This window comes from Phacochoerus africanus, chromosome 11, assembly GCF_016906955.1.
Source record: "Phacochoerus africanus isolate WHEZ1 chromosome 11, ROS_Pafr_v1, whole genome shotgun sequence".
Taxonomy (NCBI): Eukaryota; Metazoa; Chordata; class Mammalia; order Artiodactyla; family Suidae; genus Phacochoerus; species Phacochoerus africanus.
The window spans coordinates 52242360-52386538 of record NC_062554.1 but is presented as its reverse complement, the minus strand read 5'-3'; the positions used below and the strand labels follow the sequence as shown (position 1 = coordinate 52386538).

General features: G+C 40.5%; 4 protein-coding genes across 9 annotated transcripts; 1 reads left to right on the top strand and 3 right to left on the bottom strand.

The window, feature by feature from the left end:
• The first annotated feature begins 40178 nt into the window (after window positions 1-40178).
• Window positions 40179-46837, top strand: ACRV1 (acrosomal vesicle protein 1). Of its 4 annotated transcripts, none has more exons than XM_047753887.1 (5): window positions 40214-40265; window positions 43509-43572; window positions 43774-44027; window positions 45574-45693; window positions 46453-46577. In XM_047753887.1, the coding sequence occupies exons 1-5, from the start codon at window positions 40214-40216 to the stop codon at window positions 46575-46577; spliced, it is 615 nt and encodes a 204-aa protein (XP_047609843.1). The 4 variants fall into 4 exon arrangements, with proteins under 4 accessions (XP_047609840.1, XP_047609843.1, XP_047609842.1 ...); XM_047753886.1 differs by having other exon boundaries at window positions 43509-43577; window positions 43728-44027; XM_047753884.1 differs by having other exon boundaries at window positions 40179-40265; window positions 43509-44027; window positions 46453-46837.
• A 12913-nt stretch (window positions 46838-59750) lies between these two features.
• Window positions 59751-90370, bottom strand: CHEK1 (checkpoint kinase 1). 2 transcript variants are annotated; one of them, XM_047753507.1, is made up of 13 exons: window positions 89029-90370; window positions 88186-88270; window positions 85855-86078; window positions 84457-84521; window positions 84294-84363; window positions 79832-80020; window positions 79158-79262; window positions 76539-76634; window positions 71742-71850; window positions 70964-71141; window positions 70547-70678; window positions 62260-62361; window positions 59751-60634 (listed from the first exon to the last, which is right to left on the bottom strand). In XM_047753507.1, exons 2-13 carry the CDS (start codon window positions 88248-88250, stop codon window positions 60539-60541), a joined length of 1431 nt encoding a protein of 476 aa, XP_047609463.1. In that variant the 5' UTR covers window positions 88251-88270; window positions 89029-90370; the 3' UTR covers window positions 59751-60538. The 2 variants fall into 2 exon arrangements, with proteins under 2 accessions (XP_047609463.1, XP_047609464.1); XM_047753508.1 differs by having other exon boundaries at window positions 89235-90370.
• Window positions 90371-95387: 5017 nt separating this feature from the next.
• STT3A (STT3 oligosaccharyltransferase complex catalytic subunit A) lies at window positions 95388-120905 on the bottom strand. 2 transcript variants are annotated; one of them, XM_047752396.1, is made up of 18 exons: window positions 120819-120905; window positions 117540-117666; window positions 116313-116373; window positions 113135-113256; window positions 112608-112753; window positions 111358-111448; window positions 110167-110273; window positions 109342-109506; window positions 107742-107922; window positions 106521-106676; window positions 105444-105535; window positions 104542-104697; window positions 103555-103743; window positions 102551-102667; window positions 102336-102438; window positions 97837-98025; window positions 96674-96789; window positions 95388-95666 (listed from the first exon to the last, which is right to left on the bottom strand). In XM_047752396.1, the coding sequence occupies exons 2-18, from the start codon at window positions 117625-117627 to the stop codon at window positions 95628-95630; spliced, it is 2118 nt and encodes a 705-aa protein (XP_047608352.1). In that variant the 5' UTR covers window positions 117628-117666; window positions 120819-120905; the 3' UTR covers window positions 95388-95627. The 2 variants fall into 2 exon arrangements, with proteins under 2 accessions (XP_047608352.1, XP_047608353.1); XM_047752397.1 differs by lacking the exon at window positions 120819-120905 and adding an exon at window positions 120038-120085.
• Window positions 120906-127051: 6146 nt separating this feature from the next.
• Window positions 127052-143562, bottom strand: EI24 (EI24 autophagy associated transmembrane protein). The gene is made up of 11 exons (XM_047753116.1): window positions 143394-143562; window positions 140540-140652; window positions 136334-136479; window positions 135406-135466; window positions 134025-134091; window positions 132887-133011; window positions 132187-132306; window positions 131735-131846; window positions 130946-131057; window positions 130459-130533; window positions 127052-128077 (listed from the first exon to the last, which is right to left on the bottom strand). Exons 2-11 carry the CDS (start codon window positions 140579-140581, stop codon window positions 127915-127917), a joined length of 1023 nt encoding a protein of 340 aa, XP_047609072.1. The 5' UTR covers window positions 140582-140652; window positions 143394-143562; the 3' UTR covers window positions 127052-127914.
• Between the last annotated feature and the right edge of the window lie 617 nt (window positions 143563-144179).

Below are 144179 nucleotides of genomic sequence, written 5' to 3'. Positions count from 1 at the left end.
AAGCGGCCTGGTCTGCAGGGGCCTGGGGCACTGGCCCGCGAAATTTCCTTACTCCTCTGCCTCCTTCGGCACGTTGAAATGCACCCTGGGCGGTGGTGAAGGGCGGGAAGACCCTGGCAAGGTCGGCCAGGCCTTTCGCCCTCAATGAAACCGCCCCACTCCCTGACGTCAGACGCCCTGCTTCTTAAGGCAAGATAGCCGGCTGTCAATCGGCCACCACTGTTCCATCTCTGCAAACAGCAACTCCTCTCATTCCTTCTTTTGCCTCCCAAAATATAACTCTGGTCTGGCACCCTTACCACGGTGATTTCCTTTCTCTTCAACTGGCTGCATGTTGAAATGCTAGATGGCTCTTGATATGTCTCTTGGCAAATTTGTCCAGGCCTCTCACCCCACAGGAGACCATCCTGCTCAGTGGAACCAGACACTCTTCTTGTTAAGGCAAGATTGCAGGATATCAATCAATCTGTACCCTTTGTTCCTGGCAGAGGCCTTGAAATCAAGCACCACCTGGGCCAGGCAGAAGAGTGCTGATGGTTGGACAGCCGGCTATCTTGCCTTACGAAGCTGCGTGTCTTATTTCAGTGAGGTGGATGGTGGTGTGTGGGGTGAGAATCCTGCCTGACTGTGTGAGATTGTCATACCCCCTCCCCCCCCTGCTCATCGTGCATTTCAGTGTGTAACCAGGCAAAGGAAGAAGGAAATTTCGCTGGCATGTGCCTTAGACCCACGCAGTTTTCTGCTGTGGGATGCAGCCGAAGGCCTGAGGTTGGCTCTTACAGCACTGAACCTTCACAGTGCTGCTGCAAACATAGGGATGCATGTATCTTTTTGAGTTATGGTGTTGTTTTGGATATATACTCAGGAGTGGAATTGCTGTATCGTAAGGTATTTACTCTTTTTCTGAGCAACATACATGCTCTTTTCCATAGTGATTATCCAATTACATTCTCATCAACAGGGTACGATGGTTCGCTTTTTCCCCACACTTTCTCCAACATTTCTTATTTGTACATTTATATAGATATATATATATATTTTTTTTTTTTTGGTCTTTTTGCTATTTCTTGGGCCGCTCCTACGGCATATGGAGGTTCCCAGGCTAGGGGTCGAATCGGAGCTGTAGCCACCGGCCTACGCCAGAGCCACAGCAACGCGCGATCCGAGCCGCGTCTGCAACCTACACCACAGCTCGCGGCAACGCCGGATCGTTAACCCACTGAGCAAGGGCAGGGACCGAACCCGCAACCTCATGGTTCCTAGTCGGATTCGTTAACCACTGCACCACGACGGGAACTCCTATTTGTACATTTATTAATGATGGTCCTTCTGACCTGTGTGAGAATGTACCTTATTTCTGTTTGCCTTGCATCCCTCTAATACTTAGCAACGTTGAACATCTTTTCCTGTGCCTACTGGCCATCTGTATGTCTTCTTTGGAGAAATGCCTTTTTAGGTCTTCTGCTTATTTTTTTCATTGATTTTTTTTATTGTTGTTGAGTTGTATGAGTTGTTTATTTTGGAGATTAAGCCCTTGTCAGTTGCATCATTGCAACTATTTCCTCCCATTCCATAGGATGTCTTTTTTTTTTTTTTTTTTGAAGGTTTCCTTTGATGTGCAAAAGCTTGTAAATAAGATTAGGTCTCATTTTTTGATTTTAATTTTTATTTCTGTGGCCGTGGAAGACTGATCTAAGAAAACAGTTGTACGGTTTATGTCAGAATGTTTCGTCTATGTCGTCCTCTAAGAGTTTTATGGTACCATGTCTTATGCTTAAGAAGTCTTTAAGCCACTTTTATTTTAGTGCATGGTTTGAGTGCAGTGTTCTAGTTTCATTGATTTACATGCAGCTGTCCAGTTTTCCAAATACGGACTTTCTGAAGAGACTTTCCCATTGTATATTGTTGCTTCCTTTGTTGAAGTTTGATTTACCATAGGTTTCTGCATCTATTCCTATGCTCTCTATTCTGTTTCATTGATCTATGTCTGTTTTTGTAACAGCACCACCCTGTTTTGAGTACTGTAGTTTTGTAATATTGCCTGAAGTGTGGGAGAGTTATGCCTCTTGGCTGTGGGGTTTTTTCCCTAAGCATTGCTTTGGCAATTATTGTTTGTTGTTCCATATAAATGTTTGTATTATTGTAGTTCTGTGAAAAATGTCATAAATGATTTGATAGGGATCACATTAAATCTGTAGATTGCTTTGGGTAGTACTGCCATTTTAATGATATTAATTCTTCCAAACTGGGTGTATGGGATAGCTTTCCATTTCCTTGAGTCCTCTTTAATTTCCTTTACTACTCGTTTATAGTTTTCAAAATAATAAGGTTTTCACCTCCTTGGTCAAGTTTATTTATTTGTTTTGTTTTGTTTTTGGTGTTATTTTAAAAGGTATTGTATTTTTTCTTTTGTAATAGTTCATTTTTAATTTACAGAAATGCAGCCAATTTCTGAATGTTGATCTCGTATCCTTCTACTTTGCTGAATTCATTTATCAGATCAAGTAGTTTTTGTATGGAGTCCTTAGTGTTTTCTATATATAGTATCCTGTGTTCTATATATAGTGACAGTTTTACCCTCTTCTCTTCCAATTTGAATATCTTTTCTTTCCTTTTTTTTTTTTTTTTTGCCTGACTGCTGTGTCTAGGCCTTCCAACACCATGTTGAATAAAAGGGGTAAGAGTTGGCCTCCTTGTCTTCCAGGTTTTAGCAGAAGGCTTTTCAGCTTTTCTCTGAATATTATATTGGCCGAGGGTTTGTCATAAATGGCTTTTATTATTTTGAGATATGTTCCCTCTATACTCACTTTGATAAGAGTTGTTATCATGAATGGATGTTGGATTTTGTCAAATGCTTTTTCTGCATCTCTTGAGATGATCATGTTTTTACTTTTCTTTTGTCATGTATGGTGTTGATTGAATTGCTTATTTTATCCACTTTTCCACTCTGTCTTTTGATAAGAGAATTTGGTCCATTGACATTTAAGATAGTTATTGATAGGTATAAACTTACTGCCATTTTAATCTTTGTTTTCCAATTATTTTTGTAGTTCTTGGTTCAATTTTCCTTTTATGGTTTCATGATTTTCTTTTGCTGTAAGCTTGAATTCCTTTCTTTTAGGAGCTCATAAATCTATGCTTTTGACTTCTGTTCACTTTGGAGTTCAAATAGGTTAACCCATAAATATATCTACTTTTTTTTTTTTTTTTTGGAGCAAAGAAAACATTTATTGCAGATCTATGCAAGGGGATGAGTGGCTTATGCCCCTTGAAATCCCAAACTCCCTGAAGGGTTTCAGCAAAGAATTTTTAAAGGCCTGGTGAGGGAAGGGTAAGTGATCAGCTTGTGCACAATTCTTTGATTGGCTGGTGGCGAAGTAACAGGGCAGGGCCAGAGGGGTTAACATGATCAATCCTTAGGTACCAGTAGGTCTGGAGGCTACACACTCATGGTCATCAAGCATGAGGTGAGGTGTGTTTTCATTATGTTTCATTAGGCGGTATGTTTAATTAATGTTTCATTAATTGTTCCTTCAGGGGATTTTTCTTGTTCTTTTTCATTTTACTAAACTTTTCTGTCTTTATAAATATAGGAGAAAGTTATCTACTGTGGTTTTGAAGGCATTTTTTTATGTGGGATGTCCCTGTGTAGACTGTGTCCCACATTTTTGGGGTGAGGGCTGGTTCTGGTATGGATGCCAGCCGTGTCTCTCCTCAGAGTGTGATTGCCATCATCTACCTCAGGTGGTGTGTTTTGTGTTGGGGTTTTAAAGCATGTGCAGGATGTTGAGGTGTCTATGCACCGTGGCTGTTGCTGCTCTGCCTGCTCTGTTAGGGGTGGGGTCTGCTCCTCAGTTGTTGGAGTAGAAGCCCCCTGGGTCTGGTTAGGCTCTGTTGCCATTGAGTGCATGCCCTACCCCAGATGAACCCATGCACTGTCTGCAGAGGCATCTGGAGTTCCACTCAATGGCAAGCCAAGGTCGTGTCCCATTCACTGCTGTGTTGGTCTCAGACCTAGGGTAAGCCTGTGTTGTGGCATAGCCTGGGTTTAGGGGTCAGGGTGTTGTGGCTGCAGAAATTGAGGTAGTTGTACTGCTGCCTAAGATCTGGGCTGCCTGAGGCAGTCTTCTCCCAGGACCAGTCTGCCCCAGATCCTGTGCTAAGTTGTGGTGTGGAGTGGGCGAAACCAGTTGGTAAACAACTGCTGCATCCTTCTTCTGGAGCCTGTCTGCTAATATTCAGCCCTGAGCTGATATCCCCTCTTATGGCACCACCCTGTGTGCAGGCTGACAGTCAACACCACCTGCTCAGGTAACATCTCAGGCCTTCTTGTCTATTTACACATAGCTAAACCAAGTCCTCCCCACAGACTGTCTGAGAGTCCATGCTTAGCCCCTGTGTATTCTTGTGGTGTCTCCTGGTGTGTTCTCTGACAGCGTCTGCCACAGCTGGACCTGGGGCCCCATGTATTTGCTGATAAGCAAATAAACTAAAAGAATACAGCAATACTCAACCCATTCTTAAAAAAAAAACTGAAAAATCTTCTTTAAATAAGAAAGAAGAAGATATAGGATGGAGGAAATCAGAATTGGAAATTACTTACTTAAATTAGCCAGTATACCGATCTAGAAGGAAAAAAAAATCCATACAAGTGATGATGAACAGAAGGAATAGTAAAAGCATAAACATGAAAATTTAAAAAAGAACATCAAAAATGCAAAATGTGGGGAAGGAAAGCAAGAAAAATCTATGTTTTTGCTTTTAGAATATGTTTGAGCCTATGTGTTTGCGCCTATATGAGTATTAGGCTAAAACAAGCGGATATAGTAAGGGTTAACATGTTTTACAGGACAACCACAAATCAGAACCAAACAATACATTCACAAAAACTGAAAAGATAACACAAGCATAAAATAAAATCACCCAGCCAAAAAAAAAAAAAGAAAGGGACAACGGAGAAACATAGAATCAACTAGAAAACAAAAGTTTATTTATCAATAACTACCTTAAATGTCAATGGACTGAATGCTCCAATAAAAAGATAGGATGGAAGACTGAACAAAAAAACAAGAGCCTACAATATGCTGCCCACAAGAAACCCACCTTAGGGGAAAGGACACGTATAAATTGAACGTGAGGAGATGGAAAAAGATATTTCATGCAAATGGAAATGACAGGCAGGACTTGCGATACTCATATCAGACAAAACAGACTTTAAAACAAATAGACATTGCATAGTGTCCTTCTTTGTATTTCTCTAATGGCCTTAGAGACAAAATAGATTAAAAAAAAAAAAGGCCATTAGAGAAATACAAAGAAGGACACTATTTAATGTTAAAAGGATCAATTCAAGTAGAAGATATTACACTTGTCAATATATATACCTCTAATATAGGAGCACACAAATACATACAAACACTAACAATAATAGGAGGTTTTAATACGCCACTCACATCAATGGGCAGATCTTCTAGACAGAAAATCAGTAAGGCAATGGAGATCCCAAATGACACAATAGAACAATTACACTTAATTGATATTTTCAGGACATTACATCTAAAAAAAAATCCAGAATATATATTCTTTTCGAGTGCACATGGAACATTCTCAAGGATTGACCATATACTGGGGGAAAAAACTCACCTCAACAAATTTGAGCATGCAAATTATTTAGGCATCTTCTCTGACCACAATGGCATGAAACTAGAAATCAGAAAAAGGATAAAAAACTGACAACATGGAGACTAAAAAACATGCTATTAAAAAAATCAATAGGTCAACAAGGAAATCAAAAGGGAAAATAAAATATATCTCAAGACAAATGATAATGATAACACGACCATTCAAAATCTGTGGGATGCCACAAAAGCAGTTCTTAGAGAATAATTCATAGGAATACAGGCTTTCTTCAGAAAAGAATAAAAATCTCAAATCAACTTAACCTACCGCCTAAAAGAATTAGAAAAAGAACAAAACCCTAAGGATATGGGATTAAGATGGTGGAATAGAAGGACTGGAGCTCAACTTCTATCCTAAAAACAACTAAATTTACAACTACATGCTGAGCAATCTTCAACCCAATGGACCGGAAACCTTCAAAAAGACATCCTACTCCAGAAGACAAAGAGGAGACCACATCAAGAGGTAGGAGGGGTAATTATTCTATATAAGCAACCCCATACCTCCTGGGTGGGGAGCCCCACAGACTGGAAAGTAACTAGTTCACAGAGACTCATCTACAGGGGTAAGAGTTCTGAGCCCCACATCAAACTCCCACCTGTGGGGATCTGGCACTGGGAGAAAGAGCCCTTGGAGCATCTGGCATTGAAGGCCAGTGGGGCTTGTGTGCAGGAGCTCCACAGGACTGGGGGAAATGGAGACCACATTCTTTTTTTATTTTTTTTTCTTTTGTCTTTTTTCCATTTTGGGGGCCACTCCTGCAGCATATGGAGGTTCCCAGGCTAGGGGTCCAATCGGAGCCGTAGCTGCCAGCCTACACCAGAGCCACAGCAACGCAGGATCCAAACCGCATCTGCAACCTACACCACAGCTCACAGCAACACCGGATTGTTAACCCACTGAGCTAGGGCAGGGATCGAACCCACAACCTCATGGTTCCTAGTCAGATTTGTTAACCACTGCACCACAATGGGAACTCTGAGACCACATTCTTAAAAGGTGCATGGAGACTTTCATGTGTACTAGGTCCCAGGGCAAAGCAAAGTCTCTGTAGGAATATGGGTCAAAACTGACTGCAGTTCTGGGAAAACAGGGGTGAATGTGGCTTGTTGTGGGGGAAGGACATTGGAAGCAAAGCTCTCAGGAATATTCAGCAGCATGTCTTTCTCTGGAGGTGGCCATTTTGGGAAAATCCGGTCCCATTCATCAGTGCTGAGAAACCCCAGGGCAAACAACAATCCAGGTGGGATCACAACCCTGCCCCTCAGTTAACAGGCTGCCTAAAGACCCCCCCAGGCACACAGCCAACTCTCATCCCATCCAGAGACAAAGCCCCACCCCCTAGAGGGATAGGAATCAGCTCCACCTACCAGTGGGCAGGCATTAGTCCCTCCCATCAGGAAGCTTCAGCAAGCCCCCGTACCAACTTCAGCCACAAGGGGGGCAGACACCAGAAGTAAGAGAGGCTATAATTCTATTATCTGTAAAAAGGTCACCACACCAAAAACCTATAAAAATGAAAAGACAGAACTATAACTCAGATGAGGGAGAAAGAAAAAAACCTAGAAAATCAGCTAAGTGATCAGGAGACTCTCAGCCTCCAGGAAAAAGACTTTTGATAAAGCCTTAGCCAGACTTATCAAGAATAAAAGAAGACTCAATAAAATTAGAAATGAAAAAGAAGTAAAACAATGGACTCACAGAAATACAAAGGATCATAAGAGACTACTATATGCAACTATATGCCAATAAAACGGAAAACCTAGAAGAAATGGACAAATTCTTAGATACAATCTTCCAAGACTAGACCAAGATGAAATAGAAAAGATGAATGGACCAATCACAAGTACTGAAATTGAAACTGTGCTTAAAAAACTTCCAACAAACAAAAGTCCAGGATCAGATGGCTTCACAGGTGAATTCTATCAAACACTTAGAGAAGAGCCAATACCTATTCTTCTGAAAGTTTTTCAAAAAAATTGCAGAGGAAGGGATGCTCCCAAATTCATTTTATGAGGCCACCATCACCCTGTACCAAAACCAGACAAAGATACCACAAAAAAGCTACAGGCCAATTTCACTGATGAACACAGATGCAAAAATCCTCAACAACATACTAGCAAACCACATCCAACCTTTTACAATTAAAAGGATTGTACATTATGATCAAGTGGGATTTATCCCAGGAATGCAAGAGTTCTTCAATATCAGCAAATCAACTAGTATTATATGCCACATTAACAAAGTGAAGAATAAAAACCACATGATCCTCTCAATAGATGCAGAAAAAGCCTTTGACAAAATCCAACACCCATTTCTGATTAAAAACCCTTCAGAAATTGGGCATAGAGGGAACCTACCTCAACATAATAAAGGCTATATGTGACAAACCCACAGCTAACATCATTGTCAATGGTGAAAAGCTGAAAGAATTCCTGCTGAAATCAGGAACAAGACAAGGATGTCTGCTCTCTCCACTACTATTCAACATAGTTTTGGAAGTCCTAGCCACAGCAATCAGAGAAGTAAAAGAGATGAAAGGAAGAAGTAAAACTATCACTATTTGCAGATGACATGATACTGTATTTAGAGAATCCTAAAGACTCTACCAGAAAAGTGTTAGAGCTCATCCACGAATTTGACAAAGTCACATGATACAAAATTAATACACAGAAATCAACTGCATTTCTATATACTAACAATGAAAGAGCAGAAAGAGAAATTAGGGAAGCAATCCCATTTACCATCACATCCAAAAGAATAAAATACCTAGGAGTAAACCTACCTAAAGAGACAAAAGACCTGTACACTGAAAACTACAAGCCACTGATGAAAGAAATCAAAGATGACACAAACAGATAGACATCCTATGCTTGTAGATTGGAAGAGTTAATATTATCAAAATGACTATACTACACAAGGCAATCTACAGATTCAATGCAATCCCTATCAAATTATCAAGGATGTTTTTCACAGAATTCAAACAAAATATTTTAAAGTTTGTTTGGAAACACAAAAGACTCATAATAGCCAAAGATATCCTGAATAAGAAAAACGGAGGTGGAGGAATCAGGCTCCCTGACTCCAGACTATACTACAAAGCAACAATCATTGAAAACATATGGTACTGGCACAAAGACAGAAATATAGATCAGTGGAACAGGACAGAAAGCCCAGAATTAAACCCCCACACCTACAGCCAATTAATCTATGACAGAGGAGGCAAGACTATACAATGGAGAAAAGACACCTTGTTCAATAAGTGGTGCTGGGAAAACTGGACAGCCACATGTAAAAGAATAAAGTTAGAACACTCTCTAACACCATGCACAAAAATAAACTCAAAATGGACTAAAGACCTAGATATAAGACCAGACACTATCAAACTCCTAGAGGAAAACATAGGCCAAACACTCTCTGACATAAACAACAGCAACATCTTCTCAGATCCACCTCTTAGAATAATGACGGTAAAAACAAAAATAAACAAATGGGACCTAATTAAACTTAAAAATTTCTGCACAGCAAAGGAAACCCTAAAGAAAATAAAAAGACAACCAACAGAATGGGAGAAAATCTTTGCAAGTCAATCAACTGACAAGGAATTAATCTCCAAAATTTATAAACACCTTCTGCAGCTCCATACCAAAAAATCAAACAACCCCATCAAAAAATGGGCAGAAAATCTAAACAGACGGTTCTCTGAAGAAGACATACAGATGGCCAAGAAACACATGAAAAAATGTTCAACATCACTCATTATTAGAGAAATGTAAATCAACACCACAATGAGTTGCCACCTTACACCAGCCAGAATGGCCATCATTGAAAAATCTACAAACAATAAGTGCTGGAGAGGGTATAGAGAAAAAGGAACCCTATTACACTGTTGGTGGGATTGTAAATTGGTGCAACCACTGTGGAAAACAGTATGGAGATTCCTCAGAAAACTAAAAAAGAACTACCATTTGATCCAGCAATCCCATTCCTGGCCACCTACCCAGAGAAAACCATGACTTGAAAAGACACATGTACCCCAATGTTCATTGCAGCACTATTTTCAATAGCCAAGACATGGAAACAACCTAAATGCCCATCGGCAGAGGAGTGGATCAAGATGTGGTCATAGACACAATGGAATATTACTGAGCCATTAAAAGGAACAAAATACTGGCATTTTTAGCAACATGGATGGACCTAGAAATTATCATGCTAAGTGAAGTCAGCCATACAATGAGACACCAACATCAAATGCTTTCATTGACATGTGGAATCTGAAAAAAGGACAGAATGAACTTCGTTGCAGAACAGATACTGATTAACAGACTTTGAAAAACTTATGGTTTCCAAAGGAGACAGTTTGGGGGGTGGGGGGATGCGCTGGTGTTGTGGGATGGAACGTGTATAAAATTGGATTGTGGTGATCATTGTACAACTATAAATGTAATAAATTCATTGAGTAATAAAAAAATTAAAAAAAGAACAAAACTTAAAGTAAGAAGGAAGGAAATCATAAAAGATCAGAAGTAAACCCAGACACCTATGGTCAATTAATCTTTGACAAAGGAGGCAAGAATATAAAATGGGAAAAAGAAAAGTCTCTTCAGCAAGTAGTGCTGAGAAAATTGGACAGCTGCATGTACATCAATGAAACTAGAACATACCAAACATATAAAGAGGAACTGGTGCCCATCCTCCTTAAACTCTTTCAAAAGGTTGAAGAAGAAGGAATACTCCCAAAGACATTCTATGATGCCACCATCACCTTAATTCCAAAACCAGACAGAGATAACACCAAAAAAGAAAACTATCGCCCAATATCATTGATGAATATAGATGCAAAAATTCTCAACAAAATCTTAGCCAACTGAATCCAACAACATATCAAAACACCATGACCAGGTAGGGTTCATCCCAGGTTCACAAGGATGGTTTAACATATGTGAATCCATCAACATCATACACCACATTAACAAAAGAAAAGTCAAAAATCATATGATCATCTCAATAGATGCAGAAAAAGCATTTGACAAAGTCCAACATCCATTCATGATCAAGACCCTTGCCAAACTGGGTATAGAGGGAACATTCCTGAAGATAATCAAAGCCATTTATGATAAACCCACAGCAAATATAATATATTCAATGGGGAAAAACTGAAAGCCTTCTCACTCAAATCTGGAACAAGACAGGGATGCCCACTCTCACCACTGCTCTTCAACATAGTTTTGGAAGTTCTAGCCACAGCAATTAGGCAAACAAAAGAAATAAAAGGCATCCATATAGGAAGAGAAGAGATCAAACTGTCACTGTATGCAGATGACATGATACTATACATAGAAAACCCTAAGGTCTCAACCCAAAAACTGCTTGAACTGATTCATAAATTCAGCCAAGTAGCAGGATATAAGATTAACATTTAGAAGTCAGTTGCATTTCTGTATACCAGCAATGAAATATTAGAAAAGGAATACAAAAATACGATACCTTTTAAAATTGCACCTCAAAAATCAAATACCTCAGAATACACCTAACCAAGGAGTTAAAGTACTTATATGCCGAGAACTATAAAACTTTAATCAAAGAAATCAAAGAAGATGTAAAGAAATGGAAAGATATTCCATGTTCCTGGATTGGAAAAATCAATATTGTAAAAATGGCCATACTACCCAAAGCAATCTACAGACTCAATGCAATCCCTATCAAATTACCCATGACATTTTTCACAGAACTAGAACAAACAATCCAAACATTTATATGGAACAACAAAAAGACCCAGAATCACCAAAGCAATCCTGAGAAACAAAAACCAAGCAGGAGACATAACTCTCCCAGACGTCAAGAAATACTACAAAGCCACAGTCATCAAAACAGGGTGGTACTGGTATCAAAACAGACAGACAGACCAATGGAACAGAAGAGAGAACCCGGAAATAAACCCTGACACCTATGGTCAATTCATCTTTGACAAGGGAGGCAAGAACATAAAATGGGAAAAAGAAAGGTCTATTCAGCAAGCATTGCTGGGAAACCTGGACAGCTGCATGCAAAGCAATGAAATTAGAACACACCCTCACACCATGCACAAAAACAAACTCAAAATGGCTGAAAGACTTAAATATACGACAGGACACCATCAAACTCCTAGAAGAAAACATAGGCAAAACACTCTCTGACATCAACCTCATGAATATTTTCTCAGGTCAGTCTCCCAAAGCAATAGAAATAAGACCAACAATAAACCCGTGGGACCTAATTAAACTGACAAGCTTTTGCACAGCAAAGGAAACCCAAAAGAAAACAAAAAGACAACTTACAGAATGGGAGAAAATAGTTTCAAATGGTGCAACCACAAGGGCTTAATCTCTAGAATATATAAGCAACTTATACAACTCAACAGCAAAAAAGCCAATCAATCAATGGAAAAATGGGCAAAAGACCTGAATAGACATTTCTCCAAAGAAGATATACAGATGGCCAGCAAACACATGAAAAATGCTCAACATCGCTGATTATAAGAGAAATGCAAATCAAAACTACCATGAGATATCACCTCACACCAGTCAGAATGGCCATCATTAATAAATGCACAAATAACAAGAGCTGGAGGGGCTGTGGAGAAAAGGGAACCCTCCTGCACTGTTGGTGGGAATGGAAACTGGTACAGCCACTATGGAGAACAGTTTGGAGATACCTTAGAAATCTATACATAGACCTTCCATATGACCCCGCAATCCCACTCTTGGGCATCTATCCGGACAAAACTCTACTTAAAAGAGACACGTGCACCCGCATGTTCATTGCAGCACTATTCACAATAGCGAGGACATGGAAACAACCCAAATGTCCATCAACAGAGGATTGGATTCGGAAGAGGTGGTATATATACACAATGGAATACTACTCAGCCATAAAAAAGAATGACATAATGCCATTTGCAGCAACATGGATGGAACTAGAGAATCTCATACTGAGTGAAATGAGCCAGAAAGACAAAGACAAATACCATATGATATCACTTATAACTGGAATCTAATATCCAGCACAAATGAACATCTCCTCCGAAAAGAAAATCATGGACTTGGAGAAGAGACTTGTGGCTGCCTGATGGGAGGGGGAGGGAGTGGGAGGGATCGGGAGCTTGGGGTTATCAGACACAACTTAGAATAGATTTACAAGGAGATCCTGCCGAGTAGCATTGAGAACTTTGTCTAGATACTCATGTTGCGACAGAACAAAGGGTGGGGAAAAAAAATGTAATGTATACATGTAAGGATAACTTGATCCCCTTGCTGTACAGTGGGGAAATAAAAAAATAAAATAAAAATAAATAAATAAATAACCCCCCAAACAGTGAATAAAATGGCAATAAGGAACATACATATCAATAATTACTTTAAATGTAAATGGTACATTTAAATTCTTGTAGTTAAACCTTAAATATAAATGGCTACATTTTTTGTTAAATGTGCTCCATTTTGACTAAAAGACACAAAGCAGTCAAATAGATTAAAAAACAAGATCTGTGTGATACTGTTTACAAGAGACTCACTCCATATCTAGAGAACATATAAACTGGAAGTAAGGGGAATGAGAAAAGGTATTCTATGCAAATAGAATTATAGGCATCCAAGGAGAAGAGACAGAGAAAGTGACACAAAGGGCAAAGAAATAAATAAAAGAGAGCCACTGTAGCAATATTTACATCAGACAAAATAGACTTTAAAGATGGTTACAAGAGACAAATAATGACCCTACATAATGATCAAAAAGTCCAAGAAGAAGATATAACAATTGTGAATATATATGCACCCAACATAGGAGCACCCAAATACAAAAGGCAAATATTAACAGACATAAAATGAGAAATCAATGGTAACATTAGTGGAATTTAACATTACATCTACATCAAGGGGCAGATCATATGGGCAGAAAATAAGGAAGCACTAGCCTTAAATGACGTAAGATGAGATGAACTCAATTGATCTCTATAGAACAGTCCATACAAAGCAGCAGAATACACATTCTTTTCAAATGTAAATGGAACATTCTCCAGGGTAGCTCACATGCTAGGGCATAAAACACATCTCAGTAAATTTGAAAGCTGAAATTATATCAAGCATCTTTTTTGTGAGATTAGAAGTCAACAAGAAAAATACTACAAAAAACACAAACACGTGGAAGCTCAACAATATCCTACTAAACATCAATATACTACTGAAGAAATCAAAGAAGTAATAAAAAACTACTTAGAGAAAAATGAGAATAAAAATACAATGATCCAAAACATATGGGACATAGCAAAAGCAATTCTAAGATGTTTATAGCAATATAAGATTACCTTAGGAAACAAGAAAAATCTCAAAGCAACCTTACATCTAAAAGAACTAGAGGAAGAATACAACTGAAAGTTAGTTAAAGGAAAGAAGTCATAACTATCAGAGCTTAAATAAATGAAGTATAGACTAAAAAAAGATCAACTGGTTCTTTGAAAAAATAAAAATGATAAGCCTTTAGACTCAAAGACAAGGGAGAAAGCCCAACCAACACCACAGAAGTACAAAGGATCATAAGATCCTACTATGAACAGCTATGTGACCATAAAATGGACAACCTGGAAGAAATGAATAAATTCTTAGATGCAATCTTCCAAGATGGAAATGGGAAGAAACAGAAAATAGGAACAGACCAATTACCAGTGGTGAAATTGAATCAGTAATTTTAAAAATCCCAACAGACAAAAGTCCCAGACCAGATAGCTTCACAGGTGAATTCTACCAAATATTTAGAGGAGATTTAACCTGTATCCTTCTCACACTATTCCAAAGAAATGCAGAGGAGGAAACATTTCCAAATTTATTCTATGAGGCCAGCATCAAGCTGATAACAACACCAGACAAAAATTATCATGAAAAAAGGAAATCAGTGGCCAATATCTCTAATGAATATAGATGCAAAAATCTTCCACAAAACATTAACAAACCAAGTCCAACAATACAGTAAAATAATCATACAACATGATCAAGTGGATTTATCCCAGGAATGCAAGGATTTTTCAATATTCACAAATTAATCAGTATGATACACCACATAAAAATTATCATTTCAATAGATGCAGACAAAAAGCTTTTGACAAAAATTCAACATCAATTTATGATGAAAAAATCCAGAATGTGAGTATAGAGGCCACTTACCTCAACATAATGAAGATCTTATATGATAAACCCACTGCCAATATAATAATGGAGAAATGCTGAAAGCATTTCCTGTAAGGAACAAGACAAGAATGCCCACTCTCACTACTTCATTCAACATAGTTTTGGAAGTCCTAGCCACAACAATCAGACAGAAATAAATATATACAAATTGGAAGAGAAGCAGTGAAATTGTCTCTATATGCAGATGGCATAATACTATATATAGAAAACCCTAAGGACTCCACACAAAAACTACTCAAATTGATCAATGAATTCAGCAAAGTAGCAGGCTACAAGATTAACATTCAGAAATCAGTTGCATTTCTATGTACTAACAATGAAATATTAGAAAAGGAATATAAAAAATGATACCTTTTAAAATCACACCCCCAAAATTAAATACCTAGCAATAAGCCTGACCAAGGTGGTGAAAGATATATATGCTGAGAACTGTAAAGCATTAGTAAAGGAAATTAAATTAAAGAGGATTTAAAGAAATTGAAAGATATCCCATGCTCCTGGATTGAAAGAATTAATGTTTTTAAAATAGCTATTCCACCAAGCAGTCTATAGATTCAATGCAATCCCTATCAAATTACCCATGACATTTTTCATAGAACTGGAAAAAACAATCCAAAAATTGGTATGTAACCATAAAAGACCCAAAATTGCCAAAGCAATCCTAAAGGGAATAAAAACAAGCAGGAGGCATAACTCTCCCAGACTTCGAACAAAGTTGCAATAATCAAAACAATGTGGTACTGGTACAAAAACAGACATACTGTCAATGTAACTGAATAGAGAGCCCAGAAATAAACCCAGACACCAATGGTCAGTTAATTTTTGACAGAGGAGGCAAGAATATAAAATGGGAAAAAGACAGTCTCTTCAGGAAGTGGTGCTGGGAAAACTGGACAGCTGCATGTAAATCAATGAAACTAAAACACACCCTCACACCATGCACAAAAATAAACTCAAATTGGCTTAAAGACAAACATAAGACATGACACCATAAAACTCCTAGAAGAGAACACAGGCAAAATATTCTCTGACAAATGGTACAAATGTTTTCTTAGGTCAATCTCCCAAAGCAATAGAAATAAAAACAAAAATAAACCAACAGGACCTAAGCAAAATTACAAGTTCTTTTTTCTTTTTAGGGCTGCACATGTGGCATATGGAATTTCCCAGGCTAGGGGTCAAATTGGAGCCACAGCAATGCCAGATCCAAGCCACCTCTACAACCTACACAGCAGCTTGTGACAATGCTGGATCATTAACCCACTGAGTGAAACCAGGGATCAAACCTGCATCCTCATGGGTAGTAGTCAAGTTCTTAAACCACTGAGCCACAAGGGGAACTTCCTGCACAGCAAAGGAAACCATAAAAAAAATGACAACTTATGGAATGGAGAAAATAGTAGCAAATGATGCAATCAACAAGGGCTTAATCTCACAAATGTACAAACAACTCATACAACTCAACAACAAAAAAACAAACAACCCAATTGAAAAATGGGCAGAAGACCTAAACAGGCATATCTCCAAAGAAGATGTACAGATGGCCAGTAGGCACATGAAAAAATGCTCAACATAACTAATTATTAGAGAAATGAAAATTAAAACTTCAATAAGTTATCACCTCACACCCATCAGAATGGCCATCATTAATAAGTCTACAAATAACAAATGCTGGAGAGGGTGTGGAGAAAAGGGAATCCTTGTATACTGTTGGTGGGAATGTCAGTTGGTACAACCACTATGGAAAACAGTATGGAAGTTCCCCAGAAAACTAAATATAGAATTACCATATGATCCAGCAATCCCACTCCTGGACATATATTGGACAAAACTATAATTCAAAAAGATATGTGCACTCATATGTTCATAGCAGCACTATTCACAATAGCCAAGACATGGAAACAACCTAAATGTCCATCAACAGATGAATGAATCAAGGAGATGTGGTACATATATACAATGGAATACTAATCAGTCATAAAAACAAAATAATGGCATTAGCAGCAACATGGGTGCAACTGGAGATTCTCATACTAGGTGAAGTAAGTCAGAAAGAGAAAGACAAATACCATATGATATCACTTACATGTGGAATCTAAAATATGGCACAATTGAACCCATTACAAAACAGAAACAGACTCACAGGCAGAGAGAACAGACATGCGGTTGCCAAGTGAGAGGATGGAGGGAGTGGGATGGACTGGGAATTTGGGATTAGTAGGTGTAAACTATTACATTAAGAATGGATAGGAGTTCCCGTCGTGGCGCAGTGGTTAACGAATCCGACTAGGAACCATGAGGTTGCGGGTTTGATCCCTGCCCTTGCTCAGTGGGTTGACGATCCGGCGTTGCCGTGAGCTGTGGTGTAGGTTGCAGACGTGGCTCGGATCCCGTGTTGCTGTGGCTCTGGCGTAGGCCGGTGGCTACAGCTCCAATTGGACCCCTAGCCTGGGAACCTCCACATGCCGCGGGAGCGGACCAAGAAATAGCAAAAAGACAAAAAAAAAAAAAAAAGAATGGATAAGCAGGAGTTCCTGTCATGGCTCAGTGGTTAATGAACCCAACTAGTATCCAAGAGGGTGCAGGTTGGATCCCGAGCCTCCCTCAGTGGTTTAAGGATCCAGTACTGCAGTGAGCTGTGGTGTAGGTTGCAGACGTGGCTTGGGTCCCGAGTTGCTGTGGCTGTGGTGTAGGCTGGTAGCTGCAGCTCTTATTCAACCCCTGGCCTGGGAACTTCCATATGCTGCGGGTATGGCCCTAAAAAGACCAAAAAAAAAAAAAAAAAAAGGATAAGCAATGAGTTCCTATTGTATAGCACAGGGAACTATATCTGGTCTTTTGGGATAGAACATGGTGGAAGACAACATAAGAAAGGGAATATATATGTATATAACTGGGTCACTGTGCCATATAGAAGAAATTGGCACGACATTGTAAATCAACTATATTCTAATAAAGTTTTTAAATCCAGGAAGTAGGCATAGAGGGAAATTACCTCAACATAATAAAGGCCATATATGATAAATCCACAGCTAATATCATATTCAGTGGTAAAAAGCTGAAAGCATTTCCTCTAGGATCAAGAATGAGACAAGGATGCCCACTCTTACAACTTTTATTCAACATAGCTTTGAAGTCCTAGTCACAGCAATCAGAGAAAAAAAATAGATAAAAGTAATCCATCCCTGGCCCACTCAGTGGATTAAGTATCTGGCATTGCTGTGAGCTATGGCATAGGCAACAGCTGCAGCTCCAATTCAACCCCTAGCCTGGGAACTTCCATAAGTCGCAAGTGCGGCCCTAAAAAGACCAAAAAAAAAAAAAAAGAGTAATCCAAGTTGAAAAGGAAGAAATAAAATTATCACTGTTTGCAAATGACAGGAGACAGGATACTATACATAGAAAATCCTAGATTCCACCAGAGAACTACTAGAGCTCATCAATGAAGTAGGTAAATTTGAAGGATACAAAATTACTATACAGAAATATGTTGCATTTCCATACACTAACAATGAATTATCAGAGAAAATAGGGAAATAATAATAATAATAATAATAATCCCATTTATCATCACATTAAAAAGAATAAAATACCTAGAAGTAAACCTACCAAAAGAAGTAAAAGACTTGTACTCAGAAAACTATAAGACATGGATGAAAGAATTTGAATACAACACAAACAGATGGGGAAAAAGGTACCATGTTCTTGGACTGAAAGAATTAATATTGTTAAAATGAGCAAGGCAATCTATAGATTCAAAATCCCAAAGGCTGCCGTGAGCTGTGGTGTAGGTCACAGACCCAGCTTGGATCCTACATTGCCATGGCTATGGCATAGGCCAGTGGCTGTAGCTCTGATTCGACCCCCAGCCTGGGAATTTCCATATGCTGCAGATGTGGCCCTAAAAAGCCAAAAAAAAAAAAAAGTTCTTAGCTTTAGAACACAAGTTCCTTCCCAACTATAATAGAAAAAATAAAAATCATTATTAAAAAATCCCAATGGCTGGAGTTCCCATCATGACTCAGTGGTTACTGAATCTGACTAGGAACCATGAGGTTGCAGGTTCGATCCCTGGCCTTGCTCAATGGGTTAAGGATCCAGTGTTGCCATGAGCTGTGGTGTAGGTCACAGACGTGGCTTGGATCCCGCTTTGCTGTAGCTCTGGCGTAGGCCAGAGGCTACAGCTCCGATTCGACCCCTAGCCTGGGAGCCTCCATATGCTGTGGGTGTGGCCCTAAAAGGACAAAAAGATGGGGGAAAAAAAAGGTAAGAGTTCCTAGGTGGCTCAGTGGGTTATAAGGATCTGGAGTTGTCACTGCTGTGGCTCAGATTGCTGTTGTGGCTCAGGTTCAAGCCCTGGCCTAGGAACTTCCACATGCCATGCACACAGCTAAAAAAATACAAAAAAATAAAATAATAAAACATAATCCACAAGGACCTACTGTTTAGCATAGGAATTCTACTCAACATCCTGTAATAACCTGTATGAGAAAAGAATCTACAAAAGAAAGGGTATATGTATACATATAACTATTTACTGTACCCCAACACAAAATGTATAACAAGTATACTCTGATATAAAATAAAAATTAAGTTAAATTGAAAAAAAAATAATAAAAATGCTTGTCAATGGAGGCATTCCCTTCATGACTCAGCGGTTAACGAAGCTGACTAGGATCCACGAGAATGCAGATTCCATCCCTGGCCTTGCTCAGTGGATTAAAGATCTGCCATTGCCATGAGCTGTGGTGTAGTTCGCGCATGCGGCTCCTATCCCATGTTGCTGTGGCTATGACTGGCAGCTGCAGGTCCAATTGGACCCCTAGCCTGGGAACTTCCACGGGTATGGCCCTAAAAAGCAAAAAAAAAAATAAAAATTTTAAAAAATTTAAAAATGCTTGTCAATGGAGAAGGCAATGACTTAAATCTTTCTAAAAACCTTACTTTTGCTTGTTTACTGTGCTTTTTCCTGGTAGCTTTTGCGTAACTAATTTACTTTGCTGTTCACCTGAAACTAATACAACTTTCTAAGTCAACTATACTCCAATAATATTTATTTATAAAAGCAAACAAAACACATAGCTACAGATTTTCATTTGGGGAAAATAATTTTGACTTTTTCTTTACAGGCCTCTCTATGTGCTCCCTTTTGTATGAAGGTAGAAAAGCCATAGTAAATAACCAAAAATAGATTATTTTCAAAAAGCTTCACTGTTTAGATCTTCACATTATTTGAGAAATGTTCCATACTCAATGAAGTTTACTACTCCCTTGAAGGGCACATGCTGAGGGACTATCCTATAAGGGATTATCCGATAAGGAATTATTTAGGCATTTTATTAAAGAGATCTATTTTTAAACAAAGTACTCCCCAAAAATCTATTCTTAACTAAATTGTGCTCTCTTGAAAATACTATTAAACTTAATCACTACTAAAATAACTAAAATGGTGACTTGAGCCACTTTGGGGAGTTACTCAGTTTTCCTATGTATCTCTCATGTATACAGGAGATATGCCTGTTATAAAACTTCTGTTTGTTTTTTCTGCTGTTAATTTGTCTTTTATTATAGGAGGGTCCTAGCCAAGAACCTAAAAGGTAAAAGGAAAACTATCCCCCCCCCCCAACCCATAGGAGAATAAACTTTGAGAGGAACCTCTTCTGTTGTGCAGGAATGCAGGGAAGTGTAAAGGCTGAGTGGGGAGTGTAAACACAAAGAAAAACCCTCTAGGAGTTCCCACTGTGGCACAACTGTATTGGTGGGGTCCCTGGAGCACTGGGAAGCAAGTTCAATACTTGGCCCAGTACAGTGGGTTAAGGATCCAGCATTGCCACAGTACTTTAATTTTTACTTATTTTCAGGGAAGCTATGATAAATTAAAGATGTATACCATAAGCTCAAGAACAACCACTAAAAATATACCAGAAAAGAGGCATTAACTAATAAGCTAATAATAGAAATAAAATCATATAAAAAAATATGCAATCCAGGAGTTCCTGTTGTGGCACAGCAGAAAGGAATCTGACTGGAAACAATGAGGTTGCGGGTTCGATCCCTGACCTCACTCAGTGGGTTGAGGATCTGACGTTGCCATAAGCTGTGGTGTAGGTCGCAGACGTGGCTGGGATCTGGTGTTGCTATGGCCTAGGGTGGCAGCTGTAGCTCCCATTCGACTCCTAGCCTGGGAACTTCCACATATCGCAGGTGCGGCTCTAAAAAAAAAAAAAAAAAAATACACAATCCAAAATAAGGTCCAGAAATGTCTACATTCTTCTATGGGAAAAGAGCAAATAACCAACAAGATAACAAATTTCAATCCAATAATACTAATAATTGCATTAAATATAACACACTTCAATTAAAAGCAGAGATTGTCAAATTACATTAAAAACCAGGACTAAATATATGCTATGCTCAAAAAACACACAAAGACATAGATATGTTAGAAGTGAAAAGATGGGAGAAGATATATGCAATCATTAGTGAAGGAGTGGCTATATCATTATCAGATAAAGTAGATTTATAATGAATATTAGCATGGACAAACAGGTTAATTGATCAAAAGTTCAACCCACCGACAAGACTTGAAAATCCTAGGAGTTCCTGTTGTGGCTGATCAGGTTATGAACCCGACTAGTATCCATAAGGATGCAAGTTTCTCTTGCATTGCTGTGAGCTGTGGTGTAGGTCACAGATGCGGCTTGGATCTGGTGTTGCTGTGGCTGTGGTATAGGCCAGCAGCTGTAGCTCCAATTGGACCCCTAGCCTGGAAACCTCCATATGCTGCAGGTGCTGCCCTAAAAAGCAAAAAAATAAAATAAAAATAAAATCCTGAATGTTCCCTGCACTGACAACAGAACTTCAAAGTATACAAAGCAAAACTCAATATAATTGAAAGGAAAAATAGACTCATTGTAATAGTTACAGTTTTGGGTTTTCTTTTTTGTCTTTTTAGGGCTGAACCCACAACATATGGAGGTTCCCAGGCTAGGGGTTGAATTGGAGCTGTATCTGCCAGCCAACACCACAACAATGCCAGATTCCAGCCACATCTGTGACCTGCACCAAAACTCACGGCAACACAGGATCCTTAACCCACTGAGTGAGGCCAGGGATTGAACCCACATCCTCATGGATACTAGTCAGATTTGTTTCTGCTGAGCCAAGACAGAAACTCCCCATAATAGTTTTTGAAACTCATTCCTCAGCAATTGATAAAAACAAGTTTATACAAAATCACTACATGTAATATCTGAATATACAATTTAAAAATTAGCCCTGACATTTGTAGAATATGCAACATCAGTAGAATAAAATTGCTTTCATGTGCACATGTAATGCTCTCAAAGATAGACCATACTCAGGGCCAAAAAAAATTGCAACAAATTTTAAATCATACAAAGTATGTTTCTTGGCTATAATAAAATTAATATAGTAGTAAGGATAACTGAAAAATGTTCAAATTTTGGAAATTAAAAAAGTTCTAACTGAAAGAAGGAACCCAAGTTAAAAAATAGAAAATATTGGGAGTTCCCATCATGGGGCAGTGGAAACGAATCCGATTAGGAACCATGAGGCTGCAGGTTCGATCCCTGGCCTTGCTCAGTGGGTTAAGAATCTGACATTTCCATGAGCTGTGGTGTAGGTCGCAGATGAAGCTCAGGTCCCGAGTTGCTGTGGCAGTGGTGTAGGCTGGCCACTGTAGCTCTGATTTGACCCCTAGTCTGGGAACCTCCATATGCTGCAGGTGCAGCCCTAAAAATAAAAAAAATAAATAAAAATAAAAAAACCAAAGAAAAGAAAATATTTTGAATATCCAAGCTGATCAAATTCCCTGGCATTGGCTCTAAGGTGGACAGGACCTGGAAAAACTTGACCTAGGACCCAGACATGATCCAGGGACCTGCGGTGTAGCCCAGGTGAGCAGTGGTGACCATTGATGGCACTTACTCAAGCAGTGCCCCCAAAGCAGCCCAGATTTCCGATAGCAGTGCAGCTGCCAAACTCCTGTGGCCACCTTACTATGCACCCCAGCCCAAGCCAAGTAAACCCTTCTGATACACTCACTCCATACCATAGGCAACGCTAGATCTGAGGCTGTTACAGCCAGAAGACAACTCTGGGCTACATCTGAGTAGAGCTGCAGATGCCTGCACAGGCAGAGCACTGTGTCTCTGAAAGCACACCAAGTGCCACTTGGTTGAGCACTGTCCTCCTTTGGGGCAAAGTTCCCAGTGTGAGGAGAAAAAAAAACATACTCTTAGAGGGAATAGAACCAGCCCAAGCTCAACTCTCAGGGCTTCTGCTCCAACAGCTTGGGAGCAGACTCCACCCCTGACAGGATGTGCTGGCCATTGAGTAGAGAGGAAATCCTGCCTCACATCCAATGCAGGCTCTTCCATCTCCAGCCATACTCCCTACTAGGTGTTAGTTGCCTGCACGCCCTGAGGAAAGATATGACTGATATCCACATCCTCCAGCCCTCCCACCAAAGGCATTGGGCATATGCAGTCTACACAGGGATACTCTCATGTAAGAACACTCCTTTAAGACCACAATTAGGTAACTGTTTCACCTACATTCATAGAGACAGAGAAAATTAAGCAAAATGAAAATATAGAACTACACTCAATTGAAAGAGTGAAAGAAATATCCTGAAACAATTTGTTAAACTAAAACAATTTACCAGATAAAGAATACAAAACATTGCTAATAAAAATACAGTCGGACAGTGAAAGAGAAACATTATATAATATCACTTACATCTGAAACTTAAAACAAAGGATACAATTGAACTTATTTGCAGAACAAAAACAGACTCACAGACTGAAAACAAACTTATAGTTACCAAAAGGGACAAGTTGAGAGGAGGGAGGAACTGGGGGTTTGGGATTGGCATATGCACACTGTGGTATGTAGAACAACTGGCCTGCAGGGACCTGCTGTATAGCACAGGGAACTCTACCCAATATTCTGTGATGGTCTATGTGGGAAAAAAATAAAAAAAGAATGAATGTGTGTACATGCATAAATGAATCACTTTGTTGTACAGTGGAAATTATCACAACATTGTAAATTGACTATAATAAAACTTAAAAGACTAAAAATGCTCACTGAATTCGGAAAGAGAATTAATTTAAACACAGATTATTTTAACAAAGAACTAGACAATTTTTTTTTTGTCTTTTTGCCATTTCTTGGGCCGCTCCTGCGGCATATGGAGGTTCCCAGGCTAGTGGTCGAATCAGAGCTGTAGCCGCCAGCCTATGCCACAGCCACAGCAACGCGGGATCTGAGCCATGTCTGCAACCTACACCACAGCTCACAGCAACGCCGGATCGTTAACCCACTGAGCAAGGCCAGGGATCAAACCTGCAACCTCATGGTTCCTAGTCGGATTCGTTAACCACTGCGCCACAACGGGAACTCCGGAACTAGATAATATCTAAAAGACCCAGTCACTTGGAGAACAGACTTGGGGTTGCCAAAGGGGAGGGAGAGGGAGTGGAATGGACAGGAAATCTGAGGTTAATAGATGCAAACTATTGCATTTGGAGTGGATAAGCAATGAGATCCTGCTGTATAGCACAGAGAACTATATCTAGTCACTTGTGATGGAATGTAATGGAGTATAATGTAAGAAAAAGAATGTGTGTGTATGAGTGTGTGACTGGGTCACTTTGCTGTATAGCAGAAAATTGGAGGGGAGTTCCCATTGTGGCGCAGTGGTTAACAAATCCGACTAGGAACCATGAGGTTGCGGGTTTGGTCCCTGCCCTTGCTCAATGGGTTAAGGATCTGGCGTTGCCTTGCCGTGAGTGGTGTAGGTTGCAGACGCAGCTCGGTTCCCGAGTTGCTGTGGCTCTGGCGTAGGCCGGTGGCTACAGCTCTGATTAGACCCCTAGCCTGGGAACCTCCCTATGCCACGGGAGTGACCCTAGAAAAGGCAGAAAGACCAAAAAAAAAGAAAAAAAAAGAAAGAAAGAAAAGAAAAGAAAATTGGAGAACACTGTAAACCAATTAGAATGGAAAAAATAAAAATCATTTTTAAAAGACCCAATCAAAAATAGATAATTCAATATCTGAGATTAAAAAAAAAGCACCCAAAAAGCAATGAATGGCAGACTCAACCACACAGAAGAAGAATGCATAAGTGATCTGGAAGATAGAATAATGTAAATTAATCAGAACAGCAGACAGGAGGACAAATTAAAAAAAAAAACTCAATATGAAATCTATTGTATAATATTAAAGGTGCCAACATTTGCATCACAAGAGTTCCACAAGGAGAAAAGGGAAAGAAGGGTATTAAAAATAATTTGAGGAGTTCCCGTCGTGGTGCAGTGGTTAACGAATCTGACTAGGAACCATGAGGTTGTGGGTTCGGTCCTGCCCTTGCTCAGTGGGTAAACGATCCGGCGTTGCCGTGAGCTGTGGTGTAGGTTGCAGATGCGGCTCAGATCCCGCATTGCTGTGGCTCTGGCATAGACCGGTGGCTACAGCTCCGATTCGACCCCTAGCCTGGGAACCTCCATATGCCGCAGGAGCGGCCCAAGAAATAGCAAAAAAGACAAAAAAAAATGATTTGAGAAATTATGGCTGAAAAATTTCCAAACTTAAAAATAGAAACAGATATCTAGGTACAAGAAGGTTCCCACACAAGATGAACCCAAACAGACCCACACCAAGACATATCATAATTAAAATGGCAAAGTTAAAGAGAGAATTCCAAAGGCAGCAAGAGAAAAAAAGTCATATACAAGGGAATCCCCATAGACTATCAGCTGATTTCTCTTTAGAAGACTTCATAAGCCAGAAGGGAGTGGCATGTTATGTTCAAATTTCTGGAAAGGAAAAACATGTAAACTAGGAAACTCCGTCCAGCAAGATTATCAGCTAGAAGAAAAGGAGAGAGAAATAACTTCCCAGACAAGCAAAAACTAAATCCGGCAATACTAACCTACCTTAAAAGAAATGTGGAAAGGTTTTCTCTAAATGGAAGAGAGGAGTCCCATCGTGGTGCAGCATAAACAAATCCGACTAGGAACCATGAGGTTTCGGGTTTGATCCCTGGCCTTGCTCAGCGGATTAAGGATCCAGCGTTGCCGTGAGCTGTGTTGTAGGTCTCAGACACAGCTTGGATCTGGTGCGGCTGTGGCTGTAGCGTAGGCTGGCAGCTGTAGCTGATTCGACCCCTAGCCTAGAAACCTCCATATGCTGTGGGTGAGGCCCTAAAAAGACTAAATAAATAAATAAATAAATGGAAAAGAAATAAGATTCTATAGGAAAGAGAAAATCCCAATAGGAAAAGCAAGTATATAATAAGAATTGACGATCACTTAAATTAGCAAGCATGTAGATTAAAAGACAAAAAAACCTTTATCAACTATAATAAAAAAATTTTTAAAGCCAATAAAGAAGTCGTTCCCGACATTAGAAAAAAACTTTAACCACAATAAACAATAAATGGATAAGCATGAAGACATAAAATATGACAAAATGGGGGAGGAAAGGGGAGTAACAATGTAGATCTTTTACAATATGAACTTAAATGACTATCAATTTAAAGCCAAGTAGGTATAATTATGGATCAACACATAAACCCCGTGGTAATTACAAATCAAAAACCTAGAAAGAGGAGTTCCCACCGTGGTGCAATGGGTTAAGAATCCAATTGCAGTGGCTCGAGTTACTGTGGAGGCGCAGGTTCAATCCCCGGCCCAGTACAGTGGGTTAAATGATCCAGTGTTGCTTCACCTGTGGCATAGGTCACAGCTGTGGCTCAGATTCAGTCCCTGGCCTGGGAACCTCTATATGCCATGGGTGTGGCCATTAAAAAAAAAAAAAAAAAAACCTACAAAGATACACAAAAACCAAAAAAAGGAACCCAAACAAACTCTAAAGAAAATCATTAAACCACAATGGGAAAAACAAAAAGAAGAAATGAACAGAGAAGAACTGGAAAATAAGTAGTGAAATCACAATAGGTACATAACTATTCAAAAATTACTTTAGGGAATTCCTGTTATGGCTCAGCAGAAGCAAATCTGACTAGCATCCATGAGTACGCAGGTTCAATCCCAGGCCTCTCTCAGTAGATTAAGGATCCAGCATTGACCTGAGCTGTGGTGTAGGTCGCAGACACGTCTTGGATCCTGCCATTGCTGTGGCTGTGGCTGGCAGCTATAGCTCCAATTCAACCCCTAGCCTGGGAACTTCCATATGCCACAGGTGCAGCCCTAAAAAACCAAAAAAAAAAAATTTTGCATATATATATATATATATATATATATATATATATAGAAACAGGGCCCAGCACGTTGTCACTGCTGTGGCTGAGGTCACCGCTGTAGTGTGGGTTCACTCCCTGGCACTAGAATTCCACCGTTGTGGGCACAGAAAAAAAACGAAAAAAACAAACAGAAACAGACTCACAGATTTAGAAAACCAGTGGATAGGAGTGGGGAGATGGATGTGAGGAAGAACAAATTAGGGGTATGAGATTAACAGACACAAACTACTATGTACAAAATAGATAAGCAACAAATATCTATAAATACTTACAGCTCAAAGAATTATAGCCATTATCTTATAATAACCTACCATAGAGTATAATCTTCAAAAATACTGAATGACTATGCTATTCTCTTCAAATACACTGTACATCAATTATATGGTCGATAAAAACATTTTTTAAAATCATTAATCTGATTTGAAATTTTTTATGGGAATGCAAAGAATCCAATAAATAAGTATTGAAAATAATTTTTGAATAACTAAGTTTAAGACAGTCCATAATACCAAGATTTACTATAAATCTACCACAATCAAGGCAACCTGGTATTGGCCTAAGGATAATCAGGTCAATGGAAAAGAAGGGCAAGTCCTGAAATTGACCTACACCAACATGGTCAATTGATCTTAGATGTACCAAGGTAACTCAAAGAAAAAAGATATTTATTATAGATTATGCATCCTACAACACTTCAATTAAAATAGTTTTGTATAGGATAAAGGAGTGTCTTTTCAACATATGGTGCCTCAACAATTGGATATTCATATGCAAAAAACCCCATAGGGAGCTCCTGTCATAGCTCAGTGGTTAACAAATCTGACTAGGAACCATGAGGTTGCGGGTTCGATCCCTGGCCTTGCTGTGGGTTAAGGATCCTGTGTTGCCAAGCGTTGTGGTGTAGGTCGCAGACATGGCTCGGATCCCCATTTGCTATGGCTCTGGTGTAGGCCGGCAGCTACAGCTTTGATTCGACCCCTAGCCTGGGAACCTCCATATGCCGCGGCAGGGGCCCAACAAATGGCAAAAAGACAAAAAAAAACCCAAAAAACAAAAAACAAAAAAACATAGAACCATGCATAATTGACCACATATGAGGGAACTGCACATCTAAAATGCATGAACTTGAGTTCCTTTTGTGGCTCAGCGGTTAGCAAACCCAACTAGCACCCATGAGGACATGAGTTCGATCTCTGGCCTCACTCAGTGGGTTAAGGATCCAGCATTGCCGTGAGCTGTGGTGTAGGCCGCAGACGAGGCTCAGATCTGATGTTGCTATGGCTGTGGCATAGGCTGGCGGCTACAGCTCTGATTAGACCCCTAGTCTGGGATCCTCCATATGTCATGGGAGCAGCCCTAAAAAGACAAAAAGAATAATAAAATGCATGAACTTACTGTATGTCAATGATAATCTGATTTTTAAGAAATTGAAAATAATCTAACTATACAGAAATGTGTTAAATAAATGTTGTAGGTCATACCATGAACTAATATGCAACCAATTAAAGATGGTAACATAGAAGTATAATTGGAAAGATGTGCATGATATGTTACATAAAAAGTGGCTATAATTTTTAATATATGTAAATATTTATACATATTTGTATCTAAATATACACAGACACGTATATCTTGACCTACTTCTGCTTTTAAAAGCCTAGAAAGATATACCTGAATGATAGGATGGGAAAGTAGTAATGTCTACTTTTTCCAGTATTTTATACTTTTTCTAAATTAAATGTCTTTTACTCATGTAATTAATATATAAAAAGAAAAACTCCAAAAATTAACCTACAACAATATGGGATTATTTATTAGGAAAAAACCTAAACGGTGCAAGGGGGAAAGACTGAGGAAGAAGGTGTACGTGTATATGTGTGACGTGGGGGTGATGGTGAAGGAGTCCCTTCCAGCCCCACATTTTATGAATAAGATGGAGACAAGACACTGCAGCTGTTGTGACTCTGGTCAACCCGGCAGAAAAGGAACCACTAAATTGAAGACATATGGAGGGCAAGAATCAGGCCTGCCTTATTCACTATTATTAGCACCTACTTACAGAGCTTGGCAATCAGAAAACATTTGAAGAAAGGAAGGGAGGGAGGAAGGAGAGAGGCATAAGGGGGAGCTTACCCTGTCAGCCAGTGATGGAGGGAGGGATAAAGGGAAGGAGATGAGAATCTTAAAAAAGAGAGCTCACTAAGGGTGGTGGGATGGAGAAAGCCTCTACCTGGTGGGTTAAGATGTTGAAATGTCAACACCTGTAGCTGAGTAGGGGTAGGTTTCAGGACTTTGGAAAGATGGCCCAGTCTCTTGAGGCTACACGTGTCTAGGAAAGGGGTGCAAACAATTGAACAGGGGGAGGAAAGCCCAAGTCTCTAAAAGCTATTACAGAAAGATAAGTCACTGCAGCACATGAAATCCATTTGAGTATTTTGTTTGAAGAAAGACATGGAGATACACAGGTCCTCACAGCCATGGTTTCCATATAGGAGCCTGTCACCTAGAGAGGAAAAAAATAAGAGGATCTCTGGTTGGTAGCCTCCAGATTCAAGTGTTTGCCCATAAGAGGTAAACAACAAACATCTGTTGAAAGAATGAGTAATTCAGTGAATGAGGAGAAAGAGCACAGGGTCCTAAGAAGTTGGGCTGGCAGTAAGAAAGGGTGTCAGGCACGCTGCGATGACAGGTAGGCCCCCACTGGGCCATCCTCCCCCAACCCCTCATCCAAGGCCCCCCATTCCCCAAAGTGCTATCACACCCCAGCTCCAGGGGAATCTTTATGGTCTAATTCCTGTCATCCCTGAGGACATATGGAGCCTACCCAAGAATACAGGGACCCCTCAACAGAAAACCCCTTTTTTTCTCCTGATGAGTCTAATGGTCAAGGGTCAGGGGTACTCCAGCACCAGATCCAGGGAACTCTTTCCTAACTTTTTAAGGGAGAACAAACAAACCCTCCCAACACTCTCTTCTTTTGCCCCCAGGGGTCCTGAGAGAGCCATTTCCCTTAAAATCAGACAAAAGTTACCTAGGGGATTTCTTGGGCCCCACCTTCTCCAGAAAGCACTGCTGGCTTCCTTGAGTCTGATAGAAGCTTTCCCCACTCTCACAAACCCCCCTGGCATTGACTCATTTACAATGGAAACATTCCAGAGCTGAAAAGTCAAACCAGCATAAATAAGGCTCTTCTGGTCAGGAGAGGAAGCACACCTCTGACCAGGTGTGCCTGGACACTGACTGGTTCCCACCACCTGATGAATGTGGTGAAAGCAGGTGATTTCTCAGACTTTAACTTATACCTGGGAGGAAACAAACCCTGGACAATGACTGGTTCCCACTGCCAGATAAATGCAGTGATTTCTCGGTGCTTGGCCTTTACCTGGGAGGAGGCATGTGAGCCTATGGGTGCAGGGTTAGTGCCCAGGTACAGGCGGGATCTCCCTCCATTCCCAGGATGGGCCGTGCAGCTGGAGGAATGTCAAGTCCTTTACTGCAGCCCCTGCCTGACCCCCACTTGTAGGGCTCGTGAACAGCCCACACGCACCACCTGAAAAGAACCTTTTTTACTTTCTTTCAATTCAAATTTAGGGCTCTCAGCAAGAAAGCTTGAGGAATTGGGGGAGTATCAGGGATGAGAACAGAGGTAGGAGGGAGGGAGAGGCTGAAGTAAAATGGAGAAGGGAGGAGGAAGAAGAAAGGGTAGATGAGCAGAGGGGGGCCCACAGCAGAAGAGGCAAAGGAGAGAGCGGGTGGAGGACAGAAAGAGGCAGGGATTAGGTTGGGTTCATCCCCAAGCCTGTGGTTAGGTTTTTTCGCCTTGCCCCTGGATCGCCCATGCCCATCAATCCACAGCCCAGCGTGGGTGGGCTCACCTAGACCCAGTCCCCATGATCCTGCCAGATGCCCGGCAGGGACTCACCTTGCAGGAAGCCCAACAGCATGGAGAGGCCCGACAGCATCAGGAGGAGGCGCATCCTCATCTCTCGCCCAAGATCAGGAAGTAGCAGAAGGCAGGACAGAGCAGTCAGGCCCGGTGCCTGAGAATCCAGCTTTATAACCCCAGCTGGGAGCGGCAGCCAATGAGAGCGGAGGTGAAAGGCTGAGATTCCCCAGGATGCAGAGGGAACAGAGTGCCTGATGGGAGCCCTGCCTTCCTTCCTCTCAGGCTCTGCCCCGCTCCACTGGCCCTGCCAAGGGAGTCACATTGTCTCATGGCCTCTTTTGTTCTCATTTTTACTAGCTTTTAAATGAGCGAATCACATCTGCCTTACTCAGGCAAAGGATTTGTTAAGATTAAGGTGAACTGGAGTTCCCGTCGTGGCGCAGTGGTTAACGAATCCAACTAGGAACCATGAGGTTGCGGGTTCGGTCCCTGCCCTTGCTCAGTGGGTTAACGATCCGGCGTTGCCGTGAGCTGTGGTATAGGTCGCAGACGCGGCTCGGATCCCGCGTTGCTGTGGCTCTGGCGTAGGCTGGTGGCTACAGCTCCGAGTCAACCCCTAGCCTGGGAACCTCCATATGCCGCGGGAGCGGCCCAAGAAATAGCAACAACAACAACAACAACAAAAGACAAAAAAAAAAAAAGATTAAGGTGAACTGATTAGCCTAGAGGGTTGGGGCACACGCCGAACCTTCCATGCTTAAGGGGTCTGTTTCCCTGTATGTAGTGTGATTCCAGATGCTAAAATCTCTTGATTTCAGAGAAATGGATACATGCCAACGCTGTTGTGCAGCGAAGTACTAAATCCAAAACAGCAGGCAGGCTGCATTCAGGACTAGATGTTCTTGTTCATATGCTTGACGAATACAATTTAAAAACGCTTGTCTCTAAGTTCCCACTGTGGTTCAGTGAGTTAAGAGCCCCAGGCAGTCTCTGTGAAGACGTGGGTTCCATCCCTGGCCCATCTCAGCAAGTTAAGGATACTGTGTTGCTGAAAGCTGTGGAATGGGCCTCAGCTGCCGCTTGGATTTTACACCTAGCCTGGGAACATCCATGTGCTGCAGAGGCAGCTGTGAAAAGAAAAAGGAAAGAAAAGAAAATACTTACCTAGAGGAAAAAGTTTTGTAGCTTTGGCTTCAAGTTGCCTTGCAGGCCTAGGTTCATTCCCAAACCTGGGTTTACCCTTACCCAAACATCAGACTTCAAGAATGAACGCCCCTAAGAATCTGAACAATATTATTACATTTGATTCTCACACAATGGGCTATATGATAGTTATTAATATCTCCATGTTATTGATGAAAAAACAAAGTAAGCAGTCCCAGGTGACAAAGAGGATGACTGGCATATTCAAACCCAGATCTGCAGTCTCCCATTGACCCTGTGACTCTGCCAGGGAAACCCAAGTTTTCTTGGTCCCAAGAGCCTCCAAATTTATGCCTTTGGGCAGGATTCCTGCTGCCAGAGATGGCACCTCTAGACACTGAAGTTCCCTAGCACCAGCTCCACATCATGAACAAGAATGATGTGTTTCATCAGAAATAATTTTCTAGAATATTATAGAATAAGGCTTTTACTAAATAGTTCTTCCGGGACTCCCAGTTAGCCTTAATCCTAGAATGCTCTGGGTCTCTAAGAGGAGAGGGCTGGGCCCTGTTGCTTCACCTAGCCCTGGGGGATTCTCTTCTCTCCTCCACTTCCTGAAGCTTCCCCTGATCCTCTTTCCAAAACGCCCAGGTGTCCAAGCTCCCCAGGCCAGGGGCCACCATGGCTTGTGCTCACAGTGCTCCCTGCATTGGAGAAGACAGAGAAGACCCATTTTAGCCTGAAAGGTGCTGAAGGATTCGACAATATGAGCTGTGTGTGAGTTAAGGCTCGGGGCAAATAATGTCCAACTCTTAGGGTGGGAGAACATGTCATTTAATAAATATATGAATTAAAAGAAAGTAAAGCCTGCAGTTCCCATTGTGGCTTAGCTGGTTAAGAATCCAACATAGTGTGTACGAGGATGTGGGTTTGATCCCTGACCTCATTCAGTGGGTCAAGCATCCGGCATTGTCGTGAGCTTCAGTGTAGGTGGCAGATGTGGCTTGGATCCCTGCGTTGCTATGGCTGTGGTGTATGCCTGCACCTGCAGCTCAGATTCAACCCCTAGCCTGGGAATGTCCATACACTTCAGGTGCAGCCCTAAAAAGAAAAAAGGAAAAAGAAAGTAAAGCCTAACTGCTTTCTTGGTACAAATTGTACAAAGCTTGATAAAATCATCTCAGCACATGATGCTATCAGAAATCAGTCAACCCCTTTCTCAGTGGGAACAAAAGAATGTATATGTTGATCCCAGCCATTAGTGCCAAGTATTATTCCTCATCTGGCTTCAGTCACAGCAGAATTCCAGGCTGTTAGGGGTTTTTTAATCTTTTATATGGCCACACCCAAAGCATATGGAATACCTAGGCCAAGGATTGAACCCAAGCCACTGTGACCTATGCTGGATCCCTTAACCCTCTGTACCAAGCTGGGATCAAACCTACATCTCTACAGCAACCTAAACCTCTGCAGTTGGATTCTTAACCCACTGTGCCACAGCAGGAACTCCCAGGATGTTAGTTTTTAAAGCATTTGTCAGTTGTCCTATTAGATATGAGTTCCTATGCTAAAGAAATTGGGAAGGTTTCAGTGTCCTGAAGAGAAGTTGATGATCAACTTTCCCAGGTTACAAGACAACAGGCTTAGCCCAGGTGTGTGCTGGTAAGTGTTTAACAACTGGCTTATGGATTGAAGAAGGATGGGGAGAGTCCCTATTGTAGCATTTGCAGACTTACGTGGTATCAGTGCCTATTTCAAGCTACCATCCTGATGTCACTGAATTAAGAGATGTGCACACCACTGTACAGTATTCTAACACAGAGATACAATAGAACTAAATAAACTTAAAAGCACAGATGAATAGGAGTTCCCATCATGGCTTAGCAGTAATGAACCCAACTAGAATCCATAAGGATTCGGGTTTGACCCCTGGCCTACCTCAGTGGGCTAGGGATCTGGTGTTGCAGTGAGCTGCAGTGTAGGTCACAGATGAGCCTTGGACCCTGCATTGCTGTGGCATAGGCCAGCAGCTATAGCTCCGATTCGACCCCTAGCCTGGGAACTTGCAATATGCTGCACCTGCGGCCCTAAAAAAAAAAAAAAAGTGCAGATTAGTAGTAAAAAGTAGTAAAATAATTAAGTGATAAGGTTTTGAGTATTTCTCATTTTTGTTCCTAATATAATCTGTCAGTTTATGTGTTAATTTTTTTTCTTCTTACAGCCCTACCCATGGCATATGGAAAACAAACAAAAATGCATGTGACTCACCCAGGCATACTTTGGAGGTTGGGTTCCAGACCACCATGGTAAAGCAAATATTGCAATAAAGGGAGTCACATGAATTTTTTGGTTTCCCAGTACATAAAAAAGTTATGTTTATACTAATATAGTCTATTAAGCGTGCAATAGCATAATGTCTAAAAAACAATGTATATGCTTTAATTAAAAATACTTTGATACAGAACACTGTAAACCAGCAATAATGGAAAAAATTAAAATTATTACAAAATAATAATAATAATACTTTGATTAAAAAATGCTAGCCATCATCTGAGCCTTTGAGGAGTTGTAATCTTTTTGCAATAGTAACAAAAATCCCTGATCACAGATCACAGATCACAGATCACAGATCACCATAACAAATAAAATAGTAATGCAAAATTTGAAATATTGTGAGAATTGCCAAAATGTGACAGAGACATGAGGTGAGCAGTTGCTGTTAGAAAAATGGCACCGCTAGATTTGCTTGATGCAGGGTTGCCACAAACCCTCCATTTGATAAAAAAAAAAAAAAAAAAAAAAAAAAAAAGCAAAAGCAGTATCTAAGAAACACAATAAAACAAGGTATGCCTGTGACAAGCTAAATGCCCCAGGACCAGATTGCTGGATTTTGGGAGTCTTCAATTAGGTAGGTGGTGATTAACATGGATTAAGACTTCCCAGGGAGTGTACAAAGAATTAAGAATCAATTCTTAGGAGTTCCCGTCGTGGCGCAGTGGTTAACGAATCCGACTAGGAACCATGAGGTTGCAGGATCGGTCCCTGGCCTTGCTCAATGGGTTAAGGACCCGGCGTTGCTGTGAGCTGTGGTGTAGGTTGCAGATGCGGCTGTGATCCCGCGTTGCTGTGGCTCTGGTGTAGGCCGGTGGCTAAGGCTCCGATTGAACCCCTAGCCTGTGAATCTTCATATGCCGCGGGAGCGGCCCTAGAAAAGGCAAAAAGACCAAAAAAAAAAAGAATCAATTCTTAGGAATTCCCGATGTGGCTCAGTGGGTTACGAACCCAATTAGTGTCCATGAGGATACAGGTTTGATTCTTGACCTTGCTCAGTGGGTTAAGGATCTGGGAACTTCTGTATGTTGCAAGTGCAGCCCTTAAAAGCAAAAATAAATAAATAGATAAATAAATAAATAATTACCTCTTATCAGGAAGACATGATGGAAAACACCACGTAGATCCTCCATCCTTGCCACCCTGAATTGCATGTAAGTCCTGTGAGGTAACCTGACATTAGAATTTTGTGCAGGAGTTCCCTTCGTTGCTCACCAGTTAACAAGCCCAACTAGCATCCATGAGGATGCAGCTTCCATCCCTGGCCTAACTTGGTGGATTAAGGATCTGGCATTGCTGTGAGCTGTGATGTAGGCTGGCAGCTGCAGCTCTGATTTGACCCTTAGTCTGGGAACCTCCATATGCTGCAGGTACAGGCCTAAAATGCCAAAAAAAAAAAAAAAAAAGAATTTTGTGGAAAAGCTGATAGTGAGAGGTTAAACCATTGAGATCTTCTCTCTTGAAAAGTGAATGTCAGACTCAAACATTGTTTATTAAGGGCCAAAAAATAGACAAAGGCACATGTTAGGAGGAGTCAGGAGTAAAGTGTAAGCCATGAATGAACAGAAATCATGAGTAAGCAGAAGTAATAAACATTCAGAAACTGTGAATAGGAGTTCCCATCATGGTGCAGCGGAAATGAATCCCCAGTGTTCATAGCACGCTATTTACAATAGTCAAGGCGTGGAAGCAACCTGAATGTCCATTGACAAATGAATGGATAAAGAAGATATGGTGTATATATACAATGGAATACTACTCAACCATAAGAAAAATGAAATAATGCCATTTGCAGTAACATGAATGGACTTAGAGATTATCATATTAGTGAAGTAAGACAAAGACAAATATCATATGATATTACTTAAATGTGGAATTTAGAACCTGATACAGGAGTTCCTGTCATGGTGCAGTGGTTAACGAATCCAACTAGGAACCATGAGGTTGCGGGTTCGGTCCCTGCCCTTGCTCAGTGGGTTAACGATCCAGCTTTGCTGTGAGCTGTGGTGTAGGTTGCAGACTCGGCTCGGATCCAGCGTTGCTGTGGCTCTGGCGTAGGCTGGCGGCCACAGCTCCGATTAGACCCCTAGCCTGGGAACCTCCATATGCCGCGGGAGCGGCCCAAGAAATAGCAAAAAGACAAAAAATAAATAAATAGATTTAAAAAACCTGATACAAATGAACTCATTTACAAAACAGAAACAGACCCCCAGACATAGAAAATAAACTCATGATTACCAAAGGGGAAATGGGGTTGGCAAGGAGGATAAATTAGGAGTTTGGGATTAGCAGGTACAAACTTCTGTATATAAAATAGATAAATAACAAGGTCCTACTGTATAGCACAGGGACAATATTGAGTATCTTGTAATAAACAATAATGGAAAAGAATATGAGAAAGAATATATATGTGTGTATAACTGAATCACCTTGCTATACACCAAAAATGAACACAACATTGTAAATTAACTACAGTTTTCAAAAAGTTATGAATCAGAAATAATCATGGAAAGTTTTTAAAAGGAGGAAAAATCAAATCTATATCTGAAATAAAATAAGATCAGTCCCATGAGAAAGATATAATTTGTGTATTAAATAACTATTTTAAATAAAAATCATTATGTCATTATTTTTAAAAGTTATGAATCAGTAGGATTATAAACCCTTATAAATAAACAGAAGTCACAAAATTAGAATGAAGCCAGTTTAGAATGAGAGCAACAGGAACGCAGGCAGGAAGACTAGAAGAAACTAAGACCTACTAGCTAGCTATTACTAGAACTGCTGTGTATCCAAAACTATTTCAGGTCACAGACTGTGTACAGGTCTCCACGAGACCCACTCTGGGTGGTGTGCATTCCTACATGTATATCTATCTAACCCCCCGTCATTTAAGGTAAACTGAATGAGGCTTGGTATCTCTCCTCTATGTTCTTTTCTCTCTGTTACTCTCTCCTGGACTTAGCTTTCTCATGCTCCCTTGGGTCCCAAAGAGTGTTCTTAGCACATGAGTTTAAATGACCTCTCAGGGGTTCCCATTGTGGCTCAGCAGGTTAAGAACCCAACTAGTATCCATGAGGATGCGGGTTCAATCCCTGGCCTCTCTCAGTGGGTTCAGGATCCAGTATTGCCACAAGCTGTGACATAGCTTGCAGATGTGGCTCAGATCCAGTGTTGCTGTGGCTGTGGTATAGGCCTGGGAACTTCCATAGGCTGCACGTGGGGCCCTAAAAAGCAAATAATAAATAAATAAATAAATAACTTTTCAACGCAGCTCCCCATAGCTAATTGCCTCTGTCTTTCTGTGTTCCAACTGCAAATTCCTAGGAGAAGACTCCAACTCAGCTCTTCTTTTTTAACCAGGCCACAAATATTACAGAGGCTGAGTACGCTAGTTCTTTGGTTCGTTTAGAAATTGGAACATTAGCTCATCTAGGCAGGGACTGGAATACCTCTGGAGAGCTTAACTCCAGAACTGTTCAAGTTCCACAGTGAATTCAACATCACCACATGTTTTCTTATATGGTATGTTCGGATACTCAGAAGTTGGACTTGGAAGTGCCAGGCTACTAGATGTAGGGAGGTTTCAAAAGTAGAGCACAGTAAAAGCCAGCCTGGGTGGGGTTGGGATATAGTGCTACAAAGCCAGCCTTCAGAAGAGGGAGGAAGAAGTTGGAAGAAGAGCTTTAAGGAGAGAACCTTTAGGCTTAAAGTTCTTATCTTTCAATACTGTCACTCCTGGGGTGGGGAGTAGGAGTGTCCTGGAAAGTTCTGATAATTGCAAAGAGGGCTACTGGCAAACTTTAAACTACAGGTGGGTGGTGTCCATAGCATCGCTTCCTTTCCACTAATTTCTACTGCTCCCATCAACAAAAGTCTGACTCAACATGATCTCAAAAGTCTGAACCAACATGATCTCAGCTATTTCTCCTCACACACTTCATGTAAAGAAAAGGAACTACTGACAGCACACCTTTACCTACTCCAAAGGAGCTCAGCCACAGACCTGGAAATCCTAGTTTTGTTGTCCGACTCAAGCCAAGCAGGATAGGCCTTGGCAAACTTTGCCCGAGACCCTGCTTTCTCCAGCCGACCCATAAACTTCAGCCAGCCCACTCTGGGGGCTCTCCAGAGATCTTCCTCCAAGAAGTAGAGAGAGGACCAGAAAAGGCAATTAATTCATTCCTTCTTGCAGGAAAAAAATTATTGAACACCTGTGATGTGGCAAAGTTGCCCTTGGATAGTGAGGATACAACAGTGATAAAGACAGGGACACTGCTCTCAAAGAGCTTAAAGTCTAATGGGGAGACAAGAATTAAATAATTGAAAGAGTGACAAATACATCTATTCTAGATCCAGACTTCAGTGGCACATATAGCAAAGTGGTCCAAGAGAAGTGGGCAAGGAAAAGGTAAGAAATGGGGGCTAGGGTGGCTCTGCTACCCTATCCCCCAAAAGTTCTCACTAATACCAGGTGGATGCTTCATTGCATTCATCTTGTCAGCTTGGCTACCCACCTTGATAGAAGTTATAGCTCAAGGCACAGCTTTCAAATATCCCTATAGATCCTTTTCTGTGCCCATTACGTACATTCTCCTGTTACCCACTTGAGTTTGCCATCTGTTTCCTGCCAAAACCATGTTTGAAATAGGCCTTTATGAAAAGACTGTTTATAGAAGTGGGCAGCGTTAAGGAAACAACAAATAAATTAAGTTGGGGCATCAAGTTTTTGGCAACAGCAAGATATCATCATCCTTTCTATGCCTAAGCAGCAAAAGGAAATCTTGTTACCGTAGCCTAGTTGAGAGCTGGAGACTGTCATGTCAAGTCCCACTCTGTATCAGAACTGGAGGGAAGGAAATAGGAGGAATAAATATTTCAGTTTCAATGTCTGTGTGTGTGTGTGTGTCTGTATGTGTGTGTTCCCTTCTCCAATCTTCCACTGACTAAACCTAATCTGAAGCCAAACCCAACCGCACTCAGGTGATCACCTCAGTAGAGGTCAGCCATCTGGGATCCAGGACCAAAAAAGAGCTGATTTAAAGAGTCAGACAAGAGAGTTCCTATCATGGCTCAGCAGAAACAAATCTGACTAGGAACCATGAGGTTGCGGGTTCGATCCCTGGCCTCCCTCAGTGGGTTAGGGATCTGGTGTTGCCGTGAGCTATGGTGTAGGTTGCAGACATGGCTTGGATCCTTCGAAGGCCGGCAGCAACAGCTCCAATTAGACCCCTAGCCTGAGAATCTCCATATGCCACAGGCGTGGCCCTAAAAGGACAAAAGACAAAATAAAGAAAGAAACAAAGAATCAAACAAGAAATCACCAGCTACTCTCACCTCACTGTCAAGAATACTTTAAAAAGAGAGTTTATGTTATTTTGGTGATAAGATTTTTTAAGATAGGGCAGAACCCCAACACACCACTGTACACATGGCGAATTGGCCTTCACAGGTACAGTCTGCTCTAGGTTTGCCAGAGGGCCAACCTGCCTGCACAGGTGCCATGAGGACCTCAGCACAACCCATTGTGAGGAAACATGGATTGTTTCTGAGGTTCTAGAATTTCCAGATGCTGTGGCTCAGCACTGGGAGCTTCTGCTCATAGGTTTTCTTCACGGCTCTTGGGTGGTCCCACGCCAGGGTCTTCTCTTTCCCAAAATCCAGATGAAGAAGTTTCTTTTACTAGTGAGTCTTTATCTACTTGGATCTGAGACAGGTAAGTCCTTTATCTTGTCTCTGGGTGGACATGTTTAAGGGGCTTCTTTAAGGCCTTTTGGCCCTTGAAGAAGGAAGACCAGTATCATAATTACCCAAACCAATTCTGACTCAGAATTAGGAATAGCCAAAACAAGTTCAACCTTGAGAGCTCCTGAACCAGTTGATTCCTCCTGGTAATGACTTCACTATCAGAGATCGGCTTGGCCCTGTCTTGTTCCTACTTGGTTCAGCCATTCAGCACCTGTGTCTGATGCTCTGTGAAATGAGAAGATAGGTCTAGGAGTTCCCGTAGTGGCTTAGTGGTAACAGACTGGACTAGGATCCGTGAGGATGTAGGCTTAATGCCTTGTTCAGTGAGTTAAGGAACCGGCGTTGCCATGAGCTATGGTGTAAGTCGCAGACGTCGCTAGGATCCCGAGTTGCTGTGACTGTGGTGTAGGCCGGCAGCTGTAGCTCCCATTCGACCCTTAGCCTGGGAGCTTCCATATGCCTTGGGTGTGGCCCTAAAAAGAAAAAAAAAAAAAAAGGATAGGTCTAGGGGTTCTGGGGAAGCCCAATGACGGTTTGTCCCAATGAATTGGGTGTAAGGGATCCTTTTGTCGTTAATGTAGAAAGAGATATAAGGAGTTCCCATCGTAGCACAGTGGAAACTAATCCGACTAGGGACCATGAGGTTGCGGGTTCAATCCCTGGCCTTGCTCATTGGTTTAAGGATCTGGCGTTGCTGTGGCTGTGGTATAGACTGGCAGCTACAGCTCTGATTTGACCCCTAGTCTGGGAACCTCCATATATTGTGGGTGCGGCCCTAAAATAGTTAAAAAAAAAACACAAAAACAACAACAACAACAAAAAAAACAAAAATCAAGAGATATAAGGAGATGGAAATGTGGTCATCCCAGAAAGTCACCCCCTCACACAGCATGGCTATAGACTAGAGACCCTACAAGCCTCTCCTTCATGGCTCTGTTCTGTCCACCCATTATCCATATTTTACTTTGAGGATCCCCATTTAAGGTGGGTTATCTTCCCTCCTTCCTCCTACAGGAGAAGTGAGAGGCCATGAGCTCTGAGCTGTCCATTCCATGACAAAGTGTTTTCTGTAATGTCAATTCTCAGAGATTTTGTCTTTTGCTTTCTTCAACTTTCAAAATTACTCAGTAACGCAGCCACCAGATGGTAGTATGTACTAGCCACATGGTGAAACAGCAAGACATAATCCATAAGAATGACTAGTGTGCTTTTTTCAGCTTCCTTTTGGCTTCCTTTTGGCATCAGAAAACTCTTCATTAAAACATGTGTTATCCCCTTGCTGTACAGTGGGAAAATAAAAAATAAATAAATAAATAAAAGGCATAAGGGGAAAAAAAATGTGTTATCTTTTGAAGAATCAGTCAAGAAGATAATAGTTCTATAACAATTTTTTAAAATAAAAACCTCCTAAAAGACTTAGTAAATCTTACTTTTCCTTTATCAACATATTCTCATCCTAGTCTTAATTATAAGGAATTCAAATCGGTCTACATACATACATAAATACATACATATAATAAGTATTTGCAGGATTCTTATAGAGCTAAAGTACTTTGGGGCCTTAAGCCTCAGGGATTTTATAATGCTGCTCAGTTTCTGGCCCAGTCATAGTAGTCTACTCACCACCCTCCTCTAGGTTATTCAGTTTTTTTTTTTTTTTTTTTTTTTGCTATTTCTTTGGGCCGCTTCTGCGGCATATGGAGGTTCCCAGGCTAGGGGTTGAATCGGAGCTGTAGCCGCCAGCCTACGCCAGAGCCACAGCAACGCGGGATCCGAGCCGCGTCTGCAACCTACACCACAGCTCACGGCAACGCCGGATCGGTAACCCACTGAGCAAGGGCAGGGACTGAACCCGCAACCTCATGGTTCCTAGTCAGATTCGTTAACCACTGCGCCATGACGGGAACTCCTAGGTTATTCAGTTTAAATCAGTTACTCAGCCAAAGAATAATAATCAAATTGTCTGTTTGGTGCTACACTTAATAAAATGAAAGTTGCAATTAAGAAATACTTGTCCAACAGCCATCGATGACATGGATTAAGTGTAGAAGAGACTTGGCAGAAGAGAATGACCAGCTAAGAGTTTTGTAATTCCAAGTGCAAGATGAGGAAGAGAGAAAACTAAAATTAATTGAGCACTTAAGCAATAGTTTGGGTGCTTCACAGTTTATCTTTATTAAATATTCATGACAACACCATGCTGTAGATGTAAATGCTATGTCACTAGAAATCTCAATTCAGAGATATAAGAAGCAAAGGATGTTTTTATCTTACTTAATAGAAACTTGGCTGGCTTTGAGTGCTCAGCCCTCATGGATTGGGGACTGAGTGTGGGAAAAAAACATGAATATACCAAATAAAGGTAGCTTACCCTTCTGGTAATTTTTGTGGGTTCATTAGATATTTGATATCTCTAGTTTAATACTTATCTTGTCCAAAGTTTAAACTTCTACCCTCAGATTCAGCAAGAATTACTCGGCTATTGAAACAACTTTCTCTCTCCCTCCTGTCTCTCCATTCTTACCTTTTACCCACAGGGGAACTGGAGGAAGGCTAGTGGTAGACTTCTGATCACATGAATGAACAAACATTGATTTCTTTTCTCTTTTTTTCCTTTTTCTTTTTGTAGAGCTGCACCTGCAGCATATAGAGGTTGGCAGGCTAGGGGTTGATTTGGAGCTGTAGCTGCAGGTCTACACCACAACCATAGCAAGTGGGATCTGAGCTGCATCTGCGACCTACACCAGAGCTCATAGCAACACCAGATGCTTAACCCACTGAGCAAGGCCAGGGATCAAACCCACATCTTCATGGATCCTAGCTGGGTTTGTTACCACTGAGCCACAAAGTTTGGGAACTCCAAACATTGATTTCTTGATGCTGGCTTTGTCAGGGAGGCACAGGTGCTGGATGAGGGGACCCCCTGTGCCCACTCAGGGTACACAGATCCACACAAATAATGTGGATCTTAAAATTCCTCCCTTCAATTACAGAGGTGGTCTCGGTTTTGTTAACACCTCCATCCTCTATGATCTCTCAACTAATTGGTTGGCTTCCTCCAGCGTATGCACAGTATCCTCAGGTGCCTGGTGTAGGTCCCCAAGAAACCTAGGAATCCCCCAACATTAGCCTGACTCCATAGGAAAGTACTCTTTACCTGGACATCCTCTCTCATCATCACCATCTCTCATCTGTTATTTCTCCATCCCAGGAGCATCAGGTCAACCTGATGAGTTTCCTGGCTCTCTGGATCATCAAGCTTTAGTTCAGCAACTGTCAGGTGAGTACTATTCATTTGCAAACCCTTCAGACGGTGATGCTTTATATGAGACTTCTTCAGGAGACAACACTTTAAGTGAGCATGCTTCCGTTGAACACACTTCGAGCGAGCACACTTCAGTCGATCATCCTTCTGGTGAGAACTCTGCAGTTGAACACACTCCGGGTGAGCATGCCGCAGGCGAGCATGCTTCTAGTGAACAGCTTTCTGGTGAACAGCCTTCTGGTGAACAGCCTTCCGGTGAACAGCCTTCTGGTGAAAAGTCTCTAAATGAACAGCCTTCTGGTGAAAAGCCTGCAGGCGAACAGCCTGCAGGTGAACAGCCTGCAGGTGAACAACCTGCAAGTGAACAAGTTTCAAATGAGAAACCTCCAGGTGAACAGGTATCAGCACCTGAACAGCCGTCAGCAGAACAGCCTTCAGGCATTCCGCCTTCCAGCACAAATTCCGGTGAGCTACATTTGAGTTCATGTCAATTTCAGACCTCAGGTGGAAAGTAAGCAACACATCAAATAACTCCCCCCCCCCCCTTTTTTTTTTTTTTTTTAGAGCAGCACCCAAGGCATATGGATGTTCCTAGGCTAGGAGGTGAATCAGAGCTACAGCTGTCAGCCTACACCACAGCCACACCAGATCCGAGCTGAGTCTGTGACCTACACCACAGCTCATGCCAAGGCTGGATCCTTAATCTACTGAGCAAGGCCTGGGATCGAACCCGTGTCCTCATGGATCCTAGCCGGGTCCATTAACAGCTGAGCCACAAAGGGAACTCCAAATAAACCAATTTTAAGGTGTTTAGAAGAAAGAATAGTTCAGACACTTCACAAACAGCTCTCCCAAAGATTCTCATGTTTCTTTACAATAATCCCAGGAGGCAGGATTCAGGTTTTGTGGGGTCTGAGTGTTGAATACTTCAGAGGACCCTAAGAAAAGTAACTCAAGTACAAAATGCCAACTTTAAGTAAGAAATGATGAATACAAATGCCCATAGCTTGCCCAGAAGGGACTCACAGAAGACAACCTTGATGAGCTTCATGCTAAATCTGCCTCTTAACAAACATGTTAAAATGATTTGCAAATCCTGTGAGGAGATATCTAGCACCGGAGCTGGTAGCTCTTTACTTTTTGAAGGTTTGAACATGGAAAGTAAATCTTGCTGACATTTTTGTCTGTTAGATCCAGGAATAAGTTCTCAGGAAAGCTGCAATTCTTTAGCTCTTACGAAAAAGGAAAAAGTTTAAGGAAGAAAAACAAGATCTAAGGTTTAATGTCTCAAGATTACCAGACATAAATACTTCATATTTCACTCCATTGCAGGAGTAATAGTATTCTAAATTTTCAGTTGAGAGAAGTGAGGCTAGAAAGTAGCAAACTTTAGATTCAAACTTAGGGCTGACTCCAAAGCCCATATTCTTTTTACTTAATGCTTCCTCAAAATTAGGAACTTGGCAGTGGAGATAGAGAGACAATATGGAGTTATTTCAAAGAGAATGCCCTTTGTGACAAACTGACCTTATTGAAGGTCAATTTGAGGACAGAAAATGATGCAGACCCTTTATAAGTTTTGCAGCATTAGAGCATTCTAACATCACTTATTCAGTCAAATTTTACTCCAAGTGTCTGAGCCCTGTGGATAAGTGAGATTATGGGGAAGTAGGAAAGGGAGCCAGTCATGTGAGAAGTTCTACTTTGCTCCTATTGAGTTAGACACAGCCAAAGGGCATGTAATGATGGGTGTCTAGGAAGCCATTGGGATATGAATTAGAGTAAAGGTCAGTCTTAGATAAACATGGGATCCATCAGCAATGAAGATCATAGATGAAGCAGTAAGAAAGAAGGAATTTCCTCTGGTAAGGAAGAGAAGATATGCTCTTTCAGACACAGGACCCTCACATCCCCAAGAACCAGGAAATGAAACGTGTTGTAGCCAACTACTTGCCCATCATCCCTCCCTGGGTCACAGGGTTATTTCATCAGGTTTACCTTAAAATTTCAGGCCCCATATTAAACTGCCATACATGCTCTTATATGAATGACCAAGGAAAATGTCTTCGTGGAGAAGGAGTCTGCACCACTCAGAATTCCCAGCAGTGCATGTTAAAGAAGATCTTTGAAGGTATGTAGGGACTTTATGTGCCTGTCTTTGCCAGAGAACACATCAACCAGCTTGAGTACTGATAGGAAGTAGGTAGGGTGGCATGGGCCTGGGGAGGGATCAAGCTGTGATTCCCCAGAAACTTGGAGATTCAGGAGAACCTTATTCTTTCAAGAATCAAGAGTAGAATTCCAGCTACTGAGAAAGAGGCCCTTCCCAGCAGGGCTACGATGTCTTAAAAGGAGGCAGGGAGGTTGGCTGTCTCTTCCTATTAAGGAAATGTGTGAATTGCCCCTTGAGTCATTGAGACATTGACAGTAGGCTCAGAAATGTGTCTGCCTTGCTCATGGTTGTATATTCCTAGCACTTAGTACAATGCCCAGCCCATGGTAGACCTTTGGTAAATACTGAATAAATAAACTAATAAACAGTTATCCATCGGCCTCTCTTCACAGGTTGCCAGACCTAGTATGTTTCTCCTACTTCTCTACCCTTACACTCACTCCTAATTCCCCCAAATAAGGAAGGGATTTTGTTACTTCCCTCCCACGAACAATGTTGCCTGACTCCCCTTGTACTTCGTTTGTTCCCTCACTAGAGAGAGTGGGTAACTGATGGGGGAAGGGTCCAGAAGAAGATAGAAAGGGAGGGGGAGAAAGAATATGCATGTTGAAGGACTTGATCATGCCTGCCTAGGGACACTGTATAGCCCTGTGGACAAAGGCTGAAGTTGGAGGAGGAAGCTTTCTGCTCACGGTCGTCTGTCTCCACTTCTTTCAGGTGGGAAACTTCAATTCATGGTTCAGGGATGTGAGAACATGTGCCCATCTATGAACCTCTTCTCCCATGGAACCAGGATGCAAATTATATGCTGTCGGAATCAATCTTTCTGCAACAAGATCTAGAAGCCTATGCCCTTGCTTCTTGCTGATTCAGGCAGCAAAAATCCTCCATCACCCTACTGGACTCAATTTATATTTAATTTCTTCCCCAGTCAACAACTAATCACATCTTCCTCTGCCTGAGTGTCAGATAAGAAGCTCAAATAGCTTATATTTCCTCTCTTATCTATGCCTGTTACCCATTCTTCTCTGCCCTCTGTCTTCCAGATTCCCTTACCCCATCTCTCAACATTTTCTTTTTCAATAAATTCTGCATGATTAAAGAATATAGACTCCAGACATCTTTTTCCATCAACCAGTGGCAGGGTCACCCTGAGCTTCCTTCTGCTCCCGCAGTAAAGTGGATGAATTTTTAAACAATTCCATATTCCTCAAAATGAAGGGGGTGCCCCAGGGCAGGGGCCACAAAAGGAATGCAAATAGGTGTTAATTATTTAGGAGCTTAAAACAATATTGCAGTTTCTTCTCTCTGACCTCCACCTTTCCATCCTTATAGAAACCACCCCCAACTCTACTTATCAAGGTATTCAAAACTCATCAGTTTTTTGGCTCTTGAGTTTTCAGTCAAGAGCCTATTTTTAACATGATTATAACAATAAAATGACTTATTTTAACACATTTGCTATATAAATAAAGCAGGTCATAATGATCTTAATGAAATCTTTTTCTCACAAGGTTAGTTGTTCCTCTCAGCTTAAAGGGGCAGGTAGAAATACTACAATAGTCTCTCTCACCTTGTATTAGTGTTGTTCTTCAAGGTGTTTTCATATCTGATCCTCAGGAAAAAGCCTAGAATGGTCATCAGGAAAGAGAGCATCGTCTTTAGTTATAAGTAAGATATTATGATGTAAAAATGTTTTATTTATTCATATCCTATGTTCCAAATGTGCTAAGGTTACAAAGCTACAGTGAGCCAGGGCCAGATTCCAAAACCAAATTTGCATGGTCTCAATCTGTTTCCACCACACTATGAATATTAATCAAAAGCTTCTTTCAAGATCAAATCTCTTACATAGTCCATTTCCTATCAGCAAATGCTCCCCATATCTCTGTCTAAAAGCCCCTCAGATCAACCAGGTAGCCTTAAGAGTGTCTTTTGCAAAGGAAAAAGCTTTTAATTTTGATAAAAATCCAATTTATCAATATATTTATGGGTAGGTTTTTTATTTCATGCATAAGAATGCAGAATAGCACACAAAATTTTAAACATGTAAAAATTTTAAATTATATATAGTGTGTGTGTATATATATATACATATTTATACACACACATATATAAATACACACATTAGGAACTTCCTCCCAGAATAGATTGATGACAGACTCCTCATTGGCAATGCTTGTAGCTCACAGGCTGGAAGAAAATGGGAAGTATCTTTGAATTTCTTTTTTTTTTTAAACATTTATCAGTGGCATAAGTTCTCAGCATATAATTTTAATTTCCATTTTCTGAAGTGCAATAATGGTTACATTTATATTTGTTTGTTTTTATATGGGAATATTCAAATTGACAGTGCATTAACTCTTTTTTCACTTTAACAGAGAAATACAAGCTAGGGTTAATTTATTATTTTCACCCATGGATTTAAGTACTTACTATTTGCTTAGACCCAAGTGAATGGACTGGGCACTGACTTGAGATTTGTATTTCCATGAAGCTGATCATGAACATAATCATCAAGGTGAAGATAGTAGTACTTAGCCTTCTAGCCTTTATAGAGCATATACTCTGTGCCAGACAATGCCTTTAATAGTTCTATGCTCTCTTAATTCTGAAAATAATCTTACAAAATTGTTAGTATTATAGGACCTTAAGCCAGATGAAGAGTTAGGTCACAGCTGAGATAAGCTGTGGCAGCTCAGAGACATTCAGGTTCTATTTCAAATTTCTGAGTAAAAATTGTTTCAAACATAGAGTTCTAGCCCTAGATAAAGTGGCATTCAAAAATATAGGCCCAATCCTGGAACTAAAATCCCAGGTGAATTCTCAACCTGGGATGACCTCAAATATGATTTACAAGGGGGCGAGAAGAGAAACAAAATCCTACTAACACTGAGGACACTTTCTTTTTTTTTTGAGGGAGGAGGGTAAATACTAGCTAAATACAATAAATATAACTAAATCTATTCTAATAGCTATATATGTTGAGGAAATACATTCAAATATCCTCTTAAAGTTTAAGGGGAAGAGAGTTCTGGCTTCCAATAATGGTGGATTAGTTTGCTTGAACTAACCCTCCTTCAGATAATGATTATAAATTCTGAAAAAATCAGAAACAGGAGTTCCCTTCTGTGGCTCAGTGGTAGCGAACTTGACCAGTATTCATGAGTAAGCAGGTTTGATCCCTGGCTTAGCTCAGTGGTTTAAGGATCCGGCGTTACCATGAGCTGTGGTGTAAGTCAGATAGGGCTCAAATCCTGTGTCACGGTGACTGTGGCATAGGCTGGCAGCTACACCTCTGATTCGACACCTAGACTGGGAAGTTCCATATGCTGCAGGTGCGGCCCTAAGAGACAAGAAAGAAAGGAAGTGGGGGAAAGAGGGAGGAAGGCAGGCAGGAAGGAAGGAAGCAACTATCTGAAATTTCCTCAAAAAGACTTTTTTTCCTAAAAAGACTAAGACAGCACTGGATGAGATTGGCACGTCTGTGGCTTTATGCCTAAGGGTACTTCTCAATCATAGGGTGGCAAAAATCCACAGTTTACTGGTTTTAGGGCTCAGAGGACATAGATTGAGGCTGACAAAACAGCTGTAAAGTTAGGGAGAAATCCTGGAAAGAAGGCAACCACAGAAGGGATAATTTCCCAAACTTGAGTATAAAATTGTGATGAAATTCTTGGCTGACACTAACTCCAGGAGGCTCAACAACTATAGCAGCAGAAAGAACTGAGCAGAGAGACTTTAGCTGCTGTCTGCCTCGAATAAGACCAAGTTTGGAGTTCCAGTCAACCCCAAGTTAACTACTCATTAAAACAAAAGTTAATACTCTTCAGAGGAACAAGTAGAGTCCAGAATCTCTGAAATGCATCATTCACTATGTCCACTATATAATAAAAGTTATTAGACATAGAAAAACAGGAAAATGTGACCTATAGCCAAGAAAGTGTTTAAAAAAGATACTGGTGCCAAAATGTACCAGACATAGAAATTAGTGAACAAAAGCAATAAGCAACTATCAGCAATATATTCAAAAACCTACAAGAATTAAGAGGTACACATTTCCAATTACAAAAGAAATGTCATGAAAATACAATGAGCAACATAGGAAATATAGTAGATGATACTGTAATAACTTTGTGTGGTGAAGCATGTTAACTAGACTTACTGTGATCATTTCGTAATGTATGAAAATATCAGATCACCATGCTGTAAACCTGAAACTAATAGAATTCTGTAAATCAATTTTACTTCAATAAAAATAAATTACTTCCTGGCCTAGCCCAGTGGGTTAAAGGATCTGACATTACCACAGCTGTGGCCTAAGGTGCAGCTGTGGCTCAGATTCCATCCCTGGCCCATAAACTTACTTATGCCACAGGTGAAGCCATAAAATTAAAGTTTAAAAGTTTTAAAGATAAATAAAGTTTTAAAGACAAATAAATAAATTTTTAATGATAAATAAATAAAAGGGAGAGGAAATAACCTAAAGTAGTGTCATATGAGTGAACAGAGAATCTCAACACAGCAAAAGAAACTAACCAAAAAAATCAAATGGAAATTTTAGAACTAAAAAGTACAATAACTGAAAAAAAAATTCATGTGGTTGTAACAGTATATTGAGACCACATATGAGCCAGTAGATTTGAAGATAGATCAATAGAAATTATCCAACCTAAAACAGAGAAAAAATACTAAAGAAAATTAACAAAACCTCAACCCCTTGTGAGACATCAAGCAGTATAAGAAATAATTAATTGGAGTCCCAGATTAAGAGGAAGATAAGGAGACAGAAAAATCATTCAAAGAAATAATGGCCGGGAGTTCCTGCCATGGTGCGGTGGGTTAAGAATCCAACTGCGGTACCTTAGGTCGCTGTAGAGGTGTGACTTTGATCCCTAGCCCAGCAACTTCCATGTGCTGTGGGTACAGTCATAAAATTAAAGAAAAAAACAAAAACAAAACAACAACAACAAAAAAAACCCGACAAATTTTCCCAAAGTGGGTGAAAAACATAAACTTATACATCTAAGAAGCTCAGTAAACTGAGGGTAGGATCGATACAAAGAAAAAGTCATAGAATAATTAAGTTACTAAAATTCAAATTTACTGAAACAAAAAAACTCAAAATTGGTCCAAACAAAAGATACATTGAAATAGGTATATAGGAGAACACTGATACAGATGTTAGCTGACTTTGCATCAGAAATAATGGAAAAAAAAAAAAAGGAGAGCGATAATGTAGAGCAGAAAATGAGAATTACATATTCAAAGCAATTAAAATTTTTAACCTTAAATCTTTAATTTTAATTTTTAACTAAAAATTATCAGTCAGAATGTTTTAAACAAGACAATTTCCCTTCAAAAATGAAGGTAACAAAGACACTTTCATACTACTAAAAATGAAGAGAATTTACAAACAATCCCTGGCCTCGCTCAGTGGGTTAAGGATCCAGCATTGCAGTGAGCTGTGGTGTAGTTCGCAGAGGCAGCTCAAATCCTGCTTTGCTTCGGCTGTGGTATAGGCCAGCAGCTGTAGCTCCAATTGGACCCCTAGCCTGGGAACCTCCATATGCTGCAGGTGTCACCCTAAAAAGATAAAAAAAGAAAAGCTAAAGGAATTTCTTCAAGCTAGAGGAATATGATAACAGATGGAAACTTTGATCTACAGGAAGAAATCTAGTGTACTAGATAGAGTAAATGTGTAAATTTAAGACATGCATACAACTTATTTCCCCAATTTTAAAAGTTATGCCTGCTTAAAGATAATTTTTTTTTTTTTTAACCTTTTAGGGCCACACCAAGGCAGCATCTGCAACCTACACCACAGCTCATGGCAAGGCCAGATCCTTAATCCACTGAGCAACGCCAGGGATCGAACTCGCAACCTCATGGTTCCTAGTCGGATTCGTTTCCACTAAAATTATTTTTAATCTAAGTAGATGTATTTGAAAATAACAGCACAAAGAACAGGGGAGGTCCCTGGAACCAAATTTTTGAAAAGTTATTATTTGTAAAGGAAGTAGTTGAATATTCATGTCAATTGAACTGTGATAAAATATAGTAATCCTTAGGGAAAAAAATCATTTAAAAATATGGAAGTACAGCTAAAAAGCCAATAGAAAATTAAAATGGAATATTAAAGATATTTGACCAACTCAAATAAAGGCAGAAAAGGAAGACGAAAAGAACAATTGATTGGGTCAAACTGAAAAAATGGTAGACAAGGCGTTCTTACTGTGGTGCAGTTAGTTAATCTGAGCTTGGGTCACTGGGAGGAGTGGGTTTGATCCCTGACCTGAGAACTTCCATATGCAGCGCATGCAGCCATTTATAAAAAAAAAGAAAGAAAGAAAGAAAGAAAGAAAGAAAGAAAGAAAGAAGAAAGAAAGAAAAGAAAGAGAGAAAGAAAGAAAGAAAAGAAAGAGAAATGGTAGACAAAGTATCAAATAGTAAATAAAAATCAATCATCAATAATTGAGAAGGACACATTATCACTACAGTAGTCATCCTATCAAAAGGAAATTATATGAGATAACCAGCCTATAATCTTTTAAAATGTCAAGGTCAAGAAATATAAAAACTGGAGTTCCTGCTGTGGCATAATGGTATTGACAGCATCTCTGCAGGGCCAGAACACAGATTCGATCCCCGACCCAGCACAGTGGGTTAAAGGGCATTGCTGTGGCTGTGGATCCTGGACCAGGAACTCTGTATGCTGTGGGGAGGACCAAAAAGCAAAAAAAAAAAAAAAAAAAAAAAAGAGAGTGAAAAGAAAAAAAAGAAACAGCTGTATCTCTGGTTTGACCCCTAGCCTGGGAACTTCCACAGGCCTGGGAATTTTGGAAGTTCCCATCATGGCTCAGTAGTAATGGACCTGACCAGTATCCATGAGGATGAAGGTTCGATCCCTGGCCTCAGTCAGTGGGTTAAAGATCCGGCATTGCCATGAGCTGTGATGTAGGTCACAGATGCAGCCCGGATTTAGGCGTTTTGAGGCTATGGTTACAGCTCTGCAGGCCTAGCCTGGCAACTTCCATATGCTACTGGAGATGCCCTAAAAAGACAAAAAAAAAAAATAAATGGTGAATTTTATGGTATATAAATTATATCTCAATCAAGGTTTTTAGATTAAAAACAATTCCCAAAGCTTTGAAAACTCAGGACTATAATTCTAAATAATCCATGAGTCAAAAAAATGAATCGTAGAGAAATTAGAAAAAAAATTCGAGCCAGATAACAAAAATACAACACATGAAAATTTATGGCATGAAGTAAAGTGATACTTAGAGGGAAATTTATGATTTTGAAATACTCATACACAACGCATATAACTGACACAGGACTAATATCTTGAATGTCTGTATTTACTGGAAACACAGAGGACAGAGGAAGCATAGAAACTAGACCAGAGTGACACAATCAGCAAATTCAGGTTAAAGAAAATTATACAGTAAACCAGCTGGATTCTTCTACCAATAAATTGCAAGTGAAAAAATTCAGAGAGAGGGAGGTTCAAAAGGAAACTTAAAAGACCAAAAGCAACTTAGGCATTAGTCAATTGCTACTGTGGACTTTATTTGGATCCTGATATAAAACATACTATAAAAAATATGAATGCAAACTCTGAACACTGAATAGATATCAATGAAGAGCAATGGAAAAGGGTAATCTTTTCAATAACCAGTGCTGAACTGGATAGCCATATGGGGAAAAAAATGAAACTTGACCTCCACCTCACATTATACACAAAAAACATTTTCACGTGGATGATAGATCTAAAGGTGAAAGCCAAAACTTTTTAGCTTTTAGAAAATAACTCACAAGAAAATCTTCATGATCTTGAAATAGGGACTAAGTTTTTAAGTAGGAAACAACAACTGCTGGCCAAAGGAAAGTCTTATTTTTTTGTATTTTAGGGCTGCACCTGCAGCATATGGAGGTTTCCAGGATGGGGGTTGAATTGGAGTTGTAGCTGCTGGCCTACATCATAACAGCAATGTGGGATCCGAGCCATGTCTTCAACCTACACCACAGCTCATGGCAATGCTGGATTCTTAACCCATTGAGCAAGGCCAGAGATCCAACCTGTGTCCTCATGGATATTAGTCAAATTCATTTCCGCTGAGCCACAAAGGGAACTCCAGGAAAGCCTTAATTGGACCACATTAGAACTACAATCTCACTCAAAGTGTGAAACAAGAAGCCACAGAATGGGAGAGTATACATGTAACATGGGTAACTGACAAAGAATTAGCATACTAGGAGATCCCGTCATTGTTCAGTGGTTAATGAATCCAAATAGGAACCATGAGGTTGCAGGTTCGATCCCTGGGCTCGCTTAGTGGGTTGAGGATCTGGCGTTGCCTTGAGCTGTGGTGTAGGTCGAAGATTCGGCTCAGATGTGGTGTTGCTGTGGCTGTGTGTAGGCCGGTGGCTATAGCTCCGATTAGAAACCTAGCCTGGGAACCTCCATGTGTCATGTGCGGCCCTAGAAAAGACAAAAAGACAAAAAAAAAAAAAAGAATTAGCATGCTAAACATACAAAGAACTGAAATCATTATGAAAAAGAAAAAAGCAATAGGAATATGAGCAAAAGAACAGGCACATCCTAAGACACTCAACCTCATTTAAACTTAGGAACAAGCAAATTAATACCACCCTGAGACATTATACACCAACAATCTTGTGACAATTAGACTAACGATATCGAATACAGGTGAAAATTTGGATTACTAGAAACACATTCTGCTATGAAAACTCTTTTGCTTTAGGAGATCATTCCAATCTGGGTTTTTGTGGTTTTTTTTTTTTTTTTGGCTTTTTGTCTTTTTAGGGCTGCACCCACGGCGGCATGTGGAGGTTCCCAGGCTAGCAGTAGAATTGGAGCTACAGCTGCCGGCCCACACCACAGCCACAGCAATACATGATCCAAGCCCTGTCTGTGACCTACATCACAGCTCACAGCAAGGCCGGATCCTTAACCCACTGAACAAGGCCAGGAATTGAGCCCACAACCTCATGGTTACTAGTCAGATTTGTTTCTGCTGCACATGTTGGGAACTCCCCAGACTTTTTTTAGTAATGGCATATTCTTTTCCTACAGCAGTATAAATTGGTACATCACTTTAGAAAACAATTTGCCATTATTCTACTGAAGTTGAAGATATGCATACCCTAAGACCTAGTAATTCTACTCCTAAATATATACCCTAGGCTCTAGGAACTAGAGAAACTCATATACACGTACAAAAATGTTCTTAGTGCACTGTTAATGATACTATCAATCTGTCGATAATCCAATTATCTATTCACAGTAGAATGAATACACATCTAATGGCATGTTCATAAGTGGCATCCTGTATAGGATTATGCCATTACTGTATAGTAATTAAAATCAATAAATTAAGAGCTCCCACTGTAGCTCTGTGGGTTGAGATTCTGACTGCTGCAAAAGTGAGGGTTTGATCCCTGGCCTGGAGCAGTGAGTTAAAGGATTTGATGTTGTGACAGCTGTGTGTAAGTCACAGATGTGGCTCAAATTCAGTCCCTGGCCTGGGAACTTACATATTCTACAGGTGCAGCCATAAAATTTAAAAAAAAAATGAATTAGATGCATACAATAGCATGAATATAAAGAACAACACAAAAAATATATATACAACATAATTTTATTTATATAAAGTTCAAAGAAGCAAAACTAAACTATATAATTTTAAAAATATATAAATAGCTGAGAAGACTAAAGAAATCAGAAGGATTATTACAAAAAAAAATTTAACGATTACTTTCAAGGAAAGGGAGAAGACTGTGATTGGGAAGGCGTACATGAGAAGGCTTCTGAAGGGTCTGGAAATGATCTTTCTTCAACTGAGTTGTGGTCAAATAGATGTTGACTTACAATTGCTCGTGAAACTGTATGTATTTTATATATTTATATTTATCTCAACAATCACACACACCACACAAACTACACACATACACACACAACATTGTGGATCTTCTCATGAAAGTTTTAAGCTGTTATAAACTCTTCTCCCAACATTCTCATACTTATTTTCATTCATAAGTACTTGTAATAATGGGAGTAAATACCTCCACCCAACACCATAATGAACACTGCACAAAAATCATGGCAGGTTATGTTGATTGAATATCTGTTTGTGCAACCAGTATACTCTACTTTTCATATACATTAACACATTTAAGATGAAAAACAATTCTAAAAGGTAACTATGATCAACCTCTGTAGAGGTAATTGCCAATGTTCACATAATCATAAATGTCAAAGCTAGTCAATCTGAACTGAAATTTTCCTACCATTCTACACAAATTCCAACAGTTGATAAAGTTTACTAACCCTTTATTCACCTTCCCCTTACAATATTCTATGGTATTTTCCTCCCCTGATATTTAATTACTTCATCCATTTATTCAACATTCATTCAGTCAGCACATTTATTTAGTATCCACTATATTTCAGGTACTGCTCTATATAAGGATATACAGAGGTGAAAAGGAATGATGAAGTCCAAGCTTATGTTGCGGTGGTGGAGGCAGGCAATAAACAAATAATTTCAGATAGTCATCATTCTATGAAGAAAACTGAATAATGTGATAGTGATTGGGGGTAGCAGAAAGATTTGGGCTGAGATTTGAATGCTAAATCAGCTATGTACACTATTGGAAGGGGTTCCAGGCTGTGTCTTATAAACATCAAAGCCCTGAAAGGGGAATGAGCCTTGGCATATTCAGTGAACAGAAAGAAGGCTGCTCTGTCTGCAGTACAGTGAGCAAAGCACAGAGGGTGAAACATGCAGGGCCAGGTCAACCAGAGCAGAGAACTTAGATTCCATCTTAATCCAGTGGGAAGCCATTGGAGGATTTAAGCAAGAGTGTCACAGTACAATTCACCTTTAAAAAAAAAAAACAACTTAGGAGTTCCCACTGTGGCGCAGTGAAAACAAACCCAACTAGTGTCCATGAGGATGTGGGTTCAATCCCTGGCCTCGCTCAGTGGGTTAAGGATCTGTCGTTGCTGTGAGCTGTGGTGTAGGTTGCAGACTGGGCTGGGATCCTGCATTGCTGTGGCTGGCAGCTGTAGCTCCGATTCTGCTCCTAGCCTGGAACTTCCATATGCCGTAGGTGCAGCCCTGAAAAGAAAAAAGAAAAGAAAAAGAAACCTGAGGAGGAGATAAAGTTGCTGGAACCAGAGTAGTAGCAAAAAAATGGAGAGAAAGGTTTAGCTTCCAGATATATTTTGAGGGGAGATCAAATCAACTGAATGGCTATTTCTTTGTTAACTATTTATTGCATGCTATCATGCATTAGGCACTGTTCTAAATGCTGGGGATGTAGAACTGAGTAAAACAGATAGGATCCCAACCCCGAGGAGATTATATAGTACATATTCCAATGAGGGAAACAGACATTTAATAGATGAAACAAATAAAGAAAATCTATAGGAGTTCCCGTCGTGGCGCAGTGGTTAACGAATCTGACTAGGAACCATGAGGTTGCGGGTTCGGTCCCTGCCCTTGCTCAGTGAGTTAACGATCTGGCGTTGCCGTGAGCTATGGTGTAGGTTGCAGACATGTCTCGGATCCCGCGTTGCTGTGGCTCTGGCGTAGGCCAGTGACTACAGCTCCGATTCGACCCCTAGCCTGGGAACCTCCATATGCCGTGGGAGCGGCCCAAGAAATAGCTAAAAAGACAAAAAAAAGGAAAAAAGAAAATCTATAATGTCAGATAGTAAAAGTTATGATGAAAAGTAAAGGAAAGGAGTTCCTGTGGTGGCTCAGTGGCTAAAGAATCCGACTAGGAACCATGAGATTGCGGGTTCGATCCCTGGCCTTGCTCAGTGGGTTAAGGATCTGGCGTTGCCATGAGCTGTGGTGTAGGTCACAGATGCAGCTCAGACCCCGCATTGCTGTGGCTCTGGCGTAGGCTGGTGGTTGCAGCTCTGATTAGACCCCTAGCCTGGGAACCTCCATATGCTGCAGGAGCGGCCCTAGAAAAGGTAAAAAGACAAAAAGAAAGAAAAGAAAAGAAAAAAAGTAAAGGGGAAAGAGTGGCAGAGGTACAGTAATATTTTAGGCAAGTCAGGAAAAAGACTTTGCATAGGAGGTGATATTTAAGCAAAGACTTCAAGTGAAGAACAAGCTGTACCAATAGTTGGGAGTAAAGTACTCCTGGCCGAGGAACAGCAAAAGACCAGACCTCAAGGTGAGAATGTACCTATGTTGTGAGCAGAACAGCAAAACCAAGTATAGAGCAGAATAAGCAAGTAGGACAGTGGCAGACGAAGCCAAAGAGGACAGATCCCATAAAGCCACATAGGTCATAGAGAACATTTTGAATTTTATTTGAAGTGTGATGAAAAGCTATGAGAATTGAAAGCAGGAGAGGGATACCTGATTTACATTTTAGAAGGATTATTTTGACTGCTTTTTTGAACTGTTAAAGGATAAGTAATAAGAGAGAATGGTGGCTTTGACTAGAAGGATACTAACAGGGGTGTGAAGGGGAATATATTTTGTATATATTTGTTGAATTAAATTGGAGGTGCTGAATTGAATAAAAAAATATGAAAACCATATCAAGGATGATTTCTAGGAATTCCCGTTGTGGCACAGTGGAAACGAATCCGATTAGGAACCATGAGGTTGCGGGTTCAATCCCTGGCCTTGCTCAGTGGGTTAAGGATCTGGCGTTGCCGTGAGCTGTGGTGTAGGTCGCAGATGCAGCTCGGATCTGGTGTTGCTGTGGCTGTGGTGTAGGCCGGCAGCAACAGCTCCGATTAGACCCCTAGCCTGGGAACCTCCATATGCCACAGGTGTGGCCCTACAAAGACAAAAAAAAGGGATGATTTCTAGAGTTTTGGCTTAAGAAAAAGGGGAGCTGAATGTAACATTTACTGATATGGGGGAAACTAGGGAGGACTAGGTTGGAGGACAGGGATCAAAAGTTTGTTTGGTTATGAGATGACATTTAGTCAAGGGTAAATGTCAGATAGGCTGTGGTTATAAAAGTCCAGAACTCAGGGAGTTCCCATCATGGCTCAGTGGTTAATGACCAGTAACCATGAGGACGCAGGTTCAATCCCTGGCCTCAATCAGTGGGTTAAGGATCCGGCATTGCCCTGAGCTGTGGTTTAGGTTGCAGATGTGGCTTGGATCTGGCACTGCTGTGGCTGTGTTATAGGCTGGCAAGTGTAGGTCCAATTCAACCCCTAGCCTGGGAACTTCTACATGCCACGGGTGCAGCCCTAAAAAGACAAAAAAAAAAAAAAAAAAGTCCAGGAGTTCCTGTCATGGCGCAGTGGTTAACAAATCCAACTAGGAACCATGAGGTTTCGGGTTTGATCACTGCCCTTGCTCAGTGGGTTAAGGACCTGGTGTTGCTGTGAGCTGTGGTGTAGGTCGCAGACACGGCTCGGATCCTGCGTTGCTGTGGCTCTGACTTAGGCCGGTGGCTACAGCTCCCATTAGACCCCTAGCCTGGGAACCTCCATATGCCGTGGGAGCAGCCCTAGAAAAGGCAAAATGACAAAAAAAAAAAAGGCCAGAGCCCAGGAGAAAGGTCAAAACCAGAGATAACTTAGTCTGAGAGTTACTAGTAGCTGGCTGACAATTCTCAAGAACAAAATTTCTTTCACATTTGGCTCAATTCTTAGAAGCCGCCTAAAGGTTCAAATTTATTTCTCCTTTGGGTATACTGCAGTAAGGTAATTTACCAGGATATACTATATGTGATAAACTCTACAAAATTTCATGTTCTTGGCGTCACACTAAGATAACTAATTTTTTATAAACTAACAAGAAAACGGAATACTGGGTCCCAGTCAAATATACTTAAAAGTTAAAATCCGTTTTATTGGGAGAACAAGGGCTTACTAAAACTAATAGGTAAAAGAGTCAGGAATCAAATCTATTTCCATTATAGCTTTCTTTTTCCATCCTCTTTCATTCCTTGCCACCTAGAAGCTTAGTCACCAATAAATTCACAGAGTTAGCTAGTTCACTTTCAAAATAAAATTTATTTCTGTAATAATTAAAATATGGCTGTGAAAGTAGAAAATAATATAGAAAAATATTTAAAATGTGCAACAGTAATTTAGAGTAAAGGTAGTTAAGCACTAGGGTGTATGCTCAACTTCTATTTGAAAGACTAATTAGTATTTTACATATTATTAACTATATCAGAAAAAAACAAATCTACTTGCAATTTTAATTAATAGTTATAATTCAAAATCAGATTTATAGACCTGATCAGGCCCTTCTGAAAATTTAAGTACAAATCTTGGGGATAAGATTTTTGAAGTTGGCTTTATTTCACAGACTGATAAGCCTACTATCCCAAAATCACAAGATTGTTTTTACCAAGCCATCCACGTAATTATGTCAATGTGGAGGAAATATGCACTTTTTGGATGAAACCAAATGTTTTGGTAAAAATGGGACAGAAGTATCATCTTTCATTATATTGGTATAAAAGTTGGTAAACTCATGTACCCCCAAAACTTGGTTTCCACCACATGGGTCTCAAATTCAGACACTAAACGCAGATGAAGAAATAGCTAATGAATTCTATCCACCTCTTGCCCAAAGTTGTACTTACAATTAAGATATAGGTATTACTTGTATGAAGAACATACAAAAAGAATTGGAAAATGTTTGGCTAGAGGGAAGACAATTCTTTGGGGACTATTGTTTGCAGTTTGCAGAATAAGATAATCTTCTCTAGGAAGAATAATGTCCACATAGCAGCACTATATTCACCAGGAATCCCAGAGCCAGCAGATCTATCATGTGGCCGGAAGCGAAACCTTCTGGCTGCTTACAACATCACTTAGCTTCCCTTTAATCTTCAGGAAGTGTCTCTTGAATTCCAATCCATCACCCTATATTAGGAATAAATAATAGCCAAAATTAATGTCAAATAAAAGAGATTATGCCATAAAATCAAACTTTCTTTAGTGTTAAGTAGAAACATCCCTAGATACATTCAGGTTCTCTTATGAGGACAGAATATCTTGCTAGAAGAAATGGCTATATAAATAATTCTGATTTTGCAATGAGATCTTGCTGTATAGCACTAGGAACTATGCCTTATCACTTGTGGTGAATCCAAAAATGTATGTGTAACTGGGTCACCACACTGTACAGCAGAAAATTGACAGAACACTGTAAACCAGATATAATGGAAAAAATAAAAATCGTTATTAAAAAATAATAATAATAATTTGATTTTGAGGCCCATCGCTGCTCCCACAACACTGGGCCCAGAAAGCAGAAACAGTGGTAACAGTCGTTTCAAGTGTTGGTATATCTGGACATATGACATTGTTTTTTATGGGCACTGGGAGCTTATAAACTAAAAATAAGCTACACAACTACACGTAGGTCTTGCCAAAATACCATGGTTACAAAGCCAGTGATTCTGTTATGAGAAGAATTTCACTATACTAGAATCTTAATTTAATTTCATACCAAGCACGTGGACATTATTATACCAAATCTCAAATATAAAGAATATGACTTACTCCTCCAACCTCATTTAGAGCCATGTGCAATCTCTTAGGAAATAGGGAAAATGCTATTTCGGTCTCATATATCAATGGCTTTATAACCTCGGAACCACTAATTTCTAAAGAGAGAATCAGAAATGAACTCTTCATATATGAGTATTAGTCACAGAACTGCTTATAACATAAAAGTTCATTAATTATAATGTGCAATTTTTGGGGGGTCTTTTTAGGGCCACACCCCCGGCATCTAGAGGTTCCCAGGCTAGGGGTTGAACCAGAGTTACAGCTGCTGGCCTACACCACAGCAATGCAGGATCTGAGCCACGTCTGCAACGTACACCACAGCTCAGGACAATGCTGGATCCTTAACTCACAGAGCGAGGCTGAGGATCAAACCCACAACCTCATGGTTACTAGTCAGATTCGTTGCCTCTGCACCACAATGGGAACTCCATAATTTGCATTTTGAAAATCATAATTTTATTAACTCAGAACCATTATATTCAAATTTAGTAAGAAGTTTAGAATGCTACAAAATATTAAGGGTAATTAAGAGTAATTATTTTAAGAGTGAAAATCATTTAGGACTATTTTTATTTTCTTATTTGTTACTTATTTCTACAAAAAAACAAAAACTTTCATAGTAAAGAAAATGTCATTTGAAAAAACTGTGTTTTAGAAGAATAACGACAATAGATGTTCATATTAACTAAAAATACCAAGTTACCATATATTTACAAATATAATGCCATTAAAAAACTCCACATAAGAATATTTTCATATAGTACATAAATAGTAGTCAGGCTATACTAATAGTTATTCTGATATAATACAATATCAAAAATAAATCTGTGTTCTACTTGGATAAAATTCAACTTGATTCTTATTTTTATCTTTTTACTTTTTTGTATTTTTAAAATTTCTAAAATGAACATGTAATACTTCCTTAACACAGCAAAACAAAGTCTTTTTTTTTTTTAATGTGCTATTCTACATACCTTAGAAAGCCGGAAGTCAACCAAAATCTTCTCATCCATTTCTACCAAATTCACTTTGAAAATCAGTTTATTGTTTCTTCTATCAGTTGTTGATACAGTAACCTAAGACAACAAAGATAAGGTTAAGCCAGATGTGTGGGTAGAAAATACTCTAAATAAAAACTATAAGTTCATTTCAGCGATACTGGTGGGATAAAAATTTGAGAGGCATTTCTATAACGGGGCAGTGGCAGCTAAAACTCTCACTCCTTCCAGGGGTTTTCCTCTCCCAATGGGTATGTGTGAGTCCAACCAGACCTATTTGTAAACAGGACGCAGTGCCATTATTAGGGATTGAGTCTATGTAAACTCCTATCAACAAAATATATTTAGTATTTTACCAAAATATAACTGAGAGAAGAAACAATTGAAGAAAATAAAAGCATACTGAGAAGGAGAACAAGACTATTAAAACATAAGAAAGAAAAAGAGGCCAGATTTGTGGGTGAAAAGCTACAACAGTAATCAAGAGATGGCAAAGGTCTTGAGAGGCCTTTCAACTTCCACTTTCTGTTTTGGAAGCCCAGGCTAGAAGGGTGACAGGGGAAAAAAGGCCCAACTAACAGCTAGCACCAAGACTGCAAATGTGGTTGAGTCTATCTTAGACCACCAGCCACAGTAAAGTCACCCACTACAGCTTGATGAATGAACCTAAGCAAGATCAGCAGATTTGCCTGGCTAAGCACAGCTCAAAATACAAAAACATCTATAATAATTCTCACTTCAAGAAATGACTCCTAGGAGTTCCCGTCATGGCTCAGTGGTTAACGAATCTGACTAGGAACCATGAGGTTGTGGGTTTGATCCCTGGCCTTATTTAGTGGGTTAAGGATCTGGCGTTGCTGTGGCTGTAGCATAGGCTGGTGGCTACAGCTCCGATTGGACCTCTAGCCTGGGAACCTCCATATGCCGTAGGAGCAGCCCTAGAAAAGGCAAAAAGACAAAGGAAAAAAAAAAAAAGGGGTGGGGGGGTTCCTGTTGTGGCACAGCAAAAATGAATCTGACTAGTAACGGTGAGGTTTCGGGTACAATTCCTGGCCTTGCTCAGTGGGTTAAGGGTCCAGCGTTGCCATGAGCTGTGGTATAGGTTGCAGATACAGCTTGGATCCTGTGTCACTGTGGTTGTGGTATAGGCTAGCACCTATAGCTCTAATTGGACCCCTAGCCTGGGAACCTCCATCTTCTTCAGGTGCAGCCCTAAAAAGAAAAATGAAAGAAAAAGAAAACTAATAGCAAAAAGATAGAAATAAGTCATTTCTTATCAATAATTATGTTGGGAGTTCCATCCTGGCGCAGTGGTTAATGAATCTGACTAGGAACCATGAGGTTGTGGGTTCGAGCCCTGGCCTCACTCACTGTGAGCTGTGGTGTAGGTTGAAGATGCAGCTTGGATCCCACATTGCTGTGGCTGTGTGTAGGCCGGCGGCTACAGCTCTGATTAGACCCCTAGCCTGGGAACCACTGTATGCCGTGGGTGCAGCCCTAAAAAGACAAAAACAAAAAACAACAACAAAAAAACCCAAAAACCAAAATAATCATGTTAAATGTAAATGGATTAAAGTCTTGAATTAAAAGGCAGATTGGCAAAACAAACTTAAAAAACTTAAGCCAAATATATACTATCCATAGACTCAATTTTTTTTGGCTGTGCCCATGGCACACAGAAGTTCCTAGGCCAGGGATCAAACCCACACCACAGCTGTGACCTGAGCCACAGCAATGACAATGCTGGATTCTTTAACCACAAAGCCACCAGGGAACTCCCAAGAGACTCATTTTAAATTAAGACACAAATAGCTTGAAAGCAAGAGAAGGGAAAAAGTAATCCATGCAAACTACCATCAAAACAGAACTGAAGTGACTATACTAGACTAATATCAAACAAAAGAGACTTCAAAAATTTTTGCAAGAGATAAAGGACAGTAATGTTAAATGGATCAAGAAAATTAAGCATCAATAAGACACTGCAATTACAAACATATTTATCTAGAATCCAAACTCTAAAATTTATCAGCCAAAAACTAACAGGGTTAGGGAGTGCCTGTTGTGGCTCAGCAGTAATGAACCCTGTCGCGAGACAAGTTTCTACAATGTTTTCTTAGCCTCTTTGCTGAAAACGCTATCTTGTCCTATTTTACTTTACCCTATCTTCCTGCTTAAAAAACAGTCGCAGTGATGTGAATGACTTAAGCTTAAGAACAAAGACCTAAAGGCATAAGTTATTCATAGGGTCAGCTGAATGAGGACTTAATGCATTGGTCTAGGCACACCAAACCTGTGCAGACTGGCACTCCCATTTGCACAGCATGACACGTCCTCTTAAGAATAAAAGAGGAGCCCCATAGCCCCAAGGGGTTTATGAGGGGTTGTTAGCTGGATATGCATTAGCAAAGAAGAACCAAGGTGCAAACCTAGGCACTCTGGGTTGTTGTAGATAGGTACGCCACCTGCAGAAGCACAATGTGGTTCTCTAGATGCTATGCATAGATAGCTGACGCCAAGCTTCCTCAAGAGCTAATGATTGTTAAATGCCTAAAGGTCAGAGTAAAAGCTTAATCAGCAACTGGCTATGTGACTTTTAAAGTAACTTAAAAAAACCCCTATATCCTGCACCTACAACCCCCTTCTCACGTGACATTATCCTAAAAAACACAATAAAAGCAGTGTGGTTTCCTAAGGCAGTGCTCTTGGTCACTGAGACCTTGAGTCCCCCAGTTCCCACCTTTACTTAAGATAAATGTCTGTGTCTTGTTTTATGTTAACTTTTTTCCTTAAGTTTCATAGCATCCATTCTTCAGCCCCATCCTGCTGAGCTGGTCTTGGCAGAACCCAACTGGTATCCAAGAGGACATGGGTTCAATCCCTGGCCTTGCCCAGTGGGTTAAAGGATCCAGCATTGCCATGAGCTGCGGTGTAGGTGATAGACTATGGCTGTGGCGTGGGCTGGTGGTTACCAGCAGCTACCGCTCTGATTCAACCCCTAGACTGGGAACTTCCACATGCTGTAGGTGAAGCCCTGAAAAGACAAAAAAAAAAAAAGGCAGAAGAAAAGAGAACACTTCCTAACTCATTCTCTAAGGCCAGTATTACCTTAATACCAAAGCCAGACACCACAAGAAAACTACAGACCAAATCCCTTTTGAATACAAAAAAAAAAAAAAAAGTTCAACAACATTCAGATGCCAGCAAACTGGCAAAACAAGAAAAAAACAAGGCAAAACAAGAAAAAAAATGAAAGGCATCAATACTGGAAAGGAAGAAGTATATTTGCAAATAACATGACCTTATAAGACTATACTAAAGAATCTGCCAAGATGGAGACAGAGCTATAACGAATTTATAGGATATAAGTTCAATTTAAAAAAATCTATGCATAGAGTTCCTGTCATGGAGCAGTGGTTAACGAATCCAAATAGGAACCACGAGGTTGTGGGTTCGATCCCTGACCTTGCTCAGTGGGTTAAGGATCTGGTGTTGCCATGAGCTGTGGTGTAGGTTGCAGACGCGGCTCAGATCCCGTGTTGCTGTTTCTCTGGCATAGGCCAGCATCTACAGCTCCTGATTGGACCCCTAGCCTGGGAACCTCTATATGCCGAGGGAGCAGCCCTAGAAAAGGCAAAAAGACGAAAAAAAAAAAAATATATATATATCTATGCATATCTAACAATGAGCAATTTGAAAATTAAATTAAAAAAAAAGAATTCTATTTACAATAAAAACAAATAGAATAAAATCTCAGGACTAGGAGTTTCCACCATAGCGCAGTGGGAATGACTGCATCTTGCAGAGCCAGGACACAGGTTTGATGCCTGGCCCAGCACAGTGGGTTAGAGGATCCAGTGCTGCCACAGCTGGGGCACAGGTTGCAACCGTGGCTCAGATCTGTTCCCTAGCCTGGGAACTCCATTTGCCGCAGGGCAGCCTAAAAAAGAAAAAAAAAATTTTTTAATGAACAAATAAATAAAATCTCAGGACTAAACCTTCCCAAGGAGGTAAACTGAAAGCTACAAGATATTCTTTACAAAATTTAAATAAATGGGACAACATCCCATATTGATGGATTGGAAGACAATATTATTAAAATAAGAATACTCCCCAAATTAATCTACAAAGTCAATGTAATCCATATAAAAATTCCAAACACCTTTTTTTTTTTTTAAACAGAAATGGACAAGCTGATCCTAAAATTAGAATAGAAATGCAAGGACCAAAAACAGCCAAAACAATCTTAAAAAAAAAAAAGGAATGAAGATTCACATTTTGTAATTTCAAAACTCATCACACAGCTAAATAAGCAATCAAAACAATATGGTACTAGAATAAGCACAGATATACAGATCAAAGGAAAAGAACTGAGAGTCCAGAAATAAACCCATACACCTATGGCCAATTTTTTTTGAACAGAGTGTCAAGATGATTCAAAGGTAAAAGAATAGTCTTTCCAATAAATAGTTCTGAACAACTGGACATTAACGTGTAAAAGATAGGATTTGGACCCCTACCTCACATCATATACAATATTTGACTAAAAGATGAATTAAAAACCTAAATATATGTGCTAATCTTATTACAGTATTAGAAGGAAACAAAAGTATATATCCTCATGATCCTGAATTAGGCAACAGTTTCTTAAATTTGATATCCAAAGGACAGCAACAAAAAAGAAAAACACACACACAAAACAACAACAACAAAAACACACACACAAAAGCACATGCACACAAAAAAGAAAAACAGATAAACTGAAATTTATCAAAATTAAAAATCTGGGGGGATTAAAGGACACTAAAATGTAAATAGAATGAAAGAATTTTCTTTCACAGAATGGGAGAAAATATTTACAAATCAGGTATCTGATCAAAATCTAGTATCCATAATATATAAAGAACTCTTAAGAACTCAACAGTAAAACAAAAAACAGCATAGTTAAAATATGATCAAAAGATTTAAACAATATTTCTCTAAGGAAGATATATAAATGGCTGATAAGCATAAGAGAAAATGGTCACCATCATGAGTCACTAGGGAAATACAAATCAAAAGCACAATAAGATAACACTTTACATACAAGGAGAGCTATAATTAAAAACATATAACTAACAAGTGTTGGCAGGGATGTAGAGAAATTGGAACCATGGCTGGTAGGAATGTAACATGGTATAGCTGCTTTGGAAAATCATTTGGCAGCTCCTCAAAAAGTTAAGCATAGAGTTACCAAAAGCCTGAGCAATTCCATTCATTGGTACATACCTAAGAAACTTAAAATATATTGTTCTGGACTGAAATTGTGTCTCTTCTAAAGTCATATGTTGAAACTCTAATCCCTAATGCCTCAGAATGTGACTATGTGGAAACAGGGCCTTTAAAGAGGTAATTAAGTTCAAATGAGAACATTAAGTGCACCCTAATCCAATGTGGCTGATGTCTTCATAAGAAAAGGAAATTAGGGTACAGAGATAGATAACATGGGTGTACATGCCAAGAAAAGGCCATATGAGGAAGTGGTAACGGGGTGGCCATTTAAAGCCAAGGTTTCATAGGAAACCATCCCTTCCAGCACCTTCATCTTGGACTTCAGAGTCTAGAACTGTGAGAAAATAAATTTCTGTTAAGCCACCTAGTCTATGGGATTTTATTATGATAACCCTGGCAAACTAAAACACCTATGTTTACACAAAAACCTGAAACATTCACAGGAGCATTATTCATAATAGCCAAAAAATAGATATATCCTAAATATCCATCAATAGACACATGGATAAACAAAACATAGTCTATCCATAAAACAGACTATCATTCACCCATAAAAAGGAATAAAGTACTGAAAAATACTACAATATGAATTAACTTCGAAAATATGCTAAGTAAAAACAGACAAACACAAAGGATCACACACTATATGATTCCATTTATATGCAACGTGCAGCAAAGGCAGTCCACACAAAGTATATTAGTGGTTGCCAGGGTATGAAGGGAAGACAGATTTGAGGAGTGACTGCTAATTGGTATGAGATTTATGTGGGGGCAATGGAATGTTCTAGAATTAAATGGTGATAATTGCACGATCTTGTGACTATACTAAAAACCACTAAATTGTACAATTTAAAATGGCTCAAATAATGATTTTTTTCTTTCTTTCTTTTTTTCAGGGCCACACCCATGGCATATGGAAGTTCCCAAGCTACGGGTTGATGTGGAGCTACAGCTGCCAGCCTACACCACAGCCACAGCAATGCAGGACCCCAGCCTAGTCTGCAACCTATACCACAGCTCACAGCAACTTAACCCACTGATCGAGGCCAGGGATTGAGCCCACATCCTCATGGATACTAGTCAGGTTCATTACAGGGGAGCTACAATGGGAACTCCCAAATAATGATTTTTATACTGTGTGAATCTTATCTCAACAAATCTACTTATTTTTTAAAATTAATTAATTAATTTATTTATTTTGTCTTTTTGCTATTTCTTTGGGCCGCTCCCACGGCATATGGAGGTTCCCAGGCTAGGGGTCGAATCGGAGCTGTAGCCACCAGCCTACGCCAGAGCCAGTGACGCGGGATCCGAGCCGCGTCTGCAACCTACACCACAGCTCACAGCAATGCTGGATCGTTAACCCACTGAGCAAGGGCAGCGACCGAACCCGCAACCTCATGGTTCCTAGTCGGATTCGTTAACCACTGCGCCACGACGGGAACTCCAACAAATCTACTTATTAAAAAAAAGAGTGAATTATCTGTATAAGTGAGAGAAAATCAGGCTGGCCTCAACTTTCTGCGCAATAAACATTTTCCTCTTTTAATTTTAAAAGATTACTAATCTATGGAAAAACTGGAAGAATCATACGAATAACCACAAACTCTTCATTAGCCTTATCAGCCTAGATAAGCATATTTTACTTATCTTTTTTTAATGAGACTGTCTTTTTTTTTTTAGTTTTTTATACTTATAAACAGCATACATTTCACTTCAACATGTCTCCTACAAAGACATTCTGCTACAAATCACAATATTATAATCACATCAAAGAAATTTGACACTGATAAAAAAAAATCTAATATAAAACCCCTAAGAATTCCTTTCGTGGCTCAGTGGTTAAGGAATTGGAATAGGATCCATGAGGTTGTGGGTTTAATCCCTAGCCTTGCTCAAGGGGTTAAGGATCTGGAGCTGCTGTGGTGTAGGTTGCAGATGCAGCTTGGATCCCGCAGTGCTGTGGCATAGGGTGATAGCTGTAGCTCCGATTTGACCCCTAGTCTGGGAACTTCCATATGTCTTGGGGGCGGCCCTGAAAAGCAAAAAAATAATAAAATAAAATAAAACCCATATTCAGGAGTTCTCTCATGGCTCAGAGGGTTAAGGGTCCAGCATTGTCACTGCAGCTGCTCAGGTTGCTACTGTGTGTGCATTCGATCCTTGGCCTGGGAACTTCCACATGCCTCAGGTTCAGCCAAAAAAAAAAAATCTTCCTATTCCAATTTCCTCAACTGTTGCAATAACATCCTTTGTAGCTTTTTGCCTTTAAACCCATGATCTAGTGAAAGATGATGTATTGAATTATTAATCAGGTCTCTTGAGTCTCCTTTAATACAAGATACTCCTCTTTGTTTTTCATGATACTAAGATTTTTGAAGTTTAGAGACAGATTAGAATGACAATGTTATAAATATACTATAGTATTTAAATAAGAAAAATTGGGAGGAAGGACAGGGAGTCCATTGTTAACTGTTACAATTTAAGCACATTACATAGTTTTTAAGAAAATAATGACAAGTATCATATTTTTAATAACCTTACAGAAATCTTTTAAGAAACACTTTTTAAGGTAAAGATCTTAAATTCCTTCCATTTCAATTATTTCTTTTACAGATTAAACCAATTATTTTATATTTTTATTTATTTATTTATTTGGCCTTTCAGGGCCGCACTTGCAACATATGGAGGTTCCCAGCCTGGGGTTGAATTGGAGCTGTGGCTGCCAGCCTATACCACAGCCGCAGCAATGCCAGATCCGAACCTCGTCTTCGACCTATACCACAGCTCACGGCAACGCCAGATCCTTAACCCACTGAGTGAGGCCAGGGATCGAACCCAAAACCTCATGGTTCCTAGTCAGATTCGTTAACCACTGAGCCACAACGGGAACTCCTACTTTGTATTTTTAAAATACACTGATAATGATAGCCTTTTACACAAATATATAAATTTTTCTTCAGGAAAAATTATAATGAAAACCAATGAAACATACCTGATTCATACAACTTTTCTTCCATTGATAGCCCAATTTCTCACAGGTCTCTTTTAGGCACTGATAAGATTTGTCTGCATCCAATTTGGTAAAAAATCGTGTCATTCTTTTGACCAGGCGCTGCCAGGGGTTCTACATGTCAATAAAGGAAAGCTGAATAAATCAGATTTATCACCAAAAGCAGTCATATTATGGCTACTTGGTCTGAAAATTCTTTTCTCCAATGTAAGATTCTTATATATATGTCTCCCCTAATTTTCTTCCACTTGTCAAAAATAAATAAATAAACTTTATCATGTTAATACTATATTTCTTAGATTTATACATTACAAAAAAAAAAAGAGAGTGACTTTAAGACAATAAAAAAAAAAAATCAAAGGGCTGCCGTTACTTATTTGAAAAACTAAATTCCCTTACCTGTGAGGATCCTGGGGTGCCGAGTAACTGACTATTCAGGAGCATGTGATCAGGGCATGTGGGCTGGGAAAAACTGATCCCTTGTACCAGTTTATCAATGTATGAAGGGCTAGTGTCCCATAAGGAAAGACCTGTCCGTGGTTCTGGCTGAGAACTGGAGTACTTCACATTTTCTTCACTGGCATTAAGATATGGAGAAAAATATATTTAAATAAAATTCATCAAGCTTTTCATATATCACTTTACCATTCCACTCTCACAGATAAAAATTATATTCATCTTTTTTTTTTAATTTTATTTTACGGCCACACCAGTGGCTTATGGAAGTTCCTGGGCCAGGGAATGAATCTGAGTTATAGCTGCAACCTACACCACAGCTGTGGCAACAACACATTCTTTTTTTGTGTGTGTGTGTTTGCCATTTCCTGGGCTGCTCCCGAGGCATATGGAGGTTCCCAGGCTAGGGGTCAAATCGGAGCTGTAGCCGCCGGCCTACGCCACAGCAACGCAGGATCCGAGCTGCATCTGCAACCTACACCACAGCTCACGGCAATGCCGGATTCTTAACCCACTGAGCAAGGCCAGGGATCAAACCCGCAAGCTCATGGTTCCTAGTCGGATTTGTTAACCACTGAGCCACGAGGGGAACTCCACAACAACACATTCTTAACCCACTGTGCCACAGTGGGAACTTCTCATCTTAATAACATATTCATGTATTATGTTTCATGTGAACTATTACATGGAACTACTCTTGATCTTTTATAATCAGTCTTACCTAGAAGCACTATTTACTGGAGAGAAGTCCAAATTGGATTGAATATGCTTAGAGAATCCACTAGGAGACTCTGATACACCACCTGAAGTGACTCGGGGCCTCTTTGCCCCTAAAAGAGAAAACATAAATACAAATGCTTTCAAGTTTTCTAGGCAGTTTTTGTTGGTTTTTTTTGTTTGTTTTTGTCTTTTTAGGGCCACACCCATGGCATGTGAAGGTTCCCAGGCTATGGGTCGAATTAGAGCTGTAGCTGCCAGCCTATACCACAGCCACAGCAATGCCAGATCCAAGCCGCGTCTGTGACCTACACCACAGCTCATGACAACGCCAGATCCTTAACCCACTGAATGAGGCCTGGGATTGAACCTGCAACCTCATGGTTCCTAATCTGATTTGTTTCCGCTGTGCCACGGTGGGAACTCTGGCAGACTTTTTTTTTTTTTTTTTGTCTTTTTGCCATTTCTTGGGCCGCTCCCACAGCAATATGGAGGTTCCCAGGCTAGGTGTCGAATTGGAGCTGTAGCCACCAGCCTATGCCAGAGCTACAGCAACTCAGGATCCAAGCTACATCTGCAACCTACACCACAGCTCACAGCAATGCTGGATCCTTAACCCACTGAGCAAGGCCAGGATCGAACCTGCAACCTCATGGTTTCTAGCCAACCACTGAGCCACGAAGGGAAACCCAGCTGGCAACTTGAAGAAGTGAAACCACATCTAAATTCATTTATTTAACACAAAATACTTATGCAACAAATAGTGGCTCTTCCTACATGATTTTAGGAGAAACGCAGTCATAATGAATTTACTGGGACTCACCTGCCAAATTGTACAAACTACACATTTAATAAATCCTGACCTGTAAGTATGTTCCAAGTGTAGGGTATCATATTAAGGCCATAATTTTAATGGTACCATTTATGGTAACAGAACAATGTTCTATTAAGGCCAAGAGACCCAGCTAAGGGATCAAAACTTTTTAAAATATAAAAAATAATTTGTGATAGTGACAATGAACATTATAAATCTGCTCTAACATTCTTTGATCCTCTGGAAAAGCTTTACCGAGAATAGCCACTGTACAGACTATAACACCACTATAAATTCATGGCTGCAACCCTCAGCTGGATCCTCACTCTGACAGTCAGTCCTGTCTCTGTAATCAGTTTCCTCTCCCTTTACCCACAATGATTTTTTCAAAACTTCTACACTCCTATCAAATTACCAACACCACCCTCCAGCATCTCATTAATTAGCATATGATACCACCTTTCATTTCACAAGGAAACTAAAGCCAGTGGAAGCTCCCTCAACTTGCCACTACCAAACCTGCTAACTTACTTGCATTCCAACCCATCCTCTTCTCCCTTCCATTCTCCCATCAACTGTTCATTCCTCCACTTGTATTTGAGCCCATACCCTCCTGCCTCTCAGGGATTTTGACGCTCTTTTACTCCTTCTCAGACTTTCAGCCTCTTCCTCTTAAACATGATTAGGTTTAGCCAACGTTTTTATTTATTAATCCATTAATTCAAATATCTTTTTTTTTTTTGTCTTTTTAGGGCCGCACCCACGGCATATGGAGGTTCCCAGGCAAGGGATTGAATCGGAGCTGCAGCTGCTGGCCTACACCACATTCTCAGCAACTTGAGATCTGAGCCTCATCTGACACCTACACCACAGGTCATGGCAATGCTGGATCCTTAACCCACTGAGCAAGGCCAGGGATCCATCCCGCATCCCAAAGGATGCTAGTTGTATTCCTTAACCACTGAGCCACGATGGGAACTCCAATTCAAATATCTTATTAAGCCTACTATGTATCAGACAGTAAAATGGGAGAAAGAGCACACTGGTATGCTGACGAGAAAGATCTAGTAAAGAGGGGAAAATTAACGATTCAGGAGAAAGAGAAAAGAAATTACTAGCCAATGTCCCTGCATAGGCAAAAGGAAACCAGGTCTAATGCACAAGAAAAAGAACTGGATTCTATGTGGAGCAGACTCTTTATCCAGCAACAGGGGAAACAGCAGAGAATATGAACATAGAGGCAGTTAGGTAGGTGGAGACGGTGGTAGGAGCTTGCAGAAGTTCCCTTGTTATTGCTTCTATTTCCCAGAGAAATAGGAAGTATCACCACCAACTGAGAGTGAAGATAAGGAGGAAGTATTAGAAGTTGAAGAGAAAAGAAAAGGTATAAAAATATAATTTAGGAGAGTAGGGTTGTAAAAGTGGGGAAATGCTTATGATTGCTTGAAGAATTAAGGTTTCACTTGAAATTAGTGATTCTGAATTTAAAGTGGACATCGTTGTGTTTTTCCCACTAGTTGCAATTTGGTGTGGAGATTTAAATGTAGAATGCATGGAAAACTGGATTAAACTTGGATTAGGTTTTACTCAGTAAGTATGATGAAGACAGAATGGGTAGGGAAGTTGAAGATAAATATAAAGTCATAATTTCAACTAACCTTGGGATTTAAAATAGTGAGGATAAAACTCAGGACCTAGAGAGGAGGCAGATAAAATACAGTGAGAAAGCAGTAGAATTAATGGATTGCAAGTTTAGCTATGGTCAAAGCATGGCTGGAGTCATGAGCTAGAGGGAGGAAACCAGAAAAACATATACTGGTGGTCAGAGCAGAATGCTTGAAGACAAGATCACTAGTGGAGAGAAAGTCAAGGAAATGGGAGGTGAAGATACTGCAAGGATCATCCCAATGAATATTTAAACCAACAACAACCATGACAAAAATTACAACAAGAAGCTGTGTTGGAAAGGTGAGAGTGGGGTGGGAATTTTAATCTGAGGTTCAAAAGTGGATTATTACAAGGATGGAATAGTGGACAGGAGAGTCTGATAATATGATTCAAAATGAAGGGGGGAGGAATGAAGGAATGAGGGAAGTAGGGAGAGAGTGACAGTGAAGATAAGAACCAGGAGATGCCTACCCACTCTCGGATCCGAGGGTAAGAGGTTGTTAGAAAGAAAACACCTACCGACTGAGAGGAAGCAGTATACTCAGGGGACAGCTGGATTTCAATTAGAATAAGGTGGAAGGAAAAAAAACATTCAGGAAAGAGTTAAAAATTCCTTATTTATCCCCAGCTACTGTACTCTTCCAGTTGAACTTCTTTACTAAGCTGTCTACACTCTACTTCTTAAATCTTTTAGACTAGAATCACTGTACTCTAGAGATTTCTCTCAACCCTCCATTAAAACTGCTCCCGCCAAGGAGTTCCAGTCGTGGTGCAGCAGAAACAAATCCGACTAGCATCCATGAGAATGCAGGTTCGATCCCTGACCTCACTCAGTGGGTTGGGGTTCTGTCGTTGCCTTAAGCTCTGGTGTAGGTTGATAGCTATAGCTCCGATTCCACTCCCTAGCCTGGGAATATCCATATGTCATGGGTGTGGCCCTAAAAAGCAGAAATAAATAAATAAATATAAAAGCTATTTGCTCTGCGTCTTAAAAAAAAAAAAAACACAAAAAACTGTTTCTGCCAAGATCATGAAATCCACTGGACAAAATTTTAGGTTTCATATTATTAATTCATTTAACAGTATCTGTCACTGTCACACATTTTCTTTCCTTAGCTTCAATTATTCCAGGTTCGCCTGAAGTTCCATCTTTCTGCCTACTTTTCTGTTTACCTTGCCTCCACTCAAACCTTAGCATTCCTTAAGATTCTATATACTCAATTTAATCTACCTCCACAGTTTAAATTTTACCACCTATTTGCAGAAAATACCTAAATTGCCATCTTTAGCTTAGCTGTCTCCTTAGTTACACACATGCACACACCCCTAGGAGACAGTTTTACTTAACTTCCCAAAGTCATCATGTCCAAAATCAAATAAAACTTCCCCCCAAATCTGTTTCTCCTTTTGAGTTACACTCCAGTAAATGGTTTCACATTTACACAGTTGTTCAAACCAGAAAGGAGACATCCTTGATTCCCCTTCATTTTCCGTATAAAAACAATCACTAGTACTATCAATTCTAGCTCTTAAATTTCTTTGGAATCTAACTCTTCTTTCCAATCCCCTGTCTCTAACCTAGTCCACGTTACCATCTTTTCACATCCAGGATCAAAAACAATGAAGAAAAGTCTTTTAAAACTGAATATACAAGCATGTCACTTCCTTGCTTAAAATCTCTCAAAAGGTTTTCCTGGCGGCCTTTAGTTAAAGTCCAAGATCCTGAACGTGGCTTACAAGGTCTTCCACTACTTGATTGCTATTTATCTCTGTAACCTCTTCTCAAATCTCCCTCCCTTTCCCCCTCTCTATTCATTTATTTACTTTACAAACATGTACTGAATGCCTAAAACATGCCTCACATTGTGAAACACCAGTGATGCAACGGTGAATAAGCCAGACATGGTCCATGCCATACTGGTCTTCTCTCAAGTTCCTGAAATGCACTGCTTTCTAAACTCCAAGACATCCCCAATGCCACTTCTGTATTCAGAGTCTGCCACTCATCTTGCTTGTACTCATCTGGTTAGCTCCCCTTTAATCTTCAAATCTTAGATTTAATGTGATTTCCTAAGGAGGATACAATTTCTCTGCCAGTTAAGACTTGGTCAAATTTTTAGCTACAGTACACTGACTTTCCACTTTATAGTTATTAATAAACAAAATTATTTGTTTATATTTCTGGGGTTTTTGTGCTAGACCTTATCATCTCCATGAGGACAGAAACCACAGCTACCTTGTGTTGCTGACTTATGATACTGACTTTGCAAGTACCTTTTCTTTCACAGAAAAAAAAGAATTGTATTTTAAGCATATTACCTTTCTTAAGTGGTTTGTTGTACCATCTATCTTTTTTGATGTCTGGGATGGTAATCCTTACTGATGGATTCTCAACTAGGATTTTATGCAGCAGGGCTAAAAACAAAACATTAAGATAACATTTATAAAAGAGTCACACAGATCAGAAAAGCCTATAGCTTGTGGTGGAGAACATATAGTAAGTTCCCATTCACACAGTTTTATAAGAGGAGTTGCCTTTCAAATAAACTTTTTTCTTTCTTTCTTCTTCTTTTTTTTTTGCTTTTTTAGGACAGCGCTAGCTGCGTATGGAAGTTCCCAGGCTAGGGGTCCAATCGGAGCTATAGCTGCCAGCCTATGCCAGAACCACCGCAACACTAGATCTGAGCCGCATCTGCGACCTACACCACAGCTCACAGCAACACCAGATCCTTAACCCACTGAGCGAGGCCAGGGATTGAACCTGCAACCTCATGGTTCCCAGTCGGATTCGTTTCTGCTACACCATGACAAGAACTCCTCAAATAAACTTTTAAGAGACAATAAAAAAGCAACCATCAACACCAAAAAGATTTTCTAAAGGACTTATTAGATCTAAATTCAATCTAAATCCTTTAGATTTAATTAGGACTAACTAAATCTAAAGGATGAAAAGGAAGAAAATTAAGCCATAAACACAAATGGAAACATAGGGAATTTTTTTCTAATGATGAGGGAAGAAAAAATCTTTCCAAACATGACAATATAGTCAGAAACCACAAAAGGGCAAGATATTAAATTTAAATAAATAAAAATATAACACTTCTGCATATCAAAATAGCATAAACAATAAAAATATATGACAAACTGTCCAAAATATTTGTAACAAATGCAAAGATTTCATGATATTGATATTTTTTTAGGAAAAACCCTGATATAAAGAAATAAGAAAACTTCTTACTAAATACAAGCAAAATAGGCAAACCCACAAAAACAGACAAAAAGCTAATAAATACATAGTGGATACACAACTTCACTGGTACTAAATTTAAAATAAAAATAAAAATAGTGAATATATTTCTTAGAGGCAGGCCAATCAGGTTAGGGGAAAAAAAATGTTTAAATGTAAACTAATGAAGCTGTGATGAAATGGTACAAACTTTCTGGAAAATAATTTGGCAAAGTAAACCGTAATAATTAAAAACTGCGTATATGGCGGAGTTCCCGTCGTGGTGCAGCAGCAACAAATCTGACTAGGAACCATGAGGTTTTGGGTTCGATCCCTGGCCTTGCTCAGTAGGTTAAGGATCCAGCGTTGCCCTGACCTGGGGTATAGATCGAAGACGTGGCTTGGATCCCACATTGCTATGGCTGTGGTGTAGGCCAGCGGCTACAACTCCAATTGGACCCCTAGATTGGGAACCTTCATATGCCGCAGGTGTGGCCCTCAAAAGCCAAAAAAATCAAAAAAAAAAAAAAAACTTGCATATATCGGGAGTTCCTGTCATGGCTCAGTGGTTACTGAACCGACTAGGATCCATGAGGATGCGGGTTCCATTCTGGCCTTGCTCAGTGGGCTAAGGATCTGGCATTGCAGTGAGCTGTGGTGTAGGTCCCAGATGCGGGTCAGATCCTGCACTGCTATAGCTGTGGTGTAGGCTGGTAGCTGTAGCTCGGATTTGACCCCTAGACTGGGAACTTCATATGCCTCAGGTGCAGCCCTAACAAAGACAAAAGACACGGAGTTCCCATGGTGGTGCAGTGGTTAATGAATCCGACTAGGAAACATGAGGTTGTGGGTTCGATCCCTGGCCTTTCCCAGTGGGTTAAGGATCCAGCATTGCCATGAGCTGTGGTTGTAGGTCACAGACGTGGCTCGGATCTGGTGTTGCTGTGGCTGTGGTGTAGGTTGGCAGCTACAGCTCCGATTGGACCCTGAGTCTGGGAACCTCCATGTGCCGCGGAGAGTGGCCCTAGAAAAGGCAAAAAGACAAAAAAAAAGACAAAAACAACAACAATAACAAAAACACTGAATGTATCTTTGATTCTGTGATTCCACTTCTGGGATTTTATTTTAATTAAGTAATTTAAAAGTATGTGCAAAGATTAAGTTGTATGGACAATCACCATATCTCTTTTTTTTTTTCAGTGTTATAACACTGAGAAATTAGAAAAAATTCAGAATTTCTAAAAAGGTGGACTGGATAAGTATTATAACGCATGTCCACATAGCAGAATACCATCACAGCCTTTAAAAACAGTGATGTAGACCTATAATTACAGTCATGGAAAAATGTTCACAAAGCATTAACACAATAAAGACAGGTTACAAAACAGCATGTATAATGGGATCTCATTTTTTGCAAAAACACACATACTTATAAATAATATACATATATAACAAACATATATATATTTTACTACAAAGTGTAGAAGTACATATCAAAATTACTATAAGAAGCTATTTCTGAGTGCTGGGATTATAGGATTGGATTTTTAAAATTTTTTATTTATTATTTTCCTAATTTATCTATAAGGATCACAGGTTATTTACATAATGATTTAAAAGTTAAGAAGAAAAAAAAGTAAGAAGAAAATTCAAACAGCACTAGGCTTCACTATCTAAGAAATCAATACTTTAAATTAAGATAACCCAGTTACCTAGAGGAGCAGAATCGATTTTTTTCCAAGGGTTGAGGTATGTTTTTTTTTCTTTCCAATCACAATATTCCTGACAACTATCACTAGGCTGGTCCCACGGCAATTCTAAAAAACAAACAAGTCCCAGTTTTCTGAGTGTTTGCATCATTGTACAATAAAGGTTTCAAGGGAAAATAATCAGTGACACAAATCCATTAAGTTTCCTCCAAATTAATTACATATGGTTTCCAAAATAAGAATGTCAACTCAAAGAAATTTCAAAGGCATTTCTAAGATAGATAGTCCATGTCCTGCCTTACTCTATCCAAAATTACTCACATGAATTTTCAAAGAGAGAACTACTGTTATATGTCATTTAATAGCTATATACACACTTCATCTTTAAAAACCTCTGGGATTGAAAGTTCCAACTTAGTTATAAATAAGTTAATATTAAAATACTATAAATACTATAAATACTATTAAATATTAAAATACTATAAAATACTAAAATACATAAATACTATTCCCTTGATTTATTTCATTTATTTTGGTACAACAAATCTGGGTTTCCATAGGAAATTATCATAATTTATCATATGATAATTATTTATCATAATTTATCATATGATAATTATTTATCATAATTAAATAGCTCTTATAATAATCATTTATCATAATTAAATAGCTCTTACCTCCAGCCAACATTGCAGTAAGTACTATTCCACAGGACCAAACATCAACTGGTTCTGCATGAAATTCTTTTCTCTTCAGAAGCTCTGGAGCAACATATGGTAAAGTACCACACATCTTGTTCAATAAACGCTCACGATTATTGTGCCGAAAAACGGTTGCCAAGCCGAAGTCAGAGATTTTGAGGTTATCTAAACCAAAGGAAAAAAGATGGCACTGGATAAAAATATTTTGTAAATAGATATACTAAAAGAAATTGAGTTTTATTGGAAAACCACTGGTATTACTTAAGATTTGTAGATTCTCTACCTTAAAATGACCAAAAAGAAATTTTTAAAAAGAAATAAAAGACGTCGTCATATAGCTAAAACTAGGAAAAGACTTCATGGCTTTCATGAACACACAAATAGCATGGACCAGGTTAAAGAAAGATAATGGAGTCAAAAGGGCCTTCTAGAAAAGAACACTCCAGGCCTGGGCTAAAAACAGGACCATGCCCTCATCAGGCTGTGGCAGAGGGCAAGAGGGAGACATCAATAATATATTAGGCACAACTTTCTCAGCAGCGAACAAACCCAGCTGGTCAGAAGAAAATGTACAAAGACACTCCAAAACTAAAGATCCACATATCACCAGAATTTCTTGTCAAAGTGACTAAGTTTAGAAAAGGAGGAGGAACTCTGTATAAAAAACAAACCAGGAAGTTCCTGTCGTGGCACAGTGGTTAACAAATCTGACTAGGAACCATGAGGTTGTGGGTTCAATCCCTGGCCTTGCTCAGTGGGTTAAGGATCCAGCGTTGCCGTGAGCTGTGGTGTAGGTCGCAGACGCGGCTGCGATCCCGAGTTGCTGTGGCTTTGGCGTAGGCTGGTGGCTACAGCTCCAATTCAACCCCTAGCCTGGGAACCTCCATATGCCAAGAGAGCGGCCCAAGAAATGGCAAAAAGACCAAAAAAAACCCAGAAGAACACATTTCCATTCTAACTTCTCATTTTCAACACACGCAAACTGCAGGCAAAGCTTCCTTATAACTATACTTAGTAAATATCTACCACAACTGAGCGACACTGCACTAGCCATTGCAGGTAGATAAATTACTGAAAAAGACTAACTATAACAACTGCTGTGAAGGTTATGAAAATGTAGGACATTACAAGATCTTACAGAAAGGGAATCTAACCTAGTCTTCAGAGTTGGGGAGAACCCCTATTATCAAGTGTCCACTGGTACAACTTTTTTAGAAAGCCATATGGCAAAAGATGCCAAAATTTGAAATACTCACACTCTCTGAACTAGCAATTTCCACTTGTAGGACCATATCCACAAAAATACATCCACAAATTCACAAATAAGGATATCTATAACAGTATTATTTGTAAATATCTTAAACGTCCATCAATAAAGAAATAATTAGGAGTTTCCACTGTGGCACAGCAAATTAAGGATCAGGTGTCATTGTAGTGGCTTGGGTTGCTGCTGTGGCACAGGTTTGATCCCTGGCCTGGGAACTTCCATAAGCCAAGGGCACAGCCAAAAGAAAAAATACAAGAAACAAAGTCTATCTACACTACTGACATGGAATTGGGTATAAATGAAAAGAAAGGCAAGTGCCATAATAAATATTCATAATAATATAACTCAATTATTGTATTGGCCTGTGCACAAATTTACAGAATAGGCATCACTGCTCTATTTTTTTCAAGGCTAGAAACAACTTAAATGTCCTCAATTAGGGGACTGATTCTTTAAAAATCAATTACAGCCACCCAATATAAGAAGTAAGCTGCCGATAATAATTACTGGGATGTCTTGGGAGGTACCAACTATCATAATCCTTTTAATAGGTATATAAGACACAGTCTTAGCAAACCACTGAGACTTAGAGTTCCAAGTTAACTGATAGTAATCACTGAAAATACTAATGGATGACCATAGCATTCCTTAGATTCTACTGTTTCACCAATTCTACTACATAATACTTAGCTCTAACTGCATATAATAAATTTAAATTAAGGATTGTGATTACTTCTAAGAAAAAAAAGGGACGCACATCTGTGAAGGAATACACAGGAAGACTTACACTATATTGGTGTTGTTTTCCTTTTTATAAGATTATCATTAAGCAGAAACAGAAGATTATTTATATAATATGCAAGATATGAAATATCAACATAATGAAAATCCACTCACCTAATACCTAGTTTAAGACCATTTTATTTCCTTTGAAATCTCCTATAAATCCTTCCCTAAATATTATTACCTTTCCTAACTGCAGTCCTTCCTTTTTAGAAGATTTTATGTGGCTTGAAATCTGCATTTAATCAGAAAAGGACTTAATTTGTAGGTGAGGAATAGGAAAAATTGATTATAATACCATCGAAGCTATTAGTATTCAAAAAGTATTGGACCTAAAATGAAAAATAGAAACAGAAGGAGGGGAGTTCCCATTGCTGTGCAGTACAAATGAATTCAACTAGTATTATGAGGATTCAGGTTCAGTCCCTGGCTTCAATCGGTGGGTTAAGGATCTGGTGTTGCTGTGAGCTGTGGTGTGGGTTGCAAACATAGCTCGGATCCTGCATTGCTGTGGCTGTGGTCAGCTGCAGCTATGATTAGACCCCTAGCCTGGGAACTTCCATATGCCAAGGGTGCAGCACTAAAAAGTGAAGAAGAGCCAGAAGGAAGTCTCCCAGCTTGTGCTCTCGTTTCTCAGGATTCATCGACAGACCATTCTATGGTTCCTTTTCCCCATACACCAAAATTTTGAATAGCTAAAACTGTGCTAAGCACCTTATGAAACAACTTGCAAAAGGCTAAATAACCAAGGGAGAATCTTAAGTAGTTAGGTTAGTAGATGAGTTAATAAAATGATACCTAAAACCTATTAACCAAAATCTTAAGACTGATTGTAACTGATTGATGGGTTTCTGTTGATTTTTTACTTTCTTCTTTAAACTTATGATCTTATTTCATGATTAGCTTTTATCCTTATAAAAAGGAAAAAAAACAGTATTTTTAATTTGGGAATAAAGTTTTCACATTCCAGATACTCCATTTATTATATAAACTGGCTTAATTTATCTCCTTATATAAAGGTAAATCATAGAGTTCAAAAAGAGGTCAGAAGAAGGTTGTTAAGAACATACACATACATTATAATGGGGCACAATACTGCCAAAAACACTAAACCTTAGGGTTGGACAAGATGCTAAAAGTACTTTGGTCCAACTAGCCAAGCAATGTTTAAATCCCCTTTATAATATCCCTGATAATGAATAGCCCAGGGTGAGTCTCATGTTATAAAATAACCTGTTCAGTTGTTGGACAGATCCATCAATGGGGGTCATCATTGCACTACTCCAAATTGCTTCCATATAGTTTTCATTCACATATTGTGAAGAACTGTATTTAACAATTAGCGAGTTTTCCTTAAGTTCCTCAATTATTCCTTATTTTAGCTTCCAGCTCGTTCATCATTCTGGTCACTCCCCTACAAAAACACTTCAGTAGTCTACATGTCTTCGCAGAACTGTCCCCAATACCCATTATTCCCGCTGTGGCCCATACCAGAGAAGTGCTGGATGCTGTCTCCCTCACTCTCACCTTACCTAACCTTACTCTTCTAATCACCAAATCACACTGGGTGACTAATATGAAGTTTGCTGATTAATAAGTTTTTTTAAACCTTCTTTGCTGCCAGAAGTTTGCCATTAAAATATACTTATTTGGTTGTTTTTTTCCAATCCAAATACTGGGTTGTACCGGAAAACAACTGGTTACATCTGACTCACATCTCAAGTCTGCTAAATTCATTCATTCAATAAACATTTTTGAAAGCCAACTATTTGCTAGGCACTATTCTAATACATTAAAAAAAAAAAAAAGTTCCCATTGTGGCTTAGCAGAAAACGAATCTGACTAGTATCCATGAGGACAGAGCTTTGATCCCTGGCCTCACTCAGTGGGTTAAGGATCGATGTTCCTGTGGCTGTGGTGTAGGCCAGCAGCTACAGCTCTGATTTGACCTCTAGCCAGGGAACCTCGATATGCCATGGGTGTGACCCTAAAAAACAAAAACAAAACAAATCGCTGCCTCATGCAGCTGACACCTGTCACCTTTTTTGATCCTGATTCTAAAAGCTAACACTTTCACTACCCATCCCTTTCAGTTTTTATGACATCCATAAAATATAACTAAACTCCCTGCAACATGTATCAGATTTCTCTATCACATCCGCAACTACATCATAAAGGATTTGTCGAGTCTAAATATACTGAGTCTCCCAAATCCTTTAGACTTCTCAGATTTTTTTTTTTTTTTTGGTCCTGCAATTTCAGTAATGGAGAAGCCCTGATCCTGCCTTTGTATGGTTGTATTAAAATTATTTAAAATAAAATAAAATAAAATAAAATGATTTGGGTAGCCATTCAGGTTGCCATTAAATGACAAAATGCTAAACTTACCCCTTTCATCCAATAGGAGATTTTCTGGCTTAATATCCCTGTGAGTTATTCCAATACCATGCAGATAAACCTAAGAGAGAAGGAGCAGGAAGCACACCAGAATTCGGTAATGTACTTTACAGACGAATTTTAAGTGAAAGGAAAAGAGAAAACTTGTACCTACCACCCCTGCCATGAGTTGATGGAAGAACCTCTGAGCATCTTGTTCAGGCATGCCTATGTCTGGCTCTATAAGAATTAATTATGAAAGTCAGTTTACCATCTAAGTATAATCAGGCATCAACCACATTGTCTCCTAATTCTAAACATCTGTGTTTGTACTTTAGCAAAGAGAATCTAACGTTAATAACGAAAAGATTCTGAAGTCTACTGACACATATAATACTTAATAACTCACATTTTCCCATCGGTAAAGTGGCAAAAATTAACATCACAGGAAAATTACAGAGAAATAGGAAACTATCACCAAATCAAGAATGCAAGCCATACCTTGAAAGTCCCTACTTACCTTATACTAACCATGACTCATTTGTTATCCTTCAAATTTTCCCCTTATTTCTTCCAAATGCTATGCCATTATTTTTTCCACTCTTGAAATGTAATTGTCAAAGTGGAAGCCTAGGCAAATTCAGGCTGATTTCACTAAATATTTAACACATTTAAAATTCATAAAATTTCTCACACCAAAAAGCCACAAATGCCTGTTTAGTTTCTTTAGGAAACAGTTTTATTTTTTAAAAAAGGCTTTATTATCAATAATCTTTTTATATTGATCTCCCTCATGAACTTTTGACTTCTTTCATACTCAGCTCTTTTCTGAAATACACATTGGAGATTCAGTCACTCTTTAACTCTTAATAGCGCTAAATAATATATTTAGAGCCACAGAATATATTTTATGTACTTCTTAGTGTTAATATCAAGACTTTGTGAGAACTATGTCTAGATACTCATGTTGCAACAGAACAAAGGGTGGGGGAAAAAAAATGTAATGTATACAAGTAAGGATAACTTGATCCCCTTGCTGTACAGTGGGAAAATAAAATTAAAAATAAATAAATAAATAAAATAAAAAGCTCCATCCCAATGAAAAAATTAAAAAAAAAAGACTTTGAATCTACACAGAGTGTTTAAGTAACAGATACAGAATTTACTTTATATAAAGCAATCCTAGAAAACTCAATTATTTCACTTATATAACAACATGCTATTATTTTGGATTATAAATGAATGCAATGATTTCTTGTGACCAGAATGTCTACAAAGAAAAAAACTGCATAGGCATACAATATATTGTACTTAGGCTACTTCACCATGAGATCATAGTTTATCATTTTTAAACTCTACAAAATCCCAATCAAAATCACTTATATAATGGGAAAAAAGTTTCTCTGATGACTCTACCTATGCATTCAGTGTTGCAAAAACAAGAAAATTTACTCCAATTTCACTATTTCACAAGCAAATTCTGAATGGACAACGAACAAAGAGCAGACTCAAGATTAAAAAGCAAATTTAAAAACCTGGTTAGCAGAATAATTATCTTAAATCTTTTCCATACCTATTCTATCAAAAAGTTCTCCCCCACTACAGTACTCCAGAAATAAATACTGGATATTGCCTTCTCTTCTGTGCCCATAGAATTTCACTACATTCTCATGATTTAACATTTTATTGATACAGATCTCTTTTTTAATATTTTCTGGACAGTCTATGGCACGCTTCATGTCTACAATCTTCACTGCGACTGCTTCCTCAGTTCTTCTATTCACAGCAAGTTGAACTCTAAAAAGAAAAAGGAAGAGTTATAATATTCTAGTCATTTGAATTCTATCTTTTGAAACTTCAAAAGATTAAACATAACCCATCCAAAAACTATGTTACATTTATTACTTTCCTCCACCTGGAAGAAACCACGGGAATGGTTTCTGCCATGTTCTCAACAGATACCACTACTTTCTGAAATGTCAAGTATGACAGCTAGTGCTCCAAAGAAGTCACTATGTTGTACATCCAAAAGGCATTTAATAAATGCTTGATTAATGAGAAAATAGCAGTTCTAGGCCACATCACATATGCACATGCTCTATTCATTTAATTTGTTTTCCTTCTAGCTTTACTGAGATATGATTGACATAAAGCAATGAAATGACTATCACAATAAGTTTAGTGAACATCCATCAACTCATATAGACACAAAATGGAAGAAATAGAAAAAAGGGAGTTCCCATCATGGCTTAGCAGGTTAAGGACCTGATGCAGTTTCCCTGAGAAGTGCGTTCCATCCTTGGCCTTGCTCAGTGGGTTAAGGATGTGGTCAAGCCACGAGCTGTTGAGTAGGTCACAAATGCCACTCAGATCTTGTATTGCTGTGGCCATGGTATATAGGCCAGCAGCTGCAGCTCTGATTCCACCCCTAGCCTGGGAACTTCCATATGCCACAGGTACAGCCTTAAAAAGAAAAAACAAACAAACATGAAATAGACAACTCTTTGTATTAAGAACTCTTACTATCTCACCCTTTTAACTTTCATATGTAACATACACCCTGTCAATTACATTTATCATGTTGTACATTACATCCCCAGTACCTATTTATAATTAGAAGTTTGTACCTTTTGACTGTCTTCAATTTCCCCTCCCCCACCCCACTCTGGTAACCACAAATCTGATCTATTTTTCTATGTGTTTGTTTTTAAAGTATAACTGATCTACACTATGTTTGTTCCTGTTACAACATAGTGATTCAGTATTTCTATACATTTCAAAATGATCTCCATGATAAGTCTAATTAGGCTTACAAAAGTATTATATAGTTATTGATTATATTGCCCACACTGTGCAATTCATCCTGGAGACATTTATTTTGCAACTGGAAGTTTGTATCTCACATATTTCTTTCCCAGCCCCCCTTCCCCTCTGGCAACTACCTGTTTGTTCTCCGAAACTGTTTCTCTTTTATGTTTGTTCATTTGTTTTGTTTTTAAGTTCCATATATTAAGTGAAATCATACAATATTTGTTTTTCTCTGTCTGACTTATTTAAACTTAGCATAATACCCTTTAGGTCCATTCATGTTGGACCTTAATGGCAAGATTTCATTTTTGCTCTATTCATTTAATTTTAATAAATTATCTAGCATTTATCAATCCCATTCTATATATATCTGCGGTAATCGCTGTAGGTACCTACTGGATATGTACTACTATTGCCACTTTACAGCTGAGGAAACAGAGGCAAACAAGGACATTAAGAAGCTTGCCTAGGAGTTCCCGTTGTGGCTCAGTGGTTAACAAATCCGACTAGGAACCATGAGGTTTCGAGTTTGATCCCTGGCCTTGCTCAGTGGGTTAAGGATCCTGTGTTGCTGTGGCTGTGGTGTAGGCAGGCGGCTACAGCTCCAATTAGACCCCTAGCCTGGGAACTTCCATACACCGCAGGTGCAGCCCTGGAAAAAGACAAAAAAAAAAAAAAAAAAAAAAGCTTGCCTAAGAACACAAAACAATGATGAGCATGTGTGACAAAGTGAGGATTGGAAACCAGGCAGTCTGACTCAAGTCTGTTCATTTGTTCATTTAACCACCAGCTTAAACACCAGGAAGGAATAGTGGCAGGAAACTGATTTCAGAAATCTCTTTTGGCTCTTTAGGCGAAAAAGTTTTTTAAAAATAAGGAAGAAAAATAATTAATCCTTACAGAAGATTGTGTAGCTTCAGTTCCCCAAAGTTTTGGGTTTCAAATGCAAAGATCTGTTCTCTAAGGTGCCACTGTGTTAGCAGAATAAACATATTCCAAAAAACCTAACATGTACTCAAAGGAGACAACAACCGACAGGAAACTAAAGCGAGTGTGAAAGCGAGTGTGAAGGCAGGGTTTAAGGACTCAAACTCACTCTCCATAGGCACCTTCTCCCAGGGTTTGCACCAAGTCCCAGTCTTCCACAAAGGGCACTGCCATGTCTCCACTAAGTCCCACGGCTGTAAAAGGCAGGAACCCAGAAAAGACGGCGTATGAGGATAAACTTCAATCATCTCTTAAGCCACTGAGCTCCGCCTCTTGCCATGATTCTTCAAGATAAATCACAGCTCTTGGTTTCCCCTAACATCTCATCCATATTTTTATCCAAGCCGTTAAAGCACAAGCAAGTATTATGAACTCTGGCATTTCGTTGGTAACTCACAATCCCCATTTCCACACAAACCCAAGGCTGAAACCCCGCATTCCAGGCGGCAGAGATGTGCTAGCCGCATTGGGAAGTGGGAGGACCAGTGCTTTACCGTGGGGGACCAGGAAAGGGGGTGAAAGGTGAGAACTTGGGTCAGAGTCAGGGATGCTGACTAGTGGAGGAAATAATAACTGCCACGACCGCAGCCCCTCCTCCCCATCGGCTCACTCCCAATTCCTACCCACACCCCGTCCCCAAGGCCAGGAGGAGCCCGGGGCGGGGCCAAACTGCCCCAAGAGGCGGAAGGAAGGGCTGGGTGGCTCGCATGCGGCCGGGGCCCAAAACTCTGGGGCACCCAGCCAGCAGAGGAGTCGTCTCTCCAGTCCTTGTACAACAGGGACCTCCTGGCATCACACTCCTCCACCCTCCGATACCGCCCTCCGCGGGAGTCTCTCTGATCCCCCGGGCTCGGCGCCGAGAACGTTCTCTAGCGGTGCCCCTCCTAAGTCTTATAGACCCCGAACTCCTGCTCCAGGGGCCTTTCCCACTCTACCGGCCGCCCCTCCTCACCAGGCCGTCCTTTGCCCGCCACCACAGGAATCCAAATGCAGGACTTTTCCCGCCAAAACTTGCTAGCGTCACATTGTCGCAAATGCGCGCTCCCTTGCCGTAAAGCAGGAAGCGCGCGTTCTGGGGCTCTCGGGCTCTGCAGATTGGCCGCGCCTCGGGTCCGCGCCGCTCTTCGCTGCGTTCTCAGGCCCGCCAGCCAATATTACCTTAAGATCGGAGGAGATCCTGGCTGAAGAGGTTTAAGAACTGCCGACCTCATCAGTGCGAACGACCTCTGGGCACAAACGCGAAGTGGGACCCGGCGTGTGTCCTCGGCTGGCCTCGCGCTCCAAGGGATTGCAGCACCGCAGGGCTCGCTGCCCGCCGCCCCCGACCTCCTGGCACCCCAACGGTTGCCTGGCAAAGTGTTGAGGGTCACACTCAGTAAGGGTTGCCTCTTACTTAAAGGTGTGGGCCAGGTAAAACCGGAGCTGAGAAGCTAGTAACAGCTGTTGAGAACTGATCTTGTGAAGAAGGAAAGTAACTTTTGTGTTGGGAGAGAGAAGCATCAAAGAATGGCTGCAAGGGGTGGGAAGGCGTCAGGATGAATAAAGCTGCTCTTGTATTTTTGAGGTAATGTCAGGATAACCAGTTTTCCCATATCTTATCTAAGCTGCCTCCAAAACAATACCTCAACCCAACCTTTTTGAAGGAAGTGCAACTGCATAGCTTAGTACTACCCGCTCTCTCATTAATGTGTAAGAAACTGGCAGGTACAAGCAAAAAGGCTGCGCATTTTACAATGCAAAGTTTAAAAGCAGAGTATCCTGTTTAGGTTGGAAAGTCAATTCTGGGAAAAGGACTGGCTGGAGTACAAAATCATGTGGAAAAACTGAAATAGTTACTCCCCCTTGACAGTAAATTAGACTAGGAACTCAAGGCACAGGCCAGATCATCTCCATTAAGTTCTCCAATTCTCAAAACTGGGCCACATGCATGCATTAAACATAAATAGCTATTGATTGTGATACTGGCAATAGACTAAAGTAAGTGTAAAATATATTATACAAAAATGCAAACATTTGATTTAAAGAAGCAAAGTCAGAGACAGAAAAACAAGACCAGGACACTTCAAAATGCTCATCACAGTTGAGGCTTTTGTTAAAGTAAGTTTTCCACATCATTTTTTTCCAGTTTTGGCACTGTGTGCTGCAGACAAAGAATATGAAGAAAGGAAGAGGAGGACCTGCACAGCTTCTTTGTATCTTGATAGAATTAAGGTATCTTAGCCTGAAAATAAGGTATACACTTTTCAGGCAGAATACCAAACATAGCATATAGAATAGATGCACACAATAGCATCTGTCCCCTTTTTTAACCTTACTAAAATAATTTTAATAGTAAATATTAAAATAAATTAACTTAAATAGTACAATTTTATTGTTTTGGTTTTCTTGGCCATGCCCACATGTGGAAGTTCCCAGGCCAGGGATCAAACCCACACCACAGCAGTTATCCGAGTGACACCGGATCCTTAAACCACTACACCACAAGGGAAGTCCTAAAATTTACTTTTTTTTGCTTTTTAGGGCTGCACATGCAATATATGGAAGTTCCCAGGCTAGGGGTCAAATCACAACTGCAGCTGCCAGTCTATACCACAGCCATAGCAATGCCAGATTCAAGCTGTGTCTGCGACATACACCACAGGTCATTGTAATGCCAGGTCCTTAACCCACTTAGCGAGAACAGGGATGGAAAAAAAATTTACTTAATAGTAAATTTTTAGTGTTTCCGCTGTGGCACAATGGGATTGGTGGCATGTCTGCAGCACCAGGATACAGGTTCCATCCCCCAGGCCCCACATACTGAGTTAAAGAATCCAGTGTTGCTGTTGCTCCTTGTAGGTTGCAACCACAGCTTGGATCTGATCCCTGGCCCAGGGAACTCCATATTGCTGCAGGGTGGCCCAAAAAGAGGAGGAAAAGTAAATTTTTTTTTCTTTTGTATTTTTAGGGCCACACCTGAGGCACGTGGAGGTTCCCAGGCTAGGTGTTGAATTGGAGCTATAGGCCCGGCCTACACCACAGCAACGCCAGAGTCAAGCTTCATCTTCGACCTACGACACAGCTCATGGGAACGCCAGATCCTTAACTCTGAGCAAAGCCAGGGATCGAACCTGAGTACTTCTGGATACTGGTTGGGTTAGTTACCGCTGAGCCACGACAGGAACTCCCAAAAGTAAATTTTCAAAAGGCAATAATCCTCATAGTGTATGAAATAATATTTTGCAAAGTCTTTTAGATGAAAGGTGAATAATTTAGATGAAAGATGAATCCTAAAGCCAGCAATGGGGAATGAGAAAAGCAACTTCATTTACATCCTTGAACTCTTTAAAGGCTTAGAGTTGAATTAGGGACAACTGGGTGAAAGTGGGGCTAAAAGAGGGTAGGTTGTAGAAAGACTGTATATGAAACAAATAGACCTTTGATCCCCTCCCTCCTCTGTCTACCCAAGAAACTGCCTCTCCCCAAAGCTGGTACAAAACTTGATAGGGTAAACACAAGGTTGCCGGAACTGGGAAGCATGAGGCACAGTCAAGCCTTGGCTACTTTACTTAAAAATAATATTAAGTTTACACACTAAAGGTTGAACCTCTAAGCTTTCTTTCCTCACTTCATTCCCAGAAATCTGGCAGCGTGGCATGTATTCTTCAGAAGACGTAAAAGATTCTAGGGAATCTTACCTATATAGAAGAAAAGATCTAAAGATACCAGTATCAGGGATTTCATAATGTAACAACTCAGCCAGACCATAGGAGAAAGAAACCCACATTCAATAAGCCCCATTCCCCCGCCAGAGGCCATCCAACCAGGTTTTTAGGGTCCCACTCTTTAAAAAGAGGAGACAAGCAAGAATTTGAAAAGGCCTTTAATCTGAAAGATGTCCAAACAAAGGAATATTCAAACAAAAAAAGCTCTTGAACATTAAAGAATATGATAGAAAAAAAAAAAGGGAAATAAAATAGATGGGTTATGGAAAAAAGTTTAGGAAATCTTCCAGACAGAAGTATAAAGATGGAAAACAGAAGAGTAAATATAAGAATGTTGGGGAATTTCCAATGTGGCTCAGTGGGTTATGAACCTGACTAGTATCCATGAGAATGCAGGTTTGATCCTTGGCCTCACACAGTGGGTTAAGGATCCAGCATTGCTGTCAGCTGTGGTGTAGGTCACAGACACAGTTCGGCTCCTGAGCTGCTGTGGCTTCTGAGTTGTTTGGAATAAACAAAACAACTGGAGAAAATTTCCCACAATGAAAAACTTGACTTTCCAAACTGATACCATACTTTTCCAAACATGACTTTTCCAAGTGTAAAGCACCCAACACAGTGGCTGACCCACTCCAGACACATCACTTGGTAAAGTTTCACAAGGTTACATACAAAGAGGAGTTCCCATCGTGGCTCAGTGGTTAACGAATCCGACTAGGAACAATGAGGTTGCGGGTTCGATCCCTGGCCTTGCTCAGTGGGTTAAGGATCCGGCGTTGCCATGAGCTGTGGTGTAGTTTGCAGACGTGGCTCGGATCCCGCGTTGCTGTGGCTCTGGCATAGGCTGACAGCTACAGCTCCAATTCAACCCCTAGCCTGGGAACCTCCATTAAAAAACAACAACAACAAAAAAAATACATACAAAGAAAAGATACTAAGAAGTCTGGGGAAGGAGTGTAAGGGAATGGACACATACAAAAAAATTAAGAATCAGAATAGCAGTGCCCTTTCTCAGCGTTGAGAAAATAGAAAACAATGGGCCAGTGCCTTCAAAACAAATCTAAGTAACAGTTTTAACCAACCTGGAACTCTCTACCTGGTCAACCTATGAAGACACACAAGACACATTCAAGATCTCAAGAAATATCTCCTACACACTTTCTCAGGAAGGTAGTTAGTGGTAATAAATCAAGAGAGAAGCCAGGGGGTGTTCCAGCTGTGGCTCTGGTAACGAACCTGACTAGTATCCATAAGAACGCAGGTTTGGATCTCTGGCCTTGCTCAGTGGGTTAAGGATCTAACACTGCCATGAACTGTGGTGTGGGTCATAGATGCGGCTTGGATCCCATGTTGCTATGGCTGGTACAGGCCAGCAGCTACAGATCCGATCTGACCCCTAACCTGGGAACTTACATATGCCACAGGTATGGCCCTAAAAAGACAGAAAAAAAAAAAAAAAGAAAAGAAAGAAAGAAATCAGGGGATTAACACACAATATAACTGAAATGATACACCAACCCAAGAGGTGTGTAGCAAACCTAGACAGTAAACCAATCCAAACTGGAATACAACAAAACAGGAGACATCTATAAGAATGAATACCTAATGACTCTGAACATATTACAAGAAAGCTGGCACCAATGAAGGAAAGTTTGGGGAGAAATTAGTGACAAGTACAATAAACAAATGAAAAAACTCCCTCCAAAAGAGTTATGAAGGAAAAAAAAAAAAAAAAGTAGTTAACAGTATATACCCATGTGGCCTAGTTGTGAAAAGATTTAAGGGTAAAAACTACTGAGCTAACCCAAATCATAACTATAACAGAGCCTTAAGATGGTAAGAATACGTGTGTCCATGGTGAAAAAGAGCTAAATCCTAAATTTCTGCACCAAGAAGTCAACAGGTGATACCTAAAATTGAAAAACCAACACATAGCAAAATAAAGCAAGGTGTTTAATGATATGGAGATAAGTAATGTGAGAATCAACAGAGTTGAAAGTGGGTACCTCTGGGGAGTTGAAAACAGTGCTTTTTTAAAAATTATTTGATTTTTTTTTCACACTAAGTGCACTGTAACAATGGAAATGAGAATTTTCTTAAAAATACAGCTTTAGGTACTCTAGAAAGTAACAAAATTAAAATCATAACAGCAGTAACTACAGTGATAAACTAAAGAGCTATCCCATATCCTACAGAGGAAAATAATCACTAATGGTCTCTTAACTGGTATTACTCATATTGGTAAGAAAAACAAAAACAAATAAAACCCTTAGAATAACCTCTTCCCCTAAGGAGGAATTCTATACATAAATCAAGTCACATATTTACACATAGTAAATCAAATCAAATCTCACCCACAGTTGAAGCACCTGGTGTATAACCTGGTTTGGAGGGCTGCTTCCTGGGTACACAAGCAGACCTGAGTATACCCTTTAGGAGCACCATTTTGACTTCTCTGCAAGTTATGTCATTGCTCCTATTTCTTAAATAGTAACAGTAAAGAGTTACCTTGCATTTTTTTTTTAAATAACTAAGGGTTTATATACATCATTGACATATCTTATGTTTTAAAGTACATAATATACACTGTTGTAACTGAACATAAGGCTATTTGTCCTGACATTAAATAGCAATGGGACTCCTGTGTTTTTGTTTGTTTGTTTTAGCCACACCTGCAGCATATGGAAGTTCCTAAGCCAGGGATCGAACCTGTACCACAGCAGCCAACCAAGCCACTGCAGTGGCAATGCTTGATCCTTAACCTGCTGCTGCACAAGAGAACTCCACTCCTGTGTTTTGTGTAGCTTATTTGGCAAGGGCTTGAAAACTGGATCATGGAGCTTGTTAGTGATCTATGATAATAAAAAGGTTGAGACTAAGGAAGAGGAGCTCACCTTTAAATAACTAGCAAAAGTTTTAGTGCATAAGCTAAAGGAAGTAAGAAAAGAAACATGTACTATATCATGAATAAGTGAAGGTACTGAAAAGCTAATTTCAAATAGATATGTATGGTTATGTTTCAGCTAATTCAAAAACACCTATTGACCATCAAGTTCTATATATAACGTGAAGTTTCTTCCACCCCCTTGAGAACAGTAATTTCACTGACTGCCTTAAGTCTTCAAAATTTAAGATTTAATCTCAGTAGATTTATTCCTGCTCAAAAACAAAAACCTAGCTCATCCCAAAGAATATTGGTAAGATCAGGTCTGGCTAGCCACCTCTGTCCCTCTGTCCCTTAGATAGCCTCTACAGATGAGAGATGTTGAGAACAGACATGACAGCAACACGGCTATCTTTCCTGCACAGAAATGGCACTCCTCTGGTCCCACAAACTTTTATTCATTCAGTAAGTTTACTGAGTACCCACTATGTGCAAGGCATTGTGCTAGGTGCTGCAGTTTTTGAAATGACAAAATTGTTTGTTTTTGTAGGATCTGAGCTAGACCTTGATGGTTTTTCCTGATTTGAGAAAGACAGAATGCCCCTACATGGCTCATTAAGGGAGCTAAGAACTTGAATGAGGTCTGTTTCTGTCCTTCTTCCAGCCCAACATAAATTTTAGGCTTCCTCAAATCAGTCATTAAGTCAAAACAAATAAGGCACATTAAAAAAAAAATTCCCCCCTTTAATTGACCAAAGTAAAGCCATGACATTTCATTTGGTAACCTGCTCAGAATTATAAAGATCATTCCATTTGGCCCAGCCTATACTGCCCAGGGCAAAACATCCAGATAATTCTAATCCCATCACATTCTGTTCTTATAAACTACATATTTTAAAAATGTCTTCAGCGCCCTAAATGTGATGCGCTCAGTGCGAAGCAGATCAGAGCTGGATGTAACATTTATGTCCTTGACAAGCCTCGATTATCCAGGTCCTTCACCTGCAACATAAAGGTATCACTTTAATGTTTATAATCAGGTCAACATGGCAGAGCTTCTTTACCGGGTTGGGTTCATCCAAACAGGGAGGGATTTTGTTGGATTCTGCTGCCTAGTTTGGCTCTGGTTTGAGAGTAACTACGCTCTGCTTAGCCTCTTAGAAAACCTTTGTGAGGAGCTGTATAAATGATCCACCCTCCAAATATATCAAGGGTTCCTAGAGATCTCTTGTGTGCAACAGGCTAGGGATCTGGCACTGTCACTGCAGTAGCTTGGGTCGCTGATATGGTGCAGGTTTGATCCCTGGCCCAGGAAATTCCATATGTCGCAGGCACAGCGGGAAAAAAAAAAAAGTCATCAAGCTTTTTTCTTATGTAAGAGCTATAACACACTTCTATGTGACTCTGTCATAAATTCTTTAGTGGGAGAGAAGAAAATGTAGTTCAAAAACATAAATACGCACCCTCTCCCTCTCCGCTCTAAGTCTGATAATCACTAAAACAGATCAAGTTTACCCTGACTGCAAAAATATCACTGCAACTACTGCTAGAATGACAGCAGAATGGGGAGTGTACACTCTTAAGAACAATCTATAATTTAAAAAAACAGTAAAATTCTGGAGTTCCCACTGTGGCTCAGTTGCAATGAACCCAACTAGAATCCATGAGGACTTGGGTTTGATCCCTGGCCTTGCTCAGTGGGTTAAGGATCCTGCGTGGCCATGAGCTGTGGTACAGGTCGCAGATGCCGCTTGGATCCTGAGCTGTTGTGGCTGTGGTGTAGGCTAGCAGCCACAACTCAGATTCCGGCCCTAGCCTAGGAACTTCCATATGCCCCAGGTGCAGCCCTAAAAAAAAAAAAAAAAAAAAAAAAAAAAAAAGACAAAAAAATAGTAAAATTCTAAATGAACTGTGAGCTACTTTTCAGACATTAGAAATATTCCTATGTTAGAAACATGTGGCCCATTTTTAAGCACCAGGGCTGCTTCTGCAGCCTCCTGTTGGCTTACCTTGTATATCCTGACTAGCCAATGTTCTGTGGTATATGCTTCCTCCAGGACATCAAGTTCAAAGTCTTTATTCCCAATCTCAGCATTCCGAACACGATCATAGCCTAATGGACGCTCTAGAAAGGGACAAAGAAAAGGAGACACACTGCTTTCCACGGTGCTGATTTCCTAAGGAAATAGTAAATCCATTTGGTAGATCATCTAACTGGAATGTTGTTCCCCAGCATGCAGTTTGCTTAGTAGGGCCTGCAGAAAAGGACATCGGGTAGTGAGAGCAAATTGTTACCCTAACTCATGTCCTCTCCAAGGTGAAGCCTGGCAGAGACCATAAAGACCAGAGGGCTCGATGACTTCCAAACCCCTCTTATTTCTGAGGATTCCAGAGTAGAGGCCACCCAGAGGCCTCTGTGATACACTTGTAACCCTTCCATGGAAAAGAGAAGAACCTATCAGATGTTAAAGGCCTGCATCCACTTCAAAAACTGTCCCGACTGCAGAACTAAGAAACTGAAGTCAGAAAGAAAGACTTAATAACTTTCAATTTATCTGAAGAAATGTAAAGTCTTTCATCTCACTCTATCCCCCTTGGCATTCCTTTCTCCACATTTTACTGAGAGGCAAAAGTAATGTGTAAAAGCACAAAATCTATAGCCTGCCTGGGTTTAACCTGACTCAGCACTAGTTATGTGAACCTATTTACAGTTAAGGAATCCTTTTTTTTTTGTCTTTTCTATGGCCGCACCTGAAGCATATGGAGGTTCCCAGGCTAGGGGTCTAATCAGAGCTGTAGCCACCAGCCTACACCACAGCCACAGCAATGCTGGATCCGAGCCGTGTCTACAACCTACACCACAGCTCATGGCAACACCAGATCCTTAACCCACTGAGCGAGGCCAGGGATCAAATCCACAACCTCACCGTTCCTAGTCAGATTCGTTAACCACTGAGCCACGATGGGAACTCCCAAGGAACCTATTCATACCTCAATCTCCTTCATATATAAAATGTGAATAATATCAGTAACAACTTTTTGAATTTTTATTGTGATTAAATGAATTAATAGATATAAAGCACTTAGAGCAGTGCCTGGCATTTAAAAAACATTGTATATATTAGCTATTACCATTCTACTGTCATTATTAACATTATTAGGAATCACTCACTGGCTTCTGTGTAGACCTGTCCGAAGCGGTAGTAACACATCTTGTACATAAGGCAGTTGAGCAGCACTGGAGAACCCTCACGGTCCACACGGAATTCCCCAGTTGGAGTATAATAATCATGCTCCTTGATATGTTTGCCTGTATCTGTGCTCCCTCCTATCCGGACCATCCACAGAAATTTGTTGATGTCTAGAAAAAAAAAAAAATGGTGTTGCATTACAAAAGGTTGCTAGAGCTAAATCACCCAATGAAACGTCACTATTTCTAAGGAAATTGCTCCAAATCTTTTTCTGATGGAGTACAGTACCATTTAATTTTATATAAAGAAAAGAAAGCTAATGTACAGCCAAAATACACAGCTTTTCCTATAGATTTTCCTACAGACTCCTGAAATTCTATGCTATTGGCTCAGATTTAAATCACAACTGAAATTAGTCACAACTGGTATTAGCTGGGGCTAAGCTATCCAATCTGCTAGCTGCTAGCCACATGTAGCTACTAACACTTGAAATGTAGCTAGCCCAAATTAAGATGTGCTCTGAGTATAAAGCACACACTAGATTTCTAAAACTTAGTCTAAGATAAAACAAAGTATATCAAATATATTGGTTACATATTAAATAATGCTTTGAATTTATTTATTTATTTTTTTTGCTATTTCTTGGGCCACTCCCGCGGCATATGGAAGTTCCCAGGCTAGGGGTCTAATTGGAGCTGTAGTCTCCAGCCTACGCCACAGCCACAGCAACGCGGGATCCGAGCCGCGTCTGCAACCTACACCACAGCTCACGGCAACGCCAGATCTTAACCCACTGAGCAAGGGCAGGGACCGAACCCGCAACCTCATCGTTCCTAGTCGGATTTGTTAACCACTGCGCCACGACGGGAACTCCTGCTTTGGATATATTTAGATAAAAAAATTATTAAATGCACTTCTCCTATTCCTTTTTGCTTATTTTGATGTGGCTAGTAGAAAATTTTAAATGACATATATAGCTCCCACTTCTATTGGATGGCACTTACCTAGGGAGTAGCGGCTTTACCAACAAAGTACAGAGGACAGAGCATGCTCCCTCTTTATCTACAGTTGCAAAGTTACAAACCTCTGAAGCCTACCTATGAGAAATCAACATTTCTATGTCAAACTCACTACCAGGCTCCATATACTGATACCACTATCTACTCAGGCTATCTCTTAGAATTCTGTCACTCCCTGTATCTCCTCCACAGGCTTTAGGGAAATGGACAGTTAGTATAAGAAGCACCACAGACCCATAAGAAAAAAAGACTCCCACTGCCCTAAAGGGTTCTAGGGGATACCACACTGCTTAAGAACACAGACCCTGGATTTAAACTGCCTGGGTCTGAATTTCAGCACTGCCAATTCTAGGTGGGTAACCTTGAGCAAATTACTGAAACTCTGTCCTTCAGTTTCTGTATCTGTCAAATTAGGAAAGCAAGAGTATCTACAATGATATGGCTGCTATGGTATTATGAGTAAGAACATGTTACCTTACATGTTGTTTGTCACATAAGTCTTCAATACCTAATATTACTATCCTCATGTAGTGTCTGCAATCTTACCTCCATCTTTCATGTGGAAAAAGTGAGGCAAAGAGACTTGACAGGACCAGAAACAGGACCAAAAATAAAACCCCAGAACATCAACTCAACTGTCTTAGAGCACTGCTATTACAGCTTCCTGGCAGGTATGTCTGAAGTAAAAACCCGACAAACTGAGAATGAAAGAGTGCACAGAAAAAGAAACGATCAACAAAAAGAAAAGGCAACCTACGGAATGGTAGAAAATATTTGCAAACCATATATCAAATGAAGGGTTAATATCTAAAATATATAAGGAACTCGTACAATTTAATAGCAAAAAAATAATAATAATACAATTAAAAATGGGCATAAGAAGATATATATGCATTAGAGTTCCCCCATCATAGTAAAGCAGAAATGAATCCGACTAGGAACCATGAGGTCGTGGGTTCAATCCCTGGCCTCACTCAGTGGGTTAAGGATCCGGCATTGCTGTGAGCTGTGGTGTAGGTCACAGATGCGGCTCAGATCCTGTGTTGCTATGGCTGTGGCAAAGGCCGGCAGCTACAGCTCTGATTAGACCCCTAGCCTGGGAACCTCCATATGCTGAGGGTGTGGCCCTAAAAAGCAAAATAAAGTGCTAAAAACAAAAAACAAAGAAGATATGCAAGTGGCCAACAGATTCATGAAAAAGTGCTCAACATCACTAATCATTAAGGAAACGCAAATCAAAACCACAACAAGGTATCACCTCATATGCTAGCTAGAATGGAGCTTGCCAAAAGGACACAAGACATGCTGGTGAGGATGCTATGAAAAGGGAAACTTTGTGCACTGCTGGTGGAAGTGTAAACTGGTACAGACACTATAGGAATTGGTATGGAGGTTCCTCAAAAAATTAACACTAGAACTACCATGTGATCCAGCAATCCCACTTCTGGAGATACATCCAGAAGAAATGCAATCACCACCCTGAAGAGACATCTTCAGCCCATGTTCACTGCATTATTCACAATACCAAGATATGGAAACAAATAAGTCTATCAACAGATGAATAAAGAAAGAAAATATGATAGATATACACTCACTAAAGATTTCAGAGAACTATCCATTTCTATACATGTACACAATTATATATATATATATATAAATATGTATGCATACATATAAATATGTATGCACACAGATATACATACATACTTTTCTGTAGCATTTGGATATACTATCATTAGAAAGAAAAAATCTATAATCACACACCATCATAGAGTGCTGAAGCAATTATTTGTGAAATTTCAAGTCCATGGGAGCACATCCTTGCTATCATCATTCTTTCTCTGCTTGTACAAGACACACATGGAAAACTAGTCTTACTACTTTATACTGACACTTTATATATACTATCCAGGTGGACTTGGTTAAGTCTGTCTATATCAGAAGCCAGACATAATCCAAAATTTTAACATCTTTAAAAAGCAAACATATATTCAAAGAAAATCAAGATAGAAATATGAGGTAATTTTTAACTGCAGGAAAACAAGTTATTCTAGATAAGAAGGTAACTATGGTGTACAGGCTGACTCAGTAGTAAATAATATTTACTAAGTCATGATTTTGAAAACACTTTGTCTGTATTTATCCAAAAACTGATCATTAACTCTGAGAAGATCCAAGAGGTAAAGGGATCAGACAAAGAACTAAATTCCTTATCTACTATATTAAAAAATTGATATAAGGTATCTAAAATCATCAATGAATAGCAGAATATATATATATTATTTAGAAATATGAACATAAGTACTAGAAGAAATAACTTGAATAACTTTCCTGGGAACCGATGTTATAAGGTGGTTTAGAGGCGGAGGGCTACCATTTTTGCACCTCCCCCTTATTTATTTATTTATTTGGCCTTTCAGGGCCGCACTTGCAGCACATGGAAGTTCCCAGGCTAAGGGTCTAATCTGAGCTGTAGCCTCCGGCCTACACCACAGCCACAGCAACTCAGGATCCAAGCAGTGTCTGCGACCTATACCACAGCTCACGGCAACGCCGGATCCTTAACTCACTCAGCAAGGCCAGGGATCGAACCTGCAACCATCATGTTTCCTAGCTGAATTTGTTAACCACTGAACCACGACGGGAACTCCTTTGTCTTTTTGCCTTTTTTTTTTGAGGGCTACCATTTTTATTATAAACTATCAAAAATATTTAACATTTTAAAGTATAAACAGGATTGCTTTAACTTTTTTAAGGTTTTTTTTTTTTTTTTTTAAGGTAGAAAACTATACCTGAATGATTCTTCTAAACATATGGCTTTAGGGAACATGGTTAACATATGCCACAAACACACACACATAAATATTTAAAGTTGGCAGATGATTCTGTGGCTTAAACACACTAAAAAATGCTAATTCTTAAGCTCATTTCAGAAGCCTTATGTTCTTTATTGTTCACTAGTTGTGGAACCATTCCTAGGTCTTAAGACATTTATAGTATGTCATGCTTATTTTTTTTTTTTAGGGGCTCACATGTGGCATATATAAGTTCCCAAGCTAGGGGTCGAATCAGAGCTGCAACTGCTGGCCTACACCCACAGCCACACCAGATCCAAGCCACCTCTGTAACCCATACCACAGCTCATGGCAATGCCAGATCCTTAACCCACTGAGCGAGGCCAGGGATTGAACCTGCATCCTCATGGATACTGATTGGGTTTATTACCACTGAGCCACAACAGGAATTACAGCATGCCATACTTACATGAGAAGTCTTTACATCCACTTCTGACTTGTAAAAAAATAAATAAATAAATAAACAAACTTCAGGCTGCAAATACTTAGGAACTTTCTCAACTAAGAAAATATGTTGATATTAGTAAAAGGACAAGAAAATAGGAGATTCATCTAGTTTTCTTAGAATCTGTGCCCTATGGCTAGAAACAGAATCAAGTACATTACCATCAGAGGAATACCCAGTAAGGCCTCCAAAAATGACCAGCACATAGCTAACATCAAGCTCCCTCATGATCTCGTAGGCTTTTTCTTCTGTGGATGCCATTGCCTAGGAAAGCACATGCACATTTCTCAAATTCCAGGTCATGTGATCCCCTCATGGAGAAATAGTTCCCACTAGATGCTCTGTATCAAATACTCAAATGACCCCTTCACCTTACCTGTCCTACTCGAGAAATATGGGTATTATTCCATGTGTTGTTATCCACTAAAATTGTCCGATTCGCCATAGCTGTAATCTGGTAGCCATAATCCCACCATGACATGACCTTCGCATCCTGAAAGAAGAGCACGAAATGGAAGTAACAAGCTCCTCGCTTGCTTCCAAAAATCAAATACAAGAGTGTAAGGGCATCTGACAGGAAGTGAAACTGGCAAATAACTCAATTTCTTCATAAAATAATGCATGCCTAACAAGAAAATAAATCTCGGCACTTGATCCTACATTTACATACAACTATGATATCTTGATGCAAATTCAACAACCAAACAGTGTCATGTTTTCATCTTAGATAACCTTATAAAAATAAGCATAATGGGGTGGGAGGTGCAGGGAATACTTTCAAATAAATAGCCTGGCGTTACCAGATTTACTGTACTAAATAACTGACCTTAAGCAATATCAAAAATCAGTTACTATAAAGAGGGGGTGGGAGGAACAAATCCGAATATGATAAACAAGGATTAAGAAATCCTTATAAGAATCTAGCTGAGAAGTGCCATTACCATTAGCTACTGGAAAGGAAATCACTTCAGATTCTCAAAACCAAAATGTTAATAACAATTAGGTGATCCTTTATGAAAAATCTGTATCTTCTTTTTTTTTTTTTTTGCTTCTATTTTCTGATTTTTCTACAATAAACATGTATTATTTATTTTTAAACTTTTTTCTTTTTTTTAATTGGGAAGATCTACCTCATGATAAAATCACCATGCTGTCAATTTAAGTGCCCAGGCAGAGTGTAGATAATTACCAGTAAGGGTCACTACAAAAGAAATCCTGAAATGACTGGAAATTGACTTCTAAGTCTTATTCAACACCAGAATTTTATAGTTCCAATTTCTCTAAGCTCTCTGCCCATTTAAAAGCTATTTTATTCACCACAACATCAAATGTGCCCCCAACTCCTCCTACCCCACAATCCCAGTCCTCCCAAATCTTCACCTCTGGAGTATTGTGACGAAGCCAATAGTACGCTTCCCGGAAGTCATCAAAAATGATCCTACTGCCATCCCCACCACGAGCAGACAGCACAATGGAGGGAGAAGAATAGGCCTCACTGGTCACCCAAGTTGAATGAAAGGTGTAGGTGATGAGAAAGAAAGCCATGACCAGTATCATGCCACTTGCCACCTAAACAAGGAAGAATTGTGTTATAAACCAAATTAAACTACACTACACAGAACAGCTTCTTACACCGTCAATAATATGAGATGAACCAAAATAATTCAGAGGCTATATGATTTAATTATGACTATTTGTGACAGTGCTCTCTACTCTCCCTCAGTCAAAAATAAAACAAACAGGAGTTCCTGTTGTGGCTCAGTGGTTAACGAATCTGACTAGGAACCATGAGGTTTCGGGTTCGATCCCTGGCCTTACTCAGTGGGTTAAGGATCCAGCATTGCCAAGAGCTGTGATGCAGGTTGCAGACGCAGCTCGGATCTGGCATTGCTGTGGCTCTGGTGTGGGCCAGTGGCTACACCTCTGATTTGACCCCTAGCCTGGGAACCTCCATATGCTGCGGGAAGCGGCCCAAGAAATGGCAAAAAGACAAAAAAAAAAACAAAACAACAACAATAAAACAATGGAGTTCCTATTGTGGCTCAGCAGCAACCAACCAGACCAGTATCCATGAGGACACAGGTTTGATCCCCGGCCTCACTCAGTGGGTTAAAGATCCAGTGTTGCCATGAGCTGTAGTGTACGTCGCAGATGTGGCTCAGATCCTGCATCACTGTGACTGTGGCACAGGCTGGCAGCTACAGCTCTTATTTCACCCCTAGCCTGGGAAATTCCACATGCCACATATAAGGCCCTTAAAAAAAAGTCAAAAAACAAACCAAAAACCCCCATATGTGCAAGTGCGTGTGCACAGACAGACACACAGACACACAGTTCCCCAAGTCTGTTCTTGGCATTAATTCTCACTTCATTCTTAATGGGGTAGGTAGAATCCTGTTGTTTCTTGCTCTTCTTATCTGGTCGACTTATGTCCAAATTCTTCATGTAAGTGGACAGAACCTGGGAGACTCCAATGCCAGAAAGAATGCACATAACAGGCGCCAACACTAGCATCAGACGCACCTAACAAATAGGAAGCAAGATCACAATCAGTATCATACAAATTACAGATTTCAACCTATTAGTAGATGATGGTATCAACTTAGGGGTTTTCAACAAACATGATTTGTCAATGGAATAGAACAAAATACAAGAGAAAGTATATCACAGCTTTGGAAAGTATAGCCAAGAGAAAGTATATCCATATATCCATAGCAAAAGAATATATTTTTAAAAAAGTTTGTTTTTCAGTTATACTTGCCTGTATGTATTTACATCCTGAGTAATGACGTGATATAAAATATATTTCTTAAATGTGATTTGGGATCAAAAAATTGTGAGAAGCACTGTCTTAATAGCAATATATAAAAATCTCTCCTCTCTTTTAACAACCTATCACTCAGCACCCAGGCCTTTAAGAAAAAAATATCATTTCCCCTTTCAGACACCAGAAGGAGTGGGGAAGGAACCTGACTAGGGTCACTTTCTCCAACAAGTGTGAAAGCACTTCTCCCTGACACAAGGTTATGAATTCAAGAAAGTAGGGCTCTGCCATCACAAAGTATGAATGCTCCATATAGTCCTGGGGCCGGGGTGGGAGATCAACAACAGTGAGCAGCTTTAAGACTTGTCCCTGCAAATGCTCACAACAAAGCATCTGCACAATCATCAGTACTTTCTGAAACCTGCCATGTGGGACAAACTGGGGGGAGGAAAAAACCCTCAGAGTTAGGGGTGGAAAGGTTTACTAGGACTGAAGCATTCCTCACCATAACAGCTGAAAAGTACATGCTGGTCACACCATACATGATGATGAAAATCCGGGCATCAGACAGGTTGCTAAAGCAGTAATAGAGACCAACTACAAAAGTAAAAGTAAAAAGAAGTGGCTGAAAAAACAATCATAGATATGTGTAAAGATGTTACTATGGCACTCTTTAAAATACCAAAATATCTGAAACCACCTAAATGTCCAACTTTACAGAGGTAGTTAATTATAGAATATTTATAAAATAGAATAAAATACATCAATTACAATATTGCTGTAGAAGTTTATGGAACATACGCTTTCTTCTTTATACACCTCTCTACTTTAAAAAAATAGTAAATGATATATTTAAATATTATTTCTCTAAAAATAATAACAAATAACATAAATTATCATGATTAAGTTTTAAAAATCAGGATGAAAAACTGTATGACTTTTAAACAATATTAAATGGATGAATATACATCAAAATGTTAAGAGTAGCAACACATGTGAGGTGAGAAGTCCTGAATTTTACTTCTTAAAAAATCTGTCTATATTTTTACAATAGACAACTTACTTTCATAATAAGAAAAAAATAATGAAGTTATTTTATCAAAAGAAGAAAAAAAAAATCCCCCACCACAAGTAAATTCTAAGGCATATGTGAAATGGCCAGAAGGTAAGTTAGATGAAGAGACTTTTCAATCAGCCATGCCTATTCTCAAAATTCGATACTGCCAACAAGATAAATGGGGAAGAGTCAAGGATGGGGGGTTGGGGTACATTGGAAGTACTCAAAAGAAAAAAGAACCCAACCCTGAATACTAATTAGGGTTAATTTTAACCTATAATACAAATGAAGAGAAAACTGTGAGACTCTGGACTTGCCAGTATCTGCAACTGTTCAACTCCTGACTTCTACTCTGCTCCAAATACTACGAAAAATGTATGCTTAGCCATCCTCTGAACTACATAGGATAAACAGGCAAAAAACCAAAAACATCAACAAAAATACAAGGATGAGGGTGTTTTACTTATTTCTGAATCAAATGGTGATTCTAACAAAGAAGGCCTCTTCAGGACAAGGCATACACACCTGGAAACATGAAGACGAGAAGCTGTAAATCAAAATAGTATGAGGACCAGGTCGTAGGCTGATGCTCAGACACAGAAGCAATAATGGGGATGTTGTTCTTAGCATACGAAGGATCCAGCAGTGAGTAGAAACGCCCCGTCCAGGGAGATATTTTTCCTGGCAGCGAAGAGGCAACAAATTTCCCAATTACTTCTGAACCAAAAATAACATCTGATTCTAACTAATCACAACTTTCCATGTTAGTAACATTCTCTGAGACAGAGAAGAACTAGGCTTTTATTTGAATGCCACCAATACTTGAGAGTTTCACTCCTGCCTTTCTTCAAACTTGAGAGTACTTTTGTCAGCATAGTCAGCAGAACAAAATCAAGCTGTATAAAACTCAGAGAGGATGGAGGCAGAAATGCTTCCTGGAAGAATTTTTGGCCCAATCTGGTCAAACCAAAACTAAGTCATCCTATCCTTGAATGCTGCTGTGAATTAGATAATACAGAATCTAGAGCAAATATCAAGTCATTCTCTGAAAAGTATAAGTGAGGAAAATAGAGGAGGAAAATGTGGCATGCTAACCAAACTAAACAGCCATGGTATAGCGCATATGGGATTAGAGGAGGCCACGTTGTTGGGCAAGCAATGTTAGAACTTCTCCCAGACTACCAAGAGGAAAGAAAAGGACAAAAAGAGAAAGAGGAGGGAGTTCCCATCGTGGCTCAGTGGTTAAGGAACCCAATTAATATCCATGAGGACGAGGGGTCAATCCCTGGCCTTGCTCAGTGGGTTAAGGATCCAGCGTTGTGGTGAGCTGTGGCTGGCATAGGTCGCAGATATGGCTTGGATCCCGAGTTGTTGTGGCTGTGGTATAGACCAGCAGCTACAACTCCAATTCGATGCCAAGCCTGGGAACTTCCATATGCCTTGGGTGTGGCCCTAAAAGCCAAAAGACAACAACAAAAAAAAAAAAAGAGAGAGAGAAAGATGAGAAAGATTAGCATGGTAAGATACAGTCCTGTCACCAAGTGTGCTGCTTCTGAGATTAAGGACTAATTTAATAAGTACTCTTTGTTATGCTGAATCCAAACAGTGGCTAACAAGAGAACAGAACGTGCAGAAGTTGGACTTTAAATGCTTGAAATCAAGAGAAATAAGAGAAAAAAATAAATCTTTATGTGATCAGGAAATAACCCAAATTTTTGGAGTTTATTCTATGTTTGTCTTCCCTACCTGTCAGCATGAGGAGAGCTCCTATGGTGAGAAGGACAAAGCCTACCAGGGAGATGACACTTCGGAAAAGAACTTCAAATTGCTGTGGATTCAACTTGCTGCGCAGATAATCCACAAAGGCATGGATCTGGCATAGACCAAAGACTCCAAAGGCTGCCATGTGTTCTGATGAAAGCACAGGCTGTCAGAGAAAGCATATGTATGAGAACGTTAGGGAAAAAAAATGAGCCCGGCCTTGGCCCGAGTTATCCTGATCAAGTTCAGACCAAAGGGTCAAATGAGTTCTGAGGTCACCAAGGAACTAGGGCCAGACTAGGGCAGGGGCTAATTCATCTGCCACATTTTTCCAAAAAAATATGAGTTCCCCAAAGTGAACCATACTCTATCACATTTCTGGTCTTTGCTCGGGCTAATTCTTAAGCCTTGACTGCAATTACCTTGTTTTCCCAAAATCTACATTCACTGAACACTCATCATTCAAGACCCAATGCAAATACCATTTCCTCCAAATGTGTCAAACAGAAATCCATCACTCCCCTCTATAATCCACTCATTTTAGATCTCTTCCATCACTTAGACCAGTGGTTCTCAAACCCACTGGGCATCATAATCATGACAGGGGAGAGGAAGGACATTTAGATACAGGCTGCTGAGCCCCACGGCTAGAGTTTCTGATTCAGTAGTTCTATGGCACGTTCCCAGAATTTGCATTTCTAACAAATTCCCAGATGCTCTGATGCTGCTGATCCAGGAACTACATTTCTAGAACCACTATACCACAGACTATAGATGGCTGCATGTGTTTCTTTCCCTACCATGACTTAAGGACCAGACCATATCTTTACCTTTTACATTTCCCAGTTATTAGCAAACTGCATATAGCAGGTGACCAGTAAAGAAATACTTGCTGACCTGAATAAATGTTTCCCTTTCACAATTTTATAAGAGAGATTAAACACACTACATTGTTCTCTGATTTAAGTCGTCTCTTAATCCTGAGGTTATGTGGTTAAAAGGTTTGTGCTTTTACTTCCTTTCACATAGGTTCCACTAAGAAGTTCAGGGGTCATTACTATTAAATGGGATCATTCACATTAAAAAGGACTGAACAGATCACATTCACATCAACTAAGCTCAGCCAAAATATCCCTCCTCCCATAGACCTAAGCCAAATTTAAGAGTCATTAAACTCAGGAGTTCACTCTGGCCTCCTCCATCAGTAGGTTAAGGATCCAGCGTTGATGAAAGCTGTGGTGTAGGTCACAGACATGGCTCAGATCCAGCGTTGCTGTGGCTACGGCGTAGGCCAGCAGCTGCAGTTCCAATTCGATCCCTAACCTGGGAACTTCTGTATGCCACAGGTGTGGCAATTAAAAAGAAAAAAAAAAAAAAGTCATTAAACTCAAACTTCATGAACAAATATTAACACACTCCAGGAGGCAGATTCTAGTGACCAGGGATTCTGTTGTCCATAAGCAGTCCAAAGTCAGACCTATGAATAAATTTCACTATCCTCACCAAAATCCAAGACAAATCAATCTAAGTGGAGCTGCTAAGAGCAAGGGGAAGCAGCTAAAAACTCACTCAGTCTAGGGCTCACCTGGAAACCCACAAAGGAGATCTGCATGGAAAGAATTGTGCCCAGGCAGTAAACAGTACAGTAGGCCACATAGATCCGGTGGGAGAAACGTCCTGTGAGCATCAGCACCAGCACATGAAGAGGGATCAAGTTGATCAAGAACACATAACCTCCCCATGAAGAGACCTAGGGCAGGATAAAAAATAACAGTCCTCTGAGCACTTCTCCTTGGTTCATCACCATTATACCCTACAACCTTTTTAAAGAACATCTGTTGACAATAACCGAAAAATTCATTTATGCCAAATGCCTTAAAGAGTTTAAATAACAATTCTTTAAGTAGGAAAATCAAATTAACACCCATCAATGTAACTCCATCCCCTGGTCTCTATGGCTCCTGCCATTATGATCACAAAGCAAGAGCCTCCCCTTCCCCCAAGCCAAAGGGTTACTCTAGATGCTGTAAAGTTACACGGAGGATATGGGGATATCTGGGAAATATGATCAAGTGGAAGCAGTTAAGGGAAGAAGTTTCAGTGTTTACAAAAGATTGAACAGAAAAAAATATATATTAAAATTATTAGGAAAGGAAAAATTTAATGGGAATATACCAGAAAAGAGTTGACCAACCAATATATGCCCATAGAAAATATAGTATCTGGAGACCTTCAAAAGTTAAAAAAAAAATCACCTCTATCTTGCTATTACACAATGGATATCTCTGCCTGCCTTGGATGAGGCTTTGTGTGGATACAAAAGACAATAAAGACTTTTGGCCTCCAGTTTACGGTCTCAAAGCCCAAGCGCTGCTTCCAATTATAACGGATGAAAGGAATGAAAAGTTACCATGTAGAAATAAGCAAGGGCACACTTGGCTGCCCAATAGATGGAACCAGTCTTTACTGCTTTGATCCACATGTAGTAGGTGAGTAGCATGCAAAAGATGGCAATCCCTGCAGAAAGAACACAATACTCAATAAAAGGCCATGCTGGAGTACTGTTAAATACTGTTTCAGAAAAAACTGCCTGGATTCACACCTCAGATCTACCACCCATTAACAGTGTAATTACATTACCTCTCTCTCAGTTTCCTGTAAAAAAGAGTCCATGATAGCATCTACTTCATATAAGTGTTGTGAAGACAAACTGCAATAGCACATGAAGCACTTAGAACAGAACCTAGCATACAGCAAGCACTAAGTTAGTCATTATTACTGCTTTTCTTTCCAGGAACTAAATTCCCTGCTATTTCAGCCCTAAAGATACCCCGTGCTATCATGCTCCATTCTGCCTCTACATTTTACCACAAGCTGGTCCTTAGGCCCTGACTGCCGCTCTCCTTAATATTTGCCTAATGAAGTTCCAACTTCAGGGCCCATTTCACTTCCAAAAAGCTTTCCCTGATCCCCAAATCTGAATTAATCTCTCCTCTCACTACAGTCCCAAAGTACTCTCTTCATACTTCTCTCATGGCACATAATACTATCTGCCTGTTATAGGTTATTTTTATCATTAGGCATTAATCTTCATTAGTAAGTTATGGGCCAATACAATTTTATTCATTATCTATCTCTATAATCCCTTAATTATAAACCAAAATAATCTTACTCGTTATCTATCTTTATATAATACCTAACACTGTGTTTTACCAATAACATTCAATAAATATAGGCTGAAAATAAGTCAATAAGAATCATTATAGTTTTAATAATTTCCATTCCTCTTATCTAAGAAAATAAAGCAAATGATTACAAGGTTAAAATAATAGTACCATTTAACACTAAAACATCACTCTACTTTTAAGAGTACAGAGATGAGCCAAAGGCCTTATACAAGGAAAATTACCAGCTGCCTCTCTAGAGGAAGTGACAGAGAGAATATAAACTTACCTGAAGTCCCTTCCTGACTATTTATATCTTCTCAGTATGATTTTTTCCTATAGCTAAAGAACAGATTTGAGCCCAGATTCTAATGTACTTCATGAAGCTCCACTGGATAATGAGGTGAACAGATCCTCTTCAGCACTTTAACTCTTACCTTCATTATCATAGGAGCCAGCCACAGATCGAGAGATATATCCAGGAACTACAGCAATCATGGCAGCAGCAAGAAGACCAGCTCCTGCATCCTGTAAGAAAAGAGGGGTAATAGGAAGTCAACACCAATTCATCTATGAGAGAGGCTTACAATGGGCTTAGAACAGTCCAACATTTCCCAAGGCAGATGTGATGCTAGAAATGCTAGAAATGTTCACGGCACAAGATAGCTAAATACTTCACAACCAATTCCCTGTGATGATACCAAGTCTGAAACTGAGTACACACACACGCTAAGGACAGACAAATCACGTAAGCTGTCAGGCACCAGAGGCTGCCCCAGAAAGGTCTGTTTGGCAGAAGCATCCCCAGATTTATGCATCCCTATGCATAACAGAATCTGCACACCACAGAAATACCAATCACACCTCTAAAAGCTATGCAAGGACAATCAATCATTTGAGCTAAAAAGCCAACAAAGATAAGGCTATCTGGACTAAAGATGCCAGAGGCTTAGATAATAAAGTTGGAATACTCCTAGACAATCTGTGAACTCAGGAGAAAGGAACAACAAAATACAACCCACACTCTAAAAGAGGAAGGATTGTCTGCTAATAAGAGTCAAATCTGGAACAAGGACAGCAAGGAGAAGGATGAAAAAGTGTCCAAACTAAACTCAAGCCTGAGCCCTCATACTAGTTTATTACTTCTCAGGTATCTCCCCGACACCACAGCCACAAACTAATAATAGCATCCCAGAAACCAGGCTCAGCAATGCAGAAACCTAGAAAAGGAGAGTCAGTATCATGGAGTCTACTACAAAAGCCAAGTGATTTAAGAATTTTTAAATAAATGCTTTTTATAATTTTTTTAATCAACAAGTAATTGCCAAGTCTCCATTTCCAGAAGGAAAAACTAACCACTTTGGAACACTTTTTGTAGTTATTTTTCTTCTCCCTTAGATTGTGAGGACTTCAAAATCTAAACCTCATTTAAATTTTTTTTTTCCCACATGTAGTCATTTATATTCAACCTTCAAATGATCTTATAAGGACGAACAGCTGCTAATGCTAAGAAACCATACATTCTAGGAAGGGGCTGGAGTGAACCCAATTATTCAGCTCAGCAAAAGCTGTCTTTAGCCCCTGACTCCCTGCCCATCAAAGGCTCTCAGTCCCCCACCCTTTAGCATCTAGTAGAGAGGTTCAACAAAATTCATTCCCAAGCCTCCTGTCACCCCAAATCCTTCACCTTGAGCTCTTTGGTAAGGTGGTACGTGACGATGGTGGTGAAGGAAGAGAAGAGAGGGGCCAGGAACACACAGACATTCCGAATGTCGATGGTGATGTGGAAAAAATGGAGGACATGGTAGATTGCAGCAGAGGTGATCATTAAGCCTGTAACAGGAAGAAGAGAGGCCATTAGGTTATCCTAGTAAGACAAAGAATTTAAGGGAAAGAGGAAGAGAATATCCAAGTATCAATAAAGTGACAATATAGGTCCTGACAAACCACCAGAAACATTAACAAGCAATGGCAGGAGGCCTATAAATTTCTCTCCTAAAGATTCAATCAGAAGCCCATAATTTATGAAAAACTACCTATCCTCACTCTCCCATACATGTTCTCCCTTCAATATAAGATCTATTTTTAGGAATCTGTAATAAGAATGAAATTACAAGTGTCACAAAACAAAGATATTAGAAATAAAAGAAACTGTTCCATAATATACAAATACTTTACTTCTATGAAGGAAAAAAAAAATCCTGTTCCTCTCACCTGGATAAATTGTTCCTCCAATAATTCGTCCCAATGGGTACCAGGCCCGGTCATCAAACCAGTTATGGAATTTATAAAATCCCTCCTCAGCCAAGAACCGGGTAGTCCGATAATTAAAGTACCTATAGCAAGAAAGAAAAAATTACTTCTGCCTCTTCATACTAAAATACCTGTCCCAGTTTGCAGTGAAGTTTGCTCCTCAGGTTATAGCAGCACTGAGGAATTTAATTATTATTCCAATAAAAGTCAGTTTGGTACCAAAAAGTATGCCGAGCATGAAAGCATGAAAATCATTTTACACGCCTTAAAACAAAGCAAAAAAAATAAAAATCTAACTACCATGCAATACAGAAAAACAAAAAACAAAACAAAACAAAAAACTCATTTTACATTACAGTAAGTCTCAGTTCTAGCTCCATGCTTGTCTCAACTAAAGCACTGCGTCTCTCACAAGTTAGTGCAACTGCAGCCTAATCTTGTAAGAAAACTATCCAGCAGGATACTTCACCAGGCTGACACACAGTAGTTACTAGCCCAAGTCAGAAAATTCAAGCACCCAAAAGACAGGACAGCTGAGATGTGGGCACCAATAGATTTGACTCTTTTCAAGGGACAGGAACACACAAAAGAACATTTCCACACTACACATGGATAACTTCAAGTAATGAGCATCTCTAAAGATGTGGGTATAACACCATACGCGGGATGAAAATTTTTTTAGTCCACTCCATAGCAGGAACTGCTTAGTGAGTGTTTAAACTTGTAATCAGATCTACTCATGTTGTTATTTAAAATAGTTCTGAATGCCACCTACATAGTAGCATAAAAATATAGATTACATAAAAAATATCTGATATAAAATGCTTAGAGTTACACATGAAAAGACACAGTTCTTTAGGTCCAATTTATGTAACCCCTTCTCTTAAGTTTTTCATTCAAAAAGAAATTAAAAAGACAAAGATAAATATAAAAAATAAAAATATAAACAAGCAAATAAAAGGAATTATCTAATCACTAAATATAATCATGACTAACCATCTTTTCTGCCCACCCCTTTAGCCCTATTTCCTTCTTGGTCAGTCGAGTTTTGGCAGCTGAAGTAAGCAGAAGTAGCAGATGGCAGAAATCTCTATCCTTCTGCTGTTACTGATGAATGTTATTTTGGTAACTGTCAAGGAGACAGAAGGGATGAGGGTAGCAGGCAGTCAACATGTGTCAGAATCATGTCCTGAACAGTAGGAGATGCAGAGTGAGACAGAGGAAGTATGAGTTAGTGGGAAAAGGTCTGGACTGGGGTCACACCCTAGGCCTCAGTTTCCTGCTCTGCAAAAGGAAGTGTCAAGTCACACGATCTTTATAGTCCCTTCTAGCTCTACAACTACAGAGCAAACACTCCTGCTTTCCCTGACCATCTCAATCTCAGTGTTTGCTCATCTAGAGGGCCTGAGAAGAAACCCTAACAGACTGGTGATCAAGAAACAAAAATATAGTGTGAAGGACTGGGAGTTTGGGGTTAGTAGATGCAAACTAGTGCATCTGGAATGGATAAGCAACGAGATCCTGCTGTATAGCTTGGCAAACTCTATCTGATCACTTGTGATGGAACATGGTGGAGGATAATGTGAAAATAAGAATGTATATGGATGGATAGCTGGGTCACTTTGCTGTACAGCAAAAATTGACATAACGTTGCAAATCAACTATAATAAAAATTAATTAAAAAAAGAGAAAAGAAACAAAAGTATGTGGAGTTCCTGATGCAGCGCAACGGGATCGGCAATGTGTCTTGGGAGTGCTGGGACACAGGTTTGATCCCTGGCCCCAGCAAAGTGGGTTAAGGATCCGGCGTTGCCACAGCTGCAGCTGAGATGACAACTAAGGCTCAGATCTGATCCCTGGCCCAGGAACTTCATATGCCATGGGGATAGCCAAAGAAGAAAAGAAAGAAACAAAAGGATATGTTTCCTCATTCATAACAAAAAATATAAATTGATTTGGAAGGCCCCCAAAAAAGTATGTGTGTGCCTCCAAAGTGCTTTCAAATATTTACACAAAACAAATGTGCATATACATGCAAGTACTGAACTTGAATCATACGCTGAATATGCTGTTTTTTAGGTATCAACAATGCTTCAAGAACCTATGACTCCGGCTCTCCAAATTTAAATAAGCCACAACTTTAGGCAATATAACATAGTTACTCCAGTGTCTAGAGAAAGACAAAGTTAGATTCAAATCCTGGTTCCTTCACTTACTGTATGTGTAACCTTGAATGGCCTCTCCCAGCCTCAGCCACATAAGGAGATACTAGTATCTCCACCTCATAGGGTTATTTTAAGGATTTAGAAATAATCTGTAAAACAGTGCTTGGAACAAAACAAAACTCAGCATCAATGTCTTTCACCTATGCCCTTTTAAATCTAATAGTCAAAACCCTTAATCAAATTCACAGCTTTTAATTTTCCTCAGTGTCTTAGAACTAAACTACAGGCACAATTTCTACCATATAAATTGTTAGAAACAGCAAAAATTAACAAAAAAAACAAACAAACAAAAAAGTCATGGATCTCAAGTTCTCGACTTATGATTTTTCTTTCACATCTCAAACACATACCAGGCCCCAGCCCCTTGCCCTCAATGTGTACCACTAACTGTCGACCATGCTTAGAAGCTGGACATCTCCTAGGTGAGCCAGATCCTAAGTGATTGGCAGGAATACCCGCAATGCCTCGTTCATTTTTTATGAGTTTGAGAAACTCACTTGGTCCCAAAGGCCAATGGAAATGTTTCAAAAGGAGACAATTACCTCCTCCGGAAAACTTGAGAATTTTTCCCCCTAAATGTGTTGAAAGTTCATCCCCATCACTGAGATCTGACTGGAATGTGGCTTTTTTTTTTTTTCTGTCTTTTTGCCTTTTCTAGGGCTGCTCCTGCAGCATGTGGAGGTTCCCAGGCTAGGGGTCTCATCAGAGCTGTAGCCACCAGCCTACACCACAGCCACAGCAACGCCAGATCCTTAACCCACAGAGCAAGGCCAGGGATCGAACCTGCAACCTCATGGTTTCTAGTCGGATTCATTAACCACTGAGCCACGACGGGAACTCCCTGACTAGAATGTGAATCTGAAACCCATGAACCTGAATTCTTCTTGAAACACCAGACCAAGCAAGGTACTTACGGATCAAATTCATGGATGACACTTTCAAATCTCAGGACAGCAAAGAGACGAGTGGAGAATGCTGCAAAAACCAGAGAACCATTTTAATGTTTTACTATGAAAAACAATAAGAGATAGTAATATTATAGAGATACTAGTATTATCCAGCACAAAAGTCAGAGGAAATAGAAAATGATCCCTGAATAAAGCATTTATCCATCCTACCCACATATGAAAAAACAAAGACATTTATTTTCCCCTAATAACGACACTTACATTTTTCACTTACATAGGACACGTTTAACTATTTACTATCAAGGCCTATAACAATACACTCACCTACTAATATGGCACTAAAATTTACATGGTCGTCTTTTATGTATGTTGACCTCCCCTTCCCACAACCTTATCTTTGCAGCAAACATAGAGGTAAGGCAATCAAAACCATACTTATGATTCATGAAAGCTAGAAAATCTAAGAAAACAGATTGAGATCTGGACTTTCAGAAATATTAAGGCAAGCAACTACAGATGACAAATGTCTTTCACAAAATTCAGTATCCCAGGGTCTCCAGCATCTCTTTCAGCCCTATGAGATAACAGAATCAGCATAGCATGCTCCCTACTCTTTCTCAGATGATCACTAGTCCCAACTTTTATAATTCTTATATTTCTTTTATTTTGCTGTCATAAAAGTCTATTGAATAAGTACAGTAAGAACAGTAAAAAGAATATATTACAATCTGCTAGAAAAAACAAGTCATTTAAAAAAGCCATTGTTGGGGAGTTCCCAACATGTTGGGTAATGTCCCATCATGGCTCGGCAGAAACAAATCTGACTAGCTTCCATGAGTATGCAGGTTCAATCCTTGGCCTTGCTCAGTGGGTTAAAGACCTGGCATTGCCACGAGCTATGGTGTAGGCCAGCAGCTACAGCTCTGATTTGACCCCAAGCCTGGTAACTTCCATATGCCATGGGTGTAGCCCTAAAAAGACAAAAAAGTAAATAAATAAAAATAAAAAAATTAAAAAGCCATTGTTGAGGGAGTTCCCTGGTGGCCTAGTGGTTAAGGACATGGTGTTGTCACTGCTGTGGTACTGCTATAGCTCAGGTTCAACTCTGGCCTAGGAACTTCCGCATGCTACAGTTGTGGCTAAAACAAACAAACTAACAAAAAGAGCCACTGATTTTTTTTTTCAAGATTTTCTCCTTTCCATATCCAAAGAAAGAGGTCCACATGTACTCACATAACACAGCAGCCATTGACAGAATTAGAAGCTTCAGAAGTGTGTCCTGCTTCTCATAGGACAACCGTAAAAATCCCAGCTTAGTCATCTTGACATCAATAGGTGGCAACAGATAACATTCAAACAGCTAAAATGGAAAAATCAAAACCAAGAGATATTAAACACCTTCAATTTACCTAATTCACTTTCATACTGTATCATAGCAGAGAACCACAGAGACAGGGGGTAGTGAACACACCAGAGAGGGTCAGGGCTGATACTAATATCCAAGCCTTGCCTGAATTAGGATCAACTGGCAAGGAAGTAGGCATGTCAGCTCTGTGAGTCAAGAATGAAGATGAGGAGTTCCCGTCGTGGTGCAGTGGTTAACAAATCTGACTAGGAACCATGAGGTTGCTGGTTTGGTTCCTGCCCTTGCTCAGTGGGTTAACGATCTGGCGTTGCCGTAAGCTGTGGTGTAGATTGCAGACGCGGCTTGGATCCCACGTTGCTGTGGCTCTGGCGTAGGCCGGTGGCTACAGCTCCGATTCGACCCCTAGCCTGGGAACCTCCATATGCTGCGGGAGCAGCCCTAGAGAAAGCAAAAAAAGACAAAAAAAAGAATGAAGATGAGGAGTTCCCGTCGTGGTGTAGTGGTTAGCGAATCTGACTAGGAACCATGAGGTTGTGGGTTCAATCCCTGGCCTTGCTCAGTGGGTTGAGGATTTGGCGTTGCCGTAAGCTGTGGTGTTGGTCGCAAACTTGGCTTGGATCCGGCGTTGCTGTGGCTCTGGCGTAGGCTGGTGGCTACGGCTCCGATTCAACCCCTAGCCTGGGAACCTCCATATACCGAGGGAGCAGCCCTAGAAAAAGCAAAAAAAAAAAAATGAAGATGAGACTCTATCACCATTAATTCTGTTTCCCAGTCTTCACAGCTAACAAGTACATAAACACAACTGGCAAGAGCATGGTAGAAGAGCAATAAAGAAACGTGTATAGAAAAAAGGGGGAGTTCCTGTCATGGCGCAGTGGTTAACGAATCCGACTAGGAACCATGAGGTTGCGGGTTCGGTCCCTGCCCTTGCTCAGTGGGTTAACGATCCGGCGTTGCCGTGAGCTGTGGTGTAGGTTGCAGACTCGGCTCGGGTCCCGCGTTGCTGTGGCTCTGGCGTAGGCCGGTGGCTACAGCTCCAATTGGACCCCTAGTCTGGGAACCTCCATATGCCGTGGGAGCGGCCCCAAAGAAATAGCAAAAAGACCAAAAAAAAAAAAAAGAAAAAAGGGGGTTGGAGGAAGACAGGCAAAGAAAATAGGAAAGCCTGGAAAGAGAAAAGAATAATTAATGGAGAAAGAAAGCATTCAAGAAAAGGAAGGAAGGTATGAAAAAAAGCAGGAAATGAGTATAGAAGTGAAAGTTGAAAACAGAGAAACAGAAGTCATGACTATGGAGTTCCCACCATGGCTCAGTGGAAACAAATCTGACTAGTAACCATGAGGACGCAGGTTTGTTTCTTGGCCTTGCTCAGTGGGTTAAGGATCTGGCGTTGCCTGCCATGAGCTGTGGTGTAGATCGCAGACACAGCTCCGATCTGGCGTTGCTGTGGTGTAAGCCGGGGCTACAGCTCCGATTCAACCCCTAGCGTGGGAGCCTCCATATGCCTTGGGTGCAATCCTAAAAAAAAAAAAAAAAAAGTCATGACTGAATCAGCAGTTTACAGCCCTAACTTTCAGCTTCAACTGACTGGCTACAAGCTTCTTTCTGTTCCAAATCCCAGTGGTGTTAAAGGATCAACTAAGGAGCATGACTGATCACTAATACATATACAGACATGCACTCAAAGAGAGGGAAATAGACACAGATGGATCACTGCACTTCCAATCCCTTTTATCACACAAGTACTGCTCAGACTTACACCCACTTTCTATCAGCTGTCTCAAAGCATCTCTATAATTGACACTGCTGATTTAAGCCACTGATCCCAGAGACAGCTCATGAAACCAGATGACAAACCAGAGGGAAAAGAAGACAACATTTTCCTACTAAAGTAAAAAATGATCAGGCTGGCAGGGGGAAGAGGCGGGGCTAGATTAAAACTAAATGTTGAGGGAAACAGTCTGTAGATCATTCAGAATGGTGATCTCTTGATGGATAAGGTTTACTATTAGCAATAATTAGGAGGTTAGCTCTTTCTGTCGAAGAGGGCTGCCTTCTTAAACCACAAGCTGGTCAAAGGCTAAGTGACAAAGAATCTAATATTAAAGGATATGAAACACTGTACAAGACACCAGCGGGGACAAAAAGGAACCTGGACCCCTGCTGATCTTTTGCCCCACTATTACTAGAGAAGAGGAGGGAAAAAAAAAACACTGGACTAGGTGAAAGGCATGAAGAAGCAACATGCTCCAACAGTGAAAAGCCAAGCATCTTTTCCAAAGTTAACTGTCTCAGAGGAGCAGTTTTAACATAGTTTTAATTATAACCCCAAAGGAAAACCTTATCTTGCAACTAAATTAAATACCTAACTCAGGAAGTCAACAATCCAATCACATCCCTCAGGATAGTACTTGTCTTCTCCAACGCTTGAAATAGCAAAACTCACCACCACTGAGTAGATTTGAGCCATAGGCCTAAAAGAGTAAAGGAGTAAATGAGAGTACAAGAACCTCGACCTGAAAACTGAGTAAAAGGAGCCGGTAATTTAGGCCAGGACCCTAAGGGAGTTTCCATACTGTGCTCTCTGGTCTTGTTCGCACACCGCTAAAGCGATTAAGGGCAAAGACTTTTCTCAAAACACTTAGCATATGTTCTCCACCTCACCTGCGCCTGAAAGCGCTGGCCCCCTCGTCCCACCCTAGTTCTAGTTCCGAAGACTGCAACTTGCCCACCCCGTTTGCCTACACACTTTCTCACACTCCCCCCCCCCGCCCTCCTCTACTTCAGGTCCCTCCTCCCCCGGTCTCCCACCTTCAGAAAACTCAACACCTCTGACACCACCCACCGAGGGACACCCCACCACCTCAGCATCCTAAGCGCCATCCTTCCAGGGACTAGTCTCCGGGTGCGATCTTTCCCACGCCTTCCTAGCTTAAGCGCACGCCCCATCCCAGACCCTTACATCCTTCCATTTCAGGATGTCCCCACACCACGCCCCACGCCCCCTCCTCTGCAAGGTCCTAGATTCTGCTCCGCGCCCATACCCCCCGCCATTAGAGACCCATCCATGCACTTTGTTCTGCCCCACAAACACCTTGGACTGCACTTGCCGCTAATTCTTAAGTAATACCCTAGGGCCTTCTCACCTGTCCCGCGCTCCTCAGGAATCCGTTCGGTTCGCTCTGCCATCCGTTCACCGCGCACCCAACCTTGGTAGCACCAAGTCGGCCTCCCGGTCCGCTTCCCATTGGCTGGCTCAGGGCCAATATGACAATTGATGAGAGCGATAGGGTCACAGAACTGTCTATCAAACTCGGAAGCGTGGACAAAACCGCACTCCCACTTCTTAAGTGGTCTATGCAGAAATCACTTAGGATCGGGAAGGCGGGACCTCGTACAAGTGCCGAGCAGTGATAGGTCCGCTCATGCGAGCGTGGGCGCGGAAGAAACCGCTCAAAGCAGTTTGGTTGAGAGCCGAGCAGTGACGTGTCAGTCCGAGGACCGCAAAGGAGTCGCGGGAGGAAGGTGCGGACGGTTTAGCCCAAGTCATGTGACCAGAAACGGAAACTACGCCAAGGAATAAGCCAAAACTACAAATCCCAAAAAGCCGTGCTAAGGTCGCGCTCCTCCTTTTCTGAAAGTTTTGTTTTTTAAAGGTAGAAACTGTTACCTAATATAAGATTAAAGAAGAGGAAGGAAACACTTCCCACCTACTCTCAAAGAAACTCAAATGCTTCCCGGGCCAGACCGTTACATCTTGTACAGGATCTCTTGACTTACAGTTCTCTCAAGAGCTGTTTTTGAAGATGCTCCCGGAAAATGTGATGGACCAGAGCCCTGACAAATTTTACGAGGCATTTACCTCTCTTAAGCCCGACCTCGGAAGTAAGCACGCCAAGGCCAAAAGGATCGTCGAAGTTTGGTTGGAAGATTCTAAGCCACAGACTGAGTGCACCAACCCGCGGAGGCGGTCCTCCCATGCAGGCGACAGGCTTCCTGGAATCAGCCTGCAGACCTGCGGTATTTTGCCAGCTCACCCTTTGTAAGTTACGTGCTCGTGGAAGCTGCTAACTCGCCTCAGTTCTCCCTCTGTCCACTCACAAAGAAAAGCTGCTGAGGGCAGGGAAGGGGACGAAGTTCCAGCAGCCAGCTCCATCACCTCTCAGACACGCACTCCTACTTCCTTCACACCTCTGTGAGCAAGAGCTACACCAAACGAAATAGGAGCATCCGGCAACTGTTCAAATTTAGCGCCAGTGTCACTCATTTCTCTTCACAGTTACTCTGTGAATGCGGCCGACCAAATTTATTGAAAGCACATTAAATCACTGCTTCAAATTCGTGTATGTTTCAAAATTCACATGACCAGGTTCACCCCAGGATGTTATGATTCAGAAGATCTGCTTTTTCCTTTTGTATTTGTGTTAAATGTAATTTTACTAACAAAAGGAAACAAACTGAATGAATTGCAGAATTTCAAGTAAATGCTTCTTCAAAAGGAGTTTTTAAAAGAATTAAAATTAGATCTTTTAAATTAAAAAAAAAACGGCTTCAAGAACATTAAGATACTAACTTTCTCATTAATTTTTTTTTGAATTGTTTAACATGTTTCTTTCTTTCTAGGGGGCTGGGGGTGTCTTTTAGAGCCTCACTTGTGGCATATGTAAGTTCCCAGGCTAAGGGTCAAATCGGAGCTGTAGCTGTTGGCCTATGCCACAGCCACAGCAACTCAGGATCCAAGCCGCGTCTTCGACCTACACCACAGCTCACAGCAACGCCGAATCCTTAACCCACTGAGCAAGGCCAGGGATCGAACTTACATCCTCATGGATACTAGTCAGATTCGTTGCTGCTGAGCCACGACAGGAATACCTTGAGCATGTTTCTTAAATGTTTGTTTCTAAATGGTACAATTAAGTCAACTTTTTCAGAAGTCAAAATATACTGTTAAAGAACAAAGTTTAACATCTAAACCGCTTATGGAGTTCCCTGGTGGCTCAGAGGGTTAAGGATACGGTTGTCGCTGCTGTAGCTCTGATTACAGCTGTGGCATGGGTTGGATCTCTGTCCCCTGGGGCAGTTCACTTAAAAGAAAAATAAAATCCAAGCCTATTTTTAGGATGATCCTTTAATATCAGTTGATAGGGAAAGGCTTATCTGTAAGTAAAATCAGACTCAGGATGGCAAAGTCATAGGGAAAATAATTATAAATCCAGAGATTATATGTGAGTTCAGTGTGTCTCTTAATCCTTCTCCCTCCTAACTTATTGGATCAAAAGTTTTGGTTTGGTTGTTTCAGAAAAACTTTTTATTATTCCATCAGTCATTTAAAATAATGCTATTTTCAGCTTGCTTTGTAGGCATTCTGTCATTCCTAATGAGCTTTTAGTCTTCCCTGAAGTGTCTACTTACCTCTTTTATATCATCGATCAAAAGAAACACATCTCAGTCTCATCTGGAGCAGACCAGATTAACAATATGTTTTCTTCTTGGAGATGTTCTCCCCAGAACCCACCTTTCCAAGTGTGCTGCATAGCTGTATTACCAGGATTTCTTCTCATTGCACTTCTGATTCCACTGTTTCATGTTGTTTGGTTGGGTGTTTTAATTAGTCATCTATTTTTTTGTATTTTTCACTTCAATAGATTCTTCAAGTAACTTTTTCAGAAAAGCTGAATGGAAAGGAAACAATGATTTTATTTTGTCCTTAATAGCATAGCTAGATTTAGTTATAAGAACAAAATTGGGACCCTCCCATCCCATACACATAAGCACACATAAAAGCACTTTCAAGGCATTACAATTTTATCTTCTAATAAGAAGAGGTGTACTTGAGAAGTCTAATACCAATGTGAGTCATAGTCTCTTGTAAGTAACCTGTTCTTCTCATATTTTTCCTTAGAGATTTCATCTTTTGTTTTTTTCCCCCACATTGCTTTACACTTGGCAGGCCCTGTCTGAAAATTCCAATTTTCATCATCAGTGCAGGGAATTTTCTGATTTTATTCTTGCCTCCATGCTTCTGTTCTCGTTTTCTGAAACAAATGTAGGTATTTTGGATACCTACATGATTCTTAATTTTTTCCATGTCTTATTCTTTCTGCTCTTTGTCTGAGAAATTGCCTGTTTTATGTTGTTCCCTAATTTAGCCTCATCAACACTTTTATAAGCCACCTCATTTTATTTCCACATTGTTTTAATTTCCAAGAACTTTCCTATTCTGTCCTACTTTCACAACAATCTATACTTACTTTATGGTAGCTGACCAAGTTTCTATGAGAGAAGTTATTAGAATTACTTAAATTTCCCCCAGGGCCAAGTGATGTTACTGTGTATCTCAGGAAATCTCCTGAGATGATTCTGATTTTAACCCCTGGTAAAGAACTACTTATCTGAATGATGAAGTAGTCTTTTTTTGGGGGGGGGGGTCTTTTTAGGGCCACACCCTTGGCATACGGAGGTTCCCAGGCTAGGGGTCAAATCAGAGCTGTATCTGCTGGCCTACACCACAGCCACAGCAACACCAGATCTTAGCTTTGTCTGCCACCTATACCACAGCTCACGGCAAAGCAGGATCCTTAACCCACTGAGCAAGACCAGGGATCAAACCTGCGTCCTCATCAATGGTAGTCAGATTCGTTTCCCTGCACCACCGTGGTAACTCCCAAATGATCATTCTTTTCCACAAAGGTCTGAAAGTACAACAAAACATTTAAACATGGGGAGTTTCTGTTGTGGCTCAGCAGTAGCAAACCCGACTTGTATCCATGAGGACGTCAGTTTGATCCCTGGGCCTGCTCAGTGGGCTAAGGATCCGGCATTGCCATGAGCTGCAGTGTAGGTCAGACACACTCAGATCTGACATAGCTGTGGCTGTGGAATAGGCTGACAGTTGCAGCTCTGATTTGACCCCTGGCCTGGGAACTTCCATATGCTGCAAGGTGTGGCCCCAAGAAGAAAAAAAAAAAATTTAACATGAAATCAGAGAATGAATACAACGATGGGGGGCTGAACAAATGGCATAATCTCTTATCTCATGCAAAGATTCTGATTTCCAATGTTTTCCCCAACATTGAGACCTATGGAAAATAGTAGCTATTTGAACACAAAATTTTTAAGAATTTGATTACTTCTCAGGCTCCGTTTGGTCCCATCTTTCTGGTTCACCCTTGAATCCTCAGTGCCTTGCAGTGCCTGATAGGTGCTCAAATGATTGCTACATGACTGAGCCACCTGTTCCTCTCACTTGATCCTTTACTGGTTCTGTAGATTCACTTTAGGTCCATCCAAAACATTTCATTGGATGTATGGCTCTCATTGCTAGAAAGGCCTAACTTACTGACCTGAAGTCTGCTTCCTTTTATCCTGTGTCTGTGGCTTAGAATATAGCATAAGAAAGATGCTGGGGTGACTGGGGGGAGGGGGTGAGATGATACTAAACAGTCTTCCATCACTACTGGAGAACCAATAACTTTACCAGATCAGTCTCCACTGAGGTTAACACAGAGTACAGAAGCTGAACAAACGTACTACTTCTATAATCAGAAAATAAGTGGATGGAAAATGAACACAGTGAACAACTATAGTTGCCCTTTTATTACCACAGATGTTATCCTTTAAGGTGGTTTACAAACCCCTAAACATTAGTTGCCCTTTTCTGGGTTTATTCCAGTTTGTCATAATTTCTCTTAAACTTTTCCTTGGCCCTTACTAAGTACAGAGCATTTAATAAGACAGTGCATGACTCTGTCCACTTAAGTTTCCAGTAGACTTAACATACTTAAGTCTGAAGCACCTACTTTTTTGAATTGCTAAAATGGACAACTCAAGCTCTAGATAGGATAAAAGGGTAGTGGTTTGAACCACACAAACCTTTCCAAGCTGTGGTGTCTACCCCTGAAAAGAGCTTTTGTCAACACAATCTCTAGATCCTTCTGGCTGCATGACTGAAACTCAAGCTCTCATATTCTTCTGTAGTGAGTGATGTGTCCTCCTTTTTCAGTTACTATTAGTCTGCCTAAATTGCCACTCTGAACTTGACAAAAACAGAGCCTAATGTCCCTTTGACCCCAATGTCCTAATCATTGCCCTCGGGGCCCACAGCCTAGTGAAAAGGCAAGAGAAGTTTACACTTCTGCTGTGTACATCTCATGAGGGCAAGAATATCTACAATAGACATTTGGTAACCTAGACTCTGTACAGGCCTGGCCTCTCAGTTACACTAATAAAACTGTAGAGACTCCTCACTTAAACTTTAAGCATTTTCTATAGCCAGGCACAGTGCTGAACATCGTGCCTTCATCTACTCAACCTTCCCTCACCCTTCAAAACTAAGCCAAGACCAGCTTAGCTGGCACAGATCAAAATTTCAGGCAGCAAAGATATGGCCGTTTTAATATAATTTTTAAAACTACAACAACTAAATCTTAAATAAGGCAATCACTGATCAGTTGCAAGCTGATGAAATCCTGAGGTCTTCTTCAAACCATCCCCTCATCAACTGGAAGCAGTTCTCTGAAGTACTATTGTCAAACGACCAGAGATGTCAGAGGAATACTGGAGGAAAATCTTAAACTGCCTTTTAAAATTTTTTGTTCTCAAGCTGGAAACACCTATTTCCAAAATATCCACTATTTTAAAATCTTATTTGAAACGTGGTTTACACCTTCCAGCAACAATTTTTAAATCTTTATTTTGTCATGTACCGAGTAAAGGTTCTGTTAAATGTCCAATCTCTTCCCTAAAGGGGATGTTCAATTTGTTGAAGTCTAAAAGGGTCTCTCCCATCATGAACACACAGAAGAGATGTACATAGAGACTTTAAAACAACTCAATCCCAAATTCGCTCACAAGATGTTAACATGATTGTAATCACATAACCCAAACCTCCTCAGGGAACATTTTTCAGAACTAATCTTCCAAATTATCCAAGACAAAGTCTTGTGTTCAATGAATATGTTTCTTGAAGTGACGATTTGTAAATTCAACTATTACCCACTTGGGGGAAACCAGCTCATGTATGTGACATCTTTTTTTTTTTTTTTGTCTTTTTGCTATTTCTTGGGCCGCCCCTGCGGCATATGGAGGTTCCCAGGCTAGGGGTCGAATCGGAGCTGTAGCCACCGGCCTACGCCAGAGCCACAGCAACGCAGGATCCGAGCCGCGTCTGCAACCTACACCACAGCTCACGGCAACGCCGGATCCTTAACCCACTGAGCAAGGGCAGGGACCGAACCTGCAACCTCATGGTTCCTAGTCGGATTCGTTAACCACTGCGCCACGCCGGGAACTCCCAACATCTTAAAAACCATACAAGTATTTTGACATCTGCTCCTTGCCCCATAGTTAGTCTTTAAAATGACAGGAAGACACCAACCAATCACAGGTTTAATGGGTTTAATAAGTTTACCCCTTCAGTTCCTATTTGCAGCACCCAATATTCCTTTGAAATACCAGACAGACCCGGCAGTGGCCAAAAGGAAAGTTTAAAAGACCTCTGGAGTTTAAAAGTTCAGGTTCTCTGAGCATTCTGTGTTGCAGTGGCACTTGTCCAAAATTGGTACCTCCCTGTAGTTGGGGAACTTTTAAATGTACCAGTGAAAAAAGCTTTTTCCCCTTCAAGGGGAAGAAAGAAAATCCCTCCTCAAAACCCAGCAGATCTGGCTGTGGGATCTTTCCTCCTGTCCCATCTCTTCAGGCTTGTTTTTTGCAGTGGAGCAAGAGACCACAATCTAACCTGAGTTACAAGGAACAAGACAGTGATGGCTATAAAGGGAGTGACCAGGAGCAATGGATTCTCCTTTACCCCCACATCCAATATATGTGCTTCACAAGAAAACAAAAATAACAGGTCCACAAAATACAACAGCTAGAATTACAAAAACCCATTCATCCAAGGGTGGTGGGAGGCAGGAAGGGGAGGTGGGAGGGTAAATGGCACAGGGAGAAAAAGTATTCAAATCAGTCCAGGCACAGGGGCTGGCAAATGCTAGAAAAGAGCTGCAGAAAAACCTGTGGTCCTTTCAGACTCACCGGTGTTTAAAATCCATACTGGTGTCAGGAGGATTCTGCCTTACGTGCACCAGAGATAAAAGTCCCGATTCTTCAGAGAGAAGGGAATATGCACAGGGCCCTTGGCAGGGTGGGTCCTGCCTTCCCTGGTGGGGGAGGCAAACAAGGAAAAGAGCTGCCACAGCATCCTGTCCTTCCAACCCCTCCCATCCCCTCTGGATGACAGGCGACTCAGTGGCCTGCAGCAGCCTTCACTTTGGCAGGAGATGGGTGTGGTGAGGGGAACTTCTCGGCAGAAGTTGAGCTACTCAGGGCAGACTGCAGGTACACCGTCTTGTGGAAGAGTCTGTTGCTTAAGAAAACCACCAAAGAGAATAGGCGCAATTGGAAAAGGCTAAAAGGCAAAAGAGAAACAATTTGTTAGACCCCCACAATGGATCAAAATTGTTTTAACTATTTGACACTTTTTTTGAATACTTTCAATTTTAAATGATAAAGGAGAAAACAAGGCAACTGAAATTTGATCCAGCAAGTACAGATACTGGACACACAGATTAAATACGCAACTAAAGAATGCACTGGGTCCTGTCATTGTCTCGAGTGCAGTGGAATCACCATTTGCACTATTGGGGCTTAGAAGAAATAAAGTTCTATTTTAGATTATTTCTGATTTAAGGAGTACTTTTCAATTCATTAAGTAATTTTAAAAAAAAGTACTTTTCTGGGTACAAACTTCAAGCTATATAGGAAGATATCATATATCATGTGTTTTTCATTTTCCTTTTTTTTTTGGCTGCACTTCTGGCATATGAAAATTCCTAGGCCAGGAATTGAACTTGCACCATAGCAGTAGTAATGCTGGATACCTGAGCCACCACGAACTCTTATGTTTCACTTTCAAGAAGAAGACAGTTACACTAAGATACACATTGATTTCTTACTGGATAATAAGAGCAAGCAAGAACCCAAAGCAGATCTGAATTTTTTTTTTTTTTTTTTGGCATTTCTTTGGCCGCTCCCACGGCATATGGAGGTTCCCAGGCTAGGGGTCCAATCGGAGCTGTAGCCACCAGCCTAAGCCAGAGCCACAGCAACGCAGGATCCGAGCCACGTCTGCAACCTACACCACAGCTCACAGCAACGCCAGATCGTTAACCCACTGAGCAAGGGCAGGGACCGAACCCGCAACCTCATGGTTCCTAGTCAGATTCGTTAACCACTGCACCACAACGGGAACTCCTGAAATTTTTAATAATGTGTATCCTTACTTTGGTTAAGTAACCAAAACTGATCAAGACTGGGCATTTCTCTGAAGTGATAAAACATTAATATAATACAGACTGCTAGTATTGCTAAAGATAAACTTTAAAATACTCTGGCAGTTCCCATCATGGCTCAGCAATAATGAACCCAACTAGTATCCATGAGGATACAGGTTCAATCTCTGGCCTCGCTCAGTGGGTTAAGGATCTGGCATAGCCATGAGCTGTGGTACAAGCCTGCAGCTGCAGCTCCAATTCGATCCCTAGCCTGGGAACTTCCATATGTTGCATGTATGGACTTTAAAAAAAAAAAAAAAGACCAAAAAGAGAGTTCCCGTCGTGGTGCAGCGGAAACGAATCTGACTAGGAACCATGAGGTTATGGGTTTGATGCCTGGCCTTACTCAGTAGGTTAAGGATCCAGCATTGCCATGAGTTGTGGTGTAGATAGCAGACGAGCCTCTGGTGCTGCTGTGGCTGGTGTAGACCATTGACTATAGCTCCGATTGGACCCCTTGCCTGGGAACCTCCATATGCCACGGGTGCAGCCCTAAAAAGACAAAAAGACAAAAAAAAAAAGTAAAATAAAATACTTTGTTTTACTATCACTATTGATAAATTCAGGTAGCCAAATCACATGGCCTACTATTTTTATTTTTATTTATTTATTTATTTATTTTGGTCTTTTTGCCATTTCTTGGGCCACTCCCGCAGCATATGGAGGTTTCTAGGCTAGGGGTCGAATCGGAGCTGAAGCCACCAGCCTATGCCAGAGCCATAGCAACACAGGATCCAAACCGCGTCTGCGACCTACACCACAGCTCAAGGCAACGCTGGATCCTTAACCCGCTGAGCAAGGCCAAGGATCGAAACCGCAACCTCATGGTTCTTAGTCGGATTCATTAACCACTGAGCCACGACGGGAACTCCCACGGCCTACTATTTTTAAAAGGTTGGCCATTCTTACAAAAATGAGCTTAACTACAGGTATTACAAGTGCTTTATTCATTGAATTGTTACATTTTAAGAATATGTATAGGAGTTATGGTTAATGAACTCGACTAGCAACCATGAGGACATGGGTTCGATCCCAGGCCTTGCTAAGTGGGTTAAGGATCTGGCGTTGCCGTAAGCTGTGGTATAGATCACAGATGTGGTTTGGATCCTGCATTGCTGTGGCTGTGGTGAAGGCTGGTGGCTGCAGCTCTGATTCGACCCCTAGCCTGGGAAGCTTCATCATATACCATGGTTGCAGCCCTAAAAAGACAAAAGAGACAAAAAAAAAAAAAAGGAATAGTATCCATTTTTGAAAGATGCGCATGCATGTATCCATGAGGAAAATTTGGAGATATATCCAAATTTGGAGAAGTGTTTCTCTCGTTAAACTAATTAATGTTTTCCTACAGTGTTAGGTTATTAAAAAAAAGTCTCATTCACATAACTGCAGTGTTATCGCCCCAACATTTTAGACAGAAAAACATCCTACCCTTTAGCTAATACTGGCTAATACTTACTATGCCTTGCCAGGAGTCTTTGCTTCATTGGCGCTGATAATGAATAAAGGAAAGAGGATAGAGAAGAGGCAGCCACTGTTTCAAAAAAAGGGAAGGAATAATTAGTCACCTTTGAAACAGCCATGACTTCGAAGATATTAGAAGCTTTAAGTTCTTTACCTCCAGTGCTAAATATCATGGCTTGATAGACCCTTAATATATCAAACACATTTTTTAAAAGAAAGGATTTTTCTAAACACTGGCTGTTTAACATTGTTCCAAGAAGCAACATATAAGAAAGAATATGGCATATAGGATCATATAGACTATACTTTTTAATATTAGCTGACAAATGTCTATGACTATCTGTCAAAGAGAAAAAGCCTATGGACCTCCCAATGGCCAATAAGAATGTAGACTGCCTGCATAGCACAGAACCAGGCATGGAGAAGGTGCTCCCTACAGTGAGTACTTTCATTAGTCCCCTCAAGTCCCTAAATCAAATTACCTGACAATGTAGGAGGACTGCATTGCTGTGAGGAAAGCCAAGGGCAAACCAAATCCAAAGTAGTAAGGCCAGTTCCTTTCTATGTTTGACAACCGCTGGTGCATTTCAATTCCTAAAACAAGGAGCCAATACAATTAGGCCACATACTTTCTTTTAGTCAAATTATTAATATGGTAGAGAATTTGAGGTTTGAGTTTTAGGTAGAGATCTCTGCCATTCAGAATACAGCTGAAGCATATAAATTAGAAGTGTCCAAATCTGAGAAGGCGTCTATGCAACGTTTTTACAATTCAATAATCACAATTTCAAAGCTGGCAGGGTAAGTGAATTCTAAAATACAACACCAGCATCCTTGGTCATGTTAGTCTTGAACAAAAGCAAGATACTAAAAAAAGGCAGCCACCTTCTAGAAATCAATCTCTATCAACCATCCACACCCAAATATGCCAAGAATTTTCAAAACATCCCTCAAATAATCTATACACACCAAGGTCAAATTAATTTCTCTAATGCTGAGTAACCCATGCTCATTTATGACATATTATGGTTCTGTCAGAGCTTCGACACATTAAACACCATAAGGGTAATGCTGCATTGCTATATCCCTCAGCATTGAAGTTAAGGGTTAAACCCCCCTAGGCCAAATATAAATTCCCACTTGCCAAAAGGCTGCTTTATCCCAATGATGGTTTGCCAAAGGCCTAAGTATTGAAGAATTTAAGAAGTCTACTTAGCAACACCATTTCCAAACTTGGTCTCCAAGTTCCAAGTTTCTTTAGACAGGCTTACCTTTATTGAACCAACGATATTCGAAGCAGTATAGTGAGTAGAGAAGAGACATATGCAGGAGACTAACCAGCTGACCAACAAGATGGATGGGAAAGAGACTCACAAACATCCCCTGAAGAACAAGTATGACAATCTTAATTCCAAAGCTTCACAGATCTAAAGCTTTTCACCTGCCACTCTTAAGTCATCACTCTGCCTAGATAGCCTGATAGTTGCGTCTAGAGTTCCTAACTAGCAGGCAAGTGGAGAATGCTCAGGGTGGCAGAGAAGAGCAGACAAATTCATGTTTATCATTTTATGATTCTAAAAGTCTCTAGTTGTTTCTATGAAAAAATGACTTAAAAATCATTACCACCCATAAACATATCTGCTCAGTATAAATGCAATACCCTTCTCTGTGAAGCTCCCTCTAGTGAATCTTTTTTAAAATCTGCCCAGAAGGCCAGTCTCACCTGGAGGAGGAAAAGAGCCTGTAGCAAAAGGTTGAAGAGCATGTCAGCAATTATTTTGCTGACACTAGGGAATGGATGAGGCTTCCTCCCTGATACCTCAAATGCCAGATCAGCTATATCCTGTAAGAGAGAAAGGAACTCACCGAAACATGAATTAAATGGCCTCCACATCCATCCCCAAAGCTAAGATCACTGATCTGCCTTGAGACCTGCAGGTAAGAAAAGCCCCTGGACATCTGGCCATGAGATATTCCGGCCACCTTAGAAAATAATTCCATTTTACAAGAGGACCAAGATCACACACAGGATGCTTGACCAAGAAAAGTTAAGGCTGATATTCTCTTTGTGGTTTGGCTGTTAACGAACCTGACTAGGATCCATGAGGATCCGTGTTTGATCCCTGGCCTCGTTCAGTGTTTCCAGCATTTCCATGAGCTTTGGTGTAGGTCACAGAGGCAGCTCAGATCCCACCTTGGGTGGCTGTGGTGTAAGCCATCAGCTATAGTTCCAATTTGACCCCTAACCTGGGAATCTCCATATGCCATGGGTCCAGCCCTAAAAAACCAAAAAAAAAAAGAAAAAAGAAAAGTTAAGGCTGTGACATCACTCCCTACATAACACTAACTTCACAGACTGAAATCTGCCAAGTGGCGACCCCATCATGCCATAGTAGCCAGACTCCATTCTGCCCTGGACCTACCTGAAACCAAATTGCATTCACAACTTTGCTAAGCACAAACAGGGGGAGCACCCAAAGAGCACTGAAAATTGATGTGAGGAAGAATTCCAGCCAGGACCAAACATCCCCATGTAGTGACGGATCACCTAAGAAAGGGGGAAAGGGCTATTAGTTTAACTGGGTTTTAGCTTTCACCAGAAGACCAAAAATATGACCTCTAGGCTGTAACTATTTATTCTCACACACACACACACACACATCTTTGTTTCTTGCTAGCAGAAGATATTTCAGATAGTCTAATTCTTCACAGACAAACCAAATTTTGGCTATAGTGCCAATTCAGAGTAGCCATGGATATGTAATGCTTACCCTCGAGACCAACCTGCTTACCTGATGGTGACTGAGATATCAGTAACTAACAGTACAGTGTATTCAGGAAAACACCCAGGGTTTAAACCCCAGCTCTACCACTTACTAGTGGTTCAACCTTGCTATCTAATTTCAATTTCCTCATCAATAAAATGATACCTATGGAGTTCTCATTACAGCTCAGCAGTAAGGAACCCAACTAGTATCCATAAGGGTGTGGTTCAATCCCTGGCCTTGTTCAGTGGGTTAAGGATCCAGAGTTGCTGTGGCTGTGGTGTAGGCTGGCAGCTACAGCTCCAATTTGACCAGTACCCTGGGAACTTCCATATGCCGTGGGTGCAGCCCTAAAAAGACAAAAATAAATAAATAAAAATAAAATTATAACAATACCCATTCAAAGGGCTGTCGAGAGAGTTGAGTTAAAAATATCCACAGGAGTTCCCATCGTGGCCCAGTGGTTAACGAATCCAACTAGGAACCATGAGGTTGCGGTTCGATCCCTGGCCTTGCTCAGTAGGTTGACGACCCGGTGTTGCCATGAGCTGTGGTGTAGGTCGCAGACGCAGCTAGGATCCCGCATTGCTGTGGCTCTGGCGTAGGCCAGCGGCTACAGCTCTGATTCGACCCCTAGCCTGGGAACCTCCCTGTGCTGTGGGAGCGGCCCAAGAAATGGCAAAAAGACAAAAAAAAAAAAAAAAAATCCACCGCTCTCAGTACAGAGGAATTACACAGAGGAAACATCTCCCAACTCCACCCCAGGCAGACAGCACAGAGCAGTGTACATACTTACCAATAATTTGGGCTGTTACTGACTGAAGCACAGGAATAAACACTCGATAAAACAAGAGGAGGCTGAACTAAAGGAGAGAAGCAACAAGGAAAACATTAAAAGCCCTTCTTTAAAATAGGAGTTCTGGAGTTCCCGTCATGGCACAGCGGAAACACATCTACTAGGTATCATGAGGTTGCAGGTTCGATCCCTGGCCTCACTCAATAGGTTAAGGATCCGGCGTTGTCCTGAGCTGTGGTCTAGGTCATAGACACAGCTCAGATCTGATGTTGCTGTGGCTATAGCTGTGGCTGCCGGCTGTAGCTCCGATCAGACCCCTAGCCTGGAAAGCTTTATATGCCATGGGTGCAGCCCTAAAAAGCCAAAAAAAAAAAAAAAAAAGAGTTCATAGTTTCAGGGGAACTATTTCCAGATGGAACTATCTTTTGTAAATTTGGAAGTCAGAAGAAGCACCAAAATTGGACTCATCTCTATTTCCCAATTCTCCAGCTGAGAGGTAGAAACCTGACACTGCCTGTGAAAACAGTAAAACTTCTGGGGGCATAGAACATTTCAATTAGCATTCCAGCCAAAATTCAGGCATACACTAAGTACACAGTAATATTTTATTAATTAAAGCTAACACCTAAGAACATTTGTGAAGTGTTTAGATTAACAAGTTGAGGGAGTTTCCGCAGGTTAAGAATCGACTAGTATCCATGAGGATGCAGGTTCAATCCCTGTCCCCAATCAGTGAGTGGGTTAAGCATCCGGCATTGCTGTGGCTATGGTACAGGCCTATGGCTGCAGCTCTGATTCTACCCCTAACCTGACAACTTTCATATGCCGTGGGTGTAACCCTAAAAAGACAAGAAAAAAAAAAGTTGAATTATACTGAATTTCAAGTCAAAGAAAATATTTGACTAGCTGTTCTTCAAAGTGCTCAAATTTCACTTTAGCCTAGGTTGGTTCTCAGTTAATTGTAAGCAACCTTCTGGTATGAACTTCAATAGTAATTAATTCTAGTACATTGCTATGACCAGACAAAGGGAGAACCAGTATCCATCTGTCCTTCCCCTCTGAGCCCCCATAGTTGCTCTCAACCAAAATGTTCAACAACGTCAAGAGAAACTGTTACCTATAACATCAGAATTTGGGAATAAGTGATTTAAGAAAAAATGTACATCCAGGGCCATTCCTGACATTCACCTAAAAATATTCTCTGAGTGGGAATAAAATGACTGAAGGTGCACAGAATCCTGAGTTATGGCCTTAGGCGTGGATCAGCAGGTGAAAGCTACTTGTCTCAGTTTCAAGAAGACAGCTGAGAACCATTAACATCGCAACAAACTGAATGAACATACTTATAAAGCAGATGGAATCTGAGGAAAAAAGAACTTACCCAGAATACTCCGCCATTCCAAGCGCAGCACTGAAAAATTCTACTAACAATACGTGGTTCACTGGAAAAGACCATATGTATTTAACTTAAAAGGCATTTAGGTTATTTCCATATTGTCATTCAGTAGCTGTCCTCTTCATATCTTTTGTTGGAACCACCATTCTCTTCCCAGAACCTATTGTTCTCCCAGTGTTCTCTCAAGTCAATGAGAAAGGGCTAAAAATGTTTCAAAAGAAGCAGTTTCTCTTAAAAGGAAAAAACTACATTTTCTAAAATCCAGGACTGGAGAGGAGAAGAGGATGTCTAAGGCCCCTCTATCAAAATCCACATAGGTACTTCCAGAAGTACCTACCAATCCAAACAATTCCTTATGGAGTTCCTGTCCTGGCGCAGCGGAAATGAATCCCACTAGGAACCATAAGGTTGAGGGTTCAATCCCTGGCCTCGCTCAGTGCGTAAAGGATCTGGCATTGCTGTGGGCTGTGTTGTAGGTTGCAGACATGGCTCGGATCCTGCATTGCTATGGCTGTGCTGTAGGCTGGCAGCTGTAGCTCTGATTGGACCCCTAGCCAGGGAACCTCCATATGCCGCGGGTGCAGCCCTAAAAGGCAAAAAACGAACAACCACAATAACAAAAAAACAAATAATTCCTTATGGTTCTCTATTTACCATTCTGGTATTTTTTAAACACCATGACATTTTGAACTAGGCTTACTGCTAGACTCCAGCTTAATTCAATGTGAAGGGAGTGGGGGGAAATCACTTGTAACATTTTTAGGGGGAGAAATTACCAAAAAACAAATAATGGGGTATTAAAACTCCAGGTCACTACACAGTGTCTGAATTCTACACTAAAGATCTATCACTTCCTAAAGTGCCCCCAAGGGGGTTCATCAGATGTTGTCCAACACCAGCCTCCACTCCTTACCTCTCCTGCTTCCTCTCTATACTCTGGGCTCTCCTCTGAGCCAGAACACTGCTTGCCCTTCTTCGACGCTGCTCCTCTCTCTTTTGTTGAATTCGAGCATCTAGCTTTGAGATGGTACAAATTCCCCAGATGGAGTCTTTGATTCCCTGTAGACAAGAGTATTAAGAGTGAAAATTATGGATCAGAAGACTGTCCAAAGTTACGTAAAGTGAAATATCAGTGGAAATCCCTGTACTTGGTTTGGTACATAGCTTAAGGCAGCCTTGGTATTTTTGCTTTGAAATAATACCCAATTCACAGAAGAGCTGCAAGAAAAGAGAACTTTCTTTTTTTTTTTTTGGCTTTTTGCTATTTCTTTGGGCCGCTCCCACGGCATATGGAGGTTCCCAGGCTAGGGGTCTAATCGGAGCTGTAGCCACCAGCCTACGCCACAGCCACAGCAACGCGGGATCCGAGCCACGTCTGCAACCTACACCACAGCTCACGGCAACGCCGGATCGTTAACCCACTGAGCAAGGGCAGGGACCAAACCCGCAACCTCATGGTTCCTAGTCGGATTCGTTAACCACTGCGCCACGATGGGAACTCCAGAAAAGAGAACTTTCTAATACCCGTTTTTGTTGTGAGCCACACAGGAAGTCCCCTAATACCTTTTTTTGATATTTTGCCACATTATTAGTATTATTTACACATATGTTCATGTTATTTTTCTGGGTCATCTGTGTAAGTTGCTACTTTATCATGTCTTTACTTTTAATTCTTCAGTGTGTATTTCCTAAGAACAATTACATTCTTTTATATAATAATATAATTGTCTATACAAGAAATTAAATATTGAAAGTTTAATCTATAGTCCATATTCCAATATTCCCATTTGTCCCAGTAATACCCTCTACAGCATTTTTATCCCTCAAGTATCAGAAATCAGTTCAGAATCACATGTTACATTTAGCTCTCATATCTCTTTAGTCTCCTTTAATCAGGAACAGCTTCTTGGAGTTCCCGTTGTGGCTCAGTGGTTAACGTATCTGACTAGGAACCATAAGGTTGCAGGTTCGGTCCCTGGCCTTGCTCAGTGGGTTAAGGATCCGGCGTTGCCATGAGCTGTGGTGTAGGTTGCAGATGCAGCTCAGATCCCGCGTTGCTGTGGCTCTGGCGTAGGCCGGTGGCTACGGCTCCGATTGGACCCCTAGCCTGGGAACCTCCATATGCCACAGAAGCAGCCCAAGAAATGGCAAAAACAAACAAACAAACAAAAAAAGGAACAGCTTCTTAACCTATCTTCCTTTTTGAAATATTTATGGTCAGTTATTTTATGGTAAGCCCTCAATGTAGGTTTGTTTCCTCACAATTAGAGCCCATGTTACATATTTTTGGCAGAAATATCACATTAAGAGATGGTGTGCCCTTCTAGGTATTACTATTATATCCAGAGGCATTTGATATCTGTCTGTCCTTGCTGGTGATGTCAATTTTACATTTTCAGTCAAAGGGTTATCCAGCTCCATCGTAGGGCTGCAAATTTCTCCCCTTGTAATAGTAAGTAACCTGTAGGCAGAGATAGCTGAGACCAGGTAAATATTCTGCTCATTAAGTTCTCACTCCCAAATTTAACAACAATTTACAATTCTTGCCCAAACCAATCTTGAAAAACATGGTTGCAAAATAGTAGTTTTCTAATCCCTCCAACACTTACCAATACTATGGAGCTAAGCTATTGTCCTCCTCTATATTCTCCTAATAGCAAGTGAATGCCTGCAGTATGATCTATATCCTGTACTAAACTAGCAATATAAGAGTGAACTAAACATGGTCTCTAGAAAGGACCAGGGCTGGACCAGGGGTAAAAGAAGACACAAAGAAATAATCACTGTAAAAGTGTGAAAAGCTGTAGAGTAAGAGCATGCCACATAAGACATTCTGGAGGAGAACATCTTCAGTGTGTGGTGGAGGAAAGGATTATTAAGTTGATAAGTCACTACACTCATCAGTAACTGGAAAAGCCTCAACAGCAGAAAGGTTATTGGTATTACTACAACATCAGAACTGCCTATTACCCAGTTCAAAGAACTACACTCATTCATCCACCCACTCTCACATTGAGCAACTTCCATGAGCCAGACATCATGTGGAAACACTCAAGAAACTTATAACTCAGCAAGAAAAGTACACACACACACACACACACACAATTATAGTTTAGTAGGTTCCACAACAGATTTTGTAATTAAAAAAAAAAGTAGAGTGGAAAGGACTGCGGTATTCAACTTCATCAAGGAACAGAAAAAGGCATTCTGGAAGCAAAGTCCAGCCTGGATTTAAGAATGGCATTTTCACCTATTGTTATGAATAAAAAGAAATTATAGAGAAAACTGCTACGGGGAGTTCCCGTCGTGGCTCAGTGGTTAACGAATCCAACTAGGAACCATGAGGTTGCGGGTTCAACCCCTGGCCTTGCTCAGTGGGTTGAGGATCCGGCATTGCCGTGAGCTGTGGTGTAGGTTGCAGACACGGCTCGGATCCTACGTTGCTGTGGCTCTGGCATAGGCTGGCGGCTACAGCTCCGATTTGACCCCTAGCCTGAGAACCTCCATATGCCGCAGGAGCAGCCCTAGAAAAGGCAAAGAGACAAAAAAAAAAAAGAAAGAAAGAAAGAAAGAAAACTGCTGGGATACAGAGAAATGGACAAGTATATGAACTACCCACAGACAGGGACATAAATTGGCAGTGTGCACCTAATCTTTTATCTCTAAGTAAATTTAATCTTATTTTGCTTTTTAACTTATAATTATTCCACGAATAGTTTAAACATTTAAGATAGTTCAGTTTAGAGGGTCAGGGCCAGGAGTTCCCATTGTGGTGCATCAGAAACAAATCCAACTAGTATCCATGAGGATGCAGGTTCCATCCCTGCCCTGCTCAGTGGGTCGGGGATCCAACGTTGCCGTAAGCTGTGGTGAAGGTTGAAGACATGGCTCAGATCCCCTGCTGCTGTGGCTGAGGTGTAGGCTGGCAGCTACAGCTCCAATTTGACCCCTAGACTGGGAACTTCCATATGCCATGGGTATGGCCCTAAAAAGCAAAACAAAAGCAAAAACAAAACGAACAAAAACCTACCAAGTGGCTCAGGGCCTAGTATGTGCTAGAACGACAGGAGGACACCCACCTCTGAGATACTCATAGTCTAGTGGGGCAGACAAACACATCAAGTGTATGTTGTATAACTGATCCAGGGTTAAAGGTTAGTATACAAGAATGGCAAAGACAAGGACATAGGTATTAAAAACAGACCACACTGCATGAATTCCCATGGGCCCTTCTAAGATATTCCTTCCCTTCCCCCTCTTTCACTCAAAAGTAATAAACTTTTAAATAGTCCCATTGAGGAAGAGTCCCACTCCCCATTAGAACTGGCCACTCTCCCACTCCCAGGAATAAAGCTACAGGGACTACAACTAGGGCATTAGACCTCAGACATCCACCATAATGGAATTTTATGCTATTTATCATTTGGGTGAATAGGTCCTAAACAGATCTTTATGGAACATTTTCTTAAAGCATCATCATCTCCACCTTATAGAATGTGAGAAAAGATAGGTTTTATAATATAGATCCAAACAAAGTACCTTAGGTAATGGTATTGTATCAGTTCACTGCTTGATTTTAACCAATGTACTATGGTTACATAGATGTTAACATTAGAAGAAGCTGGAGAATTGATCCTGCAAATTTTCTGCAAGTGTAAAACGATTCCAGAATAAAGATTCCCATTGTGGCTCAGCAGTAATGAACCTGACTGGTATCCATGAGGTTGCAGGTTCACTCCCTGGCCTTGTTCAGTGGGTTAAGGATCCAGCATTGCTGTGAACTGTGGTGTAGGTCGCAGACACAACTCGGATCTGGTGTTGCTGTGGCAGAGGCCAGCAGCTGTAGCTCTAATCAACCCCTAGCCTGGGAACCTCTGTATGCCACAGGTGTGGCAATAAAAAAACAAAAAAAAAAACCCCAATAATAGAGACACTCACTAGACAAGCCTCCCAAGATTTTGCAAGATACAGGATAACACCTCTCTCGAGTAGTATGGATTAGAATGAAAATTTGTATGTAAAGAACCCAACAAATATAAGAAAAATTTCAAATATACTTAAAGCATTTCCTAGTCAGTTCCTGTAGCAAAAAGGTCAAGAAATGACTTGATGTACTTACCCTGGCAAGGTCCTGAAGAAAGGTTTTGACACTGTCAGCCATCTCTTCACAATCCAAACTACCAACTACACAAAGGAGAGAGAAGTGTCCCCAAATCTTTCATCATGAGGGACCTGGAAAGAGAGCATGATCAGGGAAAAATATTTATCTTCAGGTCACTCCCTGTACATGTGTACATGATGACATTTTCCACATATAGGAGTACAGTAGATTCCAGCACTTAGGTAGACAAAACCACAATGAATTAAAGGGAAATTATACCTATAACTGCTGAAAAACCTGAGATCACTACTTTTTTTTTTTTTTTTTGGTCTTTTTAGGGCTGCAGCCACAGCATAAGGAAGTTCCCAGGCTAGGGGTCGAACCAAAGCTGTAGCTGCTGGCCTACGCCACAGCAACACCAGATCCGAGGTGTATCTGCAACCTACACCACAGCTCATGGCAACATCAGATCCTTAACCCACTGAGTGAGGCCAGGAATCAAACCTGCATCCTCATGGATCCTAGTCAGATCTGTTTCCACTGAGCCACAACAGGAACTCCAAGATCAGTACTTTTTAAGTCACTTGCCATCCTTTCACGTTTACATGGGGTAAATATGTTGTTACATGGAGTAGTGTCTTCTCTGGACCTTGACATCCCTAACTATCCCTCCATGTCGCATGTATTTTGGAGATTTGAGATCTTGAGATGGGTGATAATTACACTTCAACATCCTCTTAAGCAATATTTGTTACTTGAATGCAAATGCAAGAACAAGATGAAAGTTCTAACAAAAATTACTAAATATGTACTTCACACACAGGCTTTTCATAATGCAAGTAAATTTAAAGTATGATATGAAATTTCTCCCAAAGACCCATAAATATGCCTTTCTTGTTTTCCAACTTTAAATATATACATACATGCACAATTTTAACAAGCAGGCAAAAAATAATTAATTTTAAACCAGACCAAAAAGTGAAGTTCACATGTATAAATATTCTTTAATTACAGCCTTCCCATTTTATTTATTTCTTAGGTGAGTGAGAAATCTAGCTTCATAAAATAACTTGAAAGTTCACATGTATATATATTCTGAAAACACTATTCTTAAAACACTATGTGTTTAAGGTGAATGGGAAAACCCATTATCAAAAATTTAATTAAGAACTTGGGATTCTAAAATTCTCAAACCTGACTAAACCAATCTAGGGTACCTTCAATTAAAAAAATAGACCCTAATGACAATTTCACAGGCAGCTTAAATAAACCTCAAATTTCAAAACATAAGCACAGTTTCCCTGATGACCACTTCACCAACTGTACTTTACTGACCCAACTGGACTACTGCCACCCAGAACAGGAAGATCAGGGGATATAGTAGTAAGAAGGCCATTTGCACAACACTGTACATATACCATCTACTCCTTGGGTCAAGTCCTACACAGATTCACTCACTCAGGCAGAGAGGTCTCTAAGGGTAAGAAACTTTTGTTAATGTTCCCACTTAAAAACAAAAAGGCCTGAGTGATAAAACTCACTGCCAGGTGAATAGCTAAGGCTCAATTATGACACATAAGACACTAGTTTCTAAAGATTATCAGGGATTCATTCTTTTCCAGCTGCTTCCTCATCTGTAAATTAAGGGTATTAAAAATTCTTCATAGGTTTTGAGTATAAAGCTCAATAACGTGAAAATAAAAACTTAACTTCTATAGAAACATAATCCCACTACAGAATGAGCTAGTTTGGGAGTTTAAGGAAACCAGTTACTTAGTCTGGATTTCTCACAGGGCACTGACAGTTTGAGAAACGATGGTCCTAATCCAAGGAGAATAGCTGTGTTATCTGAACCATGACCATTAACACCTGGCTTCTGCAAAGTACCAAGTGGAAGGTTACCTACTGACAACTGTGGCCTTTGAAGGACAAGTCACTTCGATTTTATGTGAAGATTCTAGCAGCCTTCCTACAGAATTTGGTCAATGATCCGGTTTGACAAAAAGCTGAGGCATGGAGAAAAGCAACCTGCCACAATTTGAGACCAGACACGGAGGGAACCATCCACCTACGGTGGAAGGAAACCAGATGCGCTTGGTCCACATCGTTTTACAGAGGGAGGAACCGAGTCTCTGAAGTTAAATGGCTTGCCCAAGATGACAACACGTCAAAGGCTACAGCGAACGTCAAACCCTCGGCGTTCTAACCCCTCAATCCGGTCATTTTACTCAAGCTCTGCAATGAGAATTTTTGTTTAACTCGAGCATCCCATGGACAAAAATGTCTCTTAAGCCTGTACATGAGGCTGGCCGCTAAATTCCTACAACAATCATGAGAACTTATTAAGCATCTACTGAGGAACAGCCCTGTACTTTCATTTCTAAGTCACTAAACCCAAGCGCGGAAAGCAAGAGGCTGTCAGATCCCTACTGCAGGTGCACTAAAGGTAAGCATCTTCACTTCCCACCAGGCTCCCGGGACTGCTAAGAGCCCAGGGGTCCCCTTGGTCCCTTCAGACCGGTCTTCCCCCGCAGCTACTTGGCAATTCCAACTGGAAGCTGGGCTCCCTCCGCAGCCACAGTCGTGCACGAGGCGCGGGGCACGCTCATCTCCCATCATACGGGAGCTAAAGATAGCCGCGCCGCACCTGGGAAGAGGCTTGCCTATGGCTGCGGGCTGTGTCCTGCGCTCCGGCCCTACCCAGACGCCGCAGCAAGGTTCCCTCCAAGGGTCTTCTCCCGAAGTCCCTGTCCGCACCTCTCGGCCCCATACCCGGGCCCTGCTGCCCTCACACGCCCTCACTACCCCCTGCCACCCCTACTACGCACAGAATGAGCGGCGCCAGGGCCTGGCTCCGCCGAGCTGCACTTACCCCGCAGCTTCGCCGCCGCGGCTCTGGCTCTGTCCCTCGCCCTCCGCAGGCCCACTCCGCTTCTCCGCGCCTCTCGGCGCCCAGCCGCCAGCTCCCGCCCGGGCGCTCCCAGGGCCGGGGCCGCTGTGCCCGCACTGGGCATGCCCGGGCCGCACGGGGCCGCTGGGAAGTCGGGAGGGAGCCGAGTCCGGCAGCCTGGGCGAAGGGGGCGGGGCCTCGAGGGCGACGGAGCCTGGGAAATGCAGTCCTTTCACCGTGCCCGCCAGATCCGCGCCGCTTCCTGGGAGGCAGTTCACCCGCCGAGGTGGGATGCCATCCTTTCTGATAGCATGTCTTGTGCTTTGCCCTCTCCCATATATTCCCCAGGGCTGCTTGTTCTTCTCTTTTGAAGTCTAACCACGGAACAATAAAATGCAGAATTCATCTTGGTCCTTTTTCTTGGAGATTTATTAAAGTAACCAAAGGGTAGTAAGCTATCAGGTGTTTAAATCAAGCTCACTGAATGAATAAGAATACAGTGATTAAGAATAGGTCAAGCTACATAAGGCATGTACTCTGACAGCAAAGTGTTGACTGAGTTAACAAGGATAAAGCAAAGAGAAATAAAACTGTTTTCATCTCTATTCCCACCAGCCCGTCTCTACCCCAGGAACAGCAATTTCTTGATACTGAACCACCAAGTCTCACATATAAACTTTTTCTCCCCTGTTCCCAGCTTTCTGTATCTCACTCCCCATTTCTTCTTTCCACTTCTATTTTCCTTCACCTCTAGCTGTGCTTAGACTT

Excerpts from the sequence above, each read along its gene's own strand:
- ACRV1 (XM_047753884.1), top strand. The coding sequence starts at position 40,214 with ATGAAGAAGTTTCTTTTACTAGTGAGTCTTTATCTACTTGGATCTGAG. Across the intron at positions 44,028-45,573 it reads GCCTTCCAGCACAAATTCCG|GCCCCATATTAAACTGCCAT; the intron begins GTGAGCTACATT and ends TTAAAATTTCAG. Across the intron at positions 45,694-46,452 it reads GTTAAAGAAGATCTTTGAAG|GTGGGAAACTTCAATTCATG; the intron begins GTATGTAGGGAC and ends CACTTCTTTCAG.
- CHEK1 (XM_047753507.1), bottom strand. The coding sequence starts at position 88,250 with ATGGCAGTGCCCTTTGTGGAAGACTGGGACTTGGTGCAAACCCTGGGA. Across the intron at positions 84,364-84,456 it reads ATCAACTCATGGCAGGGGTG|GTTTATCTGCATGGTATTGG; the intron begins GTAGGTACAAGT and ends CTTCTCTCTTAG. Across the intron at positions 62,362-70,546 it reads AGAAAAGTTGTATGAATCAG|GTTACTGTATCAACAACTGA; the intron begins GTATGTTTCATT and ends TTGTTGTCTTAG.
- STT3A (XM_047752396.1), bottom strand. The coding sequence starts at position 117,627 with ATGACTAAGCTGGGATTTTTACGGTTGTCCTATGAGAAGCAGGACACA. Across the intron at positions 106,677-107,741 it reads AGCTCTCCTCATGCTGACAG|GAAAAATATCTCCCTGGACG; the intron begins GTAGGGAAGACA and ends CTTCGCTGCCAG. Across the intron at positions 102,668-103,554 it reads TTCGTCACAATACTCCAGAG|GATGCGAAGGTCATGTCATG; the intron begins GTGAAGATTTGG and ends CTCTTCTTTCAG.
- EI24 (XM_047753116.1), bottom strand. The coding sequence starts at position 140,581 with ATGGCTGACAGTGTCAAAACCTTTCTTCAGGACCTTGCCAGG. Across the intron at positions 134,092-135,405 it reads GGAATGGCGGAGTATTCTGG|TTCAGCCTCCTCTTGTTTTA; the intron begins GTAAGTTCTTTT and ends TCTCTCCTTTAG. Across the intron at positions 128,078-130,458 it reads AAGACTCCTGGCAAGGCATA|CCTTTTCCAATTGCGCCTAT; the intron begins GTAAGTATTAGC and ends TTTGCCTTTTAG.